This window comes from Suncus etruscus, chromosome 13 (genome assembly GCF_024139225.1).
Source record: "Suncus etruscus isolate mSunEtr1 chromosome 13, mSunEtr1.pri.cur, whole genome shotgun sequence".
NCBI lineage: Eukaryota > Metazoa > Chordata > Mammalia > Eulipotyphla > Soricidae > Suncus > Suncus etruscus.
In genome coordinates this window covers 41,578,149-41,722,327 of record NC_064860.1, presented here as the reverse complement: position 1 = coordinate 41,722,327, position 144,179 = coordinate 41,578,149, and the positions used below count along the sequence as shown (strand labels likewise).

Genomic DNA, 144,179 nt, shown 5'->3' with positions numbered 1-144,179 from the left:
TGGTCAATGCTTGGGGTCCAGTAGGGATTAGAGTTACTGAGGTCACACATGGTGGGGCAGTGAGCATTTATGCACTACAGTGACATCATAGAAGCAACATCCATCTGGAGTTGAGCTGGGGAGGGAGGGAATGAAACACTCCATTTAAACTGTAATAATTTTCGGGTGTAGGTGACCCCCAGGGCTTGGGCCTCAGCAGAATCTCTTCACTGTGTGATGCACTTCACAGAAATTAGGGTGTCTTTCCTTCTAATTCCTAACATTGGTGGCCTCCATTGGTCTTAAAAAGGGGTAAGATAAAGAGCTGAGTTATGGAATGTTCTAGATAAAGACTTGAATGCTATCAGTAAGTAGCCCAGTGCATCTATCTGAGGAACCCAGTAGGAAACAAAAAAGACACTAAGAAGATAACATTGCATGTGGGTCCTCTGGAAAGCCCATCAACCCACCCCCTAAAATGGCCTGTTTTGTTAAATGGACCATTGATGGTCCAGTGATCACATGTGATATTCCTGATCCCCATGATTACTATTCACATGCCATAAGCTGCTCTGCTGGAAGGTTCCTGAGTTGCAAGGGAGAAAAGGCGTAACCTCATCAGGAAGTAGCTTGTAATGAGATTTTAGTGTGAGAGGGTGACACATGATGTAATCTTTTACTGATGAGCAGCATACAACAGAAAACGTCATCTAATAAAAGCAAAAGGAACACAGTGTATTCTTTGGCATACTTTTTAGGTTTGTTGAGAGAGACAGGAAGTAGAGAGAGAGAATAAATAAAGATGGAGAGGACAGGCAGATGGCAACAAAACAGCAATACCAGAATGAAGGAGAAAGAGAAATAGGGAGGGTGGTAAAAGGAGAGGGAGAAGGGGAGGGGAAATAAAGGAGGAGGTAGAAAAGGGAAAGGAGGGAGGAAAAGAGAGGAAGAAATGGAGGGACAGGCAAGAGTGATAAAAGATAGACAAGGCAAGGAAGGGAAAGATGGTGTGGGTAATTTAAGGCAGCCATGACAAAAGAATACTGGTCGTGGTGGTCTTGTATAAGGCACCCAGTTGTCATGGTGATTACATAGTGAATACTCATAGTAGGGCCTTAGAAATGGCAGCTTTAAGCAATAAATACATAATGAATGTACTATATAATCACAGCAATTTTACTCTCAATTAATTAATATCAATAGCTGAGTTCCTATGGAATTTGTTAATTCATTTTATAGACTTAAATTATATTTTCTAAGTTAATTTCCTATGACAGCTTCCTGTGGACAGAAACATCAAACCTCTACATCAAGTTCCAATACACTTTTAATAGGAAACAATTATGTGCCTTCCTTCCTTCCTTCCTTCCTTCCTTCCTTCCTTCCTTCCTTCCTTCCTTCCTTCCTTCCTTCCTTCCTTCCTTCCTCCCACCCTTCCTTCCTTCCTTCCTTCCTTCCTTCCTTCCTTCCTTCCTTCCTTCCTTCCTTCCTTCCTTCCTTCCTTCCTTCCTTCCTTCCTTCCTTCCTTCCTTCCTTCCTTTCTTCCTTCCTTCCTTCCTTCCTTCCTTCCTTCCTCCCTCCCACCCTTCCTCTCTCCCTCCTTCCTTCCTTCTGAAACCTCTTCTAGAAGGCATCTCAGTGTCAAGGTAGGACCCATACTGGACAGGACACCCTTCCATAACAAGTACATCACACACACATATACACACACATACACACACCCCAACATGTACAACTGAATAAAAACAAATCTTATATAAAAATAAAAACGGTCTTTGTGCCTTGCTCTTCCCTGGCCTGTCCCCTTCACCCAGGTGAGCTGGGAAATAGCTTCTTTCTATCATAGTTCAGAGGAGACTTGGTTGTCAGCGCCTCTTGGCTGGCATGAAGAAACAAGAAATTCATACCCCTGAGCTGGTGGCACATTGACAAGTCCCTGTACATGGTGTTGGATATGGAGAATTTTAAAATACCTGCAAGTTTTCATATAGCCATAATCGAGGCAACTGAAATGACATTAACCAGGGAACCTGCTCATTTGGAAGAAGTTGTAGAATATACTTAGCAAATGAACTCTTCTTGAAAAAGAAAATAGTTCAAAGTAATTCAGTCCCTGATGGAGTAAACCCTCAGCTCCATGTTTGAAGGCTGGCATTGTGGTGGTGGTGGTTGTGGTGGTGGTGGTGATGGTGATGGTGTGTGTGTGTGTGTGTGTGTGTGTGTGTGTGTGTATCCATAGCAACTGGCTTAGATCTTTTAACCTGTGAAATGTAGCTGCTCACAAGTTTCTTCTCTGTCAGACACATGAAGGACCTTTGTGTAGCTTTGACTTCTGTATTTAGCAAGTGTTTATAAATATATTTATCATTAGATTTGTAGTACCACCTCTTTTTTATGAGGGGTCAAATTTGATGGTGTTCAGGGCTTACTCTTGTCTCTGCACTCAGGAATCACTCCTAAAAAGTTCAGGGGATTATATAGGATGCTAGGGATTGAATCCAGGTCGGCTGCATACAGACAAACATCATCATCCACTATTCTATTGTTCTGGCTCTGTACCTCTTTCTTTATTTTATAAAGTTTTATTCTGGGAAAAACATCTGTAGATGGAATTAATCATCAAAATCAAATCAAGATACACAGCACAGATATATATATATATATAAATGGGACTATACAACACACATTCATAGTTTGCATGTTATATATGAAGACACATGTATGCATATCTATGTGTAAACACAGGCATATATGAGCATACATATTGGTACACACAAACACAACTCAGCTATATAGAAATATGTGTTCTATGTGGCATAATGTACATTATATATACTTTAAAATCAGTATGTATATATATATAAAGATGCATTTCTACACATGCACACATGTTTAGTTTTACTCGCCTTTCTCTTGGTTCAGAGAGCTCTTGATTTCCCAGGAATTGTATTTTTTCTAAGGCAGCAGGAAACTCAACCCTGAGTAGGTGAATTCTAAAAACTAAAAATCTGGAGTGCACACCCCACACACACCTTTCTGGGAAACAGAGGCCCGGTGCATTGGTGACTTTGCTGAAGCCACATACATTGGTGAGGCTGAAGACTGAGCCCTGCTTTCCTGAGCTGATTCATGCTGTTCTGGTCCCTGACACAACCCTGGTCCTTCCAGCCAGCTGCACCCCGAACTCTCAAATCATGAAATAGTGTAACCTCTATTGTCTCTCCACAGAACTCTGTATGTTTATCAACCATTCACAGACAGACAGTGACATGAGAGGAAACAGTTTCAGAACCCTTGGCAGACACCATTCCACCTACTCCCTTAGTCTCAATGAAGATTGAAAACAGGGAAACAAGACCAAGTTTCTCTCCATGAAGGTCTGTCTGCTGCCAGTGAAGGGAGGACATTCAGGAAACAAGACGGGGTCCAGGACTGTAAGGGCAGGTGGATGTTAATGGGTGAATGCAAGTGGTGATCAAATGATCCAGTGCCTAAGGTTAGCCAAATGACCCAGGGTTCAGGACCAAAAAATGGCCCATTCTCTCTCACTTAGGTGACTTATGAATTCAAATTGTGAACATGCAACTTGACTTGAGAAAACAAGTATTCTGAACCTCAAATGATGGAAATGCTACTTCCCTTTAAAGAATTCCATTCTCATTATATTTAAACAATATATTTAAACACATAGCCATGTGTTCAGTGATTAATGTTGGTATATTCTAAACCACCATTCTTCGGCTTCTGGCCTACAAGTGTTGAAAGGATTAAAAAAACCACAGGTCTACCACTTAGTTTATAACTTCTGGTCTGTGTTATAACTTTTGGTTAGCAGGACACCGGGTGTAGAGAAGGTTCTTCTGAATTTCAACAATAAGTATTCATGATGAGTGTTTTTATTATGAGGTTTTATTCATATATTATAATTACATGAGAACCTTTATACTATTTTCAATATTTCCTCTTGTAGCACAGCATCTAAATGATTCACCACCTGTTTTTTTCCCAACACTAAATTCCTGACCCCTATTCTAAGCTGGTGGAGACAGTGGGTAGGTTTGGAGAACCTTTGGAAGCCAATGGAGCTTTAATATTTTAGGCTGTCTGGACATAAACTTCTGGGACATATCCCTCTTCTGGACCTTTTTACGATTGTGAGGGGGCTCAGAAGTCAACAACAGCTGAGGTCACCACACCCCAAAGCAGCAAATGCTCCCTGAGCTTCTCTTTGACTTTCACCTTCTGGGGGGGGGGCTGTTGATCTTCATGTGCACATCATGTTGTTGACTAGAATTCATGATCAGTGTCTGTTGTCCATCTTGGGGTCCTTTGTGGATCAGCTGGTAAACATCAGAGCATTTACAGGTCAATTATACTTGTCGGATTTCCAATCACCTCCCCAACTTCCATCTGACCAGCAGGCTTGCTCCTGGTTGGCACCCAACAAGAGCAGCTTAAAAAATTTAATCAGGTTCAGGTAACAGGTATAGACTGGTTCCTCAGCAAGGGGAAAAACATAGCAAATAGTTTGGATTCAACTATGTGCACTGTATCTTGCTGGAGCATGCAGGCTCTTTGGAGGCTCTCAGACGGCTCTTAATTAATTGCTGGAGCCAAGTGGAGCAATCTTGTGAAGGCTGTTGCTTTTGCTAATCTGATCCAGCCATGCTCATGGGAGGAGGTGGGGGGTTTGGTACCAAGCCTTGGATTTGGCAGATGGATGAGGGAGGCAAGCTGGATAGGGGAGGAACTACCATATGATTAGGGCAAAGCTTGCAGCAACCAGATCAGCCGTTGGTCAAGCTAATGGAGAACCCTGCTTTTCTATGCAGAAAATTTTCCCTTCATTAGTTTCTTGGTTTGGAAAGCAGGGCGATGGAACTGAATCCTAGCATTGCCACCAACTTTTCCTGACTCCCTCACATGAGCTCCTTTAAGCTCCAGTGTTTCATTTATAAAAGTAGTTTGGGGATCACATAAGATTAGGTCAATGCCTTGGAACACACCCCAGCTCTCCATTGCAGAAGGTGGGATGCTATTACTGTACCTGCTAAGCATCTCAAAGCAGTGCTATTCCTGGGACTGAGCAGAGGAACCTAGATCTTGGGTGGAACACCAAATGGAAGATTTACAAGATGTGAAGGGTGCTTCTTATAGCATTTCTGTGACTCCCCACCACCACACACACACTGAAGCTATGGGGCAGCTTCCATATAGTTTGCAAAACTTATTCTGAAAGGAAAGATTCATCCTTATCTTGTGTCTTAATGGATACAAGAAGAATTTTTCCTTGTACTTGGTGTTCTGTGGAGCCTCATTTTGCTTTCATTGACTCCAACTCAGCTCTACCATATAGGAGAAACCTAAGGTTGGGTTTCTTTCCACAGTGACTCATTGAACATAGCCTTCAAGCATGCTGGACTTCTTAAAGGATACATACAGCTGGATCTGAAACTGCTTATTGTGCCAAGCTAATTCTTCAGTATTGGGGACTATTTGGGATTTCTCCTATATATTATAATTCTATCTTTGCTCTGCCTAAGGCATTTTCCCCCTTTGCTTATAAAGTTTTCTAAGCATACTGTATGTGCATGGCCTTTTCTTGGGTCTCAGAGCTCCTAAACACATCTCTCCATATCCTCATGGTCCATGTTATACTTTGTTGTCCTTACTTTGTATCATGGATGCCTCCTTTCACCAGTCCTGGAGAAAGCAGGTGTAGCTTGTTCTTAGGAGTCTTTGAATTTCTAGAACAGAAATCACCTATTGATAAATATTTGCTGAACCAAGTTGATTTGTTTCTTCCTCTTGCCTTAAGTGATGTGCTCTTTGGTCAACTCAAACACCGCTTCTCAGGCAAGGGTCAGGCGTAACCTAGATTGGCACCATGGACTTGTTAGATTGAGAGATGACCTATTCCTGACTCAGTTGGGTCAGAATCAGTCCATCAGCAAACACTCCTCGAACATCTCAGCATAGAGGATACAGGTTAAGCAAGTAGGGAATATTTTTACAATTCTTGAACTCAGAAGTGCAGAAATGCAACCTCATTAGAATTTTTTTCCAGTAGAACTATAATCACACAACATGAAAACAGAACACCACAAAAGCTGTAAACTCAAGTTGCCTTGCACCCATTTTATGGGTTTCTTGTGAAACCTTTCTAATGGAATCAAATCAGAGTATATATTTATTGCTCCCTTTTTACATAAAATACTTCATAGCATTCATTCTGTTTTACAATTAGCTTGGTTTCCTTTTTCACATACATAGGTAGAACATGCTCATTATTTTAAAGAGAAAGCACAGTCCATTATTCATTTAACCTGTCTCCTCCAGATGAATTTTGGGCTATTTCCTACCACTATTATAAACACTTCAGTGGATAATTGTGTGCAAATATCTATACAGGTGAAACTAGATAAAGAGGAAAGTTCCAGAAAAGGAATCACTAGGATGAAGGAAGCAAATGTTTGTAAGTTTTGTAAATACTTCTCAAGTCTCTCTACAGAGATGTGGCCATTAAGATATATACACAAGATTCTGGAGATTATACCTTTCCAATAAACCCATCTCTCTTAGCTCTCAGGTCTCAACCCATCACTGATGGAAGTCACAGCATTTATTTAGATTCCTACAATTTTATCTCCTTCTATTTTCCTTTTCTAAATTGAGCAGCCCTTTTTTCAGTCTACAGAGAAATGTTTTGGATTTTGTCAACCAATTTTTTTATATCTTTGGAATCTCAAAATCATTTTATTGTCAAACACTGGCCTCTCACAGGTCTTTTTGAGGCTCAGAGATTAAGATAGACCTCAAAAGTCATTATTTGTACTCTGTCCTTGGTATTCTGTATGAATCTCATTAGAATGTGTTTTTGCAAAAAGAGAAGACAAGAATGTGGTCAAAACAAGATATTAATGTGTTATTGTCTCTACCATAGAAGGGGTTTTAATATGTTTTCTGTCTATGATGTTTTCTTGGTTGGCATATTGGTACAAAAGAAGGACTCATAGAAGGTCAAAGATATAGTACAAGTAAGGCACTTGTTTGGAATACAGATAACTATGGTTTCATTCCTGGCACCAAATACAGCACCACATATGGTCCTTCTAACTGCCATCAGTGTTCACTATTTAGCACAGTGCCAGGTACCTTTGACTACCACTAGGTGTGGCTCAAATCCCTTCCCCCAAAAGAATTCAAAGGGAACCAGAGAGATAGCACAGAGGTAGGGCATTTGCCTTGCAGGCAGCCAAATCCAGGACTGATGGTGGTTCGAGTCCCAGCATCCCATATGGTCCCCCAAACATACCAGGAGTGATTTCTGAGCACAGAACCAAGAGTAACCCCTGAGCACCACCAGGTGTGACCCCCACAAAAAAAGCCAGAAGGATTTAGGGCATTAATGTATATCTAAGAATTTTCTCTTGCTACTCAAGGAAACAAAATACATAAACTTTTCTCTTATAAATCTTCAAGTTGATATATAATGGTGAGTGCAGTTAGGGAAATAACTACACTAGCAGCTATCATGACAATATGCCTGTCTCAAATACATGCAGTGGTTAGGATGAAGGGAAGAGGGGCATTGGTGGTGGGAATGTTGCACCGGTCAAAGGGTGTTCTTCTTATGACTGAAACCCAACCACAATCATGCTTGTAATCATAGTGCTTAAATGAAGATTTTACAAAAAACAAAAACTCAAAAAAGAGTTTATATATAATGGTCCAGAATAATCACCAAGAAATCTTTGGGCCAAATTTGAGAATAGTCACTTTGAGCCAGTTGACGAGTCAAGAAATTGAACCTATAAGTGTTTGGGCACACTTTGTATTCTACAAGAGCAATCTTTCAGCATTAGAAAGATACTGACATTCTCAGTTGATGAGACAGGAACAAGAACTATAATTTTTCTTAATGTCCATCTCATCGGGGGTTGAAGACATAGTGAGCAACTCAGAATTTCTTATTTTCCCCCATCTCTACCTCAACAGACATACTAACTTCATGTATTCAGAACTAATACTACTGCTTTTCTACTCAAAGATAATCCATTTTATCTTAAGGTCTCATGGCAATATCTCCCTGGAAGTGCATATTAATAAAGGGTTTAAACTTCTAGTTGGATGCATGGTGTTTGTTGAACACTGAATCCACATTACCTTCTACTTCTGCATTCATGCACTCTAGTAATAATTCATTCCTTCATTCATTTGATAACCAAACACTTAATCTACTGGAGGGGAATGTGCATAATGTATGGACCAAGATGGAATCTCATTTCCTTCTGTCTGTGCTGTCCTTGTGACCCTAGACTCTTCCAGTCCATGACTGGATTGAAAGAAACTCTTTGTAGCCAGCTGCACTCCTATGTTAATCACAGCACAATTCACAATAGCCAGAATCTGATAACAATCCAAGTGCTTGAGATCAGATGAATGGATAAACTATAGTACATAATGGAATACTACACAGCTGTTAGGAAAATAAAATGTGCTTATACATGGACAGATATGGAGAGTATCATGTTGAGTGAAATGAGTCAGAGGGAGAGGGACAGACAGAATGCATATCCCACAATGATTGCACTCATTTGTGCTATATAAAAATAGTATAATATTAATATCCAAAGGCAATAAAAATGAGGGCCAGGAGGACCAGTCCATGGTAGAAAGCTTGCCATGAAGTGTGGGGGTAGTGCAGTTAGGGCAGAGAAGGGACCATTATGACAACGAGAGTAGAAAATGATTACTCTGGACAAGAATTGGGTGCTGAAAGGAGACAAAGTGATAGTACTCCTTCAGTAAATATTGCAAAGTTTTAGACATTCAAGGTGTCTAAAAGGTAAAGAAGAGGAGGAGGAAGAGGTGGAAGAGAAGGAGGAGGAGGAAGAAAAAATAATAATGTTTGCCTCAGAGGCAGGCAGCAGTGAAGGCAGGAGGAGACAGGAGAGAAACTTGGGATATTAGTGACAGGAAATGTGCACTGGTTAAGGGTGTTGGACATTGTATGACTAAAACTCAATCACGAAAAACTTTATAACTATGTATAGTTATGGTGACTAAATGAAATAATTTGTTAAAAAAGAAGAAAGGAAAAGAAAAAACCTGATTTTGTGCTTCTGGAAGTACTTCCAGAGTCAAGCCTGTCTCCAAGAACAGAAAGTCAAATGATGGTGGGAGATATACTTTGGATGCACTTACCTCTTGCTAAAGGATAGGACTATATGCAAGCACAGAGAGACCATGGAGGAGTTGATTAGTCCATAGAGTAGACGCAATACAGCCAGTTATTCAACTTCAGACTCCATGACAGAGGCAGGGAGGACAGTGCTACATCCAGCACAGGACAAGTACAAAGCAGCAATCACAGTGTCATACCTACTAGGCTGACTCACCTGTGACTTTGCAGAATGGACGGACTACCTAGATGCATTGAGGAGCACAATCCACACCTGTTGACACCCAAACTCAGAGACCCCAATGTCTTTGATCAAAGTCTTCAAGGAGAAAAAGCAGGTGCAATTGTGTGAAGGTGGGTGTCAGAGGTGACATAGAAGAAACAGGTAATGAAGTTCAAGGATGTAGAGACCATGTAAACAACCCTGGGATTCCTGCTGATGCTAAGTAAGCAGAGGTGGTCTCATGACTATTATGGAAATTTCTGACTTCAAATCCACATCTTTCCCGCTTGCTTTCTCCTACCCAGCCATGAAGCCTCTCATAATTAATCCCAGTGATACTTGAAATACATAACCCAATGATCAGAAAGAATTTATAATTCAAAATCATGCCAACATTCAAACACCAGTCCAAGCACTATGCCTGAAAAGAGCCTGGGATAAGGTCATTAGAAGGATGTAAAGATGAAGTCTCAATGGGGTGGAAGAAACAGTGAGAAGAGAAAGAATTAGAGAAAAAAGTTGGAATGTTTAAAAAGAAGCATTGCTTTCTTTGTCCCCACATATTCGTTTTTTTATATATTTTATTTAAACACCTTGATTACATACATGATTGTGTTTGGGTTTCAGTCATGTAAAGAACACCACCCATCCCATCACCAGTGCAACGTTCCCATCACCAATGTCCCAAATCTCTCTCCTCCCCACCCGACCCCTGCCTGTACTCTAGACAGGCTTTCCATTTCCTCATATATTCTCATTATTAGAACAGTTCAAAATATAGTTATTTCTCTAACTAAATGCACCACTCTTTGTGGTGAGCTTCCTGAGGTGAGCTGTAACTTCTAGCTCTTTTCTCTTTTGTGTCTGAAAATTATTATTGCAAGAATGTCTTTCATTTTTCTTAAAACCCATAGATGAGTGAGACCATTCTGCATTTTTCTCTCTCTCTGACTTATTTTACTCAGCGTAATAGATTCCGTGTACATCCATGTATAGGAAAATTTCATGACTTCATCTCATCTGACAGCTGCATAATATTCCATTGTGGATATGTACCACAGTTTCTTTAGCCATTCGTCTGTTGAAGGGCATCTTGGTTGTTTCCAGAGTCTTGCTATGGTAAATAGTGCTGCAATGAATATAGGTGTAAGGAAGGGGTTTTGTATTGTATTTTTGTGTTCCTAGGGTATATTCCTAGGAGTGGTATAGCTGGGTCATATGGGAGCTCGATTTCCAGTTTTTGGAGGAATCTCCATATCGCTTTCCATAAAGGTTGAACTAGACGGCATTCCCACCAGCAGTGTATAAGAGTTCCTTTCTCTCCACATCCCCACCAACACTGCTTGTTCTCATTCTTTTTGATGTGTGCCAAACTCTGGGGTATGAGATGGTACCTCATAGTTGTTTTGATTTGCATCTCCCTGATGATTAGTGATATGGAGCATTTCTTCATGTGTCTTTTGGCCATTTGTATTTCTTCTTTGTCAAAGTGTCTGTCCATTTCTTCTCCCCATTTTTTTTGATGGGATTAGATGTTTTTTCTTGTGAAGTTCTGTCAGTGCCTTGTATATTTTGGAGATTAGCCCCTTATCTGATGGGTATTGGGTTAATAGTTTCTCCCACTCAGTGGGGGGGGGCTCTTGTATCCTGGCGCTATTTCTTTTGAGGTGCAGAAGCTTCTCAGTTTAATATATTCCTATCTGTTAATTTCTGCTTTCACTTGCTTGGAGAGTGCAGTTTCCTCCTTGAAGATGCCTGTCGTCTCAATGTCCTGGAGTGTTTGGCCTATGTGTTGTTCTATATATCTTATGGTTTTGTGTCTGATATCGAGGTCTTTAATCCATTTGGATTTAACCTTCGTACATGATGTTAGCTGGGGGTCTAAGTTCAATTTTTTGCAAATGGCTAGTCAGTTGTGCCAACACCACTTGTTGAAGAGGCTTTCTTTGCTCCATTTAGGATTTTTTGCTCCTTTATCAAAAATTAGGTGATTGTATGTCTGGGGAACATTCTCTGAGTATTCAAGCCTATTCCACTGATCTGAGGGCCTGTCTTTATTCCAATACCATGCTGTTTTGATAACTATTGCTTTGTAGTACAGTTTAAAGTTGGGGAAAGTAATTCCTCCATTATTCTTTTTCCCAATGATTGCTTTAGCTATTCGAGGGTGTTTATTGTTCCAAATAAATTTCAAAAGTGCCGGATCCACTTCTTTGAAGAATGTCATGGGTTTCTTTAGAGGGATCACATTAAATCTGTACAATGCTTTGGGGAGTATTACCATTTTAATGATGTTAATCCTGCCAATCCATGAGCAGGGTATGTGCTTCCATTTCTGCGTGTCCTCTCTTATTTCTTGGAGCAGAGTTTTATAGTTTTCTTTGTATAGGTCCTTCACATTTTTAGTCAAGTTGATTCCAAGATATTTGAGTTTGTGTGGCACTATTGTGAATGGGGTTGTTTTCTTAATGTCCATTTCTTCCTTATTACTATTGGTGTATAGAAAGGCCATTGATTTTTGTGTATTAATTTTGTAGCCTGCCACCTTGCTATATGAGTCTATTGTTTCTAGAAGCTTTTTGGTAGATAGAGTCTTTGGGGTTTTCTAAGTAGAGTATGATGTCATCTGCAAACAGTGAGAGCTTGATTTCTTCCTTTCCTATCTGGATTCCCTTGATATCTTTTTCTTGCCTAATCGCTATAGCGAGCACTTCCAGTGCTATGTTGAATAGGAGTGGTGAGAGAGGATAGCCTTGTCTTGTGCCAGAATTTAGAGAGAAGTCTTTTAGTTTTTCTCCATTGAGGATAATATTTGCCACTGGCTTGTAGATGGCCTTCACTATATTGAGAAAGGTTCCTTTCATTCCCATCTTGCTGAGAGTTTTGATCAAGAATGGGTGCTGGACCTTATCAATTGCTTTCTCTGCATCTATTGATATGATCATGTGATTTTTATTTTTCTTGTTGTTGATGTTGTGTATTATGTTGATAGATTTACGGATGTTAAACCATCCTTGCATTCTTGGGATGAAACCTACTTGATCGTAGTGGATAATCTTCTTAATGAGGCATTAAATCCTATTTGCCAAGATTTTGTTGAGGATCTTTGCATCTGTGTTCATCAGCGATATTGGTCTGTAATTTTCTTTTTTCATAGCATCTCTGTCTGGTTTAGGTATCAAGTTGATGTTGGCTTCATAAAAGCTATTTGGAAGTGTTTCTGTTTGTTCAATTTCATGAAAGAATATTGCCAGGATTGGTAGTAGTTCTTCTTGGAAAGTTTGAAAGAATTCATTAGTGAATCCATCTGGGCCTGGGCTTTTGTTTTTGGGCAGACATTTGATTACTGCTTTAATTTCATTAATAGTGATGGGGTGTTTAGATATGCTACATCCTCTTCCTTCAACCGTGGAAGATTATAAGAGTCCAAGAATTTATCCATTTCTTCCAGGCTCTCATTTTTAGTGGCGTAGAGTTTCTCAAAGTAGTTTTTGATTATCCTTTGAATCTCTGCCATATCAGTAGTAATCTCTCCTTTTTCATTCCTAATATGAGTTATCAAGTTTCTCTCTCTCTTTCTTTGTTAGGTTTGCCAGTGGTCTATCAATCTTGTTTATTTTTTCAAAGAACCAACTTCTGCTTTCATTGATTTTACGTATTTTTTGGGGGGCTCCACTTCATTGATTTCTGCTCTCAGCTTTGTTATTTCCTTCTGTCTCCCTATTTTTGGGTCCTTCTGTTGAGCACTTTCTAGTTCTATTAGCTGTGTCATTAAGCTACTCAGGTAAGCTCCTTCTTCCTTCCTGATGTGTGCTTGCAAAGCTATAAATTTTCCTCTCAGTACTGCTTTTGCTGTGTCCCATAAGTTCTGATAGTTTGTGTCTTTATTGTCATTTGTTTCCAGGAACCTTTTGATTTCCTCCTTGATTTCATCTCGGACCCACTGGTTATTGAGCATGAGGCTGTTTAACTTCCAGGTGTTAAAGTGTTTCTTCTGAGTCCCTTTGGAGTTCACAAATAATTTCAGAGCCTTGTGGTCAGCGAAGGTAATCTGCAAAATTTCTATCCTCTTGATCTTATGGAGGTATGTTTTATGTGCCAGCATGTAGTCTATCCTGGAGAATGTCCCATGTACATTGGAGAAGAATGTGTATCCAGGTTTCTGGGGATGGAGTGTCCTATATATATGCAGTAGGCCTCTTTCTTCCATTTCTCTCCTCAGGTCTAGTATATTCTTGTTGGGTTTCAGTCTGGTTGACCTATCCAGTGTTGACAAAGCTGTGTTAAGGTCCCCCACAATTATTGTGTTGTTGTTGATATTATTTTTCAAATTTGTCAACAGTTGTATTAAATATTTTGCTGGCCCCTCATTCGGTGCATGTATGTTTAGGAGAGTGAATTCTTCCTGCTCTACGTACCCCTTGATTAATATAAAATGTCCATCTTTGTCCCTTACAACCTTCCTGAGTATAAAGTTTGCATTATCTGATATTAGTATGGCCACTCCAGCTTTTTTATGGGTGTTGTTTGCTTGGATAATTTTTCTCCAGCCTTTTATTTTGAGTCTTTGTTTGTTCTGACTATTCAGGTGAGTTTCTTGTAGGCAGCAGAAGGTTGGATTGAGTTTTTTGATCCATTTATCCACTCTGTGTCTCTTAACTGGTGCATTTAGTCCATTGACATTGAGAGAAAGAATTGTCCTGGGATTTAACGCCATCTTTATTTCAAAATTTGGTGTGTCTTTTGGGTAGTCTTGTCTTAGATTAGGTCTTTCAGTTTTTCTCTTAAGACTGGTTTTGTGTCTGTGAAGTTTCTGAGCTGTTTTTTGTCTGTGAAGCCATGTATTCTTCCGTCAAACTGGAAAGTGAGTTTTGCTGGGTATAGTATTCTGGGTGAAGCATTCATTTCATTCAGTCTTGTCACAATATCCCACCACTGCTTTCTGGCATTGAGTGTTTCTGGTGACAGGTCTGCTGTAAATCTCAGGGAAGCTTGCTTGAACGTGATTTCCCCTTTTGATCTTGCTGTTTTCAGAATTCTGTCTCTATATGTGGGATTTGTCATTGTGACTAGGATGTGTCTTGGGGTGGTTTTTCTGGGGTCTCTTTTGGTTGGTACTCTTCGGGCATGCAGGATTTGATCACATATATTCTTTAGCTCTGGAAGTTTCTCTTTAATGATGTTCTTGACCGATGATTCTTTGGAAATTTTCTTCCTGGGTCTCTGGGACTCCAATGATTCTTAAGTTGTTTCTGTTGATCTTATCATAGACTTCTATTTTTATCTGTTCCCATTCTTTGACTAATTTTTCCATTGTCTGCTCATTTGCTTTAAGTTTTTTGTCCAATCTCTCCTGCTGTATGGAATTGTTATGTATCTCATCTTCCACAGCACCAAGTCTATTCTCAGCTTCTGATACCCTGTCCCAGAGCTTATCCATTTTGTCATTCACTTCGTTTACTGACTTTTTCAGTCCTGTTATTTGACATGTTATTTCAGTTTGGAGTTTTGTGATTTCTGTCTTCATATTTTCTTGGTTCTTATTAGTGTTCTGTTCAACTCGATCCATGGTTTCTTGGAGTCCGTTGAGCATCTTCCATATTGCTAGTCTAAAGTCCTTATCTGAGAGGTTGATTAGTTGGTTGGTCATTATCTGGTCCTCAGAATTGTCATCTTCATTCTCTATGTCTGATGCTGGCCTGCGTTGTTTCCCCATTGTCACACTTGTATTGTGGGTTTTTCTATGTGTTGTGGTGGTATTCATTGTCTATATGATGCAGGCAGCACACTCCTCTGGCTCCTCCCTTTCTGGATGGGCTGACTTGCCTCTAAGGCGGGGGAGTCCTCCGTGGATGAAGCCTCACACTGGGTCAAATCTTAGGCCCGAGCATGCAACAGAGAAGACAGTCCGGAGAGAAATGTTTGCTTCTGTGATAAAGCGCCGTTCTTAGTGTGATTTTTCCTTCTTGTTGCAATGGAGTTCTTTCCTTAGAAAGAGTGCACGGCCGCGTAGCGAAGCGGAGCAATGGCGTCTGGGCGAGCGAGTTTTCTGGAGCCTCTTTTTGCCCCACTCGCAAGAGTTTCACGCAAGAGGACAGTAGACAGGCATAGACAGGTCACACTCACAGTTTTTCACAGTTGGGCCCCACTGGGCCGGTGTACTTTCGCGGATTTTCCCCGCCTGTTGTCACACACAGGGAGCCGGCTTTTGCAAAGCTTAGCCGGTTTTCATGCTCTGTAGTCCCTCCCTGAAAATGGCGTCTGGGCGAGCGAGGTTTCTGGAGCCTTTTTTTGCCCCACTCGCAAGAGTTTCACGCAAGAGGACAGTAGACCGACATAGACAAGTGACACTCACAGTTTTTCACAGTTGGGCCCCACTGGGCCGGTGTACTTTCGCGGATTTTCCCCGCCTGGTGTCACACACAGGGAGCCGGCTTTTGCAAAGCTTAGCCGGTTTTCTATAACTCTTTTCAAATATCCTCATATAGTGACAATTTTGCCCACTAGATTAGTTATTTGATTGTTTGCTTTCCCCCCTGTGATATCTATTTCATAAGCAATACTGGCAGAAGAGTAACTCTGTATAGATTTCACGTTTATACCAAGTTATGGGAAATGTTGGACTTTATTCATTGGCCCCCAGATGCACCAACAATATCTTGTGGCATTGCTTCTCTTTTGCATAGGCACATTAAAATGCAAAAATAATACATATGCAAACAAGTTTTTATCTAATAGAGATGGGAACATAAATTTGGTAATGTAATTAGGCCTTTTACCCTGAACATTGGCATAATGATTTGGCTCAGGTCTCAGAAGAATGGGCATCGCCCACACACACATGATCTATGGAAACAACCACAATTGTCTTTAACATTCCCAGGATCCAAGCCTCTACCAGAGAAGACCTACCACTGCTTTGGCATTGACTTACTTCAAAGAGTACTCCCAACACCCAGGCGACTCAGCCACAGTCTGCATGCAGAGCAGATCGCTCTGCATTTAATGATATGCTGAAACTAGAAGATGCTCCACATCAGCCTGACATTGGCGAAAGAAATGCACAGAATCCAGAGTCTTTAAATATAAAAGTCTGATACCAACTATAGCTAAAGTGTGCAAAAGTTTCACCGGGACCTTGAGAATGACTGGAGTTGGATAGACTGGAACCCAGAATCTGTCTTATGCCAATAAACTTCTGGGGTGAGGCCTTTTTGTAATCAGGTCAAGGACTTTTTTTCCATTTTCTCCATTTTTCTGGACCTATGCAAACATTGGCGATTGCCACTATCACACCTTTACTATATATTTTATTTACTCTTATCCTTTAAGGAAAAAAAATACAACTTACTGAACTTAAAAACAAATTACTGTAGTAGAATGCCTGTCTCGAATACAGGTAGTGGATGGAAGAGGGGAGGGGGTAATGTTGCACTAGTGAAGGGGGGTGTTCTGGTTATGACTGTAACCCAAATATGATCATGTTACTTAAATAAAAATATATTTAATAAAAAACAATTTGGTGTGTCTTTTGGTTAGTCTTGTTTTAAATCAGGTCTTTCAGTTTTTCTCTTAAGACTGGTTTTGAGTCTGTAAAGTTTCTGAGCTGTTTCTTGTTTGTGAAACCATGTATTCTCCGTCAAACCGGAAAGTGAGATTTTCTGGGTACAGTATTCTAGGTGAAGCATCCATCTCATTCAGTCTTGTCACAATATCCCACCACTGCTTTCTGGACTTGATTTCTGGTGACAGGTCTGCTGTAAATCTCAAGGATACCCCATTGAATGTAATTTCCCTTTTGATCTTGCTGTTTTCAGAATTCTGTCTCTATCTGTGGGATTTGTCATTGTGAGTAGGATGTGTCTTGGGGTATTTTTTCTGGGGTCTCTTTTGATTGATACTCTTCGAGCATCCAGGATTTGATCACATTTATTCTTTAGCTCTGGAAGTTTCTCTTTAATGATGTTCTTGACCGTTGATTCTTCCTGGGAAATTTTCTTCCTGGGTCTCTGGGACTCCAATGATTCTTAAATTGTTTCTGTTGAGCTTATCATAGACTTCTATTTTCATCTGTTCCCATTCTTTGAATAATTTTTCCACTGTCTGTTCATTTGCTTTATGTTTTTTTCCCAATCTCTCCCGCTGTATGGAATTGTTATGTATCTCATCTTCCACAGCACCAAGTCTATTCTCAGCTTCTGATACCCTGTCCCAGAGCTTATCCATTTTGTCTTTCACTTCGTTTACTGACTTTTTCAGTCCTGTTATTTGACATGTTATTTCAGTTTGGAGTTTTGTGATTTCTGTCTTCATATTTTCTTGGTTCTTATTAGTGTTCTGTTCAACTCGATCCATGGTTTCTTGGAGTCCGTTGAGCATCTTCCATATTGCTAGTCTAAAGTCCTTATCTGAGAGGTTGATTAGTTGGTTGGTCATTATCTGGTCCTCAGAATTGTCATCTTCATTCTCTATGTCTGATGCTGGCCTGCGTTGTTTCCCCATTGTCACACTTGTATTGTGGGTTTTTCTATGTGTTGTGGTGGTATTCATTGGCTAAATGATGTAGGCAGCCACACTCCTCTGGCTCCGCCCTTTCTGGATGGGTTGACTTGCATCCAAGGGAGGGGAGTCAAATCTTAGGCCCAAGCACGCAGCAGAGAAGACAGTCTGGAGAGAAATTCTGGGCTTCAGTGATCCAGCACAGAGCGCAAGTCCACGTAGAGAAGCAGAGCGGCCGTGCTTTGCTGGAGCCTCTTTTTGGCCCACTCCCAAGAGGTTCACAGTACAGGACAGTAGACAGACACACAGGCAGCACTCACAATTTTTCACAGTTGGGCCCCACTGGGCAGGCGTAGTTTCCTAGATTTTCCCAGCCTCACTTCACAAACAGGGGAACTGGCTTCTGCAAAGTTCTGCTTATAGCTGGTTTTTATTCCCACATTTTCTTACATTTAATTTCTTGTATCTCTTCTTTCCTTCCCTTTATTTTCTTCTATAGTTTTGTTTTGAAACTCAGAGATACTTGTGTCCAGGGAAATGAAATACAAATCATGCAACTGTCCATGTCTTATCTACATTCTCAGCAGAATTCTCAGGACAACTTAGTAGGTGATCACAATGCAACACAGCCATGTTCTAGACAAAATGATGTTCAAGGTGTAATGGGAGAGGACTGGAAGGAACATTTCTTCTGCCATGGGTCATACCTCTATTTGCACAGACTGGCTCTGAGGAACATTGATAGAAGGAAGATGTTCCACTTCTGGCCACCTTTAGGATAAAGCACTAACCACTTCTATCCCCTTAGAAGAAAAAAAAGATACCATGGGGCTTTGGAGAGGGGTCAAGGTGCATTATTTGCTTTTGAAGGTCTAGTTTAAGTACTGCTAAATGTTACTCTCCCCAAACAAAGAAGAAAAATTTGAAGGCAAGGGACAGATTTACTGAGTTAGGGGAGTAGAAGATTTTAAGGGGATCTTGCCTGGTGATTCTTGGCCCACCATAGTGGTAGATGAATGCTTAGGCTGGAGGATGCAGAGTTTCTTGGTCTCTTTAGTTCAAGGGATCATTTAGGCAATCCTGATGGTGCCCCAGGCCACATGTTGTAGTACTTGGTAGACCATGTAGTGTCAGGGAATGGCCCCATGTAAAGCATGTGTCTTTAGACCCTTGTACTATCTCTCCAGCCCCTAGAAGGCAGATTTTATTTATTTTTATTTCGTTTTTGTTTGGAGGCCACAAGAAGTGGAGATTAGAGGTTAATCCTGCTCTGCTCTGAGAAATTACTCCTGGCAGGCTCAGGGACCATATGGGATGCCAGGAATTGAACACGAGTTGGCTACATGCAAGGCAAATATCCTACTCACTGTGCCATCATTCTGACTCCTAGAACGCAGATTTTAGACCAGACTTTAAGAGTGCCTCACTCAAGGATGACCCTGAGCCGATCAGCTCACTTGCATACGTTCTGTGCAGATAACTTGGGTGATATCTAGATCTTACACCATAATTAAATGATACATTTTTGGGAATTGATTTACAAGGGGAACAAAACTCCCTTCTTTTGAAGTTGAAGTCTAGGAGAGTGTTAGAACTAATACAACTGAGATATAGTGACCATTAGGTACTATTTGAGTTCAGTGCAGTATTAGACAATTTTCCACAGAATCTATCTTGCTCTTCACAACAACCCCATTGATAGGTAATTCTTTATCCCATTTTGTAGATGTGAAAATGATGTTGAGGGCCAGAAAGGTTGCACAGCAGTAAGGCATTTTTTTTTTTTTTGGTTTTTCGGCCACACTCATTTGACGCTCAGGGGTTACTCCTGGTTAAGCGCTCAGAAATTGCTCCTGGCTTGGGGGGACCATATGGGATGCCAGGGGATCGAACCTCGGTCCTTCCTTGGCTAGCGCTTGCAAGGCAGACACCTTACCTCTAGTGCCACCTAGCCAGCCCCCCAGCAGTAGGGCATTGCCTTGCACATGGCTAACCCAGGATGGACCTTGGTTTGATCCTTGGCATTACATATGGTCCTCCAAGTCAGGAATAATTTTTGAGAGCATAGCCAGGAGTAACCCCTGAGATTCACCAGGTGTGGCCCAAAATCTAAAAGAAAAAAAAAAAGAAAATAATGTTGAGATGGATTAAGTATCATGTTCAAGTTTACACAGTAACTTTACAGCAAGGGATTGTTCAATACCTACTCCTCCAATTTAATCTGACTTCAAAGTGTGTTCTAGGCAATGCATCTTGATGGTGCCCTTTGCTTTAAAAGGGAATAGGAAATGAACTTTTCATAATCATGTTCATAAAGTTTACTGAAGTCATTTAAATGAGTGTTGTTAAGTTGGACCACAAAAGTAAAATAATGTCACAGGCTAAACAATACCGTATCCTTCTGTTATTATTAGGTGACTTGGAATTGGGACCATAGCTACAATATCTTAGCTGTGACTAATTATGACAATATTTTAGTGTTTTAATTATATACTGTCAGAATATTGGTCCAATAGTGAACCTTATTTGATCACCGTTGTCTTGAGTAAAGAACAAGTAAGGAAATATAAGCCTTTTGTATTATAAAGCAATATAAAAGTTTTATTTGCTACTACCTGATTTATTAGTTCTCAGATGTCTGAGTATCAAATTTTATTTATGTCCAAATTCGTGGAATATTTTCGCATTCAAATTATATTGGTATGTAAATAAATAATTTTATGATCCAGATTACCATTATTTGCCATCTAGATTGTTAAATGATTAAAAAATTAACATACTCCTCTCAAATAGAGGGGGAAACAAGGAAGGGTACCAGGACCAAACAGAGATCACTAGTAGTAAGCTAGACACAGAGGGGACCACCTACTCTAGCAGCCCGGGGGTGATGGTGGGGGATATGGGTTGCAGGAAGGGAACAGGGATGGGGGAGGACAAATTTGGTGATGGGTTCTCCCCTAATTTAATGTTAATACATACCTAAAATACTACTGTGAACGATATGTAAGCCAATGTGGTCAAAATAAAAATTAAAAAAATTAACACACTCTTTTTGTAAGTAGTTTATTTAATAGACCATTATTAGAATGCTCAAAGACCCTTTTAGGCCCCCTCCCAATAATTATATCTTTCTTCCATTGGAGATTCAATCACCATCCTTACCTCTTTAAAGCTTAGTTTTGTCTATTTTCTTTTTTTGGGTCACACCCGGCAGCGCTCAGGGGTTACTCCAGGCTCTATGCTCAGAAATAACCCCTGGCAGGCTTGGGGGACCATATGGGATGCTGGGATTTGAACCACCGTCCTTCTGCATACAAGGCAAATGCCTTACCTCCATGCTATCTTTCCAGTCCCAGTTTTGTCTATTTTCTACCCAAAATAGTTTATAGTTGTCTGAATTGTAGTTCCATTGTCAACACAATTTTGGTTCTGTCAATCCAAAGTTATTTTTATTTAAAAAATGTTTTTCACTGATCATTTCCATTCAATAAATTGATGTTGTCGCCACTTATTTCTTGGTTTCTACTTTAAAAAATTTTACCTGCCATTTCTGATTGTGAGTGTTGCCTGTGCATGTTTTTCCACTGTCCTGTCTCCGAAACCTCTTGGGAGTGGGCTGAAAAGGGCCCAGAAAAATAGCTCTCCCAGAGGCTCATCCAAGGGCCAGAGCGCAAAGGAACTGTGTCTGACCATGAAAACCAGCTATCCGCAGTATTCTGCAGAAAGAAAGGTCCCCTGTTTGTGACGTCAGGCTGGGAAAATCTACGCCCACCCAGTGATTCCCAACTGTGAGTGTTGCCTGTGCATGTTTTTCCACTGTCCTATCTCCGAAACCTCTTGGAAGTGGGCCGAAAAGGGCCCAGAAAAATAGCTCTCCCAGAGGCTCCAGAAAAACCTGGCCACTTCGCATGGCTTCACTTCGCAGCCATGCACTCTTTCTAACCAATGAACCCCACCACAACAGGCAGAAAAAATCACACTACAAGCGTGACAATGGGGAAACCTCACAGGCAAACACCATGCAGAGAGAATGAAGATGATAGCTTGGATGACCTAAAAAATCCCAACCATCTGATTAACCTCTTGGATAAGGAGTTTAGAATAGAAATATGGAAGATATTTGTAGAACTTAAAGAAAGCATAGATTGATCTGAACAGAACACAAAGACAGAAATCAGAAAACTCCAAACTGAAACAACAGATCTAAAAAACAGAGTAGCTGAACTGAAAACCTCGCCAGCAGGGTAACAGCAGCTGAGGACAGAATTAACGTGCTGGAAGATGAGATGCAGAAAAACTCAACACAGCAGAAGAAATTGGAAAAGAAACTTAAGACAAACGATCAGGCAATGGAAAAAGTACTCAAGGAATGTGAACAGATGAAAATAGAAGTCTTTGATAAACTCAACAGAAACAACTTAAAAATCATTGGAATCCCAAGGCCCAGGTATGAGATCTTCAGGAAGAATCAACTGTCAAAGACATTATCAAAGAGATACTCCCAGAGTTAAAAACTACATGCAATCAAATTCTGCATGCCCGAAGAGTACCAGCTAAAAGAGACCCAAAGAAAAACACCCCAAGACACATCCTCGTTACAATGACAAATCCCACAGATAGAGATAGAATACTGAAAGCAGCAAGATCAAAAAGGGAAATTACATTCAAAGGAGCATCCCTAAGACTTACAGCAGACATGTCACAAGAAACTTTCAAGGCCAGAAGACAGTGGTGGGATATTGTGACAAGACTGAATGAAACGGATGCCTCACTGAGAATACTGCACTCAGCCTGACTCATGTTCAGATTTGAATGAAGGATACATAGCTTCATGGATAAACAACAGCTCAGAAACTTCACAAATGAAAAACCAGCCTTAAAGGAAAAACTGAAAGGTCTACTTTAAGACAAGAGAGACCAACAAACACAGCAAACTTATCTACAAAGATGACAATAAATCCTATGACAATCATCTCCCTCAATGTCAATGGACTAAATTCACCAATTAAAAAACACAGAGTAGCAACATGGGTCAAAAAGATGAATCCAACCTTCTGCTCTCTACAAGAAACACACCTGAATAGTCAGAACAAGCAGACTCAAAATCAAAGGCTGGAGGAAAATCATCCAATCAAACAACACCCTTAAAAAGCTGGGGTGGCCATGTTAATATTTGATGACATCAACTTTATACTCAAAAAGTTGTAAGGGACAAAGATGGACACTATGTACTAATCAAGGGATATGTGCAACAGGAACAAATCAGACTATTAAACATATATGCACCCAATGAGAAACCAGAAAATTATCTAATACAATTACTGACAAATCTGAAAGAAGACATCAATAATAGCACAATAATTGTGGGAGACCTCAACATGGCCCTGTCAACACTTGATAGGTCAACCAGACTGAAACCCAACAAAAACATACTAGCCCTGAAAAGAGTAATGGAAGAAAGAGGACTAGTAGATATATATATATAGGTCACTCCACCCCCAAAAAACTGGATACATATTCTTCTCCAATGTACATGGGTCATTCTCAAGGATAGACCGCATGCTGACACATAAAACATACCTTCATAAAATCAAGAGGATAGAAATCTTGCAGGCTACCTTTGCTGACCACAAGACTCTGAAATTAGATGTGAACTACAAAGCCACACAGAAGAAAAATTTTAACAATTGGAAATTAAACAGCCTGCTACTGAACAACCAGTGGGTCTGAGATGAAATCAAAGAGGAAATCAAAACTTTCCTGGAAACAAATGATAATGAAGACACAAACTGCCAGTATCTATGAGACACAGCAAAAGCGGTCCTGAGAGGAAAATGTATAGCTTTACAAGCACACATCAGGAAGGAAGAAGGGGCATACCTGAATAACTTAATGACACAGCTCATAAAATTAGAAAATGACCAACAAAAGGAACCAAAAACAGGGAGACATAAGGAAATAACAAAACTGAAAGCACAAATCAATAAAGTGGAAAACCAAAAAACAATCCGAAAGATCAACAAAAGCAGACGCTGGTTCTTTGAAAAAATAAACAAGATTGATAGACTATTGGCAAAACTCACAAAGAAAGAGAGAGAGAAACCTGATTATCTATATTAGAAATGAGAAGGGGGATATCATGACAGATGCTGCTAAGATCCAAAGGGTAATCAGAGACTACTTTGAGAAACTTTATGCTACTAAACATGAGAACTTAGAAGAAATGCATAAATTCTTGGACACATAATATTACACAGTTAAGTAAGGAGGATATAGCATATCTAAACACCCCCATCACTACTGAGGAAATTGAAACTGTAATCAAACATCTGCCCCAAAAGAAAAGCCCAGGCCCAGATGGATTTACTAATGAATTCTTTCAAACCTTTCAAGAGGAGCTACTACCAATCCTAGCCAGGCTCTTCCATGAAATTGAAAAAAACAGGAACACTCCCAAACAGCTTTTATGAAGCCAACATCACCTTGATACCTAAACCAGACAGAGATGCTGCCAAAAAAGAAAATTACAGACCAACATCACTGATAAGTGCTGATGCAAAGATCTTCAACAAAATCCTGTCAAATAGGATCCAATGCATCATCAAAAAGATCATACACTACGACCAAGTAGGTTTCATCCCAGGAATGCAAGGATGGTTTAACATCTGTAAATCTATCAACATCATACACAACATCAACAATAAGAAAAATAAAAATCACACAATCATATCAATAGATGCAGAGAAAGCATTTGATAATGTCCAACACCCATTCTTGATCAAAACTCTCAGTAAAATGGGAATGGAAGGAACCTTTCTCAATCTAGTTGAAGCCATCTACCACAAGCCAATGGCAAATATTATCCTCAATGGAGAAAAACTAAAAACCTTTCCTCTAAATTCTGGTACAAGACAAGGCTGTCCGCTCTCACCACTCCTCTTCAACATAGTATTGGAAGTGCTTGCTATAGCAATTAGGCAAGATAAAGATATCAAGGGAATACAGATAGGAAAGGAATAAGTCAAGCTTTCACTGTTTGCAGATGACATGATACTCAGAAAACCCTAAAGACTCTACCAAAAAGCTTCTTGAAACAATAGATTCATATAGCAAGGTGGCAGGCTACAAAATTAACACACATAAATCAATGGCCTTTTTATATACCAATAATGATAGGGAAGAGATGGACGTCAAGAAGGTAATCCCATTCACATTAGTGCCACACAAACTCAAATATCTTGGAGTCAACTTGACCAATGACGTGAAGGACCTATACAAAGAAAACTATAAAGCCCTGCTTCAAGAAATAAGAGAGAACACACGGAAATGGAAACATATACCCTGCTCATGGATTGGCAGGATTAACATCATCAAAATGCCAATACTCCCCAAAGCATTGTACAGGTTTAATGAGATCCCTCTAAAGATACCCATGACATTCTTCAAAGAAGTGGATCAAACACTTATGAAGTTCATCTGGAATAATAAACACCCTCGAATAGCTAAAGCACTCCTAGGGAAAAGGAAAATGGGAGGCATTACTTTCCCCAACTTTAAACTGTACTACAAAGCAATAGTTATCAAAACTGCATGGTATTGGAATAAAAACAGACCCTCAGATCAGTGGAATAGGGTTGAGTTCTCAGAAAATGTTCCCCAGACATACAATAACCTAATCTTTGACAAAGGAGCAAGAAATCCTAAGTGGAGCAGGGAAAATCTTTTCAACAAGTGGTGCTGGCAAAACTGGTTAGCCACTTTCAAAAAAGCAAACGTAGACCCCCCAGTTAACATCATGTACGAAGGTAAAATCCAAATGGATTAAAGACCTTGATATCAGACCTGATACCATAAGGTATATAGAACAACACGTCGGTAAAACACTCCATGACATTGAGACTAAAGGCATCTTCAAGGAGGAAACTTTACTTTCCAAACAATTGGAAGCAGAGATCAACAGATGGGAATACATTAAGCTGAGAAGCTTCTGCACCTCAAAAGAAATAGTGCCCAGGATACAAGAGCCACCCACCGTGTGGGATAAACTATTCACCCAATACCCATCAGATAAAGGACTAATATCCAAAATGTACAGGGCACTGACAGAACTTAAAAAGAAAAAAACATCTAATCCCATCAAAAAATGGGGAGAAGAAATGAACAGACACTTTGATAAAAAAATAAATACAAATGGCCAAAAGGCACATGAAAAAACGCTCCTCATCACTGATCATCAGTGAGATGCAAATCAAAACAACGATAAGATACCATCTCACACCACAGAGTTTGGCACACATTACAAAGAATGAGAACAATCAGTGCTGGTGGGGATGTGGAGAGAAAGGAACTCCTATTCACTGCTGGTGGGAATGCTGTCTAGTCCAACCTCTATGGAAAGCGATATGGAGATTCCTCCAAGAACTGGAAATTGAGCTACCATTCGACCCAGCTATTCCACTCCTAGGTTTATACCCTAGGAACACAAGAATACAATATAAAAGCCCCTTCCTCACACCTATATTTATTGCAGCTATTCACAATAACCAGGCTCTGGAAACAACCAAGATGCCCTTCAACAAAAGAATGGCTGAAGAAACTGTAGTACATATATACAGTGGAATATTATGCAGCCGTCAGGAGAGATGAAGTCATAAAATTTTCCTATACATGAATGTACATGGAGTCTATCATGCTGAGTGAAATAAGTCAGAGGGAGAGAGAGATGCAGAATAGTCTCACTCATCTATGGGTTTTCAGAAAAATAAAAGTCATCTTTGCAACAATCCTCAGAGTTAATGAGAGGAGGGCTGGAACTTCCAGCTCACTTCATGAAGCTCACCACAAAGATTGGTGAGTGCTGTTATAGAAATAACTACACCAAGAAATACCTAATCATGTGAATGAATGAGGGAACTGGAAAGCCTGTCTAGAGTACAGGTGGGGGTGGGGTGGGATGGAGGGAGATTTGGGACATTGGTGGTGGGAATGTTTCACTGGTGAGGGGGGGTGTTCTTTACATGATTGAAACCTAATCACAATTATATTTGTAATCAAGATGTCTAAATAAAGAAAAAATTTTCACCTGGGAGAGAGGTTGATACTGGTGGGAATGACCCTGACTGTATATCTGAAATTAAACTATGAAGGACTTTGTAGATCTCAATGGTTTCAATAAAGTAAAATTTAAAAAGTCACCTTTTGTTTTAAAGTTATGAGCTTACAGGTAATACATCTCTGGCCCTTCCCATGGAAACCCTCCTCAAACTTCATGATGTTTTCTTCTGTCAATGGAATCAACCAATTTTGAATCAGTTATAGCAGCCTTTGGATGTGTCATGCTGAAGATGCTCAAACCTGCACCCTTTAAACTTCGCTGCTATTAAAGGCAGTCACTAAGCCTTTTAACATGTTGGAAATAGAGTTGAATCTTCCATTAAAGGCCATTCTTTACATAATCTGCAAAACTCAATGTGAAGACGAGAAGAGAAGAGCCTAATGGGCTCTTCTGCAGGAACTACCCGTTAAATGGTAAAGTACAGACTGCTTTAAACTGACAAGCCCAAGAGCTGAAAATGACTCTTTGATCTTTAAAAGGCTCATAAACAGAGCAGTGTGTTTGCAGACCTATATTTACGTATTCAAATTTTGGGAGAAAATCCAGCAGAGTCTTAGGACTCCAGGAGTTTTCAGTTTAGGTAAAAACAGGCTGGGGAGGAGAAGAGCAATGACATCAAACTTTTTATAGCACAAAGCAAACTTTCTTCCCTTCTTGCTAACCAATGGATTGGAATCTTACTATGGGCTTGTTATTTTCATGGGGCCAGAACCAATCATTAAAAAGACACAGAGGTATTTATGAAGGAAGAAAGGGATAATTGAAACCAAAAGAAAGACCGTTTTGTTTTTAAATGAAGTTTGTGGTTATTGCCACCTTCTTTTACTTTGAGGAAGGGTCCCCAACTATTTTCTCCTTCTTGGTGTCCATATATATTTCCTCCTTCTCTTACATTCAAATCAATTAACCACATCTGGACAATTAATTTATGGAGAAGGTACCCATTTCCTCTGTTTCATGGCATAAATAGAGAAGGCTCATAAATATCTGCAGGGACATTGTCAAGGCTTTGAGGATGGTTGTAATTAAGACATTCAGAGAAAGCAATATAAGTCTGAGACTTACACACACCCATGAATACTTTCAGTCTTACCAATACTGGTATTTCTCTCCTCTGAAAAAAAGGATCCAATCTTTGAGAAGATATAAGTTCTCTCTTGTATATTCAAGCACAGGTCCTGAAATTGGAATCTGGGGGATGAGTCAGACATTAGCCTTTTACTCTTATACCTTGTTTCTTGAGTGATCACTGGACAACCTGTTCAGTGACATGTAGCTTCATTGAAATTCACAGAGGCATTGAAAAAGACTTTGGAGCAGAGAAAACTTAATTGATCTCTTTAAAAGTTTACTTGAACCACATTCTAGTAATGATTAAATAAACATGCAGATATTAATAACTAAATTAAAAAAATGCAGCATAACTATTGCCCAGATTCCTGTGTCCCTCCTTTCCTCACTAAATGTCATCTGAATTTTGTGTTAATAATATCCACATGTTCTTTTCTTAAAAATATTTTTAAAGGGGGCCCGGAGAGATAGCACAGCGGCGTTTGCCTTGCAAGCAGCCGATCCAGGACCAAAGGTGGTTGGTTCGAATCCTGATGTCCCATATGGTCCCCGTGCCTGCCAGGAGCTATTTCTGAGCAGACAGCCAGGACAGCCAGGAGTAACCCCTGAGCAACGCCGGGTGTGGCCCAAAACCAAAAAAAAAATTTTTTTTTTAAAGAATATTGTAAGAGCCATTCCTAGTAGTAGTAGTAGTAGTGACAGGGATGAAATTTAGGATTTTGTACATGTAAGCCTGGATTCTAATACTAAAGTTCCACCCCATGTTCATTCTAATTTTTATTTTAATGTATGGACTCTATTTTTTTTAAATATTTTACTTAAACTATTGTGATTTAAAAAGTTATTCAGGGGGGAAAAAGAATAAAAAGTTATTCAAAGTTTAGTTTTAGACATCTACAATTTTAAGATCCTATTATGTATCAACCTCCTTCACTAATGTTCCCAGAGTCCATGCTACCACCCACTGCCTCAGCCTACCATCATGACAGGCACTTTTTAAATTTTGGTTGTTAAAGTTTAGGTCTTATTATTTCATTGTTGTTGACCGTGACTTGGATATTTAGTTCTGTCTTTTCTTAACACCGTCAATGTACCTGAGACTCTGGGACCTCTATCTTAAACCACCATCTTCTCATACTAAGCAGCAAGGCTGGTGAAGGTATGTAGAAAGGGCAAACCAGACACATTAACCTTTCTTGTGGAAGGTCTTTTTTAGAAGTTGCCACACCCTATCTTCATTTATATATTAATGGTCAGAATTTTGTTGTGTGGGACATCAATTGGCAAAGGCAGCTGAGAGGTGTGGTCTTTCTTCTGGGTAATACTTTGCCTAAGAAAATATAGCACACCAGACAAGTTTGGGCTCTCTAAAATTCATTAGTGAAAGGGAGGAACTGGTATTTCAAGTGTAGCGGTGTCCATGGTTTCACTTTCTATGGTTTCAGTGGCCCCTGGTCACTCAAGGTTTGAAATACATTTCATGCATCAAGATTACTCAGGGAAAGGAGAAAAAAAAATCACATAACTTTCATTATATAATATTATTAATTATTTGTATTATATTGCTCATTATGACCTAATTTATAAATTAAACTTTAACGAAGTTACAAAAACAGTAGTTCTAAGATTTGGTACTATTCCTTAGGATTCTTAGAATATGTCCCCCACAGATAAGGGGAGACTAGTACATATCAATTCTATTTTTATTTTTTTCTGGTTCTGACATGAAGATATTTTTTTGATGCACTGGCTGAAAGAAAGCTTCCCTCCATCCCTGGTTAATATGGGGTAAAGATGAAGTCAATATTAAGGTCTTGCTGTGAGTCTCTCACTGATGAGTCATAAGAAAGAGGGAAATTCCTCACCTATCCAGGGAGACAAGAAGAAAAACATGGGAAGGAGAGTCCATAATTCAATGGGTTTTGCAAAGGCTGATCACAGAGCACTGGTGGAACAATGCCATGGCTCTGGGATCAGAAATCGCTCCTAGCAGACTTGGGGGAATCATTTGGGATGCTGGGAATCAAACTTGGGTGTGCTGCATGCAAGGCAAATGCCTTACCCTCTGTGCTATGGCTCCAGCCCTACCCATATTATTTTCTTATTAATCTTATGTAAGTGTCTATCAAGCAGCATTTTTAGCAAGCAAGGCAGGTCAATTTTTGCCAGTTTCCATAGCTCTGTTTCCACCTGGAAATGAAAGACTCTTGATGGTTATAAAAATCTTTAGAGATCGGGGCCGGGTAGGTGGCGCTGGAGGTAAGGTGTCTGCCTTGCAAGCGCTAGCCAAGGAAGGACCGCGGTTCGATCCCCCGGCGTCCCATATGGTCCCCCCAAGCCAGGGGCGATTTCTGAGCACATAGCCAGGAGTAACCCCTGAGCGTCAAACGGGTGTGGCCCAAAAAACCAAAAAAAAAAAAAAAATCTTTAGAGATCATAGGAAATACCATCTCCCTTCTCCCTCCCCACAATGAGATGGGGGCTTTAGCTTCTTTCCCAGGGCTTCAATTCAAGGAAGTTGACTTCAATCCATTCTTTGTGTTTCTCAGGCTCAAACTCTTCAAGTGGTCCTTCATTCATTTTTCAAAGATTTTGTGTAAAAAAATTTATTTTTTAAATAAGAAGGATATTTGGGCACAGAGACAAAAACAAAACAAACAAACAAAAAAAACACTGTAAAGGAAAAAGATTAGATTGAGGAGCCTCCAAGGCTAAGAATACTCAGAATTGGAAGGGAGGATCCTGGAACAAATTCTCTCTCAGATCCTCCTGGTGGAATCAATTTTGTAGACACCTTGATCATGGATTTTTGGCTTCCAAAATGATGAGACAATAAATCCTTTTTGTTTGAAAAGATCCAGTTTGGGGTACTTTGGTATTGCAAATCTGGAGTGGAGCACCATGCAATATATTACTTGTTAATTTGTTGGCCGTCTGCCTCTCTCATTGATTGGGAAAGAACTGGGCAACTCAGTGTTGTGGAAATTCCTTTCTCTAGGAAGCCACTTTGTAAGAGGGACTCTGAAGCCTTCTGCTGTTGGCAGAAGCTCTGACATAACCACAGGGCAAACGAAGAAAGTGATTGTATGCTATTATTTGTAATAACAAATGATCATGCTTTGTATGTATGTAAGACTTTTCATCCTCAATACCCTTTCCAAACATTAATTATTCCTTACAATAGCATCAATGAAATGGAAACTAGAAGGGGAGGAGGGAATTTGAGCTATGCAAAATTTAATTACCAATGTTAAAATTTGGCACCCAGCTAATACTTCTCCTACTGGGGCAGTAAACACATTCCTAGCCATCTCTTCTGACTTAAAAAAGAAAAATACACACCAGGCAACTTAGGTCTGTGCATTCACCAGGAAGGAGAGGAAGTCTTCAAGGAGGGGCCTGGGTATAATGTCTTTATGGTCTTATAAGGCATGTGTTCTAAGCCACTAATCTATTCCTCTTGTGATTCCTCTTTTGGGTAGCCACTCTACTTTTGGCAGTGCTTGAAAGACCATGTCATGCTTGGGATAAAACCCAGGGCTTCTGCGTGTGCTCCAACCCTTTGAGTTCTCTTCCAGGCCTTCTTTCTCTGTGTTCTTGTATGCTGAACAAGATCAACACTTATTTCTTTTGGAAGCACAATCATTTTTCCCCTTTCCTAGAAATGCCCACAGTTCTGTGTCCCTTCTTTTCAAACTAGTGAGAAGTAGGTGTTATTTGAAAATATGGTCCACCACAGAAGAAAGCTTGGAACCTTAGCAGAGATGAGTGATTGGAACCAATGAGTGTCAAGCTACATTGCAAGGTTCTATGGCTCCTTATCAATAACTGTAGGATGGTTGGGCAAATTGCTTACCCTCATGGTACCTTTGAAGGAAAGATGGGAATAATGATAGCATCTCTTCCTTTGGATCATTACAAGAATTTAGTCTATACAAAGGCCATTAACCAAAGATTGGTTTTAAGTAAGTCCTTAATAAATTGTTTTTTTCATTTTTTTCAACCCAATTATATATTCCTTTATTGAAAGGTCTGGCATATATTAAAAGGCACAAAATCTCTCTGATATAAGATGCCAGAGACAATGGCAATCCACCTGGCAGGTTTCTGTTTTCTTTTTTATAACACATGGTGGCCTGACTTCTAGAAAACTATTTCAAACTCATCTTGGGAAAATGCTATCTGAAAGTACCTATCAAAGCATGCGATCAGTTCAATTCATAATTTCCCTTTAAATAAATAAGAATTCCAGTTTAAGACCAAGTGATATATACAGAGAAGTTTTGGATAACCAGACATCACAGACAACTTAGATATCCATCAACAGGAAAAGGGGGAAAGCAATTGGAACCACTCTAGAACTAGACAGAGACCAGACAATGAAAAGAGAACAGATCTAAGAAGGTAGATGTGCTATACATGCATATAGTATGTAAGATGAAAATCTGTACAGTGCTTTCTGTGGATAGTGGACTTGCATGGATAGTGGATATCTATTATGGGCATGATAAAATCTTGGAGCAGAGAACACGAGCCACTTGACAGTAAGCAGAAGATGTAGATTGGGAGATGTGGAAGGCGTTTTCTTTCTCTCTTTCTTTCTTTCTTTCTTTCTTTCTTTCTTTCTTTCTTTCTTTCTTTCTTTCTTTCTTTCTTTCTTTCTTTCTTTCTTTCTTTCTTTCTTTCTTTCTTTCTTTCTTTCTTTCTTTCTTTCTTCTTTCTTTCTTCTTCTCTCTCTCTCTCTCTCTCTCTCTCTCTTTCTTTCTTTCTTTCTTTCTTTCTTTCTTTCTTTCTTTCTTTCTTTCTTTCTTTCTTTCTTTCTTTCTTTCTTTTCTTTCTTTCTTTCTTTCTTTTCTCTCTCTTTTTGTTTTTGGGCCACACCTGGTGGTGCTCAGGAGTTACTCCTGGCTCCATGCTCAGAAATCGCTCCTGGCAAGCTAAGAAATGCTGGGAATTGATCCCAAGTCCATCCTGGCTTGGTCGCATGCAAGGCAAATGCTCTACCACTGTGCTAGCTCTCCAGCCTGTGGAAGGCATTTCTACTGTTTTTTTTATACTTGTTTGCATTTTTGATAATAAGGAGTATTGTGTGTGTGTGTGTGTGTGTGTGTTTACTTCACATGGATAAAGCACAGTTTATGAATCAAACAACTTTTTTTGATGATGGAAAGGGGGAAATCACACCTGGAATTGCTCAGGTGTTATTTTTGGTTCTGCACTCAGGAATTACTCCTGATTGTGCTCAGGGGACCATATAGAATGCCAAAGATCAAATTTGGGTCAATTGCATGGAAAGCAAGCATCTTACCTGCTGAGCTATCTCTCCAGTTCCAAGCTAAGTACTTTTTAAAACTGTTTAAAATATATTAACTAATTTAATAAGCTAAAGCAGAACCTGTTTAATTTAATAACTTAAAGCAATTTGGAAAATGTAGGCTATTAGTTTAATTTGTTCTCTCCTGTGAGGTGAGAGGAGACTAAAGACGAGGCAAAAGGCTTTCATGGAACTTATTTTAAAGACCCCATCATGGTGAGACTGTCATAGAAGTACTTATACAAACCTACCACCTAAACTGTCTCCAGAGATCCATGGGATGTATGCAAACCATCATTATGTGGTGAATGATGGTATAACCTGATCCTTGCCCCTATTTTCAATCACTGCTCCTTAGCTATTATTTCAGATCCATCCTTCTCATCTTTTTTTTGTTTTTGTTTTTGGGCCACACCCGGCGGTGCTCAGGGGATACTCCTGGCTGTCTGCACAGAAATAGCTCCTGGCAGGCACGGGGGACCATATGGGACACCGGGATTCGAACCAACCACCTTTGGTCCTGGATCGGCTGCTTGCAAGGCAAACACCGCTGTGCTATCTCTCCAGGCCCCCTTCTCATCTTTTATCTTGGGCTCTTGACAGTCTTGGTAGCCACTCTGAAAATCCATTAGAAGTCAGTGAGAAATTAGTAACAAGAACCAGGAGGAGTCTTAGACAGTGGTTCTTGGCTCGTTGATGACTTGATTTAGAACCCCAGTGAAATACTGATACTAATTTTCATAGTGTAGTGATGATGCAGAGCCTCTGGTGACTCTTAGCTGTGATTCAAACCTAATTTCTACAATTTATAGAAATGAGGTCAGGTGTAGGTAACTGTCCTCAGAGGCAAGTAACACATCCTTTCATTTGTTTGTTTGGAATAAAAAGCCCATGAGTATTTAAACATGCTTCAGTTTGTATACCCAAATGAACAACACTGGGACCTCAGGTCTAACCTAGGCCAATATAACCTATGCAGCTGGACTTAGCCCTGAAGAGAGGACAGAGCCATGAGACAAATCTGAAGTTTTGTCCTGCTTCTTGAGTTTTCCAGCACTTCAACTCCAAGAAAGACAGAACCATTTGGATATGGTAATTGGAATTACTGTCATTCACTAGTTTTAATAACTGCCCCTTGCTATATATAATATAAGATCAATAGAAGTAACTGGTACAAATCAAGAAAGGCTGTGGTGGTCCAAGGCATAGCATCATAGCCATTGATGGTTCCTAGCAGGGGAGAGGGGCCAAGTATGCTGAGGGACCTATACTTCTCAGCTATCTACAAATACCTTGAACAGTTCATTAGAGGGTCTTTTCTCATAGGACACTGGGTTTAAAACTGGAGAGTGCTCAATAGCTCCCTTGTAGGAGATATTTAATGTTAGTATCAGGGAGAAAGAAACCATATTCTGTAGCTAAACACAAAAATTTGAGATGGGCTAGATAGGCTGTGCTCTTCGTATGTACAACTTTTCTCTGCAAGAGTCAGAATCTGAGAATCCTGTAGTATATGAAAATATTTCCTTAGGAGTATTCTTGGACTTGTTCTATGTGAAAGTATTTCTATACGATTGTTCTTTGCCTGTTGTCCCACCTGGATCTTCCAGGTGGGGGCGATTGAGTTGGAAATAAAAAGAGCTTGTTGGCAAGGTGTGAGGGAGCTTTTTGGCAGAGCTGATGGCTGGTTCCAGGGTCTTTGGGGAGCTGGCATCAGACTGACAAAAGACTCTCTCCGCCGAACTTTTGTCCCCTAACCTTTCTGTCTGTGTGGATTATTTGCTGCGGATAATTATCACCTGGGTCTCCCCCAAAAGGGGGAATGAAAGAATGGGATTTAATCTCTCATTTTGGGAGCTATTTGTGGATTCACAAACAGCCAACAAGGGGTTCAGCTTCTACCAAGTACCAATGCTGCCAACAGCATGGGTGAGAAGATCCATTACACCCAGAGCAGAGCCTACTGCAAAGTGATAAAAATGGCTCTTATTTTGCATAAGTATAGTAAGAGATGGGATAAAAACTTTTAAACTTAAGAGTTAGATTAGAGGGGCCGGGGGGTGGCGCTAAAGGTAAGGTGCCTGCCTTGCCTGCGCTAGCCTTGGACGGACCATGGTTCGATCCCCCGGTGTCCCATATGGTCCCCCAAGCCAGGAGCGACTTCTGAGCGCATAGCCAGGAGTAACCCCTGAGCGTTACCGGGTGTGGCCCAAAAACAAAAACAAAACAAAAAACAAGAGTTAGATTAGAGCAGGGTGGCCTTTCCCAGGGAGCATTTGGTCATATCTTTCAACTGAGAGTTTCAGGCCAGTCTTTTAGTTTGCCTAATCCCAGAAGGTCCTTCTTGTAGGTCTTGGGGAAAGTAACATTGCAGTTCCCACTGATTTGCTTTGTGAACGGATCTAATAGCTGCTGTACAAGTAGATCCCTAGCAGTGAGGGATCTGTATGCTACTGTCTGTTATCTGATTTGTGTTACAATTTCTTATTTGCCCAACAGATGCCTTATACTCTCATTTCAATTTGAAAGTTTATTTTTTCCATTGATTTTTATACATCCAGAATAGCACAAATAACCAACAGATCTTTTTTTTCTTTTTGCACATTCATTTCCCCAGAACAAAAAGTGAACTTAAAAAAAAAAAAAAAAACAACCATTGGAACCATGCTATTAGCTTTGTACAAAAGTGAATAAAAAGTAGCTCATTTTTATGTCTAAAATAAACCAAGTAGAAAGAAGCATTATTTTTGTCTACAATATCTTTAGCAAACATAAGAAAACGTCCTTAGAAATGCACACAAAAAAATTGAAAAAGGTTGTTACAGGTATTAACAATATTTTATAATGAAGCTTAAATCTACATACATACATACATAAATACAATGAACTTTTTCATTGATGCAATTCTTCTGGAAGGAAGAAAAAAATCCAAATGATCAGCCTTATCAATACTGATCTGGCTAAAGGGATGGAGAATACTCCAAACAAAAACAAGAAAACCCCCAAACAACTGTATACTGTAGGTAAACAAATAAAGGCATTTTGTTCAGGTGTAAAAAAATGTTTTCTGAGATTATTATTGTTCAACCAATTTTCATATATAAAAGACCCCAGCATGTCATTCCCCCCAGAAAATGAAAACCACCCAAACAAACAGTCAACAGTACAGAGCGTCCCAAGGAAACAGGTATTTCAGGACAGAAATCTGCAATCTTAAATTGCAGGACGTTTGAGTGAAACCATTCATTTCCTTTCTAATCAGAGCACTTATGTTTATCCGCAGAGAAACTCTAGGCAGCAGAAAGACGGTCTATGAACTCACTGATTGTAATTTTCCTGGGAAGGTTTGTTTCTGCAGTTGGATAGCAAGCAGGTCTGCAATGGTTGGCAATGTCTGTTCTGCTGGAAGAAGACCATAAGCAGGAGAAAGGCTGACTCATCATGTTCCTTTAAGGAAAGGGAGAACAGCAGCTACTTGTGTTCTGGACATTTGAGGTTAGGTGTGGGTGTATGCTATCTCCTTACACAAAATAGGAGAATGAAAGAGGAAGGAGGTGGAGTTTGCAAAAAAGGAATAAAAGATAAAGGAAACTATTGGGGGAGAGATAGAGAAAACAAAACATTTAGATTTAAAAAAAAATTTGAATTTGAGAAAAATAAACTGTGTTGTCCACAGTGAAATTATCAGTATGGGCAAGAATAAGTAGTAGGAATGGCTTATTTGATCTTTCTCCCCTTGGATAAGCCCTTCCAGATCTATCAAACTATTACATTATAGGTTTAAGAGGTTTCCTCATAGAGAACCACCTTATCTAAAGGCAATGAATAAACTCTTCAGGGGGAAAATATGGTAATTGTATGACCTAACTCCCAAGCAAGGTTCGGCATTTTATTTATTTATTTATTTTTTTAGGAATGGTTAAAAACTATATATTTTGGTAAAGGACTGGCCAGCCCAGCAGATTTATACATATGTGATAACTTCTCTTACTTGGTTTCAAGAATGAATATTCAGTACAAGACATCTGATTCCCATCTGCAGAATTTGCTTTCACAATGGCTTCAAGTACCAGAATTGAACTGAAAAATAGAATTCCACCCCCTCCCACCAAATTTTTTCAAGTCAGATATGGAAACATAGCAAAACAACGCAAGTTCAATTTGGGGTAAACAAGCTCAGGGTTTGTGTCAGAAATAAAAATAGAAATTTGTCAACATTCAAGGGTAAACTTGTTGAAAAAGGTACTATGAAATAAAACATGAAATTGAATTAGAGGGAAACAAGTCAAAATGAAGTTATTCTGAGTTTCTCCAAGATCTGCTTTAGCTCTTTTCTAGATAAGAACGACCTGACAACACAAATTGCTTTATCTTTAAGTCTTACCAAAGTGCTACTGCATCTGTGTAAAACAAATAATCAATATATATATATAAGAAAACACAAACATGTTTTAAATAATTCCAGCCGTTTTGCTGCCTGCAGCCAAAGATCTTTCTAATCTGAATCCTTAAATTTATAAAATAAAAATCAAACACTGTTCTAAGTCCTGCTAAATACTCTTCAGAGTTGACCTGAAATCATTAAGAGGTACACTAAATAACCATCAGATCATTTGTAAGCACAACTATGTAAAATCAGCAGTTAGCATTTATGAGTTGTACAGAACTGCATTCTGACCAAATCGTTCAATGAAAAATAGTGCCTTAAAATTTACAGTGACATTGGATATGATCGAATTGTAGCTGTGGGTAGCAGTGTTGTGTCCTTCCCATAATGCTGCTGCTGGTCAAAGTGCACAAACCCCACAGGGAGGGTCTCAGCCCCATGAATGCAACAGAAATGGATGGGGAATGAGCAGCATGGAATGGGATCCTGCCCAAGAAGGACCACACTTTTGCAAGTTACTACATTAAGGCACACAAAGGGAAACTGGCTCCTTCAGGCCTGTTGCTGGGCTCACCCAACAACTACGGTATACTGCTATCAGCTGAGATCTTCAGAGCAGTCAGACGCACCCATTCTATCTTTTCTGCTTCCAGTCTTAGGGACAGCCACAAATTTTGTTGTTTCTATGATTACGTACTGAATCAAAGAGGAATATTGTCTCAGAGCTAAGGAAAGACTGACCTCTGGATTCAGATTATCTCTTTCTTACCCCAGGACAGAGTAGTTAAGGAACCCCTAAATCCACTCATCCCTTTCTCCTATATGGATGCTTAATCTACAGAATGTATTTTGGATTAATGGCTACAAAGATGTTTAAAATTATCACAGGCCATGTAATAAGCAAACCTCTCACAGAAAAGAAGCTCCTTTTTGAGGTGCAACCATTGGCATCTACCTGAATCCTTTGGAACCAGATTTGACCTTCTCTAAAGGAAGGAAATCAGAGAGGCGACCCTTTATTGAGCTTGGCAGAACATTCCTTACTTCAGATCTTTGGAGTGACCCTCAGTCTATGAAAAACATTGTCGCATTAGCTACCAACTCGTTGGATTAACATGAAAGGGAGTTTAATGTAAACAATACTTAGATAACCAAGTGATCACATTACCCATCCTCTTTTTCCCAACCTTCTTCAATGTGATACAATTAACTTTGGCTACTCTCAAAAACAAGATGTAGTACTTAATATTCTCTTAATATAAGTACATTTAAATAATTAAAAAGTATCAACACATATGTAAGTGCCTAAACATCAAGATACATAAATATTAAGGGATTCCTTGTGGGAATACAGTAGTTGAAAATGACCCAAAGCTGTAGCCGTTTCCCAATTAAAAAAAAAAAAAAGAGAAAGAAAAGAAAAGAAAAAGGAAAGAAAAAGGCAACAAAAACACCCTGGAAAACAACTACAAAAATCCCAAAGTTAAATAAAGTTTACAGAAAAAAAATAAGGAATATTTCTTTCAATTGCCAAAGCTAGAAAGAAGCAAGCTCAAATTCATATATGTAAAACAAACAAACTCCAAACAAACAAACCACCCCAAATGCAAATTCGCAGTTTGCAATTTATAAGGTGCTAAAAAAAAAAAAAGAAAATTAAAAAGAAACAGGAATCAGATGCCAAACCGGATGAGTTGTATCTCCTTCCCCCCATAAAACCAGAAAAACAAACCCTCCCCCCAAAATTCCCAATCCCACACTCTTTGGAATAAACAACTTGGTTTAAAAAGTGAAGTCAAGGGTATAAAATTTTTTTTTTATTCACAGCATTGCTAAATCAGAAGCATTCACAGTTTCCCTCCGGAATCTTCCTGCTGGCCTGGCGCAGGCATACGCACATGGGCAGGCAGAAGCGGACCTGAGAGGGGACAGGCGGGACTGAGAGCAGATCTGGGGAGATTGTGATTCTTCCAAGATGGCGCTGCCCATAATCACCATCCCTGCCCTTCACTCTATGCGGTGCTGCTGTGGTGGCGACTGTGGTTCCTCGGGGGAAATATGGCGGCGTCCAGCATCAGTAGGGCCGCCATACTGCCTCCTCGAGGCGCGCTGTGGGTGCCATGTTGGTGGGCGAGTTGCTGTGGCTGCCCTCGGCCTCCACCACGTCGCTCTGGTTAGGGAGACTAGGGTTGAGCAGGGCCGAGCCCGTGGAGGCATTGGTGCAGGGCGGCAGGATGCGTGGGGGTGAGCGCTCACCTCCCACCATGGAGAACTGGTAGGAGCCAGCTGAGGCGCCGTAGTAGAGGTGGTAGGAGGGCGAGCTGGCCTGGAATGGGCCGCCCTGTGCCTGCGATGAGCCCGGGTAGGGTGGTGGCAGGTACGTGTGGTATCTCGTGGCGGAGCTCATGGCCGACATGCCAATGCCAATGCCAGAAGTGACAGGCGTGGGGGAATAGGTGAAGGCACCAGGGTAGTGCATGCGCGGGTCAGAAATGGTGGGCAGCGTGGAGAACTGGCGTGGGTCACCGAAGGCTGCTGAAAGTTCGGGTGCTGTGAGATGATTGGAAAGAAAAATACAAGTTGAGGGGGGTGCTGCAGGCCTTGACCCTTCTCCCCAAAGGCCCAACTGGTGATGAATTACCCAGCATGATCCTGCCCAGGGTGCTTCTATCCAGCATGCAACAGGTTTGGGGAAGATGATTACCCAGAAGGCTTAAGCCTGGGGAGTAGAGATCAACTGGAATGTCAAGTGACTATGCTAGGGATTACCCAGAATGCTTGTCTCTTGGCACTGAGGACTACCCACACTGCTAATGACTGAGGAGGTGATTACCCAGAATGCCAGTGACTAAAGGAAGGAGCTAGGGATGATCCAGAATGCTTGTCTCTTGCCACTGAGGACTACCCACAATGCTAGTGGCTGGGGTGGTGATTATCCAGATTGCCTGTCCCTAGGAGCCAACCACTATCCACAATGCTAATGGATAAGGAGATGGAAAAAGATAGCTACTGATTAGGGAGCTAAAGGGCTAACCAGAATGCATCTGTTCAGTGAAAGGGCATATGTGATAGTATGTTATGTAATTTGATATGTATATACAGTATGGTATGAATATAAATATAACATGAATGTATAGACATAACAGTGACTATGTATAATATACAATATAATAATAATAGGCTCCCTGGGGTGGTAAACTATATATAAACCATCCGCCCAGTCCAGCTGCTTCTAATATTCCTATGGTCCATTGCCTGAGAATGAGTTTTATTATTTTAAAGAGTAGGGGAAAAACTCAGAGGAAGACAATTATTTCCTGATGTAAAAAATTATATAAAATTCAAATACTAGTATCTGTATCCAAAGTTTTATTGGAATGCACCCCATTTACTCTTTCATGTATTATCCATGGCTTTTTCTTTTTTTTTGAGCTACCGATTGAGTCTTAAGTAATCACTATAGACACTCTAGGGCCCAAAAAAACCTAAATATTGAGTATCTGGCTCTTTACAGAAAACAATTTTTAGTCTTAATTATAATTGGTAGATTAATAAGCCAATATTAATGTAAACTTAATTTCTGATACTAATATAATTATAATGATAGAGGATAAACAGGATAGCACTCTATAATTATTAATGCAATGGGTACACTAATGGATTAACATTAAGAGGCTATATCATAATGTGATTTATTGCATCATAACAATATGTCATGTAATTAAAAATATTATACTATCTTACACATAATATTTAAGTTGAATCAAGAAATTTTCATTTTGGCGGGACTAAGTGGAAAATTAATAAACTTCTATGCCCCAATCTAATGATGCCACCATAGTGGATGTGAGTGCATTTCAGTAGGTATCAATTACTGTCTTTCTCCTACATGTCTACTTTCAGATCCCTTCTCTGTTTTTACAAATAATCTAGCCTTGGGCCTGGAGAGATAGCACAGCGGCGTTTGCCTTGCAAGCAGCCGATCCAGGACCAAAGGTGGTTGGTTTGAATCCCGGTGTCCCATATGGTCCCCCGTGCCTGCCAGGAGCTATTTCTGAGCGGACAGCCAGGAGTAACCCCTGAGCAACGCCGGGTGTGCCCCCCCAAAAAAACAAAACAAAACAAAACAAAAATAATAATCTAGCCTTGATTTCACCTGCTATCCCCTAATATGCACTAACTAGTTAACATGAGTGGTGTGGAACCTTGGTTTATCATACTCTATTTTTTATATGTGCTGAAATTTTTTTCAGGAATGGCGAAACTTAATCTGTGAAACTCACTTTACTCTGATTAGGCATTGATAGCATTAGGAGCTGTCTTTGAATGGCCTTTTGTCCTTCACTGTGTCCCTCTGCATTTTACTAACCACAGGCTGTCCTTGGGGACTAGGTTTGGGTGCCAGGAAGAATCTCCTGTATTCTGTCAATGAGAACTTTTCAGCAGTGGCACTATTGACATATGGGATGAAAGAGTTGTTGGGATGGGATGTGTGTGAGGGCGGGAGGGGGCTTGTGTACTGTAAAATGTTTGCAACATCTTCAATATCTGTCCATAGGAAGCCTGTAGTGTCCTCCAATCTCCATGTGGGAACAACTAACAATGTTTCTAGATACTGCCAAATATTCTGGAGGTAGAGTAAGGGGACACCCCCTCCTGAGAATCACAACTGTCAGTATACGCTGGTATTCTGGGTGGTTGCTCTTTCTCAGAATTACTCAATAAATGACTAGACCCAAATTATAGTCTTTACGTCAGCAAGCCCCAAAGACCACATAGGACTAAAGCAAGAACGAGGTATGTTAAAATTAGTGAGTTGTCTTGGGGTTAGAGAGGTAGGACACTGAGGAAGGAGATTGCTCTGGATGCATGGCTGACCTGGATTTGATCCCCAGCACTCCATATGGTCCCCTGAGACCTGCCAGGAGTGATCCCTGAGTGCAGACTCAACTATAAGCCTTTGAGCACTGCTGGATGTGTCCCCAGAACAAAACAAAAAAATTGTTTAAGTTCTCAACTAAGGATGTCCTATGACTGTGTCCTTTTGTAATCGGGCTAATAGAGAAACTTAAAGGAGCCAAAACCTTGCTGTGAAAGGAAAGCTACCAGGCAGATTAATCTGCTTTTGGAAGGCATCGCTATTACAACTTCCTCATATTTCCAGTCTATTATTCCAGCAAAGAGCCAGTATTCTCTCTCTCTTTCTCTCTCTCTCTCACACACACACACACAAACACATGCTCACACACCCCTCTTCCCACACTTACTCTCCCCCTTCGCTCCCTCCTACCTATCTCTAGTGTTTTATTGTTTCATTTAAAGACATTTGAAAAATGAACTTCTCTGTAAATTTTGGGTGAAGGTGATGAGGGTCTCTCCTCCTCATCTGAAATGTAATTAAAGTTTATAGAAACAACCGAGGTCTGTAGGTTTCTCTCCACTAATGAGGAAACCAGGAGTCTGACTTTCAAACAAACACTCCTGTTAATCCTTTCAAAGCAAGTCAGATGTGTGGGCTGGCTGAAGGCTGCAAGCTGACAGTGGGCCTAGAACAACACATTCAGGACCACTCTCTAGCTCATCCTGAGGCTAGACCACACCTCATTCCACAGGCTTGTCCCTGCCCACTCTCTGAAGCCTTCTGTGAGTAAGCAAACTTTGGGTCACTTGATTTTGCTTATATGGAGAGCCATGCCATGTTAACAGGAAGCTCTGCTTCATTCTCTCCTCCCTTCCCCCCTCTAACCCCCCAGATAGATTTCTATAGTCTAGGGAGAAGGCCAGGGTGGAGGAAAAGCGTTAGGCAAATACAATAAATTTGTTTCATCTGATGCAATATACCGGACAGAAATAAACGACTCCTCCCCTTATACCTCTTGCTTCATTTGCCCTGAGACAAAAAGGTGAATCTACTGGAAAATGAATGAAAGGTCACCGTGTTCCATAGAGATGTCTGGACATGCTCTGCCCAGCTGTTCTAGCTTCTACATGGTAACCTGGTGATGGCACTAAGTTACTGGAATCTTGGGTGAGTCTGTGGTTTGTCATGGGCCTAAGTCATGGAATGACGTTACAGTCTCAGCTGTTGGGGAAAATAGTTCTTTCACTTGTGGGCAGACTATTGGAAAGATCTTAAATTTGACAGTGATTTTTTTTTGTTTGTTTTTGGATGACACCTGGCGGTGCTCAGGGGTTACTCCTTACTCTGTGCTCAGAAATTGCTCCTGGCAGGCTCGGGGACCATATGGGATGCCGGGAATTGAACTTGGGTTTGTCCAGGGTTGGCCGTGTGCAAGGCAAATGCCCTACTGCTATGCAATCACTCTGGCTCTATTACCATGATTTTTTTTCTGTCTATGCAGCCCCAGTGTCAAGGGACCAACTAGTTGGTCAAATGATCTTTTCTAAGTACATTTTGAAAATTGAGCAACTTGGCTCACTAGACATGCTGCAGTTCAGGTGATCTATTCAAATCCATGTTTTTATTTTTCTGGCCAGTCTGAAAGTCTGATACCTCTGACAAAGTCATGTTCAGTTCCCCCATGTGGTTAAACCTCCTTTGTCCTTCTGGCTGGCCTGGTGCCCCCTTCTTCAATAGAAGTGTGGGCATAGGTGGAGATGGAGACCCCTGATACTCACAGGGAGCTTTTAAAGAGTAGGAAATCTGGGGATTAAGAGGTTCAGGTATGTGAGTTGGAAATGTTTCCCAACCGATGGGGCTAAATATTTGCCATGACGGCTCAAGTCTTCGTTCTGCTGCCTGACACGGATGAAAGCAGATCCACTCCGGACTCCTCCCACTGCCCCCAAAGGATTAAACAGCCTGAGAAGATAATGGCTGCCTTAAAAGGATCTTTTGCATGACTCAGATTAATGCATGCTGTCAGTCCTCCAGGTTGGCAGCTAAATATTAATTTGGAAAAAAAAAAGAGAGAGAGAAAAAGAAAGAAAGAAAAAAAATAGAAAAGTGGGGTTGGGGGAGGGAGAAAAGAAAAACCTCCAGACAAGGTGTGGAATCTGTCTACAAAGAGAATCAGATGGGTATAAGTCTCTTCCCCCTCCCAATCCCCCATCACCAGTGCAGAGAGTAGCGAGTAGCCCAGATCAGGAGATGCCAGAGCATAGGACTTTAGGGAGACATCTGAGGGAAATGTAGAAGACATCCTTCAGTGTGGGGCTCTCAAACTCAAATCTGGCAACATAGACTAGATGCCATGTTATCCCTTTTTTGGGGAATTCACCCCCATCCTGCCTCAGGCCCATGACAACACTTCTCAGGCCAGTGGTCCCAAGATGTAATGCTCAGAGGGAGTCCTGCCAGGTTGGAGGATTGTTCCCATGCAATCTTCCACCCATTGTGAAAACTCATCTGGAACTATCTCTGGTCCTATTTCCAGGCAACTAATGTATCTCTGAAGGGAGACTGCAATGGAATATTCCCTCCCAAATTTTACTTCAAACTCTTGTACCATCAAGCACCCTTCCTTATATCTTGAATCACTGAAGTCTAGATTATTCTGAGGGGGTAACTGTGCTAAGGCATATTGGAGAGTGTACTGGAGTGGTGTGATAATAAATACTGTACTTCTAAAACCTAGGAAAATTAACACTCTGGTGAACCAAGACCACCATAAATAAAAAAAATGAGGGAGAATAAAAAATCACCCTTACATTTGCCCTCTGGGGCTGCTGTTCCCTTGGGTTCTTGGACTGTAAGGGCTCAGTCTTGGGCTGTGACCAAGTCCAGAGACTTATGTAATAGTTTCCAGGGCCAGACCTACAGGGGAGCCACTTCCAAGGAAAACAGTCCTACTTTCAGAGGTAGCCTATGGCCAGTGAGCAGAGCAGTGCCACTGAAGAATCAATAAAAGTTGACAAGTGCCTTTGGAATCAGACCAGTCCTGGGGGAACAGAACTGCTAAAGCAGCAAGCGGAAAAGCCGTGTCATTGATGCCTATGCTTCCCGCTCAGCTCTGTATCCCATTAGGTGCCAATAGCTTGGCTTTAGTATCTGCAAATAATGTGCAAACTGGGCAGTTCAACTGTCTTGTTTGATGTCCAAGAGCATTTGAATGGTATTAGCTGTCCTCTGGCAAGCAAGAGTTTTGGGGGGCAATTATCCTTCAGTGCACAGGACAGACACCTCTTTCACCCCAATAAAGTCTAACTGGATCTCGAGGTCAATGGCACTCCTACCAGAAGGGCTCTGAGATGAAGCCAAAACATTTGGTGAAATGGCAAAGTAATCACAATTGGCTGTGGGACCGGACATAACCCGGCATTAAAAAATGGCAGATATGAAGACTTTGCCTGGGGCCTGCCTCCCTGTTCTTTACATCTGATCTCAAGAACTGAAAAGCTGTGCTCCTTGTCCCCTTTCTCCCCCTCCATGACACTCCCCACACCAAGAAGTGTTTCTCTGTCTGGGCTTCCTCCTGCTGAGGTTTTCTCCCAGATTTTCACAGCTTGGGCCAGCTCCAATTTCAAAGCCCCAAACAGGGAGTTTCTTCTTTGCTTTCAACAAAGGAATTTTTTCTCTCTTTAACTCTGATTTCCCTGCCCAGGAGCAAAGGTGAGTGCCAAGCCCAAAGGTCTCATAGGTTAAATGACTAAGATTTAATGAGCTCATATTAACAACAATTACGCTAACCATGGCATCTGAGAATTCCACGTCCTGTCACTCCTCCAATCCAGGACTGTTCTCACTGGGAAATGCCACCCTTGGTGTGTTATTTGCTTCTCATTTCACAGCTCTACCCCTGCATGCTATTAATGTGACCAGTGAGAGTTTATCCCTAATGTAAGGATTGGTGCCATCCAAGTTCTAGAAGCTGAATTTTGGTGTGTGTGTGTGTGTGTGTGTGTGTGTGTGTGTGTGTGTGTGTGTAAGGGGATGGGTCCATGCTCAGGCCCTATTCCTGGCTCTTTGCTCAGGGATCACTCCTGACAGTACTCAGGGTACCATATGTGGTATGCTGTGGGCACGGTAAATGCCTTTCTTACCTTCTGTACTATCTGTCTACCCCTAATTTGGCTTTCTTGTCTTATTAACTCTTCCAATGCTAGCCTTGCCTGTCAAATATGAGCAACCCCCAGACACCCAAGGAGTCCACCCTTCCAAGCTACTCAGCTCCTGCATTCATCATCAAAGAAAACCAGTGCAAGGTTTGGTTGGGCTTAGCAAGAGTGACAACCATGTCCTTAGTCTGTGTTTTAGCCAATTTGAGATGGCTGCCAAGTACTTCCTGCATCACTTCTAGTCTCTCCAACTTTCCACTCTTGAGAAAAAAAAAGTGTTTTCAAGCCGCTTACTTGAGAGCCGACTGGAAAGCTCCGCAGAAAGGGTTGTCATGCCGCTGGCCCTTCCAGGTGAGATGGGTGTAGCTGGGTGTACAGAAGGAGAAGCGATGGATCCCAGGTACTGGTATGATTGATCGTAGGACCATGGTGGAGATGGCTGGATCTGCCTTGTGTCTGCAAAGAACCATGGAAGTCAGTATTATGCAGAGCTGGAGGGGCTGACAATAAAGTCATTTAGTTTGTTGAAATGCGTCACACACATCTGTGGTCTGTTTGCCTGTGTTGGATAAATCTACTGAAGTCCAAGTATTTGCTTTTGCTCGATGATTTACCACTCTCCTTCAAATAAAATAAAGTTAATTTTATGTTTCATTCAGGAAGACTTTCCTTTTCCAGAGGTTTTTTATTGTTCCTTTCAGAGGTTTTGAATCAAGAGAAGTTGACCCTGCTTTCCAGGTCAAAATATTCCAGGTTCAAACTATTGAATTATGATGCATCTTGCTGTCAAGGCATTTTGGCTTCACCCATGATTACAACGATCACTATGATCATTTACAAATGCAAGAGATAATCTTTCTAGCCGTGTATCAGACTTGGGACCTCCAGTGTGCCATGCTTAAAAGGAAGGTTGATAGGTTTATTATGAACTGCCAACAAAAGTTGCCTGAAATGGAATAAATATGGAAGTATGACTACAGCAGGCAAGAAGGAATCTGTCAATGTTCTCTCAACATTCATTCCTGAGAGTCTTAGATCTCAAAGGCATCATATTTAAGATGGAGGGAAGGAGCAAATAAAAGCTCCTTCCATCACAGGCAAAAGTTGAGGAAATTCCCAACTGAACTCTGACTTACCAGAAAGAGCTACACAAATTTCTTTGTGGATTTACCCACAAGGTTTCATCTTCTCTGTGGACAAAGGCAACCGTGACCTATATGAGTGCCCAGAAGTGTTTCCACCCAGAGCTACAAGGTGTTGCTGGGAGTCAGGCTAGAAGGAGCAAATTCCCTTAGGCATGCACTGGGCATTAGGCTGTGTACAGATCATGAGACCCACAAATACACTATTCCTATGCACTACACAATAGCATCAATCTGTTTTCTTCTGGAGTGGTTCATTTGCAGTCCCCAACCGTGCCTTTTTATCCATCTCTTTGACACTGTTAAGAATAGATGATGATATCAGGCATTTGAAGACCTTAGTCTTTCTTAAAAGCCCCCACTCCCTCTCTTTCCACGAACCATCCAACACTTCCTCTTCTTTTAAATGAAGTCAAGGTTTAAGTTGGAAAAGGCCACGTAAGCAGTTTTAATTGATAATCTTTGGAGAGAGGTTGTAAACTAAATTGAATGCCCCACAGTACAGGGCCATCCTCTCCTCTCCCCAAAACAAATATTAAATATATGAATTTCAGAAAATTTGGGTAGCTGGTAAATAATACAATGGGATCCATTCTAAATCCTGGGAAACATGATTGATTATAGCCAAAGACACCCGTATTGCTACAGGGAACAGTGTTTCCAATCATTGCAGTCAGACAATAGAAGTTCATTTAGTATTCACAATAGAAGCTCATTTAGTATTCCCATATCACTACAAATAGTTTGCTGTGTGTGTGTGTGTGTGTGTGTGTGTGTGTGTGTGTGTGGTGGGAGATTCATATATTTTTCTAACAGACAAGCATTTCTCCTACATAAATTTGTTATGTGAACACATTTGTAGTCATATATTTTAATCATTTAAAAAGTGAACAAAAATAGTTTTATAATTGTTATAAATCCCTCCAGGGTGTGAATTGTGGTATAGTCATTCATGGCTCGTTGTGTAGACAGCCCAGCACCTGAACCCCAAGTCTAAAACCACAGTAAGCATAAAGTATTATGCCATGATTCATGCTCTGTCATGTTTTACTGTAGAGAAAAAGTTGTGCTGGGCTTTTCTAAACTCATAATTAAGCCATGCAAACGTTGCATAATGTTTCACAGCCTTTTAAAAATATGCCTTGGTAAAATGATCTTTATGATTAAAGTCTCAATTCTGTGACTTTGTTTTTGAACATGGGGTTTTAAACTCAACAGCTTCTTCCTGGACACCATAACTTAGCTTCCCAGTGTGACAGAAGATGGTGGGGGGAATCATTGCACCCAAAACACCAAGGCCTCTCTCTGCCATGGCTTTTCATTCTAGAGAGCAGAGAAGGAACTAGGCTTGTGTTCATTGCCAGGGGTGGGCCAGAAGGTGGTGGTGGTGAGCTTCTACTTGTGAGTGTATGTATGGAAGGTTTCTTTAACTATGTATTACTCATTAGTAACAAAATTTCAAAATCTGAAACAAAATGTCAACAACAAAAGGATGTAGGCCCAGTAAGTATACTATTCAGTTTCTGCCCTTGCCCCGATGTGGGCCCAATGTATACAGATGGCAGTGTGAAGGTGGTTACCCTAAGCAAGGACTGAAGAAGCAGACACTGGGCCTGTTCCTGTGGAGAGCCTGGCTGGGCACTTGCTCATGTTTTGTCATGCTGTTTTCAGAAAGAAAACACTCTAAGCACCTCCTATGGGGTAAGGTGCAGGACACTAATAGAAATATAGCTAACTAATACAATATTTATTTTTCTTCTTAACTTGCTTTGGGTAGGTGGAGAATTGAGGCCTTAGTTGTCAGTATTCAGGGTCTATTTCTGATTCTATTTTCAGGAATGATTGCTCAGCAGTGCTTGGTAAGAATCACAGATGCTGCTGGGGATCAAACCAGGGTCAACTGCATACAAGAAACGTGTCTTTCTTCCTGGGCTAAGTCTCTGGCCTCTTAGCTTGTATTTTAAGCAGGGTTAGGGAAGAGTGTGGAGTAAGTGTTGGGTAGAGAACAAAATCGGTAATAATAAATATGTATGTCTTGAGAAGGGTAAGTAAGCAGGGATGGGGGGACTTAATCAGAAAGAAGTCCCTAGGTTGTGGAAGAGTTCAGTCATTCTCCAAAGAAATAAGTTGCCTGTTCTTGAAGAGATTGCTTCTGACAAGTTAATCCTTGCCCAAAAAATTAACAGACATTGAAAACATATGTTAGGCTGACATGTGATAATTTAGCTGGTAATAGCAATGAATATGAAGATTGGAGTCCCTGACCCATTGAAACTATGGTATTAGCAAAAGTCCCAGGACTCTGGTATTTGGCAAGGAAATTTTCCTATTATATGAATGATCCTCATGAGAGAATTGCTTCCCTGATCCATTCTTTCCTAGACCCAGGAAGTTATGCACTTCCTCATTTATTGATGTTCCCAACCAACATTTTTTGCTTTGCTTGGGCTTCAGTCATGAATGGAGTATATATAGAGTCCTTACCTTCAGGGAGTGGGATACCCTGAGGCTGCACCCAGGTGAATAACTGGATTGTCTGCTTAATCTGAACTTGCAAAAAGCTGTTCCCACACTGCTGATAGCCCTAGTGGCATTTATTGCCTCTTATGTTCAGTCTCTGAGAGGAGCAGAGCAGGGAAAGCACCTCATTTAAATACTAGATTCCAGTGTGAATCCTATCTTTACCACATTCCAGTGATATGGCTTTCAAGCAAGTGGTATGTTTCCTCTGATCCATAGTTGTCCTAATCTATATGTAAAGTATATATCATTATGTTTGGCCATATGAAATCTCCATATGTCTGACTAATTTTTATAATCAGATTACCAGGGAGAAATATTAATACATGCCAAGGGACTAATTTATTGGTAAGAACATGGACACACACACACACACACACACACACACACACACCTGCTCCAAAATATGTTGTACACTGATAACCATGGCTTCAGCTCAGGAGAGAAAATGATAAAGGGAAAAAATAAAACTGATATTGACAATGAAAACAGCAAAGGTCCAATTGAATGATTTGTATTTCCCTCTAAGAATAAAAATAAAAATAAGAAAATTTAAATGTGAGCCTTTTTTGCATCCTAGTTTTCCCAGGATATATAATGATTTGAGGCAACCAGGGTCTTTTTGGGATGGCTTTTTTTTGTTTTGTTTTGTTTTGGTTTGATTCCTTACCTAGTGAAATTCAGGACTGGCTCTGCACTCAGTAATTACTCCTGGCAGCGTTCAAGGACCTTATAGGATGCCAGTGATTAAACCCAAGTCAGCTATATGCCAGACTCTAGTACCCACTGTACTATATAGTTCAAGCTCCTCTTTTTGGTTTGTTGATTACCAAATAACCATATAAGATTATCTCTGGTTTGGTTATCAAACAAGAGACCTTCCTTTATATTCATGAGCCTGGCTCCCATTTGAAGATTATGTCAAAGAAATAGGGCATAACATATGACCTCAGAGCTGAGCTCAGAGGAATCCCTGATATACATCACTTAGTTGGTGTACTTTGAAATTTGGACACACTAATACCAAATTTTTTTCCACTGTGAAAAGTGATCTTATCAGGTTGGAGAGATAGCACAGCGGTAGGGCATTTGCCTTACATGCAACTGACCCAGGATAGATGGTGGTTTGAATCCCAGCAACCCATATAGTCCCCCATGTCTGCCAGGAGCAATTTCTGAATGTGGAGCCAGGAGTAACCCTTGAACACTAATGGATGTGACCCCAAAACCAAAAAAAAAAAGTGATCTTATCAAATAATCCTAATGTCCTATTGCTTCCAAGTGTAGCTCTGAAAAGTAAGGATGTTAGATCTCTGTGCTCTCAAATTTATGACCAAAAAAGGGGAGTATGCTACACTGGTAGTGCACTCCTTTTCTTGTATCTATCAGAGAATTGAGCTTGAGGGCATATGCTCACCCTGGAATCTTGAGTAGAAGATGAAGCCAGAAAAATCACACTGAAGATGACTTGCAGGAAGCAGAAACCACAAGAGCCATAAACTGGTTGGAACGTTGAATAATAATTTTAGCAAATTGTGGGAGACTGAATATAAACAAGTGTGAGTAAGAAGCTCTTAGGGGCTATAGCCTTGTTTGTGTCTGTGTGTTGTGGGAACCGGGATGCATCCATGGATTTTTCATTCAGGAATTCCACTGAGTTCTCGTGGAATTAGGGCTGAAGAAGCTCTAAGGCTATTTAAGGAGGAGTTTCCTAGGGAAACCTGAGGTCAAAGTCAAACATAACAAAACCAGGACACCAGAGGATTTTGAACCCTTTTGTGCCTGCAGCTGCACAAATGTTAAACACAGCTCAATTCCAAGTTCTATGAACATAAAACCTCACACTGAAAATCTGTTTATCTCAGTTTCTATTATTTGACATATCATACCTAGCTTTCAAAAGCAAAAATAAGGTGGCATCTGAAAAGCAAGGGAAAAAAAACATTTTATGAGGTAAAACAGGCCAAGGATTTTGCTTAGTGGTATAGCATAGGTCTCAGATGAGTGTGGGTGGCCTTGGGTTAGAATAGAGGAAGAGGGAGAAAGAGGAAGAGAGGGCTGGGGAGAGGAAGATGGGGGAAAAGGAGGGAGGGAGGGAGAGAGGAAGAGAGACATAGAGAGAGAGGGAGAGAGAAAGAAAAAGAGAGAGAGAGAGAGAGAGAGAGAGAGAGAGAGAGAGAGAGAGAGAGAGAGAGAACGAAGATATAACATATGAAATTACCAAACAGGGAACTAATGGGTTACTAATGATGAATATCTTAAGGACCATAATAGAAAAAGAAGGCTAATGTAATTTTATGTTACTGTACAGTTTTTGTATTGGTAGTTCAGTGACATTAAGACAAGTTGTCTTAAAAATTAAGATTTTTAAGTCATGCATGAATTATTTTAAAAGTATTCCATCACAGTAATGTTAATATTAGTATAGTAATAAAAATTACTAATTTTGAGTTAAAGGAAAGAAGACAACATGCTAGCATAGATGGATAATATAAGTAGGATGTTGTACTCTCTAAGAAAGATTAACAGGAAATTCTAGAGATGAAATTAGAAATTAACTACAGAATTGAGGAACCATTTGATGAGAATACTGGACTGAAGAAAAAAAATTAATGAACTTGAAAATACATCCAAAGAAACATCACAAACTAAAAAGTGAAGACAGAAAAAAAAATTAAAACAAAATGTGGGCCAACTTCGTAGCATAGGCCTAGTGAGAATGTCAGAAATAGAAGGAAGATGAAAACAGTAGAAATGTTCAAGTACCAATAGCTGAGAATTTTCAAAAATTAATGACAACAAACCACAGATCCATGAAGCTCAGATAAAACTAGCAGTATAAAGACCAAATAATTAACACCTGGGTATATCTTATTTAAAGTACAGGAAAGCAAAGATAATATCTGGAAAGAAGGCAGTGGGGTGGGCTTACCTAGAAAGAAATAAGATAAAAATCACACTAGATTTCTTTTGTAAAACCACATAAGCTAAAAAGGGAAAGAGAAAATACTTACAATAATGAAAAAGAAATAGTCACCAAACTAGCCAGACCTCCTTCAAAAATGTGGAGAAAAAAACTCTCCGATTAACAGAAATAAAATCATTTAGCATCAGCTGACTTGCAAGGGATATTAAAAAATAATGTTCTTCCAGGAGAAGAAAAATAACATAGATTAGACAGCTCTACATAATGAAAAGAAAAATAGCAGAGGAGAAAGAAAGAGAAAATAAGATATTTTAAATGATGCTGTTATGATTTGTTTGTCTAAAGCAATAACAGTAGGAATATATTAGGTGCTTCTAAGCTATGGATTGGTGAAATGATGATAAAGATAGAAATGGGAAGAAAAGTGACAAAGCGTTACTTGCAGTGACCCAGATCTGTTATGATGTATGCAGAAAACTCTAGGCAACACCCTAACCAATCACAGGAGAACCACAACAAAGGACTTATGTCATCCCAACAACAATAAAAGGAATGGAAGGGGAAATAAAGTATGATTAAATAAAGTGGGGTGGAGTGAAAATACAGTAGAAGGGCATTTGTCTTGCATATACCCAACTGAGGTTTGGTCCCTATCATCCTAGATCAGGGGTCTCAAACTCACAGCCTGGCCCTCCGTACAATATTTTGTGGCCCTGCCCTAGAGGAATCTTTTTTTGTTTTGTTTTGTTTTAGTTGTTTGGGTCACACCCCCCAATGTTCAAGGCTTACTACTGACTGCACTCAAGGATCACCCCGACTTTGCCTCCTGTGGCCCCTGAGGCCCCTGTGGTCTCCCAAACCTGCCAGGAGTGATTTCTGCGCGAAAAACCAGGATTAACCCCTGAGTACTGCTGTGAGGCCCAAAATTAAAAAAAAAAGTAAATAGATTTCTCTCTTTCTTGTTTAATTGCTATAGATAGGACTTTCTAATACAATATTTAATAATAGTGGTGAGAGTGGGCAACTTTGTTCCATACCTGGGTTGACCATATTGTAAATTATGGTGCCTCAAAAAAAAAAAACAAGAATGAAGAACATAAAATTAATAAAATAAAAGGAATTTTTTAAATAAAAGGAATCATAAACTTTTTAATTCAAAGAAGAAAAGAAAAAGGAAAGAACACCTAAATCTGAAAAAAATTCAAGGCCATAATAAATATCTATTCAACTATGTCATTTTAAATATGAATTATGTAAAAAGGACCGTTTAAGACAAGTGGTCAGACTAGATTTTGAACAGAACCCCTCTACAAGTTGTGTTGTGTACAAGAATGAGGAAGAAAACTTTTGGGCGTGGGAAGTGGGGAAGGAAATTAGGTGATAATAAAGGAATTGACTTTCTGAGATGTTTCAAAACCCTGAGTGTATACATTCAAAGCAGATTAGCAAAACAAACAAACAAAAAACCATGAGGAAAAACTGAGAGAACTAGAGGAAAACAGAAAAAATACACTACTATAGTTTGTGATACCAGCACCCCTTATTTATAAATCTTAGGCATTTTTAAAGTACATATCTTATATTGAGGGTCTCCAAGCCATGCTCACTCCAAGGGACCCTTCTAGGACATTCCCAGTTAATCAGGCATGTGGTTCAATCCATGGGCTGGAGAGCTTGTTGTTGTTTGGGCCCTGGGATGCTGGCTGGGGTCATCCTGGCCACCAGATGGGACTTTGGAGCTATGCCTAATGTTACAGACATCTGGTGTTGAGGATAAAACGGGGATCATTTGCATGCAAGGCATATGCTTTAACTCTTGTACTATGACCCCAACACCCCTTTTAAAAAATAGTATCATTATCCAGGCTGGAATGATAGCACAGCAGGGAGGGCATTTGCCTTGCATAAGGCTAATCCCGGTTTGATCCCCAGCATCCCATTTGGCCTCCTGAGCCTGCAGGAGTGATTTCTGAGTGTAGAGCCAGAAGTAACATCTGAGGGCCACCAGCTGTGGCCCCAACAAATGACAAAAAAATTAAACATAACAAAAATTTTTCCTTATCCAAGTGACAAGTTGGTGCCAACCAATTTGACCTGGTCAACTTTGATGGAATTCTCTGACCAAGACCAGTGGAACACATGTTCTCCTGAAGCACACAAGGATCATTCACTTAGATAACCATCTGGCCTACAAAATACATGTTAAAAATGTAAAGGTACAGAAGATCCTATAAAATATTTGTCTCAAAGTCAAATGGTTAAAAATATTTTTTAAAGCTAGCTGGAAATTTTTTAAACAGAACTTACACAGTATGTTTCGAATAACACTCAGGTCAAATGAGACGTGTCAAGGTTAAAAACTAGGCAGAAGCCAACAGAAACACAACATTTCACAATTTGTGGGAAGCAGCAAAAGCAGCATTGAGTGGGAGATGTACAGCATTAAATGTCTTTAGTAGAAAAGAAGAAAGCAGAATCAACTAAGCTTCTACCTGAGGAAGGAAAAGAAAAGGAACCAAAGAGCAGGTAGGGGAACAAGACATTACAAACTAGAGAGCAGTGTAACCAAATAAATCCTGGAAAGTAGAAGAAAATGAAGGAGAACTTGAAAACTTGAAATCATTTTACTTTGTCCCCATGCTACCCCAGGCCACAGAAGAGATTGTCCTGATATCACCTCTCTGCATTTGGTCATACCTACCCTCAGTGTGCCAGCATCTACCTTTATCTCAGGTCAAGAAAAATAGCTATAGAGTCAGGGCTCCATAGTACCATGGCCCTGGCCTAGTTGAGTTAGAAAGTCTTCTTTTTGGCTACTTGATGGGTATCTCTTAAAATACGGGTCTTTCCATTACTTTCCAATATTGAGAGCAACCAAAGCAAAGTACAGACAATTATGTACCTTATGGACCTCTAGTATTTTGGGTTTGTTTTGGGGCCACACCCAGCAATGCTCAGAGATTACTTCTGGTTCTGTGCTCAGGGATCACTCCTGATAGTGCTTGGGAACCAGATGGGATGCCTGGGATTGAACCTAACTCTGCTGTATGCAAGGCAAATGCCCTACCCACTCTGCTATTTCTCTGACCCCATAACATTTTTTTTTTAGAGAGCCAAGCCTACTTGGTGAACATACATACCCTTAGAACAACCCTGTTTTTACTCTCAGACAGCTCCCCCTGCATTGGCATGGAAGACAGTAGAGCAGTTTCTAGGATGCCCTCCAAGTTCACCCCAGTCACCACGGGAAGCTGATATCCCTCTTGAATGTCTCCCACACAACAGGATGTGACTCAGGACTCAGGGATGTGAGTCAGTTTCCAGGGTGATGTGTTAGGGCGAGCCCCAATAGGGGTATGCATCTCCTCATCTGGGACCTCCCCCGGAAGGAACATCTGGGGGCTCCATGCTAATAAAAGCCCCCTTCTCCTTGCACTACCATGGCACCCTACTCCAGACTCCTCACTACCTTCAGACTGGTGTAAGGGCAGTTTCTATGGCCTTGGAACTGCTACAAAAGTTGTCTGGGGGAGCAAAAATACAGCCCCGCACCCCCAAATGAGGATAGCCACCACCACCTAATTGCGTTAGCATCTCACACTATCAATGAAATCTCATGATCGATAACCAAGAGTGAGTTCTCACCAGGTTCAGATTTGGGGGTAGGGGCAATAAAAGAGGACTGGTCCATGCTAACCGTTTGTCTCTGGCTGGCTGCAAACATCTTGGTTTAGTGGGTACAGCTGAAGTATGTTCAATTGTTCATTGTTCCAGCAGGTACCTTAAAGGGCAGCGCCCAGCACTGAGCCAGGCCACAGACGTGCCCGGGATGCTGTCTTTTCAAGGCCTTCGGGGCTTTTGAGGGCTCCCATGGCAGGCTGCCCATGGAGGGCTGAGAAGGGGGAACTGTGTCTCCATCCTGGGTTGCCTCTGGGGGTTCCCTCTCTATCCTGCACCTGGCTGCAGAGAGAGAGGGAGAGAGACTGGGTGGCTGGCTTTGCTATGGGCATCCATCCTGAGATTTGGGGTTTCTGACATCACAGCTGCTCTCTCCTCCCTGCCCACCTTCTCGCGACCTAGGTGGCTCAGCACAGCTCCTTTCCCCCATGGAACCTCTGTGTGCTCATCTCTGAAAATGGGGGTAGCCCTGCTCACCTGCCTCACAGGTGTGAACCTTAATTACTGTTTGTGGCTGGGCTTTGAGAGCCCCAGATGAAAGGCGCTCTATAAACGCAAAGTGCGCCTCCTCATTAGCGCCGCCAGACAGTTCCCAGGGGAAACCAGGCAGCCCTCGCCACGAGGCCTCACCCCCTCCACCATCTCCAGCCAGACGCGTCTGGAAAGAGGCGCTGGGCTCAGGCATGGCTGCTCTGAGGATGGGCTCAGGGCTAAACCTGTGGCTGGCAGGAAAGGTGGGTGCTTGGCTAATGCCAGTTAGTTCCCATGGATGGATAGAATTAGATGCTGGTAGTGTTTCCCCAGATAGGCCCCCAGTCACCTTTCTCATAAAGGAAGTGTCTTTATGTCTTCTCCTTCCTTCCTTCCTTCCTTCCTTCCTTCCTTCCTTCCTTCCTTCCTTCCTTCCTTCCTTCCTTCCTTCCTTCCTTCCTTCCTTCCTTCCTTCCTTCCTTCCTTCCTTCCTTCCTTCCTTCCTTCCTTCCTTCCTTCCTCATACACACAAAGCAAATGCTGCACTGCTGAACCAGGTCCCTAGCCCCCTATAAGACATTCCTCTGCCCCTTAATTTTCTGTCTGGTTCACACTTTGCAAATCTCTCCAAATGTCACAGCCCCTCCAGAGATGTTCCTATTAACTGATCAATCCATGATTATGCCCAACCTCCTCCAGCTCTGCCCTATTCCTGTTCCCCCTTCTCCTCCAACATTGGAAATCTCAGCAAGAGGAAGGCCAGGAGAGCTTCTGGCAACTGTCCCCTCATCCTCTGCCAGCTTCCTGGAAGGAATTTCAGGATTTGGGACCCCTGTCCTTGTCAGGGTCGTGCACCCACACAGACTGGGTGCCTGAGCCATAACTCCTCAGTGGTGGAAGTCACATAGGCAAGTGACTCAGTTTTCCTCTGTATAGGGATCTCTGCTGAGAGAATCATTGGGGGTGCTGGGCTGGCCTTGCCATTCATTCTCTTGGGCTTCTCCCTGACACTTGATAGTACCCCATTAGGTAGCAATGAGAACTGCATCTTCCTTGACCAGCCTGGGTTCCTAAGGTGCAAGAAACCATCCTCCCAGCCACTCCCCTGGAGATAACGGGTTCTGCCCTTAGATGTTCATCAACCATGAAATGGAGCCAACAGTCCTTTGGGCAGAGCATGAGAGACCCAGGGCCAACTTAAAAGGTGACTAACCCCTGCCCCAGGGTGGGTGCCAGGCCCCCCCCCCCCCCCCCCCCCCCCCGCCTCCACTGCTTGTGGAGGCTGGACTTGTTGAGACTCCAAGCTGTGAATCATGGGGGTGGAAGGGTGCTGCTCAGGTCTGTCTTCAGGAGCTTCTCTAGGCCTGCCTGAAGTGCTCAGCTCAGCCTGAGTGTTCACTGGCTCATCACGTGGGACTGACCAAGCTCCAACTTCCTCCAGCCTCTCCTGTGTGGCCTTATTTTCCCCTATCCCCTCTTCTTTTTTTCCTCCCTCACCCATCAGATCCAGGTGCCTCCAGTTTCCAGGAAGAGTCCCCACCATTAATGCCAAGGGCAGCACCTCAACTTCATAGCCACCTCCCTTTACTCCCTGTCTTGCAGCAGACCCCAAAGCCCAGTGTTGACTGGAGGGAGCATGAGTGCCGCTCATTCTCTGGGTCCTTCATCCCTGACACTGAACTTGTAGAAGCTCCTAGCTGGAGAGATAGTGCAGCCGGTGAGGCACTTGCTGACTTGGGTTTGATGTCCAACTCCACCTATGCCAGCAGATTTCCCCTGGAGTGACCCCTGAGCACAGAGGCAAGAGTAAGTCCTACCAGGGTGGCCCCCAAACCAAAAGAAAACCCATGCTTAGGGCAATTCCCATGAAAATTTCTCCCTCTTCGAGAGCACCACCCTCCTGGCCAACCTTTAGCCTATTGATTTCTTGGTCTCCACACAAGACAATGAGACATCTTAAATGCTTTGTCCCTTCTCTTGCCATGACAGCATAGCAAGCTGTGGTAGCCTGTTGACTCCCAAATAGTCCGTCCCTGCAGACCTGCCCACTCTGGCTTCTATTTGCATAAATGCATCTCTGAAAAGATGTATTTATGCAAATAGACTTCATTCCATTCCCTCCCAAGAGGCTTCATATAGTGACTCAAGCTCCAGCCTGGCAGGCAAAGTCTGACATTGCCATTCCAGGCTTCATCCATAGAGCTAACTGTGCAAGACTGTGGCCAGGTGGAGGACCCTCTGGGCAAGTGTGGGTACATCACAACTAAGGGTGTGAGCCTCTAAGTGTGTACAACTCAGACATCACAGCAACAAAATAGAGAGTGGGAAGGAAGAGCAGCAGGACTCTTCACACAAGCAAGAGCTCTCTTTGAGCTTTTTCTTCCCTAACAATCTGCTCAAGGATGATAGAGAGATCAAGACAAGCCCAACTCTTTCTTTTTTGACATCAGGCTGTTGCTCTAGTTTTGAGACCTTTTAGAATCACTAGACTTGGGGCTGGAGTCATAGCATATTTGCCTTGTGGCCACCTCAAGTTTGAACTCTGGCATCCCACTGGTCCCTGGAGCACTGCCAGGAATGATTCCTGAATGCAGAGCCAGGAGTAAACTCTGAGCATCATAACTTGTGTCCCTATCCATCTCCTCCACCCCCCCCCCCCCCGCAAAAAATAACAACGAAAATAGAATCACTAGGCTTCCTCTACTTATGAGCTAGGAGTAATCACAAGCAATTTCTGCAGAGGCTTCAGACAACTAGCCTTTCACCTCCTGGCTCCCCCTTCTCTGTGCAGTCTAATTCTTGCTGTAGACTTTCTTCTCCATCTGTGGGAGATGGGTACAAGAGGAATTTGTTGGCTCACGTTCTCATCTTTTCACCCCCCTTCAATCCCCAAGTATTGGCCTTGATGTGACCTGATGGGGATTGCAATAGATTAATAACACAGCTTGCCAAGGTGGGGTTTTTGCAGCATAAAGGAGCCCTTTGAAGATAAGAGCCAGGCATGCTTTCCTAAGCTCATCCCTGATGCTGGGAACAAAGGACACCCTCTAATAAAGCCAGATTTCATCTGGGGGGCAATCTCCCCACCCACAGAAGAACAGTACCCCCAGATTCAGGAAAAAAGAGTGGAAATCAGTAGGGATCCTTTATCAATTCCAACACAGCTGTCAATATAAACAAGACAAACAGGCCAAGAGATAGTACAGCGGGTTAGGCGATTGCCTTGGGCTTGGCTCCCAGCCCTCCATAGAGTCCCCAGAGCCCACTAGGAGTGATCCCTGAGAACAGAACCAGGAGGAAGCACTGAACTTGGGTGTGGCCCCCCAACAAAAACAAAAAATACATATGTACACATGAATGCACACCCTGAGGTCTCCCTCTAATGGTCTAAACTGCAGGGGTCCTCAAACTTTTTTAAGCAGGGTCTAATTCATTGTTCCGAAAGACCATTGGTGGGCTGGACTATAGTTTAAAAAAATGTATGAACAATAGTGAACCAAAGGCTGTAGTTTGGGATCCTTGTCTGAGACTGAGAGGACTCGAGAGACAGAGAGAAGGAGGGGAGTCAGAGAGTGAGGCACACATCCCACACGTGCGCACTGCAGGCCTGGCATGAGTTGGCTACTAAGCAGGACAGGCAAAGGTGGCAAAAACACCTGGTTGGCCAGCTAAATGTCCTTGGTAAGCTGCATGTGGCCCATGGGCCATAGTTTGGGGACCCTTGGTCTAAAGTGCCCTAGCACTTTTCATGAACAGAGAGAGTGTGGATTGCACTGTGAACACAAGCTTCTCTCAGAGATGAAGTCACCCAGAGAAAGATGTGGGGTCCCCCACTCCAAGAACCACTTTGATTTACAAAAGAGAAGGATGGTTTTGCTCTAAGAGGCAAGAGGCACTTAGCAACTAAGACTCAAGTGGAAGAAATTAAGCAACAAAATTTTCAGTTGTGACAGAGACCGGGGAGCACCTGAGCATCTGGTGGGGCCTAGACGACCCCCCCCCCACCTCGTACCAGAAAACACAAAGGCTGAGTCACAACTGTTGGGGCCAAGAAGAAGCATTTTCTGACTCCCATTGGCTGGTGTTGACATGCCGAGTGGCTTCTCTTGCCTGTCCCTCTCCGTCCTCCGACAATACAGGAGTGGTTCTCCTGCAGGGACACTGGGAATTTCTAGAGCTATTTGGGATGTTTGTGGTGTTTGGGGGTGAATGCCCCAACAATGTGTGTCTGGCAGTGGCCCAGACTCAGAGCTTACAGGCAGCTTGTATCCTGGGTAAATCACACATGAAACTTTCCTCCGTGCCAGGAAGATGCAGGGCCTTAGCTGGAGGCAGCCATGGCCTATGGCCATGTGCCAGCTGTGCCTGGAGACTGCTGCTCTGGCCCCAGCTCCCCCCCCCCCAGGGTCCTGCCTGGCACCTCTTGCCATGCTTCCCCATGGGAGAGACACAGGTGTAAACGGCCAATTCCCTGAATGGGGAGCTGACCGTGGCTCTGCCACCCCAAGGGACAGGCTGCAGCTTGTCGGGCATGAGTCACAGGTAACCAGATCAAGATGCAAATCTCAGGCTTAGTCCGAAAGGTTTCATTTCAACCTCCCCAGCAGCTACAGAACAAACAGAAAGGAGCCTTGGAGATCGTGCTGGACCCCCTACAGAGGAACAGTTTATGATGAGCACCGAGGAAACTCCTTGAATCCCCCCACCCCAAGCTCCCAGCCAGCAGGTTCATATTAGGTAAAGGACAGACTAGAGAGTGATCATCACACTGGGACAATGATGATGGACAGTGTTTCCTGACAATTAGATTACGTCTTCCATCAATAGAGAAGATTGTAGGAGAGGTTATCCTGCAAGTATAAAGCTCCAGGGTTTGGGTTTGATCTCCAGCACCCTATGGCCTTCGCCAGCATATTGGGGTATCCCCCAAAGAAAAAAGAACTGGGGGCCAGAGATATAGGACAAATATTTAAGGTTCTGTTGAACCCCCAGTTTGATCCCTGGCAGTGCATAGAGTCCCCTGAATCCTCTAGGCTCACGCCTGAGTACAGAGCCAGCATAGCCCCTGAGCAATGCAAGGTATGACCAGAAAACACAACCCCTCCCCACACTGAGGCCAGAGCAATAGCACAGCAGTGGGGCCTTTGCCTTGCATGCGGCCAATCTAATATGGACCTTGGTTCAATCCCCGACATCCCATATGGTCTCCTGAGCCTGCCAGGAGTTATTTCTGAGCACTAGCCAAGAGTAATCCCTGAGCATCACTGGATGTGGCCCCCAAAACAAAACAAAACAAAAACAAACAAAAGACCCCAAAGCAAAAACTTCAATATTAATTGAAACCTCCAAAACCATGATAGCAAAGAGACAAGTGGGGGAGATGTGACAACTTTGAGCTATTTAGGAGTCCAGGATGATGAGTCTGGCAGGAGACCCCACAAGCTTGAACTCCAAGGACACCCTCCCCTACCACATCCCACAGTTCAGGCCTCCATGGACCAAAGCAGCTGTCTGGCTCCTGCCAACATCAGGACTGAGAGCACCGGGCCCTGCACTTAGTCAGCCCATGTTGGAGGCTTAGTTGAGGGCAAGAGGCAGGATTGCAGAGGCAGCTTGAATGATGACTCTAGGGAGTTTGTCTTGCAGGAGCAACCTGGGTTTGATTCCTGGTTCCCCATAGGGTTTCCAGGACCCTGCCAGAAGTGATCTCTGATCACAAAGCCGGGAGTAATCCTTGAGCACCGCCAACGTATAGCCTCAAACATCCCCCACCAAAACCTAAACAGAAACAAGAAACTGGAAGCCAGGAGTCACCTGGTTTTGTTTTGTTTTGTTTTGTTTTGGTTTGGTTTGGTTTGGTTTTGGGGACGCTCAGAGGTTACTCCTGGCTATGCGCTCAGAAATCACCCCTGGCTTGTGGGGACCATATGGGACGCTGGGGGATCGAACCGCTGTCCGTCATGAGCTAGCGCTTGCAAGGCAAACACCTTACCTCTAGCGCCACCTTCCCGGCCCCTCACCTGGTTGTTTTTTTTTTTTTTTCCGGCCAAACCTGTTTGATACTCAGGGGTTACTCCTGGCTAAGAGCTCAGAAATTGCCCCTGGCTTGGGGGGACCATATGGGACTCCGGGGGATCGAATCGTGGTCCTTCCTTGGCTAGCACTTGCAAGGCAGACATTTTTAAAGTGTCCATGGCCCCCCTCACTCAGCTCGCACTGCCCAGGAACAGGCCTTGCTCACCTCCTGGTCCTCAGACTCAGGAGCATGGAGCCTGCCTGTCTTTCAAGCGGATTAAGTGCACACGGAGCCTGCAGACGTGCGCAAGCTTTGGCCTGACTGTCTGAAGCTCCACATCAGACTGATGCGAACCAGCCAGACAGCCACGAAAACACAATTACCGAGGCGAACTGGGGAAGGATTTGCGCCCTGGGGCCCAGTCTGTTTACGAAAGACTCAAAGCACCGTTTGTGCTGAACGGGACCAGTTGCCGGGGAGAGAAGGGCTGGATCCCGCCTGCCACTGGACTCCAGGCAGGATTTCGAGGGGCCTGATAACATCAGACATTTGTCCTCACCTCAGCACCTCAGGGTCTTTGCTGTGTTTTTCAACAAGAAAATGCAAGTACCAACAAAAGCCTATTATAACAACTCGCTTTGTGCTCCCGACTCACACTCTCATTGGCTTCTTCTCTCTCTTTATTATTATTTGGGGGGGGGGGGGTTGTGTACCAACCCAGGAAAGAAAAGAAGATGATGATGATAAAAGACAGAAAGAAAGCAGCATGGAACCATCCTATAGCTGCTTGGCTCTATCTAATAAACAGGAACTTCCCGTCTTCTTAGAAAAAAAAATTTTTTTTTCAAAGGCAAACCAGTCTCAACAAACATGTCCTGAGAGGGAACAAAAGAGGCTCCAGGAATGAAGGAAGAAGGGGGGAAGGGGAGACCCACAGGACTCGGAGAGAGGGATGGACCAGTGTCACATTGCCCCCAGCAGGACTCACCAGAACAGGGTATGAATTTCTCATGGTCCTTCCATTTGCTGGAACTGGATGTGAAGACATGACCATGCCACAAGAGGTGCGGGATGGGGAAATGAATGATTCAGTGGGTGATTGAGCATCAGGTGTTTAGGGGTGGGAGGGTGTAGGGGGTGCTACTGAAAGATGTATTTGAAAAGGGCTGAAAGGCAGAATAAAGCCCTCTAATCCCCAGGGGGACCCACTATTCTAAGGGTGAGTGGAAGTGAGGGAACTTGGTTCCCAGAAGGTAGAAGATTGTGAGAACTGCACACAATTTGTTTGCTTGTTTGTGTTGGGAACCAACACTTGTTGATACTTAGTACTTCTGGCATTGCATTCAGGAATCACTCTTAGTGTTACTTGGGGGACCATATGGGATGTTGGAAATTGAACATGGGTTGGTTACATGCAAAGCAAATGCCCTCCCTGCTGGACTATCTCTCTGGCTCCATGGAGCCATATATTCCTACTTTGGGGTTCAAGTCTCTAATGAAAGGGGCCCCTTGAGTCTCAGGAGAATCAGTGGGGTGCCAGAAGGATGGAAAGGCAAATTAGTGACAGCAGAGAGTTTGAACTGAGAGTACTCACTGGAGAAAGTCTTCAAAAATGGGCTCCTGCTTGCCCTGCATGCATGCAGGGTTACTGGAGGCAAGAACATGAATGTGAGCAAAAGGTCAGAGGCAGAGAAGTGCCCCAAATCTGAGAATGGGGAGCTCAGGGAGGAGGCTGCTAGTACCCTGCTGGGCACCAAGAGGCTGAGAAAAAAGCCCATTCACTAAGGGTGCTCTCTAGTGATTGATCAGTTCATGGTCTGGGCAGGAGGACATTTTCTCAGAAGGACAGTTTGAAGCTATGGTTAAAATCTGCACAGGAGTCAACATATATGAATTCTTGGAAAAAAACAAACATTTGTTTTGGGCCAGAGCAGTGGTACAAGCCTAGGACCAACTGAGGTTTGATGCCCTGGTGTCCCATTTGGTCCCCCAAGCCAGGAGCAATTGCTGAGTGCGTAACCAGGAGTAACTCCTGAGCGTCATCGGGTGTGGCCTAAAAAGCAAAACAAAACAAAATAAAAAGAATCTGCACAGGGGCAGAGTGGACCCTCTGGGTCAGAAGCCCAGGAAAGGATTCCTTAGCAATGCCTTCTGGGTCTTGCCCTAGAGATGAGGTTCAGGGGTGGATCTGTGGAAAGAAGGAGCCAGTCCTGCAGGCGGGGATCTTCCTAAGGGAACCTAGCTTAGCTAGAAGGCAGTTCAGGTTGTAGGTTTTAAGTTTGGAGGGCATGCCTGGTGGTGTTAGGGCTTACTCCTGGCTCTTCACTCAGAAATTACTCCTGGTGATGCTCAGAGACTTTTTGGCATGCCGGAGATCAAACCCTGGTTGGCTGAGAGTAAAGTAAATACACTTCCCCACTGTCCTATCACATGGGACCAAAACATCTCAGTTTTAATGAACTTACAGAGAGAAATCTCCTGCCTGTTGACCCATCCTGAATGTGGGGGAATTTAGAGAGTGCAGCCAGAATGCATGTGTTGTAGCTGATAACACTGGAGGACAGCCAGAGAGAAGCTGAGCAAGTAAGAGCCTGGAAAACCAAAGGGTTAGGGGTCTTTGGGGAGGTACCCCTGAATACAGATCCTGGGAAGAAATGGGGAAGTCTCTGGACAGCTGATAGCACAGAGCTGAGCCAGTGTGGAAGAAAACAGAGAAAGTGGGGTCCTGACCTTTCAGCTTCTGTTTGACTTTCATCCTTTCGGACTGGGTGAGCTCAGAAAGGGATGGAATGTGTCAGAGATCAGGAGAAGATGGGGTAGAGCTGGAGAAAGTCTTTTGACATAGTGCTCTTGGTTGCCTTGCTCATATTCATGACCCTAGCTTCACCCCCCCCAGTACACCATATGGTCCCTCATATGGTCAGGAGAGATACCTGAGCACTGCTGGATGGGGTTCCCAAAATCAAAACAGAAAGATAAAGGAATAGAAAGAGGTCCTGGTAGGAAATATCTTGGAGTTTTTAATCTGAACCTCTTGGGAAATCAAGAGCGAAGTTGGAAAGGTGACATTTGCTCCCTCAGCCTCTTTGCTGGGGTGACATGCTCCTCTAGATGGTGTTCTACTGGAAGACTGGGAGTGTGTGGTCTATAGCTATGCCTCCCCTTCCCCCCCCCCCCAGCCAGGTCAAGGGTAGCCACAAAGTTTATGACCATGACAACAATTGCAGGGATTCAAGTCTTGCCTGGAGGATACCCTCTCCCCAGTCCCCCAGACTTTCCCTTTTCTTTTGCTATGCCTAGTTAACCCTATCCTGCAGAGCTGTTAGCTGGCACCCAGGTGGAGATGCCATGGGGCAGAGTTTCAAACACACAGGAAAGCAAGAACGGGCCCCACAGGCTTCTGGGCTCATGGGATGCCCCAGGGAGCTGCTGAAAACCAGCTCTTGCATGGTTCTGGGAGGGACACAGCTGGCCCTAGAGCTTATATTGGGGCTCAGGAGCACAATGTGGGGGGTTGTAGGAAGAATAAGGAAGTAGAGGGGTAGAATCCATACAGTGCCTCCAAAGCCCAGATCAGGACAGCCTGGTGAGAGAAGAGGCACTGGATTTTGAGTGCATGGCAGGAAGGGGTCTTTTAGGGGTGTCTGCAACCAAAGAAAAACATCTTGAGATGTTTTCAGCTAAGTGATAAGCATTCAGAGCTACAAATCTTGAGGGTGCAACTTGAACCCCCCAAGAAGTCCTGCACACTAGCTGTCTTAGAGTTTCTGGGGTCTGTAAATCAAGGCTCTGTGCCATTTGCTGAACAAGGGTGTGGCCTGCAGAGCTGTGACTATTTGTACTTGAATCTGAGAATAATATAATATAAAGCTAGGTGTGGTAGCAGGTGGGAAGTGATCCACCATGCTTTCTGTCCAATACTCCGGATTGAGGGAGACCCACCCTTTCATCTTCAGACCTCACATGGGTGGGAAAAGTTCAAGTTTCTGAGGCTGAAGGTCAGGGAGGAAGCTACACCCCGTTTTATGCACCCACTTTTCTGTACCCTCCCTGCCTCCTTTCTCATCGGGACTTTGTCATTAGGACCTCAAAATCCTTCTTCTAAGAGGATGCCTGTTTGTTCATTTCCAAAGACATCAGTAAAATAAAAGTTGTGTGTGTGTGTGTGGGGGGGGTAGCTCAGGGAGGAAGAAGAAGGGCAGACAACTTCATGAAACCCAGCATGTGCCAGGCTGGTCTTGGTCTCCCCCTATCCCAGCTCCCCGGGACCCCGCAGCTCCCACCTTGTGCTAATATGAAGAATCAGCAGGTTGAGCGGGAGGATGGGCAGAGATGGGGGAACAAGGCGCTCATTGTCTCCAACAGGTGTGAGATTGGAGTTGGTGCTGGGCCAACACCTCTGGTCCTGGAGCCAGCTCCGGGAGTCGAAAACATGCAGCAACTCTGCAGTAATATCTCTGCAGTCAGCCAGAGTCTGGGCAATTTAAGGCTTAACACACACAGCATAAATCAGAGCGGGGTGGCCCAGTCGGCCGGCAGCTTCTTGGGCGGATGCCTGCAGACTGTCTACAGATCAGACCCTGCCTCGTTGGGGTTATTTGAGACTTCCCACCCCCAGCCCGTAATATCAAGATGAGAAGCTGGGTGGAGCCCACAAAGACACACACTGGGGTTTGCCCCGTCTTGTTCCAACCGCCCCTCTTTCACAGACATGCAGGTTAGGTTAGAAGGGGCAGCTCAAGAGGGCAAATTTGGTCCCAGCCAGAGGAGCAAAAGGGGATTCCTGGGCAGGGGAGGAGAGAAGAGGGAGGCAGAGTCCCTGTTCTTGGATGTGGGCGCTTCTGTGTGACCTCAGCCAAGTGACCAAGCTTCTTTGGCTTCTGGTTTCTTGCCTCCTCCGGAAGGACTGGCCTGCCCCATCTCCCTGGAGTTGAGTTTCCTATAATCCTCACCTCCAGAAGGCAGGACAAATGGAGGAAGAGTGAGATAGCTGCTAGGGGGATTTCCCCCACCCCCCCTCTTTCTCTCCTTTCCTTTCTTTTATTTTTATTCTTGCTTCCTTTCCTTCCTTTTATTTCTCTTTCTTTCTTTCTTTCTTTCTTTCTTTCTTTCTTTCTTTCTTTCTTTCTTTCTTTCTTTCTTTCTTTCTTTCTTTCTTTCTTTCTTTCTTTCTTTCTTTTCTTTCTTTCTTTCTTTCTTCTTTCTTTCTTTTCTTCTTTCTTTCTTCTTTTCTTTCTTTCTTTCTTCTTTCTTTCTTTCTTTTCTTTCTTTCTTTCTTTCTTTTCTTCTTCTTCTTTCTTCTCTTCTTTCCTTTCTTTCTTCTTTCTTTCTTCTTCTTTCTTCTTTCTTTTCTTTCTTCTTTCTTTCTTTCTTTCTTTCTTTCTTTCTTTCCTTTCTTTTCTTCTTTCTTTCTTTCATTTTCTTTCTTTCTATCTTTTTCTTTCTTTCTATTCTTTTCTTTTCTTTCTTTCTTCTTCTTTCTTTCATCTTTCTTTCTTTCTTCTTTCATTCTTTCTTTCTTTCTTTCTTTCTTTCTTTCTTTTCTTTTTTCTTCTTTCTTTCCTTTCTTTCTTTCTTTCTTTTTTTCTTTCTTTCTTTCTTTCTTTCTTTCTTTCTTTCTTTCTTTCTTTCTTTCTTTCTTTCTTTCTTTCTTTCTTTCTTTCTTTCTTTCTTCTTTCTCCTTTATTTTTTTTGTCACAAGCTAGCTTACCTAGAATAAAACTTACCTAGAAACATGTAAGGAAAGAGAAAAGGAGAAGAGTATGTTCAAGAGAAGAGAACACGGGCTTCTCCAGAATAGGAATAAGCCAGGAAAGAAACAGAGAGACAAGAAAACGAGATGCATGTTTGAGGGGGAAACACAGATATGTGGATTTATTTTCTGGGCTCTAGACCTTTCAGATTCTCAAACCTCCTAGCACATATCAATTGCACCACCAATGCCGGAAAGTTGGTCAAGATGATAGTCAGAGCAAAGATTGAGGCCAAGACTGAGATGGCATGTCTGTGAGGCTGAGTGAGCACAGGCCTTGGGGCCCTGAGTCTCCTGGTCAAGTTTCCATGAAGCTGCATTTAGGGGAGGTGACAAGGAGTCATGAGGTCTTAATAACAGGATTGCCAGAAGCCTCGGTCTACCCAGAGCTCCAGGGATGCCTGGGGCATTTTGGGGGGAGCTCCAGTCTGTGGTTATGAACCCTGAACTCATCGACAAGGGCATGGGCACTGCATGGCTCCTGACTGGGGCTCTGAACTCCCCCATGACTTTGGTGCCACAAAAAATTTAGGGAACAAATACGGTGAAATTGTCAGTGGTGTCCCAAATGGGGTTGTTGGGGGCTGGGGACTCAGTTCCCCCTGCTTTTCTGCAGCCACAGCTCAGAGACCTTTACTTATTGCCTGTCACCACTCCCCACATACACACACCTGCTTCCAGACCCCAGTGATGACCCTAAAGCCCCAACCACTAGCAGACGCATATGCTGGGGTTTGTGGGCAGAATTGGCACATGGAGATTATTTACTGAAATGCACCACAAAGGTGAACAGCGGACAGAGAAATCCTTTTGTAGATGGCATGTTAAAGAGGCCAAAGAAGGTGCCATTCATGGTCTCTGAATGTGCTCAATTCATGCAGCTATGGGAGGGGGCAAGGTTCATGTGGTATAGTCATGTGGGTACTGGGCTCAGAGTGGTGGCCTGCCAACCTGATCATAGCAGCTGTGCTCCTCACCCCACCCTGGGACAGGTCTTGGGGGGACACTGAGAGGAGGAGTTATATATCTTTGTCATAAATATATATAAAATATTAAAAATATATTTATAATATATAAAATATAAACATAATGTTTTCATATTAATAGCACTATATTATCATCATAGTATTTTATGTATAAAATTATACATTATTATAAATATGTTATTATATCTAATATAATTATATTACATATCATGCCCTATATATTTTATTGTTATATATTATTATACTATATTATGAGAATAATCATTAATAATAAATATATAAATATATATCCTTGTCTTAAAAAATAAAACAAACCAAAAAGTAATCAGCCCAGGGACCACCAGGCTGAAAGGTCTGAAAGAATTGGTTTGCATATCATCAATATAAGATTAATTCCCTGTATATATAGAGGGTCTCTGAATACTGACAGGACTGATTTCTGAGCACAGAGCTAGGAGTAACCTCTGAGAACTGCTAGGTTTAACAGCAAACAAACTAAAAGCAATAACAAAATGAGGGGCTGGAGTGATAGCACAGTGGGGAGGGCATTTTTTTGCACTTAGCTGACCTGGATTACCCAAGCCTGCTATGAATGATTTCTAAGTGCAGAGTCAGGAGTAATCACTGAGCGCTGCTGGGTGTGGCCCCCAAACAAACAAAAAACAAACAAAAGAAACCAACCAGACAAACCAAGAAAGGAAATGAAAGCACAGAAGAGTTGGGGTGCTCTCACTATAGGTATCAGACTGTGGGTTTGTTCTCAGCCCTGGTCCACATGAAGGTGCCATTTGAAGTCCTCAGCACCATACTTCAAATATATGTCTGTGCCACCATGCTTGGGCACATTATCACACAGTATATGAGCCAGCACTGAGAGAAAATGTTGGGCTTCCCAAAGAGGACCTCAGTCAAATTTTCTGAGCACAACCAACAGGTACAGAAGGCCCTCATCTTCTGATGCACAACTGCAAAAAAGGGAAGGGAAGCAGAGATAAAAGTCGAGATGCTAGGGAGCAAACGAGGCAGAATCCAACCACAAGAGCACAACCTCTCATGGATACATAGTTCTAGAACAATTTGCCATAGAAGGCAGAACAAGATTAGATGATGCTGAGAAAGAGGAGGGTCACGGTCAGTGAGGCAGAGGTGAGAGCCCCCAGTGTCTCAAACATTGAGCCATGAGGAATCCTATACCCAGGACTGCTGGTCTACCTACCACTAGCCAATCTGGAGACTTGGAGCATCTCTTGAGGAGAACTTAGGGCTTAGAGCAGAGGAAGTGAAGACTCTTGTCGACCTGAACAAATTTGTGTTCTCCCTTAACCTTGTGTGCTGTGGTTCATGGGTGAGAGCTAACCCCAGGGAGCAAAGTTGGCCCAGGACATCACATTAACCACCTCTGCATGGCCCCAGCCCTGGGCCACCTGCCCAACTAGATCATTGGTACAGGAAGTAACAATGACAGCATCTGCACGACTCATTCAAGGGGTGGTTGTGGAAGACCCCCAAGCCACACGATGGCGCCATCCAAAGCAAGTTCACAGCAGCACCAGCAAAATGAACCATAGGGGTCATTCAACTGTGTGTTAAAAGAGTGTCAGTTTGATGTTGGGATGTGGAGGGAGCTCACTGGAAAGCACCCACTTCCCATAGAGGAGGTCCCTTGTGCAGTCTTTGGCACCAACAAAATAAATACGAAGAGTAGGAATCTCTGTGCTTCATTCCTGACAAGTTTGCATCTCAGCCACGTGCAAATAGAAGTCAGTTCATGTGGTGCTTCCCATGAACCAGCACCCAAGGCTTTATACAAGTTAGTTTCCTGAACCTTCATGGCCCTCTCTGAAATTAGGTACTGTTGGCATCAGATCTATTTTACAGAGACGGATCAGTGGTACACAGGACTTGAACTGCTTTACCAGACCATGTATGCACACATGCAGATGTACATGTCAATGGAAGAGGCTCACCTGGGATCTGAATCCCAAAGTCCACATCTACTTTCCTTCCTAGAAAAACTTGTTTACTCACAGATTCAGAGCCTGGCTGCCTCCCAAAGGACATTCTGGGGTGCATATGCTTTTCCCAAATCCCCTCTCATAATTATTTGTGGATGGAAGGGATGGATGGACAGAAGAATCAGCGTTGATAAGTTTAGGCTTCAATGTCTCTCTCCAAGAGTCCCCTTCCTGCCTTCTTGACCAGAAGTTTAAAAGTGAAGAGAAATAAATGCCTTATAAAGCCCTATGATTCTTGGTTTCTGCCACCATCACCACGTACACCTCCCCAAGGCGTGAAAGAATCAAATGAGGAAAATGGGAAGAGATCCTGGAATAAGAATAACAAGATTTCCTTTCTCTTCCACCTGAATTGGCTCTCTGTAATTTCACACAAATTCAATTTGGAAGTCATGCTTTGTAATTTGTGTAAAATCATATTAAATTAAACAGATCCAGGTCTGGGCAATGACTTCTCTAATTTAGCAACATATGGTGGCTCAGAGAAGTCCGATCACACCGAACAACTATCAACACTACCCCCACACCACCCCAAATATATATATATTTTTAATTAGGGGCAATGGAAGTAGGGACTCTGGCATTGGCTTCCTGGAATATGTTACCTGTGATTGACAAAGCCCTACAAGTTTGGGGGATGTCCAGAATGAGTTCATTGCTGACAAACCACTTCCTAGTGGAAAAAGCAAAGGCCCTGTTTCAGAAGGAGAACCTTTTTTACAAATGGGGTATGCCACAGCAGCTACTGATAGTAACAGGAAGATGCTTTTCCAAAGTCTGACACTAAGTAGGACCTCGAGGTGTGAAATATTGATGGTGTCCAGGATAGGGGCCCATGATCTTGTGTCTAAAGAAAATACCTCTCATTTCTGCTCCATTCTTCCTAATAGACCTATGGTCCAGAGCAAGAACTTGGTGTCTGAGTTTGATTTTTTCTTGGTTACTGTTATTTATTTGGGGGGCCACATTCAGCTGTGCTGGGGGCTGACTCCTGACTCTGTATCTGGATCGCTTTTGTGGGTTTGGGAAAACATATGGGGTGGTGGAGAGTGTATCCGGACAGATGTGTGTAAGGCAAGCACCCTCCCCGCTATACTATCCTTCTGGCCTCACTATTGATTTTAAACAGTTTAGGTCTTAGCTGCACCATTTCAGTCAGAGATTAAACTCTATGAAGACTTCCAATGGCTGAGAAATCAGAATCAAAAGTCAGATGGATTAAAAAGTTGACACGGCTATTTTTTTTTAAAACTAATTCTCAGGAGTGCACAAAGAAATAGAAAATAAACATGATTGGCTAATGTTTGTTTTTAGGGTGAGTTCTCTCTCACAATCTTTTTTCTATTCCTATATTTATAAATATTTTTAAATCATCATTTTGTAGTATTTACTGTAAGTGGTAATTGAATCTCTAGTAACAAAACATAAAATGTTCTGCCTGAAAGAGATTATAGGAGAAAAGCCCATAGTGAGAAACTGGCTTTTACACTGAGGCCTCCATTTGCAGGCATTTTGCAATCCAGGCCTTTAATCTCCATAACAATCGCACCCATTCTACTGTTTGTTTGATAATAAGAAAACAAGAGAGTTCCTGGAGGAGGGCAAACCCCCCCTCTGGTCTGGAGAGTAAGGCCTGAAAAAATCAGACAAAAATATATACTGACATTACCGCAAGCTTGACGTTAGCAGCAGAGGAACCCCGCCACCCTGCCCTGCACATTGTCCCTAAAAGTGGGGTTCTGTTCTGATGGCCAGACGGAAATAAGACAGAGGTAATTATAGTTCCTCCACATTATTTAAATCAGACGTGCTGCATTTTAAAGAGCCATAAAGTAACGAAATTACTGTGGGCCTGTATTTCTGTTCCACAATATGAAGGGAAAAAATCATGCAAATGAACAAAACCAGGACTCGGATTAGGGAGCAACAAGGAGGCAGAAAACACAAGAGAGCAGTTTTTTAATGAGTGGTTGTGAGTGAGTGTGTGTGTGTGTGTGTGTGTGTGTGTGTGTGTGTGTGTATGTGTGTGTGTGTGTGAGTGTGTGTGTGTGTTTGAGTGTGTGTGTGTGTGTTAACCCCTTTCTTTTCTCTTATAAATGTTAAGATTTGTTCTTGTGGTGTAAACTTTTAGTCAGCCTGAAACCTTACGATGACCATCAAAGTTCCTTTTTTAAATATCCAAATGTGAAAGGCGACCTTTGGGGGATTTGTAAATTTGGGGCTATGAGCTATACAAAGTGAATCACTAAGCTTTTTTAACAGGGCCTGGCCCAGTATGGAGTCAGTCATCTGTTTTAAAAAAAAAAGAAAGGAAAGAAAGGGAAAGGAAAGGAAAAAGAAAAGAAAGGAAAGGAAAAGAGACAAGAAAGAAAAAAGGAAAAAGAAAATAGGAAAGTAAGATAAAAGAGTATAACATACAAAAGAGAAAAGAAAAGAAAATTAAAAGGAAAGGAAAGGAAAAAAAGAGAAAGAAAAGAAAAGAGAAAGAAAGGTAAAAGCAAGGCAAAGCAAAAAAGCAGCAGTTTGCTTCAAAACCAGTGACCTGATGAGTTGCAGAAGCCTCCCCTCACCCATTCCAGATCTCACCCCAGTTGGCTCCTGGGGTGTCCATGAATCTTCTGTTCCAATGTTCCATTACCATCTCTCTTGAATTTTGTGGGTCTAGGACAGAAGGCACAGAGGCCTTGTGTTTCCTGGTCTGCATTATCTTCTGACACTGGGAAGAGACCCCTTTTCTCTATACTGTTGGGTCCTCTAGAAAATAGGAAGAAATACCTGATCCACTACCCTACTCTGATCCAGCAAGCCCATGTCTGGCAATTTATCCAAGAGAAACCACTTATCTAAAAATTATGTTAATCCCTAAGTTCGTTGCACCCTAGCCAAGATCTGGCAAAAACCCTAGTGGTCAAGGAGAGATGAGTAGATAAAGCAGGGTGGCCACTATACACCAGGCAGTATGGCTCAACTGTGAGAAGAGATGAAGTCTTATCATTTACTAAAATGAATATGGAACTGGTGAGTATTGTGCTTAGCAAAATAAGTCACTTGGAGAAAGAAAATACTGCATGATCTTGCTCCTATGAAAGGAAAAGGCAACTAAATCAAAAGAGGTACCAGCTCTCAGGTCTGACAACAGAATGGCGGTTATTGAAGGGCCAATTATTAAAGTGGAGGTGGAGGGGTAAACTGGAGGGTGGGGGTGGAAACTAGACTTTAGAAAGTGGGTTGCTGTGGTCCCTACATTTGTGGAGAGGTGAAGTTGGTTTTTTGGGACATATACAAAGTCGTAAAACCATATTTCCTCAATAAAAGGAAGTGTATACCTTCTTTCTGCTGGGATAGACAAGAACCCTAGTTTCCCCCTCAAGAAAAACTAAAAAACTCCCACTTCTTGCTTGCTATCTTGGATCTGCATCTGGGAAATAGACCTGGGCCTCAGTGAAGCTGATGACAGCAACTCAAATGACAGCAATTTACAAGTGTAAGTCCAGAGCTGGCTCTCAGCTGGATCCCTAATCCAGGGGTCACTGAGCTAGATCTCTAAGCAGGATCAGTATTCCCATTTCACAGAAAAGGAAACCAAGACTTTAAGGTGAAACAAAGGTCAGAGAGATAGTACAGTAGGTACTATCTATTCGCACACGGCGAATCCAAATTCAATTTCTCTCACCCCTTAGCATCACCAGGAGCAACCCCTGGTGCAGAGACAGGAGTAAACGCTGATCATCACTGGGCATAACTCAAAACTAAACAAAACCAAACAAAAGATGAAGCAATTTGCCAAGAAACAGTCTCTACAGGCATGTGGAGATGGCAGTGAGGCCATGTGGACTAAGGGGGCCTTTTGAGCCTCTGTTCTGCACTTGGCTAACTTTTTCTTTTGTTAGTGTTGTTGTTTTGGTTTTGGGGGGGCACACCTGGTGGTACTCAGGTGATTCTGGGGATCAAACATGGTTGGCCGCATGCAAGGCAAACAAGTGCCATTCTCCAGGGCCCTGCTATTCTTCTTGATTACTGAATTTTCAACACAACCCCCTTGTTTAATTACTGATCTGCAACCAGTGCTCTTGGTATAATGGACTTTGTCATTCTGCTGAACCCAATCTTGTATGTGTGGATGCACATTGGGCTGTGAGCATTGAGTCAGTCCACACTGGCTTCCACTTGGCTGGAATGTGGCAGAAGTTCAGAAAGCATCAATTCTGTGCAAGGAATAATCCAGCATTAAGATCAGCCCCTTAGCAAACTCTCTTTTCGTCCAATTACAAAACATGTCCACCAGGTCTTATCCACACATCTCTGAAAACATGGGTCTGAAAAAAACTAAAAAGTAAAACTAAAACCTAAAAAGGTCATGGGTGCTGATAGCATCTCATATGTAGCAGTTCATCTGAAAATCCGAGTCAAAACAGTGCTAATCTTGGGGCCTGAGCAGTAGTACAACAGGTAGAGCATTTGCCTTGCACACAGGACGACCTGAGTTCGATCCCTGGTATCCCTTATGATCCTAGGAGCCTGCTAGGAGAGCTGCTGGGTGTGGCCCAAAATCCAAAACAAAAAACAGTGCTGACCTGGCAGTTTCTGTTGGTAAGCAGGTGTCCCCCAGGGAGTGGTCCCCTAGCACTACTAGGTGTGGCCCGAAACAGGAAACCGAAAATAAAGAAAAACATAGAAGGTCTTTGGCTTTTGCTGTTTTGACTGAAGGAGAAATCTTAGACTTTCTTTGTCCCTCACATGTCCTTTATTCTTTCCCTTTTTTCAAATGTCTTCAGCTTAATGCTTCAATCCGAGCCTGCCAGGTTTCCCCAAAGACCAGAGAGTAAGGAGCAGGGGCTGAGATTCTAGAACACAAGAGTTGGAGTTCTTAGTCTCTGCCTGGGAATCACATTAATTTTGGTGGTCCTGTCAAGGGAAGGCCACAGGGTGCAGAATAAGGGGGTGTGGGCCCTTGGATGATGCTGCAGTTGCCTCCCTTCCCTTGCCCCAAATTAAAACACCCTAAAAATATGATTTGTGTAGCCATTAAATGACCAAACTATGTATAAACTTATAGGGACAAGTTCCGGTATTTGTTGTCTCTGCTTTTGAGGTGATAAGGCAGCACTTTGTTTTGGGGCATCCAGAATTGATGGAAGCAAAGGAAGGGTGAGGACAGAAGAGAGAATGAGGAAGAGAGAGAGAGCAACAGAGAGAGAGAGAGAAAGATGGAGACAGAGACAGAGAGATAGAAAGAAGGGAAAGTGAAGAAGTACTAAGCAGTATAATGTTTTATGCCTAAGGACAACAAAGGAATTTATCTCTTTTCCTACAGAAAAATGGAAAAGACAAATTTACTTTTTCCTTTTATTGACTCAGCTGATAAAGGTAATGCTGGTAATGGCACCTAAATCACTGGGACACAACCCAGAAACTATTTAGAACACCAGAACACGGCCACCTTCTTTGTGGAGAAGGTATCACCATCAGAACAGAAATCCTTGGGAGTAAAAAAACCAGGAGTCAATAGAAGAGTTTGAGTCCCCTGTTGGCCAAACAAAATTCTGAAAGTAATCAAGGTGCCAGGCATAAAGTAGATCCAAATGTGGCTGGAGTTTGGATCCAGGAAGCATTGGCCTCTGAATCCTACAAGAGTGGGTCTCATACCTAGGAAGGTCAACTGGTATCCCAGTACAAGAGACCCAGAGTGTCCTATCCTAGGCTCTAATCCTCAAGTTATTCATCTTCACATATAACTATGCTAGAACATGTTTGAAACAGAAGAGTTTCATGGAGTGCCAGATAGAATAGGAGCTTGTCTCATTACCCCTGGGGAGGCAGGCTGCCCTTGCCAATGGCCAACCTTATGTCTACTTGAGTCGAGCCAAGAGTATGTGGCCAGGAGAAACTTCACCTGACCCCTACAGGGTCTGGGTTCAAGTCAAGATCCATTTATCACTTTTAGCCTTGGGATTATTGGACAGTTCTTAACTTTGAGGTTTAGCTTGATTGTAAAGAGAAGAAAAGAATGCGTAAAAAAGGTTTAATTGATGCCAAGGTCTTTTCAACCTAACCTAAATGAGCCAATGAAAGTCTTAAACTTTCTGTAAAACACAAGAAGTACCCAAATGACCTCCTCATTTTGCTCCCTTGACAGTTTTAGGCACCAAAAACTGTCACTCATTTTTGTCAACTCTGCAAAGAGGAAGTTAAGAAGCCTCCAAAGTTGAACATTAGCTTGGAGTAAACATATAAAAAACAATCAGGTTGTCTAAAACATCTCTAAGGGTCAGATGTGATAATCCCAGTGCTACAACTTTCAAAAATCATCTCTGAGCACTGTCCCTCCTCCTTTTTCTCTTCCTCCTCCTCCTCCTCCTCTTCCTCTTCCGATTCCTTGCCCTCCTCCTCCTCACATCTAGGAGAACATTCTACAGCATGAGGTACAAGAGGCTGCCTTGACTTGCAGAGACGCGTAGCCATGACAAAATGGCTTACAGGGCCATTGTCAAAGTTGGAAAACTAGGAAGTGGAAATAAAGCCCTGTCCCTTTTATTGTTCAAACTTCAGCAAATAAACAGCAGTTGGGTGGCATGGTAATTTGCACGCATATCATTTGAGATGCCCCTTCGGAGGCATTCTCAAACACAATCTTATTCTGGATAAATACAGACGTTATTTTAGGTTCCTGATTTCTGTCTCCCAATATAATCCTGAGCAACACAGAGCTTCCCTGACTCATCGAGACCTATCATCTCTCCCCAGCTGATAAGTTCTGAACATTTGCTTGTTGCTAGTATTCCAATCCAAAACTGCTCCCACTACCTTTTGGGATATTTTTTCTAACAACCACCACTGCTGTTTCCAAGAGCACAGATAAACACATACTGGGTTTGTCCAGAAAGCGTTTTCTTAAATATCATAGCAACACTCCTGCTAATCCTGCAAAAATCACCATTTCCCACCTATCAAGGACAAAATGAAAAGTTCTGGCTCAGAGATCAGACGGTTATCCTATTACAATCTAGTCTCAGATATATATATCCTATTACAATCTAGTCTCAGATATATATATGTATATATATACATATATATATACATATATACATATATATATACATATATATATATATATATATATATATAGGCCAAAGGCCATCTGCCTAGCATGACAAAGCAGAATCAGGTTTCTTTTTTGTTTTGTAGGAAGAAAACAAAAAGAAAATTAGAAAATTAAAGTCATTTTATATGAAAATACCCTAGATACTTAAACAAGTCATTTTTACCATTTTACAAGTAAAGACCTGAAATCACAGTTTGGGAAAAAAAAGCAAGCAACACAGTTAAAATGTTTTGTTTTGTTTTGTTTTTTCCCCCAGTGCAACCACTAAGCCCCTAGGGAGCACAGAAAGTAAATTTATTGTTATTACCTGATTGGGACCAAAGTTAAGAGACCTAACAAGGGACCATGACTGTGGTCTGTGTTAGCCTGGCATTGTGCTCAGTAGACAGTATGTTCCAAAGAGCTGCAGAAAGCCTTCAACTAGGGTTGCTGGCTTCTAGAATATGAATTCAGTCCTTAGGACCTGAGCAATAGCACAACACAGTGATAGGGCACTTGTCTTGCATGCATTCAACCCGGTTTAATCCCTGACATTCTATAGAGTCTCCAAAGCCTGCCAAGAGTAATTTCTGAGTGAGCCAGGAGTAACCTCTGAACATAGCTAGGTGTGGCCCAAAAACAGAAACAAAAAAGATTTCAGCTCACTTCCTTCCCTATGCTTTGATATAATGAGTGTATCTGATGGAGGAGGCATCAAATCTGAGACATCCCCTCATCCAAAGTGTGAACCAGTAGCCACTTCCAGGGACCATTTCAACTTGCTCCCCAAAAGGCTGATTGTCCTTCAGGTGTGTCTCACCACCAGAAGAAAAGGGCAAATGCCATGATGGAGCAAAGAGTCCATGGCCAGTGACACCTGAGAGTCCAGACATGGACCATCTTCCTTGGGGCTAAATTGGGACCCTGACAAGGTTACCTATGAATGCCAAGGGCGTAGAATAGAACACATTAGCTAAGAAGGTGTTCCAGGAGTTTCTTTATGTTAGAGGAAATGTATCATTTCACCCCAACTCCATTGCTTCCACTCAAAGTGCTTTTAATCTCAAGTAACTCCCCCCATTTGCATTTTAGTATTTTAAAACAATTACATATATAAAAGAGGATTATGAAGCCTCTGGTGGGGAATCTAATGATTGCATAGATCCCTCTTCCTCAGACACCTCAAGTGAGTGTCTGGAGGAGACAATGCCCCTCTGACCTCCAAAACCAATTTTAGGTTTCTCTTGGTACGAGAAAGGGAGCTCTTAATAGCCATGTTCATTGTGGGTTATGCGAGGACAACACTAATAAGAGAAAATAAACACTAATAAGAGAAAAGAAATTTTCCACACTAATAAGAGAAAATAAACCCTAGAGTGTGAATTGACTCTTGGAGGATGAGGGGGTGGGCATACCCTTCAAAACCTCATGTGAGCTCCCAATCCCTCAACCAAGAACAATAGGGCTACAGCTTCCAAATGTCTCAGGGTGTCTGCGCAGCTCTGCCCAGCTCAGAGACACCCCTAAATCAAGTTGTATAACTCACCCAGCAGAGAAAATATCTCCTCTTCTCCCCATCCCCCAGCCTATACAGCTGTGTTAGGTCCACCCAGCCCAGAGAACATGACGGCATTTCGGAAATTCTAAACGGTATCACAGAGCAAATAATGTCCGACGTCAGTGGTTCCTCTCTTGTGCATAAACTTGGGCTGTGATGGGCTCTGCCCTGCGAGTTTGATACAGTGGGTGTATTTTACAGGGGTTTGGTTTTGTTTTGCTGCTGCCAGGCCAGTTAGTTCTAGAGTGGGTAGGGGAAAGGGGGGAGTGGCTGGCATTGTTGGTGCAATGATTCGATACCGTTTATTCATGCCAAGTCAAACCCTTCATGCCATGGCATCCTGAGAGCCCTAGGGTTTCTTTGTCTTGTGGAAAGAATGGAGATTAGCTTGAAACTACCCAAATCACCTTAAAGCGAATTTGGAACTCTGTGTGTGTGCACTCACTGTACATGTGTCCACCATAACTGATAAGAAGACAGGACGGCCTGAACAAACACTTCTCCAGCCCCAGACCTGAGCCACAGATATCCCTTTCTCTTCAGATCTTTCTACATATTTCAGATCTTTCTAGGTCTCTCCAAATCTCTCTAGATTTCCCCACATCATTTTTAATTTAGGAACAGATTTTTTTTCCATGTGGGGTTTGGTACATGTCTCTGTACGAGCTTAATTGACTCAGTAAGTTGGTCTGGGGGAAGCCAGAGACCCTCAAGTCTGAAAGTTCCCAGAATGATGATGGTGCATAGTCCCCCCCCTCCACCTGTCACCACCACCCACTTTTGCATCAGGTGCAGCGGGGCACGGATGCAAGGCACAAGGAGGCCTGGCTCTGATACTTACCCTGCATCTGACTTTGAGGCTGAGGGTTAAAGGCAGTGGAGTGGTTCAAGGAGGCGCGAGGGTTGGGTGTAGGGGCTGGGTGGTGCGGGCTGACCCGCATGGCTGTGCGCCGCAGCTGCTCCAGCTCACTGAGCCGCTCGGAAAAGGACAAGCTCCCGGCCTTGGTCTGATCATCTAGTTTCTGCCGATGTCCTAGTGTGGGAGGGGGCGGGGGAGAGGGAGGCAGGGGGGAGGAAGAGATGAGAACATGGCTTGTGTCTTTGCCCGCAGTTGGGGCGCTTCTGTCCTTCCCTGTTCGCGCCCCCTCACCCCCGACGTGGTGTTGCAGGAAACTGGGCACACTGGACCACTTTCTGCCCGCCCAGCAGTGGGGGAGTGGGGGACATCTTGTATCATTACACGGGTCCCTGGGTGCTCTCTTGGCCTGGGACCTGGGCCCTCCTTATCTGACCCTCTAAAACCTCACTTCCTAGAGGCAGAGCACAGTGGACATGCCTGAAGGAGGGGTGGGGTGGGGGAGATGGTGCATTAACGGTTGGCATTGGGCCACTAGCTGTGGAGTCATGGATGGCAGTAGCAAAGGCCCCCGCCCCCCTCTGCCCCCTCTCTGGCCACCTCAAGGATAAGCTTCAGAAACAACAAAGTGGGCTGGGGAGCAGCTCCTTCCCAAAGGAAGTTGGGTGTGGTTACAAACACCCCCCCTCCCCCGCCCCAAGTCCTCATTCCTGCTAAATGCAGAGCCTGGGCAGCCCAACACCTCCTGGCATACCTTGCCAGTTTTTCAAGAAGCACCCGCTTTCTCCTGCCGCTCCCAAGCGGACCCCCTAAGGAGGAAGGAGTGGTGGATATTGTCTAGATTAATGTTCCTAACAGGCGAAGCACATGAGGCTTTCAGCCCTCCTACCCCATTGGATCCACCTTTCCAGGGACGCTGGAATCCAGAGTGGGGCATGAAGCTCTGGATAAGGCTTTAGGAGACTCTGTTTCCTCAAAGTCTCAGTCTCAGGATCCCATAAACAGAACAAGTCTAATGCTATATCAGAAAGTCTCTTAGTGGCCAGGAAGGTGGTGTAGGGGTTAGGGCGCATATGCTCTGCAAACAGTACCCCCTTTGTTCAATACCTGGCACCACAAGGTCTCCTGAGCATTGCCAGGTACAGTCCCAGATATTCTTGGGCACTGCTGGGTATGACCCCAAAAGTTCCCAGTCCTGCCTGAACGACCTGGATACCCCCCACAGCTCACACTGCAGTGTCTTAGCAATGTCACAACTTTACAGTCAACTATCATCTGATAGAGCCAGCATCACCAGGAGTGTCCCCTGGGTCCCTTGGGTACAGCTTGGGAGCTCCTCTGCCCCCCTAAAAAGGCTTTCAACTGAAGATAGTCTTGTCCAACAGGGCTGAGGAACCATGGGTCACTCCCTCTTTTTCTACCACCTTTAGAGCTACAAGGAGGATTTCACAGCCACCCCCATGCTAGGGGAGGGTCTCGAGATCCAAACAGCCATGGTCAAGGTCTTTTTTAAATGCCCCCACCCCACCCCCCAGCCTCAGCCTGGGATAGGGGGTCTGGGCAGGGAAGCAGGGGTGGAGAAGGATATGTGGGCCCTGCCTACTCCCCATTGCAACAATTAGGAAATTCAATTTTATAGCACGTAGGGTGGCTCCGAATCTCCAATGCTTCTCCCTGCTGCCAGGCCCCTTGGCACAGCTGCTCTGGTCTCAGATTCCAGACCCAGAAAAAGGACCCACTATACTGCAGCGATTTTTATCACCAACAAGACCTGCTTGGCTCCAGAAGGAGGAAAAATACTTAAGCATAATATTTGTGTAGCTCAAATGCAACGCTCCCTCTTTTCATGTGTCACCAAAGGCAAATCTGGACTCTGATTCAGCCCTACAGCCCACAACACTGGGCCTGAACACAAACAGCCTGAGTCACGCAGGCCAGTTCCCATGTGAGAGGCCTCTTACGGGCCGAGTATTTTAAGCACACGGCCTTGTGGGCGAAAGGCCATAGGGCCAGGTCCCGGAACAACCCCTGTCATCCTGTCTCTCTGAAGTTTTAAAGCCTCTTTTTCTTTTTCTTTTTTCTAGAACATTCTATTTCAGCCATTCAGGCAGGTAAATTAAATGTCTTTGGACTGAACTTTCCTGAGCTCGTCCCTTCTTTGCTCTTGGGAGCCCAAGCTCTGTTTCCTCAAGATCTGACAGAAAGAGCTGAAGTTTTCTGGCAGAAAAATACCCAACAATGGCCTCTTACATACCACGCAAAACATAACTAGTTGTTGGTTTTTCTCATCCAAACAGTGGCTATCAGTATCCAAGGAGAAAATAAAGCAGGAGAAAGGATTTTGGAGGGTTCTACAGCCCCAGAAGGAATGTGTGTTGCTGAGATAGCCTGAGGTAGAAGATTCCAGCAGCTTTGTCCTTATTTCAGAACTTCTCAGTTGTTGGGAGTTGTTGAGAACATTCTAGACCACAGAGTGTAGTGAGGAGAAAGAAAAAAATTTGAGTGGAGGAGGAGAAAGAGAAGTATGAAAGAATGGGGGACAGGTGCCAAAGGGTCTCAGGTGTGTTGGTGGAGATAACAACAAACAAAAAGACAAAGCTAAATATCCACACCAGAGTCAACAACAATGAATTCATGAGGCCCCAACTTAAACAACCAAAATTAATAATGCATCTGGTATTAATTTTGGGGCAGGATGGGTGGAAGCATGGGATAGACTCTGGAAATATTGGTGTAGGGAGGTTGACACTGGTGGTGGAATTGGTCCTGAAACATTGTGTGTCTAAAACCCAACTATGAAGAACTTTATTTAAATCAAAATGGTTTAAATAAAAAATAATAAAACCAAAATTCCCATTTCTGCAACTCACTGGGGCAGTTGTAAAGAATGGTGTGTTGAGGATTATGGGTAATTTTGGGAAGGGGGCATTTGAGATTATTCTGAGACACCCCATTTGTCTTTGCAGAGTCTAAAGTGGAGAGCCTGAAGAAAGCTTGTCCATTGGACCACAGAAATAGTACAGGAATGAAGATGCTAGTCTTAAATTTGGCCAACTCCATTTTGATTCTCAGCACCACATGACTGTCTGAGCATTGTCAGGAGTGGTCCCTGATTACAAAGTCAGGAGTTAGCCCTGGGTATCACTAGGTGTGACTGCTCCAAAAAATGAAAGCTAGGGCAGGAGCAAAAGCACACTTACCTTGCACACACCGACCCAGGTTCTATCCCTGGTCTATCATATGGTCCCCCAAGCACTACCAGAAGTGAATCCTGAGTGCAGAGCCTGGAGTAAGTACTGAGTGCTGCTGGATATGACCCCAAATTAATAATAATAATAAATATAAAAAAGTTTTTCCATAGTCCCTATTCTGAGCTACCACGTGTGAGGTCCTCATGCCCTGAAGAAACCAAACAGGAGCAATTCATTTGAGATAAGCCTCCACTGTGGCCAGATATGAAGAGATATCACTTTTTTTTTTTTTAAAAGTTTTTTGTATGAGTTCCCTCTCTTTGTCCCATGCTTACAAAAAGTTTTAACATGTGAGCAATCTCTGGACCAGCTGACACCTGCCAAAATTGTAGTCATTTACGGAGATTAGCTGATAGCTGTCTGCTTTAGCTGGAATGTTCAGACAGAACTCTCTGAGAAAACAATTCTTCACTCTAAGCTATTTCCTAAGCCCTAGGCTGCATGCGGGAGGTGTGTGTGTGTGTGTGTGTGTGTGTGTGTGTGTGTGTGTGTGTGTGTGTGTGTGTGTGTGTGTGTGTGTGTGTAAGGAGGGTTTCATGCCCTCCCTACATGCAATCTCTGGGAGTCATAACCTTACTGTTTTGGTAGGAAATTGGGAACACCTTCCTCTGTACCTCAGAGATGTGACACCCCCACCAAAGCTACAGGGAAATCAGCAACTTAAAGGTGTGGTTCAAATGCATTTAGAGGCTCCCTCAAAAGAACACCTAATCTTTTCTGAAGCCAATCAGATTTTATGTGCCAAATAACAGCATTTTGTGTGTGTCTGTGTGAAATATAGAAACTTCTGATAGAAACTTTCCAGTCGGAGAGGGAGAAGGTTTTCCACCTCACTTTCTGGATTTGTATGCAATTAAAATGTCAATTTGCTCTCAGAATTGTAAATATTGGAGTATGGGAAAGATCCATGATCAAACTCTATTTTCTTCTCTTTCTTTCTTTCTTTCTTTCTTTCTTTCTTTCTTTTCTTTCTTTCTTTCTTTCTTTCTTCTTTCTTTCTTTCTTTCTTTCTTCTTTCTTTCTTTCTTTCTTTCTTTCTCTTTCTTTCTTTCTTTCTTTCTTTCTTTCTTTCTTTCTTTCTTTCTTTCTTTCTTTCTTTCTCTCTTTCTCTCTCTTTCTTTCTTTCTTTCTTTCTTTCTTTCTTTCTTTCTTTCTTTCTTTCTTTCTTTCTTTCTTTCTTTCTTTCTTTCTTTCTTTCTCTCTCTCTCTTTTCTTTCTTTCTTTCTTTCTTTCTTCTTTCTTTCTTTCTTTCTTTCTTTCTTTCTTTCTTTCTTTCTTTCTTTCTTTCTTTCTTTCTTTCTTTCTTTCTTTCCTTTCTTTCTTTCTTTCTTTCTCTCTCTCTCTCCTTCCTTCCTTCCTTCCTTCCTTCCTTCCTTCCTTCCTTCCTTCCTTCCTTCCTTCCTTCCTTCCTTCCTTCCTTCCTTCCTTCCTTCCTTCCTTCCTTCCTTCCTTCCTTCCTTCCTTCCTTCCTTCCTTCCTTCCTTCCTTCCTTCCTTCCTTCCTTCCTTCCTTCTCTCTCTCTTTCTCTCTCCTGGGTTTTGGAGACTAACAGGAAATTCAACCTTGACTCCCACTTTCTTGCATGAGACATTTGACAAGGTAGTTGCTTAAATTAATGAACACTGCCAGGTTTCATGCCAGATGTCTCATTGGACCTTAAACAGAGGTGAAAAGGATCTGAAATCATGTTTCTCTATGACCATAGTCATGTTCTATTGTTTTTTTCTCCTCCCCCCAAAAAAAATTTCACCAAATTTATATGTGTTCACCAAAAGTCAAAGGAGAAAAAGAGTTGTAATAAATCTGGCCCTGACAAACAATTTTAGTTCATTCCAAGGACAAATAGTTTAAGGTTTCTGTGCTTGGGGTTCCCTTAAATACTGGGATATTGGAAAGAACAATGTGCTCTCATGTACCATTATAAATGGGATGGAGTAGGAGATGGCTAAGGTTTGTCCAAGACTAAACTAACCTTTCTCAGGGCACTAGTGTGGATCTCAGGCTAGAACTCACTGAGACACGTCCTGGAGCTGGATTTTTAGCAGCACGGGCGGGCAGCTGGCAGACCTCCGTATGTGCCAGCGGCCTTTTGGCCTGGCCTAGGGTGGGGGGCCCGGACCTGGGTCACCCGAACCCCCTCTCCCCCTTTCCTCCGGATCTCCAGGTGGGTTTCTGGGAGGAGCTCATGGGGCACCCTGGGTTTTCCCCACTCCCAGGCCGGGTCTGGGGACCGGCCTAGGTTGGGCTTAAATCCCTGTCCTTCGGGCTTGGGAGGGTCTCTCTCCCTTCCTGGAGCTGGATTTTTAGCAGCACGGGCGGGCAGCTGGCAGACCTCCGTATGTGCCAGCGGCCTTTTGGCCTGGCCTAGGGTGGGGGGCCCGGACCTGGGTCACCCGAACCCCCTCTCCCCCTTTCCTCCGGATCTCCAGGTGGGTTTCTGGGAGGAGCTCATGGGGCACCCTGGGTTTTCCCCACTCCCAGGCCGGCTCTAGAGGGTGGATCAGGGGGTGTAGTTTGATCTGGGGGGAGGCAAATAATTTCTCAGCTATACTCAGGCTATCACTGGCAATTTCATACCAGTCTACATTTTGAAACCGCGCGGGGGCTAGCGCCCCCGCGCGATCATATGCTCCTCCCAACCATCAGTACCCCAGATTTACCATTCTTAACTTCAGTAACACACAGCTTCAATCTCTGACCAAAGACATACAGTAGATCTTACAAATCCCAGAACTATTTAGAAGGACACAAATCGAACACATATTGAACACATATATCTTTTGAATATTTTATGGTTATTTTCTTTAACTGCTGTAACTCTCTATATATTCTTCTACCATGATGTTTCTATCCACTTTTCATCTTGTCTTTTCTTTGTAAGCTGTTCAGTAAGGATTGTGGTGGAACTGTCCCTCAGTTTGATGCCTATGATTGAAGTATGTTATGGAAATTGCTGGTCTTGTTCCTATTGCCTCCAGATGCACCAATAACGCTTCGTGGCATTGATCCTTGTTTGCATAGACACATTAAAATGGGAAAACACTATACATACAGATTAGTTATTATCTAATAAATCTCATTACAATGTACCTTACACCCTGAATATTGATATAATGACCTGGCATAGGCCTCAGTTGAATGGGCATTCTCCATTCACGCTGGAACCAGGCAAGCTATCTACGAAACATCCAAGGTCCTTTATAGCAACAGTTGGAAGCAGCCCTCTACCAGGAAAGACACTACCGAGGGTGTGACATCGACCTCCTAATAAGACACTTCCGTTTACACTGAGAAGACGTGACAACAACAATGACCTGCGAGAAGACATGACAACAACGATGACCTGCTCTACAGGACATGGTTCTCTCTATTGCCCCTTAAGTGTGAGGTGAAACGAGAGGATGCTCTGCACCATCCTGACTGCAATATGGGATATGCAGACTCCAGGATCTTTAATACAGAAGAATGATACCAACAACAGAGACTATGTGAGGAATGGAGGTGTATTGCCACTACAGACTATGACTTGAATTGGACAAACTAGTTTGCCTGGAGCCTAGAGTCAGTCCTGTGCCAGGAAACTTCAGGGGTAGGGTCTCCATGTATTTAGACCATAATTTGTCTTTCCATGTCCCTTATGTTTTGGTGGGCCTATGCAAACAAATGCCACTTTAATATCGTTTTTTACTATGTTCTCTTGACTCCAATCCTTAAGAAAAACAACCCATTAAAACTTTTGAGGTTAACTTAAACTAGTAAGCATGTGCATGGAACTAGATAAATGTACTTTGCCCTCAATGTTTAAAGAGTTACATAAGTCTAATATCTTTAGATTATATGGTGTGCTGCTAAGAAACAATATGTACTACAACTGGGGATTTGAGAGACAAAGTAATTGTATTGTACATGAGTTCAGTTTTGTTTTTCTTAATGTTCTTTGGCTGAAAGTTCAAGGCTGGGATATCATCGATGGAACTACTGAGAATCCTGTTTATGGGTGATTGGGCTTCCACTGTAACTTTACCCTGTCCTCTTTCTTTGCATCTTTGTTGTCATAATTAAAATAATAAAAAAAAAAAAAAAAAAAGAACTCACTGAGACACAGCAAAATATTTTCTTTTTTTTTATTTTTGGGTCACACCCGGCGGTGCTCAGGGGTTACTCCTGACTGTCTGCTCAGAAATAGCTCCTGGCAGGCATGGGGTACCATATGGGACACTGGGATTTGAACCAACCACCTTAGGTTCTGGATCAGCTGCTTGCAAGGCAAGCACCGCTGTGCTATCTCTCCGGGCCCAGCAAAATATTTTCTATCTCCCACCCCATCCCAAACAGAGTTTTTCACAGAAATGTCCAGTTAGAAAAAATTGTTTCCCAAGTTTAAACAGGCCAGTCTATGTTTCTGATATAAGACAACCTGTTTTCTCCAAAGACTCTCAGCAGGAAAAGAAAGAAATTGTGTCAAAACACGGGCACGATGAACAGCTTGAGAAAAATCTAGGCAAAACGTTAATGCCCCAAAGACACTCATCTCTACGCTTGTGTGTCTACACAGAACCAGATTTATCTTGACAACAATGTGATTCCTCTGAAAGAAGCCTGCTAATCAATTGGATGTGTATAACATGGCTTTGCTAGAAAATATGGATTATTTTTCTTTCCTTCATTTGCTAACACTTTATGACTGGATAAGAAATTAATATTTGTAGAGTTTAGCTCATTTTTCCCGGACTAACAGTCTATCCTCTAGGGTCAGGCACATAAAAGTCAATAGGATTGTAAAACAATGAGATGTAACATGAATTCAGTCCTAAACATACCTGGTAGGCGCTGAAATGAAACTTCCCAACTTAGAGGCTGTCCCTTTTGCTGGTTAACGTCAGGCAACACTTCAATTATTACAGGGTGAGTATATACTACACAGCATATCTGCGATCATTTCTATTAGATATATATTATGTTATGTACTCACCCTATATAATAGAAACTATGCAATAATACAGGATACACTTTCCTACATTAGACATGAGAATATACATACCTACATTCTTATACATTAGAACTGTTATACAAACACAGGGAGTCTAAACTTCCTCCTGAACCCCTCCCCAATCTTTTCCCACATCTCCAACTGAGGAGTGTACACATGTAGAAGATGTCTGACCTGGAGAGGTTCTGGAAATCAGCCTTGATTGGAAACCCATGGGTGGGGAGGGGGAGTTCAGAGGGATTGGTACAATATCACACAGCAACTAGAGAAGGAGGAGAGGCACGAGAGCGCACTTGTACATTCTTCCTCTACCTTCCCACACCTGTCCACCATACTCTGCACCAAGAATGGCCAATTTCTATGACTGCCCCCTCCCTGCCTCCTCCTTACAAGGTGACTAAAAAGTTAGTTCTCCTAGACTTATAGGCTCTGGAAGGAGCAGACTCCTTTCAAATCTCACATTGTCATTGGTACTCCTGTACTAGATGGGAGCTCAGTATTGGAATCCAAAAAAGCACAGATTCTACTAGAATATAGTGACTAAAGAGGGTTGAGGTAGGGTCTAAGAATTCAGGTTTCTTGGAAAAACTAAATGATACTGAAATTGTTGGTTCAGGGGACAGGCCAGGAATGTGGATTTTGCGGGGGCAAGGGGTAAGGGGTGAGAAGGGTGACCCTTGCTTTGGGATGCATTTTTCAATGTGCTGGAAATTTCAATAAGAACAGAATTGAGGGGACTGAGAGATAGCATGGAAGTAAGGTGTTTGCCTTGCATGTAGGACAGTGGTTCGAATCCTGGCATCCCATATGGTCCCCTGAGCCTGCCAAGAATGATTTCTGAGTGTTGAGCCAGGAGTAATCCCTGAGCGCTGCCAGGTGTGACCCAAAAATACCAAAAAAAGAAAGGAAAAAAAAAAAGGAACAAAACTGAGTTTCTGAGGCCATGAGACACTAGGTGATAAAGTTTTGGGGAAGAAATGAAAACTATTTGGTCATTTATTTTATTTTATGGGTTTTTGGGCCACACCAAGGGCACTCAGGGGTTACTCCTGGCTCTCAGAGGACCATATGGGATGCTGAGGATTAAACCCAGCTCAGGTGCATGCAAGGCAAATGACCTACCAGCTGTACTATAGCTCTGACCCCTTATTTTTTATTTTAAACAATTTTCTATATGGAGCAGCTAAAAATGACCCAGGTCTCTACTGCTGGTAGGGGAGTGTGTGACTATCATTCACTTTCATCACTGAACTGAGTTTTGGTCATCACCTAACTGATGTCTTAGGTGAACTCAACAGTGGAGGAGAATTCTCAACCTGGGGCACATTCTCTCTAGAAGGACTTGGGGGAGCTCAGGGATTGTTCCATTCCAGACATGCAACAGTTAAGAGCTCAGGGCAACCTTAAGGGTTGGGAGTTCAAGTCATTGCTCTAATCCTTCTCTCCTCAGAGAAAAGCCACAAGGCACCAGGCAAGGGTGAGCATTTGTTGGAATATTTGAAGAACTCTAGCCCTAAACCTGCTTTTCTACCCAACTTTGCTGTGGACAAGAGCAAGTCTCTTCAGCGCTATGGTCTCCTTATCTGGGAGGCTGGAATTAAAGGACTAAGATGGATTGCTCTGAGGGGCTCTAAAAGCTTTCACAGCAATTACATCTGCAAGCGATTAGCGACTCAACTGGTTCTCCTTGGACTGCTCTCAGCGGGAGCCTTCTTGAACAACCTTATATGACATTAGGGCTTTCAAATGTTCTCTCTCTCTCTCTCTCTCTCTCTCTCTCTCTCTCTCTCTCTCTCTCTCTCTCTCTCCCCTCTTATTCTCTACTCTCTGTTCTCTCCTGTCCTCTCCTGTCCTTTCCTCTCCTGTCCTCTGTTCTTCTCTCTCTCCTCCCCTTACTCTCTCTTTCCTCTCTCTCTTTCTGTTCTCTCTCCTTCCCCTTTTCCTTTCTGGCCTTTGGGATTCAGCCCCAAGTTCAACTCTCAGCTGGTGTTCACAACACTATCTTGATCCTCACCAGGTTTTTAAATATGGGGTACTGCCCAGTTTGCTCAAGGTACTGGCCATATTGTTGGCAGTTAGGTAAGACACTCACCAATTCATCACTGTTCTGTTTGGACACTGTTACACAAGTTATCATTCACTTGAAAGTTCTTTTCCAATGGTCCTGCTACCTGGCCCATGAGGACCACCATCTGTGAGGGTAGATTATTGGACTCATTGTGGCTACTTCTGGGGAGAAAGTGAGTTCAGCTTTGATCTAGAGTCTCACTCTCCTCATTATTTATGAGGTAATGACATTTCACTAGTTCTGGCTCAACTCTCCCTTATGGGCAACAAAAATGAGTGTTTCTCTCCTCTCCTGTACTATCAAGATCAACTTGTGTTCATCATCCCACATGTACTCATACCAACAACAACTTTGCTCATGACCTCCTACAGGTAAATAAATCACCCCAAGTTGGTGGGAAGTCCATTCCATCTACCCCTTAGGGAGTTGGAGAGACTCAATCCAAAGAAATCACCAGAGACAGCAGTGCCTGAGGTGGGCAAGAGCTTTTGTTCCCTTGCAGAAGGTAACAGAAAGGTTAGTGGCATCTTTGTGGACAAGGATCTTCCCTAGACTGGCTTTTCCCACACTATGATCCTCTCTGGTGGCCCCTCCAAGGAGTAGGACGAGGGGCCAGGACAGGATGGAAGAAATGAGCAAAGCCCAAAATTTCCAAACCGATCTTATCAGGGGTAGCAAGGAGTTGAAGCTAGAAGAGAGGAAGGTTCTATTGTCCTCCTTGGCGGCCTCCCTGGTGGGCCTTTGCATTTCCAGTTTCCCTGCAGCTCAACACTCTTCTCCCAGATGACCTTGGGCAGGGTCCCTGTAATTCCTCTGGACTTTGGGGACATGTTCTCGTCTCTGGAGGAATTCCCGACCAGTCTCTGTCCCATTATCTCTAGCCCTTTCACATAGTGCTTATTAATACTGCCTACTGCCAGAGCTCCAAAAGGGAAGGAGGTGTGTGTGTGTGGGGGGAGTGACAGAGAGAAAGAGAGAGAGAGAGAGAGTTACTGAATCTCTAGCACCAGGCACATATCAGGTCACTAAATGTGTACCAGGCAGAGAGACAGACTTTCCTCCACTAGGCCAAAGGAAGACAGACGTTAGAACTCAAGTTTGCAGCTGAACCCTAACTGCAAAGAGCTCAGGAAACTGCTCATTCTGGGCAAGATCCTAACCAAGGAGGCAGCAAGCCACAGAGAAAGGTCCAGGAGCAGTGAATCTGTGTGCAAAGCTGCTTCTTCATTCATCATATACGTGGATAAAGAGCTGGTGTGATGAGTGAGTCAGGCAATGGCATAAGAAAAAAAAAGTTACTGTTGTGGGGATCGGAACAATAGCACAGTGGGGAGGGCGTTTGCTTTGCACGAGTGACCTGGATTTGATCCCCAGCATCGCATATGATCCCCTGAGCCTGCTAGTGGTGATTTCTGAACTTAGAGCCAGAAGCAATCCCTCAATACCACCAGGTATGGCCCCTGCAAAACCAAAAAATTCCCCCAAACTAGTGTTTTTTGTCACCTGTCTTGAAACACACACACATACACACACAAATGTCTCAATACCATTACTCTAATACATACTATATAAGCCTGCCATACACATGCCACACATAGATACAACTACACATCAACCCTACACACAAACCATAGAATGTAAACACACCACACACGTCATACAACTGCATATAAAACATTTATACTCGTCATGATTCCTGATACACACAATACAGCTCCCCCCCACTGAACATCTACCTTACACAGCTTGAATATATTATATACATACAACCATGCATAACATACAAGCTATATACATATCACACATAAACTACATGTACTACATCCCTGCATACATCATACACAGCACACAAACCATAGCCCCACATATACTACACACAACCACACACACATACGTACACACACATACAGACCATATTGCCTACACTTGGCCTCCTGGGCTGGTCTAAGACCTTTTCTACTGGAGACAAGAAGTAAGGTCGAGGAAAGCAAAGGGGTAAGGAGAGGCTATAACCCTGGAAGAGCAGCCAATCAGTGCAGTATGCAGAGAAAAGTCCACACTGCACCCCCAATTTTGCAGGCTCCAAATGACATGCAGAACAAAGTTTGGCAGTCATATACACAGCAGTAGAGGGTGGCTGTAGCTCACTCTCACCAGGCTTTTAGGGACCCAGTACCCCTAAGAGCCATTCTCAAGCCCTTATAAACATTCCATTAATTTCTCCTGGGTCTGTCTGGCACAGAAAGGTGGGATGTTAATGGGGGAGAATGAGCTGATTTCTGCTACTCCTGGCCAGTGGGAGGGCTCGGAGGGGCAGGGCAGAATACAGCCTTTTAGGAGGATGTAAGTTCTACATGTTTCTCCTCTGGCAGCCTTTAAATCCAAGGTATCAACTCTCCCAGGAGAGAAGTGTTGTGATAGGGGAGAGCCCCTTTAGGAAATTAAAAGCAGCCCTAAGCATGAAAACCACCTTCACCCTATTTTCTGAACAGCTCCTGTCCCTGAGGATGGTTCTGAAGGACAGAGACTTTCGTCAGTCCCATGGGCCAGTGGGCAGTACAGCTGGGGGACAGAGGGGAACTGGGCCCTTGATGAGGATCAGTGTGTAGTAGACCAGATATCTATTTATCATGTGACTGCCTGAGACCTATGCATTGTTACCTATTAACTGTGCTGCAGTGTCAGGGATGATGTGATCTTGGGACATGTGAAGCAAAATACAAAAGGGAAAGTCTTATTCAAATATCCCAAGGAAAAGGAGACAGGACAAGAATGCAGTGAGGAAGGTGCTTGAATTGCATGCAGCTAACCCAGATTCAATTCCCATCATCCTATATCATCTCCTGAGTACCATCAGGAGTGATTTCTGAGTGCAGAGTCAGGAGTAAGCTCTGAGCACTACCACCTTCCCACCTCCTACCCTCCCAAAAAACACCAAAAACAAATATTAAAGGAGCCAGAGCAATAGCACAGCGGACAGGGCCCAAGCCTGCAGGAGTAATTTCTGAGAGCAGAGCCAGGAGTAACCCCTAAGCACTAGTGGGTGTGGCCCAGAAACAACAAAAAAAAAAAAACCAAACAAACCAATAAATAAAATCAAATGCTGCAGGAGAGAGAGAGAGAAAGCATATGCCTGGCACACTTTAGAGCCCAAGCAAGGGGCAGGAAACGCTGCTCCCTGCTTGCCTGGTGCTGTTATTTTCCAAAACAGATGTGACCTCCTTCTCTTGCCTTTTTCTTCTTCCCCCCAAGCCAGACCAGAAGAAGAGCACTTCAGAGTAAAAACTCTATCTGTTCACCTTCACACACACACACACACACACACACACACACACACATACACACATACACACACACTCTTCCCAAAGGGCTAGATGTGCAAGGAACCCACCTTCCCTGTCTCTGTGCCCAGTAGGGCTGGCTCTGGGCACAGCGGCCAGCTCCACCCTGCCAGGAATGCAAGCAGAGCACTGTCTTTTCACAGGCTGTTTTGAACGCCTGTCCTAGTAACTCTGCCCCCCCCACTTCTGTGTGCAAACTTCATGTGTACAAGCATTATCTCAGCTCTGCAAAGAGAGCCTGGGACACTGATGACTCTCTATTCTTCATTCTCTCTCTCCCTCTCTCTCTACCTCTCTCTCTCTGTCTCTCTAACCCCCCTCTCTCACACTTGCTCTTTCTCTCACTATCACTCTCCACTACGCTTCCTTCATTGTCTTCTGTCCCTGCAGCAGCAGAGAGGGAGCTATAGTAACACTACTGTATAGGGCTTGGACAGCAGAGCCCCTGAGCGCTCTCTAAATGCCCATACAAGCTGGGTTATTCTCTGCCTTGTTTTCTTTGGCGGTAGCTCAGTAGCACAGAATGAGTCAAACAGTCTTAACTTTCAACAGGGAAGTGGTGTGGTCAGCCCGAGCTGTTTGTGGCTAGATGGTGCCGATAGGGCGGGCAGGTAGTGAAGGACTGACAGCCCAGAAGAGGCGTAAGGCGGGCAAGGGAGGCGGGCAGAGGTGCAGGATGAAGTCGGAAGGGGAACAGGGAACGGGAACGGAACGTCAACCCTATTTCTGCAGCTGTGTAGGGTTGGGGGGCATAGCTCTCACCAGAAGTTGGTCCCTGGAGGAAATATATATAAATATATGCTCATATTAATATATATTCATATATATGTAACATATATATTTCCCCCACCAGTGTAAGAAACTGAGTGAAGATGATTTCTCCTACTTAGGGCATGTCATTCAGGGTTGAACCTTGATTCATTCTTGTCCCTAGCTTGATGTGAGAGAAACCTCTTTCTTCTCTCTTTCTCTCCTCCTGCCCTCTCTCTGTTCCTCTACCTGGCTCTCTCCAGCTCCTCCATCAGGATCTCCTAGGTCTCTCCAGATCAGAACTGGGGGACACAACCCAGGGCTGGGAAGGATAATGTGGAGGAAGATGTTTTCTTCTCTGAAGCCCATTGCTCCTGCACACACAGAACCTGGCCTTTTGCAGCTGCCTAGGATGCTAAAATGGTCAGGCACCCGCCCTCACCCTTCTTTCTCACCCCTTCTCTCTGCTTCTGCTACTGCAGGGCTGGGAGCCGGCCCAGGACAGCTGAGCTGTGTAGTGCCCAGGCCAGAACCAGGCCAGCCCGCCTCGCCCAGGGCTCAGGATTCTTTGACGCACAGATCCCAAGAGCCGCTCCCAACTGGGAGACTCAGATTTCAGTGCTTTCCAGCTCTTTCTCCCTGCACTCGGCTCCCTATTTATTTTGAGACCGGCTGAATCACGCAAACACTAGAACATACTTCTCGGAACCTGCTCCCTTGTCGTGTGTGTCCACAAATGGACCGGACAAGACAGTAGCCTGCCTGGAAAGATGGTGCCCACCCCCTTTCCAGCCCCCTCCTAGCAGTAGCTGCAATTTGACCCCTCCTGGGAACCTGGCAGGAGGATTCAGGGTGTAACATGTCACCTCCTTGAAACTGAATCCAGAAATCTCCAGCAAACAGCATATATAAAAAGCCACGGTTGAAAAAAAAAAAAAGACTCTCAGCAGGTTGCACGGGGATTCAGAGGCCACACAACCCTTTTCTCCTGGCTGCTGTGCGTGCTGTCAGGACATAAAATAGGACACAAAATAGTTCCTGAACAAGAACTGTACTTGGTTTTGGAATATGTTCAAATACAGCTCAGTGTTCTTTATACTAAAGATGGATTTTTCTCCTTCTGTAGTCTTATGCTCACAACAGAAGGCAAAGAAAAATGAATATATTATTTGTTTGTTTGGAGGTCACATCTGGCAGTGTTCAGGCATCTGCACTCACGCATCACTCCTAGCTGGATCTGGGGAACCATATGGGACTCCAGGTATCGAACCAGGGTTAGCACTGCATGCAAGGCAAACGCCTTCCTATTATTATGCACTATTATTCAAGCCTAATATATTCTAATGTCAAAAGGCAAAATTCCTAAAAGTATGGAGTATCAGTAGGGCTATTGGTTTGAATGTTTCTACTTGTACTCAACATATTTCTTCTCAATCCCAACCTATGTGTTTGAGTTTCCCTTAAAGAATCCCATAATTGTTTTAAGTTCCCTGAGATATTTGTATCATATAAAATAATTAAATTTTTCTGTTAGTGGTTCTGGAAATCCAATCCAAAGCCTCTCATGTGCAAGGCAAGAGCTCCACTGCTAAGCCAGTTGAATGTTCACCAATTAAACATTTTTGAATATTTATTTTCTATTATTTGATTCTTTATTTGATTCCTATTACTATTAATCTAATGGATGACTATTTACCAGGCACTGTGCAAAAGAGCATCTCAACTCATCCCAAACAACCTTATGCAGAAAGTAGAGCTTATATTATTATTCCCATTTTATAGATGAACATGTGAAAATTTCTAGATGCTGAGAGTCCTGGCAGGTCATACAGCAACTGGTAGATGGTGTTCACATAAGAAATAAATATATTTAGGTGGGCCGGGCGGTGGCGCTAAAGGTAAGGTGCCTGCCTTGCCTGGGCTAGCCTTGGACGGACCTCGGTTCGATCCCCCGGTGTCCCATATGGTCCCCCAAGCCAGGAGCAACTTCTAAGCACATAGCAGGAGTAACCCTTGAGTGTTACCGGGTGTGGCCCAAAAAACCAAAAAAAAAGAAAAAAGAAATAAATATATTTAGGAGTTGAGAGATAGTACAACATATATGGTCCTTGCCTTGCAATGGCCCACTTGGGTTCGATCCTCTGCACCCCATATGGTCCCCCAATCTCCAACATGAGTGATCCCTGAGCATCAAACCAGGAGTAAACCAAAACAAACATAAAAAAGAATATAGCTACATTTAATAACACTTTTGTTTGATAGAAGATTTCCTTGCCCCAAGGAATGAGAGAAAAGAAACCCAGTATTTGGAATGAATAATGGGAATTTTGAAATCAAAGATCTCAGATGTGCTCAGGAGTGTGGCCTGACTGTTTTCAGGACACCTTGTGTGATGCTGGGGATTTGAAGTAGGGTTGACTACATGAAAGCAATTGCTTCCCTCTGTCCTCTCTCTTGCCCTGTGGGTTATAACTCTGGGAGTCCAATCACAAAGTTGTTTTTTATTTTTTCTGAATAACTTGACTGGCAATGTGTAGTCCCTACTTGACACTGATTCTCTTCTATATCCTAGAAAAGGACTCTGGGCTTAAGAAAGGGTAAAACATAGTAGTAAGGGGCTTTCTGCCTTGCATGCACCTGACTTGGGTTAGATTCCTGGAATCCCATGTGTTTTCCTGAGCACCATCCAGAGTGATTCTTGAGTGCAAAGCAGAGTAAGCCCTGTGCATCATCATGTGCACCTCCCCCAAATAAACTAACCACAAAAAAGAAAGGCTGGAATTTGCTTGTGACTAGGATAGGCGCCTCAGTAATAACGGCTGATAATTGAAAATGCGTTATCTCCCTGTCATTACTGCACCTCTTTACTCAGGGACTTAAAATCTAGATCTGATGTCCTCCTTCTAGCCTGGTACCCAAGGCATCACTAAGCCCAAGCTACAGATGGGAAAACTGATACATCAGGAGTTGGGGTCAGAGGAGGTCAAGTGGATTGGACTCAACATTCCTGTCTGACTCCCTGGGGCTTAGGCAGTGCCTTTCATTTCTGAAATTCATAGACACTGCTTGTAAACTTGCTGGGGACAGATGATAGGATTCCAAAAGATATTTCTCCTGAGCTCTTTAGAACTAATGCTTGAGAAATAAAAAAAAAAAATTAAAACTGCTTCAAAAGTGAAATCAAAATAAGGTGTGACCGGAAGAAATCCACCCAGGACCATAATTGCACACAGGGCTTATCGAAATGTTTACTTTTTAATCTCAAATGACTGAAAGACTAACTTCTAAGCCACAGTGAAGAAAACCAAAACCAAACCAAACAAACAAACAAAACCCAAAAAAAGTAAAACCAGGAAAAAAAAAATACAGGTCACTGCAAAAGTTCAGTGTTTGGGGTCTGTGAAAGTCCACTCTGAGATTTCGATAACAGTCAGAGTTTTAGTCAATAGGAGCTTTTATGGAACCTGAGTATCTGGAAATCATAGGAGTACCAAACTAATGTATTGCCATTAACTTACTTTATAAGGATCTAGGGAGTTGGTGGATTAATTCGATTGGTTTCCTTTAAAAAAGGCCAACAGGAAGGAACTTTGCTTTGGGTACTTAAATTTTTTTTAACCTTACCTTTCCTCTGTAAATGGACTTCCAGAATCTTAGGTTATTGGCTCTGCAAATTTCCCCATGATGCTGCATAACTGGCTTAGACAAAGAAACTAAAATGCATATACCAAATGGGCACTTGCCATCCAACCAAATGTCAGTGTTGTGCCATGTCTGCTTCTATAAGTGCAATGCCTGGTAAAGACCGTATCTAATTTTCAAAGCAAACCAGAAAACAATAAAAATAATAGCATGAAGATAATGGCAGAACCCAGAATTGGAGAGTTATCTCCTAAGGAGCATACATGTAGATCAAGGGGTACATTGACCTAATTTATTTATATTAATTCATTTGTTAATCAAACGATTTAATAATTTCTTTGTTTTTAATTAATTTTAAATGATTAAATTTGTTTTAATTTAATTAATTTGTTTTTACTTTGTCTCTGCTTTTTTTGTAAAGTGTTGATGGCAGAGTTCTCTAAGACTCATGCTTCATGGGACCGGAGATATTGCACAGCAGTAGGCTGTTTGCCTTGCATGCAGGCAATCCAGGACAGACGGTGGTTCCTATCCCAGCATCCCATATGGTCCCCCATGCCTGCCAGGAGCAATTTCTGAGTGCAGAGCCAGGAGTAACCCCTGAGCATCATCGGGTGTGGGCCCCAACCCCCTCCTCCAAAAAAAAAAAAAACAAACCAAAAAAACTCATGCTGGAGCCAATTCATACAAAAGTCTTGCTAAGCTAAGACTGCTCAGCTACAAGGCTATGCCCCAGGGAAAACTTGAGTCCCCTCAGTCCAAATGAAAATTTCAAAGTGACCAGAAAAGGCCTAAATCCATACAAACCCAATAGCTGAGGCATTATAATTTACCCCAGTGAGGTGACAGCCAAGAGCAATCTATCACCTACAAGCTTTGGGTTCCTCAGGGAAAGCATGACCTCAAGTGGCCCACACACCATCCCCAGCCATCTCAGTCTGGGGCTACTTGTGACAAGCTACAAAGCAGTGAAGCTCTGAGCATATGTGGGAGGTTCTTGAGAAGGGGTTTGTGGCATGAACAAATTTTTCAAATGCCTTTACTGAGAAAAAGAAAAGCAGCTTCCCACAAATTCATCTTCCATCAAAACGAAACAAAAGGTCTGGAGTAAGTCTAGAAAGATGTATGGATTTAGGAAACAGGAGACACACAGAGCATGTTTTCTTGTCCACAAAGTTTGATTTGTGGCTTGTCGGTACAGAAACTCCCAGGAAGTGGGCACCATTGCTGTGGCACAGAATTGAGGATGCCAAGAGACTCTGGCACCTTTCATATTGGCTTTTTCGCACTGTGTGTTAGGTAAAAAATGTTACAAAAAAATCACATATTTTGGATGGGACATATTTTGACTGTACTGGGCTCTATCAATGTTGTCAAGTTTAAGTCTTCTGGTTTCATGAAACCCCATGTAGAACAGCCTTATACCATTGAAACCAGAATTGGTCAAGGAACAGTAGTACCAGAAAGCCTCACCCATATTTTATTTGTCAGATTGGATTTGCCGCATTGTGAGACAGGAATTGAGCTCTTAAGGGTTTCCAGAAGTGTAAGATTTGGGGGGACAAGAGATTGAGCAACAGTAGCCAGAAGACCTAAAAGACTCATCAAAGAAACTAAAAAAGAGGGAGGGGGCTGGAGTGGTAGCACACAGGGAGAGGGCATTTGTCTTGCAGCCAAACAGGTTTAGTCTCCGGCATCCTACATGTTCCCTGAGCCTGCCAAGAGTGAGTTTTGAGCACAGAGCTAGGAGTAACCCTAATGCCAGTGAGTGTGGCTCAGAAAAGAAAAAACAAAAAAGAAAGCAAAAGAGGGTGTGGACTGATAATACAGTAGTAGGTAGGGCATTTGCCTTGTATAGGGCAGAGTGAGGTTCAATTCCCTACATCCCATATGTCCCCTGAGCACCTCCAGGAATGATTTCTCATTGCAGAGTCAAGAGTAACCCCTTAGCATTACTGGGTGGGGTAAAAAAGTCAAACAAAACTAAAACAAACAGATTTTACTGGGCCTAAATACAAGCCTAGAAAAAAAAAATCAAAATGTATAAATATTTAATTCAATGTCTAAAAATGCAAAAGGATAGTAACCCCATAAATTTTTAAACTTAGAATCACAAATCTTTATTTTTGTTTGTTTGTTTGTTTGTTTGAAGTTTTTGCCTATCCAAAGGATTCTAAAACCCACGGCAAGTTTTGCCCCATCATGGAAAGAACGCTGGTTGCCAGTAATGGGGTAGAAGTTTCCGCAGACTTCTGTACCCTCTGGCTCCACAGCTGTAGTGGTTCAGCACAGGGTCAGGCTGTTTCAAGGAGTCTCATCAAAGCTTGTGTACCCCAGAAGGATCCACCCACACAGTTAGTCTGGGCCCCCCAAAATGGGAAATCACCACGGAAAGACAGTTAGAAGCACAGGAAATGAAATGAGTTGCTTTGCAGCCAGATATTTTAAAAGCAACTGATAAAAGCCCTTTCAAAAAAAGGAAAAAGATTTGTAAGTAAATAAAGAACCCACCAATATCTCTCATCTGCCTTGGTGGCTGTGGATAAGTGGGCTGTGATGGAAGAAGGTGTCAAACAGGAAGGAGAATGTGGAGTGTGACCTTTCAGGGGCTTCGTTTGTGGGGAGTCTGGGGCTTCTATTTTTTTTTTCTGGACAATATTTTGTTACCCCTTTTGACTGGGGACTCATTACGAGATTATCTTGTCCCATTGCCCAGTTGATGAGAAGAGAAAAGAGAGAGGACTAAGGCTCTTAAGATAATTGCCTCATTTCACACATTGGCGCCACCATGAAACCCAGGTCTCCAAGTTCAAGATTTAGGAACCTTTTGACTTGTTTGAAGATTAAGAGACAGAAAACTAAAGGCAGACACGATTGTTGTTGTGTCTTTTTTTATTTTCAACCTAGTATCTTACAGTTGAAATTCTAACAAGGACTGTGACATAACTAGGTCAGAGCTTAACTGTCCTGATCTAACCTTCAGAATAGTGATGTGGGTTACCATGATCCAGACAGAAGAGAAATTCCGGGTGTCTGTATACGCTTGATGTCTATTTCCCCATTTCCCTGTAAGCTTCCAAATGAGAATGAGAAACTACCTCAATAATTGCTACCTGGAAGGACTCCCCCTACCCCCTTGCCCTCAAGTGTGCAATGATACTATCTTAAAATCTGAAATAATACCTGAAAATACCGCCTAAAAATCTTAGTGGCTTCTATAAAAGATAGAACCAGTTATCAAGAGCAGAGAGGCTTCCCAAGTCCCTGTAAGCTGATGAAGTGGTCCATCTCTATTCCTGGGTGGTGGGGTGGGGGGTGGGGTGGTGGTGGCAAAGACAACCTTTCTCATTACCCCTCTTACTTTCCCATTTACACCAGGAACCTTGTCAGACCCTGGCCTCAATTAAATCTACTGAAAACTTAAGGTCAGGGAAATCTTCATGCATATGACATTCCTTTCTTTTCTTGGTCCAGTTTGATCTTACTCAAAACAATACCATGAGCCTAAAGTTCACTGGAAATGGTTATGCAGGCATATGTTAATGCTTTAGAGAGAGCCTGTGCTGATTTGGGGGAATCTAAGTCAGATACAAATTATAATGATTTTGGAAGTCACCCCCAGAATCCTTCTCAGTGCTGAAATGCCTTTCTTGATGAAGAGGAAGTTGTAAATTAGTAGATGTCAGTAGACCATTCTCTGTTCTTGAACCCTGGTTTTAATTTTCTAAAAAGCAAGCAAGCAAACAAATAAAACCCACCTTTACTTCAGTTCTTTTATTTGAAGCAGGATCTTATCTAAAAAAGACAGAAGTCTAAAATCTGTTGTGAGGAAAAGAGATCCTGAAAGACCTCCCCAGGCCTGGCCTGGGTGTCCACATCTCCCAGAAACCCAAGCAATAATGGATGGTGAGTGACAATTCCGAGTTTACAGTTCTAGACTACTGTGTGGCATTTTTCTAATGAGTCAGGAGCAAAGAATGCTACAGAGGGTCATCTACTCCAGTGCAGCCCTCCAGGATGCTCTTTGCCCACAGGGAGACTTGGATGCCTCTCCTGCAGCTCATTTTTCTGACACTGCTCATCTTTCCAGCCAGGCAACATTGGCTGTAGAGGCTGAAGTACTGGCCACCAGCCCAGCTCCGGGCAAACTCCCAGGCAGATGCTGGTGAAGGACAGAGAACACAGAATGGGCACATGGCCAGCGGGGCTGAGTCGGGACACCCCTAGACTGAGGTGGAAGAGGGTAGCATTGACCATTGTTCAAAGAAATGCGTCCATTCTGCCCCATGGCTCTAGAGCACTGTAGGGGCTTTGAGACTCTGTTTTATGAAAAAAAAAATAGGTTGGACTTGAATCAGGTTGATAGATTTTCTTAATAAAATAATAAAAAAAAGTTGGGGACAAATTTCAATACAATAAAAACTCAGGGAGCAGTTGGTGTTATGCTTAAAAATAGGCTTTGGTGGCCATGGGTCACTGCATCTGGGTGTTTAGTCTTAAATTTGGCTTGCTTGCTCTGTGACCTTGGCTGAGACAGGAAACGTTTCTTTGCTCCCATCTCTTTATTCATTCTCACCAGGAATTCCATTATTTTCATCAGTGAAAGATAAGCAATGAGCTCTGGCTAAATGCTAGCCATGATTAAAATTAGATATCTATTTTATTTTATTTTTTTTACTTATTTTTAGTGTGGGGGCTATATCCGTTGGTACTTGGGGTTACTCCTGGCTCTAGGCTCAGAGTTCAGTCCTGGCAATGATCAGGGGCTCTTATGGAGTGCCAGAAATTGAACCTGGGTTGGCGGCTTGCAAGGCCAATGCTCTACCTGCTGTACTATGGTTCTGGCCCTGAGTAGGTATCTGTTATGAAGCTAAAATAACATCTAAAAAACCTACCTATTCATCTATCTCAAGAGCAAGCCTCTACGTCTCTTCTAATCCCACATTTTTCTGGGTAAGCCTGGTTCCAAATATTTTCAGATCATTATCTCACTAACTTTGCTCATGACTGCTTCTGAAACATAGAGACCCTGTATAAATCCTGTTTTATTTCTCTCTCTCTATAATAGGTTTACTATTTATAGTCAGCATCTTAGAAGAAAATTATATTCACGTGATGTAAGCTCTGCAAAGTACTTTACAAAGCGATTGAGTGACAGGGGATTAGGTCCTTCAATCTATCTATTTTCACTCTAATTCTCTATAAACAATGGCTAGTTGGCATGAAACAGTGCCCCAGAAAATAGAAAATTCTATAGCGTTTAAGTAACACCTCCTGTCATTACTCATCTCTAACCCAACAGTGCCCATGAAGAACTTCTTTGTCCCAAGGGCAAAAGTTTTCCCCCAAACAACCATTTGTACAATTGATTAACCTTTTCCATTTCTAACTTGGTTACTCAATGATCCATGAAACAGATGCCTGACCACACAAGTTCAAGACATTAGATAGATGATAGGGATACCCCTGATCTCTGAGGTTCATGGGGGAATACACTGTACAGAATCTGTTTATATAAATATAACAGGGGATTACTCCTGGCTATGCACTCAGGAATTGCTCCTGGCTTGGGGGATCATATGGGATGCTGGGGGATTGAACCGAGGTCCGTCCTAGGTTATTGCATGCAAAGTAAATGTCCTACCACTTGTGTCAACACTCCAGCCCCTAATCTTAAATTCTTTCCTTCGTCACCAAATGGTAGGTGAATGGAAGAGATTCTCCTGAGTTTCATGTTTTTTTTTTTTTCGGGCCACACCCTTTTGATGCTCAGGGTTACTCCTGGCTACATGCTCAGAAATTGCCCCTGGCTTGGGGGACCATATGGGATGCCAGGGGATGGAACCGTGGTCCTTTCCTTGGCTAGCGCTTGCAAGGCAGACACCTTACCTCTAGCGCCACCTCGCCGGCCCCTCATGTTTAAAGTTCCATTTACCTTCCTCATTTCTCTAAGGCCAGGACAGTATTTAGAAGAAATGACAGACAGGCAATATAGTACAGAAAGAGGTCCTAGATCAGAGAGCTCAGGTGGAGGCACCAGAAGTTCCTAATTCTATTTCTTTTCTTTTCTTTTTTGTTTTTGTTTTTGTTTTTGGGTCACACCCGGCAGTGCTCAGGGGTTACTCCTGGCTCTACACTCAGAAATCGCTCTTGGTAGGCTCGGAGGGGCCATATGGTTTGCCGGGATTTGAACCACATTGCTTCTGCAAGCAAGGCAGATACCTTACCTTCATGCCATCTCTCCAGCCCTCCTAATTCTATTTCTGACTCCACCAACAACAAAATCTCATTCATGTAGATAAATCCCTTCATTTCCCTAGGACTCACTTCCCTAACCTATGAGGCTAGTGGCTAGAATTTTTCTGACTTATGGTTTTTGATTTCAAGAAGCAAGAGGACTTTTCATTATTTTATCTGCTAATGCTATGGCCATTTTGCCAAAATCACCAAGAATTCTTAGCAACATAATGGTAGAGGGACTTGGGACTTCTTATCAATCTGCTAATTTAGCACAGTATCTGATTTATATGCAATGGTCTCTTAACATTACAGGAGAACATAAATTTGAATGATTTCTAATAACCTAGACACAAAAAGAGATGAATAAAGAAGATGTAAAGTGCATACTCTCATCTATATATACACATAAGAAGGCAATATAATTTCAGCATTAAAAATATGAATTTTCTATTTGTAACAACATGGATGATTTTTGATGGTACTGAGCTAAGTGAAATAAGTCAGAGAGAGTCAACTATTATATTATCTCATTTATACTTGGAAACTAAGGAAACTAAATTGTAGTAACAAGTAGTCACTTGGCAGCAGGAAACAGAGGAATAGAAAAACAGATGGAGATTGTCAAAGGGTACAAACTTTCCCCGTAGAAGATAAATACATTTGGGGGTTCTCATATACAACTCAGTGACTATAGTCAACAATAATTTTAAATATATTTAGCAAGGAGACACTGGAAGTTCTTTTTTTGTTTGTTTATATTAGGGCCATACCCAGCAATGCTCAGGGATAAATCCTAGTTCTGCACTCAGGAATTAATCCTTGAGGTGGCTGGAGGGACCATATGGGCTACAGAGATTGAATCCAGATCAGCCACATGCAAGAAAAGCACACTACCTGCTATACTATTGTTCTGGACCCCAGATATTGAAAGTTCTTAAAGCACCAAGTGTAACTACATGAGATGATGAATGAATTTAGTGGATAATCAATTCACAACATACTCATTTATCAAGCACCCCTGCTGTACACCATCAACATACACAGTGTCACAGGTCAAATGTCACTATAAAGTTGGGAGTGAGGGCCATAAAATATCTTTGAAATATCTTAAGGAGAAATCAAGGTTATAGTTGGAAATTTATTAACCCAACAAATCCCTTCCCTGAGTCAAGTCTTTCTACCATGAAGGAATGTATACTGTGCAGACCCTTATTTTGGGGGTGGAGGAATGGATATACATACAAATCTGCTGTATTCCATTCAACTGGAAACCTTATGTATTTTGCTCTTGTCCTTTGTGAAATGTATGGCTCTAATACCTCCCTGGAACAGACTTATCATCTCCCTCTGAATGCTTCCCTCCACCCCACCTTCCATCGGGTGGGAAAGACTCCTAATGGCAGTGTCTCTTTTTTTTTTTTTTTTTAATGACAGCATCTTTGGAGCTCATCCCTTCTGCCTGTCCCAAAGGCCCTTCTGAATGATACTATTTTTTTTTTTTTTTTTGGTTTTTGGTTTTTGGTTTTTGGGCCACACCCGGTAATGCTCAGGGGTTACTCCTGGCTATGTGCTCAGAAGTTGCTCCTGGCTTGGGGGACCATATGGGACACCGGGGGATCGAATCGCGGTCCGTCCAAGGCTAGCGCAGGCAAGGCAGGCACCTTACCTTTAGCGCCACCGCCCGACCCCTGAATGATACTATTTTTTCAAAATTATCAAAATGCAGGCAGCAGCGGGGCCGGTGAGGTGGTGCTAGAGGTAAGGTGTCTGCCTTGCAAGCGCTAGCCAAGGAAGGACTGTGGTTTGATCCCCCGGTGTCCCATATGGTGCCCCCAAGCCAGGGGCAATTTCTGAGTGCTTAGCCAGGAGTAACCCCTGAGCATCAAATGGGTGTGCCCCCCCCCCAAAAAAATGCAGGCATCATCAGTTGCAGCTACCAGGTAAACCTATCTGAGGCCTAATTCTCCCTCTGACCCCAAATCATATCAGAGAGGCTCCCAGTTCTTTCTGAAGCTCTAAGCCCTTATTTGTTCTTTGCATGCTTCAGGAAATACTGCAAGGGGCCCTGGATTTCCCTTCTATGCATGAACACAACCAAAGAAAGTGTATCTAAGGATGCCTGAAGGTGATATCCATAAGATGCGTCATTGTTTTGGAGTCATACCCATCAATAAACATTGATCAGGAACTACTCCTGATGGTGTTCATAGGACTCTATGGATGTTGGGCATCGAACTTGTTACCCATGTGCAAGGCAAATGGCCTACCCACTATGCTATCACTTTGGCCCCTGGCTGTAGTTTTGAGTTGCCTATTTGGTACATCTGTTCTGGCTAAGCCAGAGGGACAATTTATTGCTAACCTCTCAACACTGGAAAGATCTACACTGGCTTTGATTGTGTACACATGATCCTATGTCTGCCCATGGTTGGATTTTCACACATAACTTGGTTTCAGAGACTATCTCTGAGTTCCCAAATCTGGGCCAGGGCCAGAAAAGCTCCGTAGTACCTCAAAAAAGAAAAATGAACAGGGAAAAATGAGGTCAGAAGTGGAGAGATGTTGGTGGCCTGGCTCATGGAGTTTGAGGACAGAACAGCATATCTCCTTTGCTGGCATGGGAGGGGGCTCAGAGGGTGCTGCCCACCCCGGGGCCCTGAGCAAAGTAGAGGTAGCATGGAGCATGGTCATCTCAGGTTCAGGAGCATTCTAGTTAAACTATAGGAAAGAGAGCCACACTGTGTAGCAGCCATAGGAAGAATCTTTAGACTGATTCCTGCAGGGACAGTCCTGGGGGTCCCCAAAGACTCCTCCACCATGAGGAAGTGCATCCCTTCTTCTACTCCCCAGATGAACAACAGTTAGAGAGGCAGGCAAGGCTGTTCTCTGGGGCATCCTCACACTTCCTGAGCTTATTATCTGTGCCAGACACCCCACAGTGTCCCAGCCAACCTTGGCTAGAAGCTCATAATTACCCCCATTTTACAGACAAGGAAAGTGAGGTTAAAAGAGGCCCTGGGAGTGCCGCAGGCTGAAGCAAGAGAAACCAGAACGGCAGCTGTCTGGCCCCAGAGGCTCATTCCTGAACATTTTTTCCCCCACTTCACTATCTCTAGGCACTTTTGAGAGTAGAGCAGGAAAGCATGGTGCTTGAAAGTCCCTGCTTTTAGCAAGAGGAAAGGCTCTGATTTTCCACCTAGGCCCTGCCGGTGGGGTCTCCTATAAATGTCTACAACCTGGGCCTGAGAAGTGGCCTCCTTCCCGGGCCAGGGCGTGACTCTGGAAAAAAGCATTTGGCCGTGCCGTGTTTACTCAAAGGTAGTCATTAAGTCAGTGTGAAGACAGCTCTTGTGCAGACTAAACAACTTCACTCCCTTCTCAGAAACTCTTCCTCCCAGGAGCTATTTTTTTTCGGGGTACCATCATTCTATATTTACCGCTCATCTCCCCACCACCACCTTCACCCCGGGCATGCTCCTGGATTTCCTGTCTCCACGATTTTCATCCGTGACCCACAGAAAGGAAAGAAACGATTATTTCTATTGGTTTCACCTCTAATCTCAGCAGCTCCACAAAAGGCTGTCTGGGAGGGAAATCAACCTCTAGTGGTTCCCTCTGGCCTTTGTTGGCTGCTCCTAGGCTGGATCCTGCTTCTGTCAGAAACAGAGGTTTCTGACCTTGTTGAAATTGACTTTGTCCTTCGTCTCTTGCAATCCTGAAATGGTGTCCCCCAAAGCTCTGAGAAGCTCAGCATGGGCTCCCCGGACATACACTCACAGACTCCCACTCCTTCGAATTGTTTAACCTGATCTGAATGATGCTTACTCAACTCAAACATTCTGAACCACAGTCCCTGGTGCCCTGAGAGGTGCCAGCCCCTAAGGCGGCCCACTTACTTCGAGGTTCTCGGGGACCGTCCACGGTGATTTTGATGGCTCTGTGGTAGGTGGCGACTTGCGGTGGGTTGGTAAAGACAGTGATGGTCAGAGTGAAGCTCTTCCCTGGAGAAACATAGAAGAGAACATGCCAGAATGAGCAACGCCAGTTGGGTGGCTTACACTCTCCAGCCAGACAATTGGGCAAGAACCTTGTGGCTTCCTGCACCCCAGAATCAGATTCTCCCAGCCAGTCCCCCTTTTGATAAAACCAGGGACAAAAAGCAGAGCAAATCCCCACCCCCATCTTCCTTCTCAGAGATTCTTTATTCCTCGAAGGAGTAGGAGAGACAAAAGACAGAATTCTTAAGTTGGGGGGCAGACAGACTGAATTTGAATTATTTGTCCTGTATTCTTAAAACAGGGATGGCTGGTTGAAAATATTGTTTTGGAGGAAATTAGATGCATCCCTGGAATGAACCAGACCCAATTTATAATCAATACATAGATTCTTTTTTTTTGTTTGTTTATTTAATTTTTGGGCCACACAAGGTGGTGCTCAGGGGTTACTCCTGGCTCTGTGCTCAGAAATTGCTCCTTGCAGGCTTGGGGGACCATATGAGATGCCAGGAATGAACCCAGGAATGAACCTGGGTTGTCCGCATGCTAGGCAAACTCCCTACCTCTGTGCAATCACTCCAGCCCTCAATAAATAGATCCTATAATTGACAGAGATTCAAGCAAACTTCTCTATCAGGATAAAAAGGGACTTTTGACATACAATTACGTAAAGTGGATATGTCTTCATTGCATATATGGCTCATGGCCATGTGTTTAATAATGTAAAAATCATAAATGTTTATAAGTTATAATCGACACACCAACATATATATAATTAATAGAATAAAATACCTTAATAATTAATATCAATAGTATAATTACTTATACATAAATGTAGTAATCTAGACAAGTCCTATATTAGTAACATCTAAATACATTAATGATGAAGATTAATAAAATTAGCATAAAATGTTATGAATTTAAACCATTTCTTCTTGACCTAGTGATTCTGAGGGTAAACCCTGGGTTGAATTCTGGCTGCTGACCTTTGGCCAAGGCCAGGGAGCTCTGGGAGATGATTTAAATAGCCCTTTACCCACTTTACAGAACTGTGTTGCTTATGTGTGGTAGATGTGGTGTGTATTGTTTGTGCATTGTGTGCCTATATTGTACACGTGTGTGTTATTATCTGTTGTGTGTTTATTGTCTGTGCCAGGTGTATATATTGTGTGTGGTATATATTGTCTTTTTATGTTCGTGTTGTTTGTGGATGTGTATCATGTTTCTGTATTGCCTGTGATGTGTGTATCAGGCATATTATGATCCTAGGTTGTATGTGGTGCATGTTATCTCTGTGTGCTGGGACATATGTTGCCCACGTGCTGTGTGTTTGTGTTGCATGTGGTATGTGTTATATGTCTATGCTGTGGTGTGTGTGTTGCCTGTGGTATGTGCTGTTGCTATTGTACATATATGTTGCTATTGAATTGTGTGGTGTGTGCCTGTCTTGTGTGTATCTGTGTTGTGCTGCATATTGTGTCTATGTTGTGGTGTTGGTTGTGTATCTGTACTGTGGTGCATATTGTGTCTAAGTTGTGGTGTGGGTTGTGTATCTGTGTTGTGGTATATGTTGTGTGTCATGTAGTAAACTGTGTGTCTGTGTCATAGTATGTTGTGTGTCTATTGTGCTGTGTATAATGCTGTACTGTGTTGTATGTCTTGTTGTGGTGTGTTGGGTCTGCATTGTATTGTGTTCTGTGTCTGTTATAGTATTGTGTGTCAGTGTTGTAGTGCGTTGCATGTCCATTTTGTATTGTGTGTTGTGTGTCAGTGTTGTCTGTGTGAGCAGTATGCTCTGTTATGATTTCTTCTGTTTCTTGCTAACAGGCTCCTAGGACCTGACTAGGTGTGCGGGTGAGGCTGGTCAGTTCAGTTACTAACATAGTTCTTCCAGTCAGTCACATGAGCCTAGAGCCATAACAAGGGAATAAACACAGACACCCCTCCCAACCACCCCTAGGTCACTGCAAAGCCACTTTCAAACTCCAGCTGCCTGCCTTGTCCAGGCTGGAGAGTGCAGACAAGTGAGGGGTGGGGGGTGGGCTGCTCACTCGCTCACTTGGGCACACAAGGGAGCCCCAAAGCCAATGTCCTCTTTGGTGCAGTCAAAAACCCCTGGGGTCTGCTCCTGCTCCTGCCTAAGTCTGTGTGGAAAAACCAGTCATGATTGAAGAACTGAGTTTGTGAGCCTACTTAGCCAGGTATACTGGTGTCTTGGTCACCAGCACCTAACTCAAGGCCTACCTAGTGTTTCCTGGCTCAGTTCTTGCATTCAGAGGTTCAGAGTGGAGCCTCTTCACCCATCTCAGCCCTTCCTTGCCCTTTGAGGCTGCTTTGGGGATCTACCTGGGGCTAGTTCATTTTTTGCCTCTGGGTGAGCTGGTGTGAAATTGAGAGGAGTTTGGTTTGGGGTAAGGAAGGTCAAATCTCCCAACGGCACACTAGGCCCCTGCCTGTATGCAGGATAAGACTCCAGAGGGGTCTTCCAAGCAGTGAAGGAACAGAAGCAGGCGTGAAGCAGATCCTGCTTGCTGGCTCCATATGTGTATGTGCATGTATGTGCATAAAAGAAAGCAAGAGAAACAGAGAGAGACGGAGACAGAGAGCCCTCGAAATAGGCTTGTTCTCCCCTCAAGAGTCTGAGAGATGGGAGTTCTGGCCTTCAGTCTAATCTTTCAGGATCCCTTTCCTGGCCTGCACACTTGTGTAATTTAGAAGGATGCAGTCCCATTCCCACCCCCACTGCCATTTTGGGAGAGCAGATCCCTTTAGGTCCACACCCCTGCATGCTTCCTCTGTGATCTGTGGATATGAGCAGATCTGAGCTTTTGTGAAAACTCAGTGATCCTTTCCTTAAAGGCTGTTGGAACCCAGGACCACCCGTTGTCTAGCTGAAACCAACAGGAAACACAGCTGTGGCTGCTGAAACTAGAGATGAGGGGTGAAGGCCTCGGGCCCCCATGTTTCCTTCTGTGCCTACCTGCTTCTGTGCCAGTGTCACCAGTCCTTGCCTACCTGGTTGTATGAGGCCTTCTGTTTCTTAGTGCCCTTCTCCTCACAAAGACATCAACTACTGAGATTCAGAGCCACCTATATCCAAAAGGACCTCACCCTAACTTGGTAACAACTCTCATTGCTAGTCAAGTCACATATAGAGGACTTGAACCTCTTCCATTATTTTTATTTTTTGATGGGTGGAATAGTCTCCTCAGCTATGCTCTGGCATTTCAGAGACACCCATTGACAATTCTTAACCAATCAAGCCATAAGTTTCCTGAAAAGGCCTGAGGATGTGGAACTGTTTGGGTTCTATAGTCAGGATTATCTGGGCTACGTCCATGGTGGTGGTGGTTGGGGACCTCCAGGATGGCACTAAGCAATGTGGGGAAACGTGTAATGTTGTGGGAGAGGTCTTCCCAAGATCAGACACATGCAAGACACATGCCTTCAGCCCGGTACTATCTTCCTGCCTCAGGACTTTTACTTTCAAGGACACTGCTGATCATAAACTCCAAATGTCACTGGATGCTGTGAGTGACAGCAGTAGTAGCAGTAGCAACAAATCTCGGGGGCCTGCCCTGCTCAATTCACATTCTTCTAGGCCAGAGGCAAGATTTGCTGCCTTTGTACATGGATATTCTTGTTTATTTTGGCTTTAGGGCCACACCCAGAGTTGCTCAGGGCTGATTCCTAGCTCTGCTCAGGAATCACTTCTGAAGGAATTTAGGTGGCCATCTACAGCACTACAAACTCAGGTCTGTCTACTGCAGGCCAGAGAGAGTTTTGATTCCTGTCCTATCTCTTTGGCTTTTTGATTTGTTTATTTATTTTGGTTTTTGGGCCAAACCCAGTATTGCTTAGGGGTTTTTCCTGACTCTGTACTCATGAATCACTCCTGGCAGTGTTCAAGAAATCATATAGGATGCCAGGGGATCAAACCAGGGTCAATTGCATGCAAGGCAAACCCTCTACCCACTATACTATCCTTTTAGTCCCTCTCTGGCATTTGAGATCTGCCTATAACATCACACTTCAAATACCATCCCATATACAATTTCCTATAATCTTCACTCACTTTCCCATAAAACAAACAAAAAAGACAGATGGACTGTCCTTAATTGGCAGGGAGCAAAGTGCCATGGTTCAAAGGGGGATACACTGTTCACCCTGAATTACAGAGCTGGAGCCAGACCTCTCACTTTTACCACCACAAAAAGTCCTATAATGTCATCTCCACAGTTGGCTGCCCTAGTGTGGGTCCTCTGTCTATATCCAAGCCTCCTGAAAAGAAATAAAAAGAGCCACTGGACCCTAAGAATACCAGAAGGATATGTTTTACACACTCTTTCCCTGAATTTAAGGTGGAGCACTGGGTCTGTAGAGGCTCCCAGACTCCTAGAAAGCACAGGTTGACCCACTTATTGAGGATCAGGTCCTCAAATCACTCCATGGCAGGCTTAGGGGACCTTATGGAATGCCAGAATCAAAGTCAGGTCAGTTGCATGCAAGGCAAACAAATGCCCTTCCCACTGTGCTATCTCTGCAGCTCCTGTGCTCTTTCTGCATTGATGTCACGTCACCAAATCTCATGATAAAAAGGGAAGTAAGGGACATTTTAGCCACAACAATATGGGTCACCCAGGCAACATCATTTCCAGCACCTATTCCATAGACTTTTTCTGTCAACTCTGGCACCATCCCTGATGCCAGGGAATGACACTTGTGAATATCAACAACTGCCACACCCAGTGTTTCGAAGGCTGCTGGGACATGACCCAGCTTGGCTCTCATCAGCAAGAAAAGTGGGTAAACCTGAAGTGCCCCAGAATTACCAACCAAGTTTTGTCCTTCAAATGACCTCTAGGCCTGGCCTTTGGGGAGCGTGGGTGAGAGGGGCGGGCAAGTCTCCCAAGTATAGTTTTCAGCCAGTTTGCAGCCAAAGAAGAAGGCAGAGGAGGAGAGACTGGCTGACTCACAACCACCCCAAAACAGGCTTATGCAGGACCCAGGCAGGGTTGTGAGAGACCACAAATGCCCTTGACCTTGGGAGCCAGAACAAGTTCTAGCCAGGAGAGATGGAAAGCTCTTGGCAGTCCTGGTTTGGGGTACCTCCAGACCAGCAGAGGGTTTGGACAGAGGAGCCCCCCAGACATAATAATATGATGGACCCAACAGCAATATTGGGTGATGGGTGCCCATAGGTTCAGGAGGAAACAAAGTGGGAACATGTGCTCTCTTCCTGCACACAAAAACCAAAGTCAGCAGGAGCATCCACCTGAGGTTAGGACTGGTTGGATTCTATTATTCAATATCACAGATATTGGAACTGAGCAAGATCTGGGAAGTGGCAACCAGGAAGAGACAGCTTTGCCTTGACTCATACACTGGGAGTTACATTAGCTACATGACATCAGTTATACACAACATAGAGGTGGACAAAGGGACAGTGCCCAAATGCAGCCCAAAGCCTCTTCTCCAATCCTGAACTATAGCCCCTGACTGCCGGGAGGCACGACCTTGTCAGCCTCCATCCAGCCTCCATCACTAGATCTCTGGCTTCTGTAATGTGAAGACAACAGACGTTGTATCGCACAGTGCAAGTTAAGCAAACAAACTCATCCGAAATCGCAACTCACATCTCCTTAAAGACACAAGAAACTTGGTTCACAAAAGACCAGCTTTGAGGGAAGCATCAGAGAGGAGGTGATATGGGGGCTGGGTAGAAGGAGGCTGTGGGAGTGGAGGTGTCTGATGGAGAGTCACCAAGCCCTCCCTTTATTTCCCCAGGAATTCTAGCAAAGAAGGGGACCACACACATGCTCTGAGACATGGGATTATGACAACCGCAGCAGGGGCTTCAAGTTCAAGTTCTCTCCTGCCTCACTGGCTGGTGACCTCTGCAAGGTACCATAGTGTCAGCACATCTGCTTTATAAAAAGTCAGGTCTTTATATGGTCCAGGGGGACCTGGATCTACCACTTCATCCATGCAGGTCTGTGCTTCCAATTGCCAGAGCAGAAGTCTAGACTTTATTTAGTTAGGAAGAAGGTCAGGGCAGAATATCTGTCCCTGAACACTAGCAGCCAAGGCCCTGGTTCATTTACTTGGAACCTTGGCAGCTTCTGTCCTCACCTGTGGCCTAACAAAGCCCCAGCCAGACACTGCAGCTACACCCAAGCACAGTCTCACCACATCTGCAAAGTGACTAAATCTCAGGTTTGTCGTGCATGGCCACAGGGCTGCCCAAAGGATCTAGAGGCAAAACTCGTAACCACTTCTTGTACAAAAAATGGGGGAACGTAGGTGGAAGTGAGTGGCCATTCATGTCAGGCCGTGTTCTCTGAGGACACAGGGGGACCAGCCCTCTCTTCCTGCCTGCATTGGGCCCCTATCCGAGGTTTGGTTTCTGTGTCAGTTCCTACAACTTTGAGTCCCTGTTGGAGGTTTGGACCCGTGAAACAGCTTCTCCTTTTAGGGGTGGTTTCTGTGGGATATGAAACCTTCCCTTTGTCACGAAAAGGCAGGCAGGGCCCCAGGGTTTGGAAGAAATGGAGTGCATGTGCGTGCATGCTTGTGTGTGTGTGTGTGTGTGTGTGTGTGTGTGTGTGTGTGTGTGTGTGTGTGTGTGTGTGAGTGTGTGTGTGTGTGTTTGGGTGGGGGGATAGGGCTAACCACCTCATCCCCTTGCTTTTTTTTTTCCACAAAATTTCTGCAGGGCAGCCAAGGATGCATCTAAGCTTCAAACACTCAGGCAGAATGAAAAGAAAAAAGGTTAGTTTAAAAAAAATTAGCAGGCAGTGTGGAGGGTGGGAGGAAAACTGGGGCCACTTTTTGGAAAATGTGCCCTGGTGATGGGATGGTTGTTGGACATTGTCAATCATGAACAACTTTTTAACTAGCTTATAGTAAGTAATTAAAAATGATTAAAAATAATTATTTAAATTATTTAAAGATAAAATAAAGTAAATTTGAACAAAGCTGGAACATTAGGTGCCATCTGCTTTCAAAATTAAAAATAATTAGAAGACATGAAATTAAAAAATTGGAACTTGAGGAAACCAAGCAAACTGAGGAAACTTCGAGTTTTTTTTTTTTTTTTTTTCTTGGCTAATTCTGGAAATCCCCAAAGATTTGGGACTATTGAGGAAAGAATTATTTTATGACCATACATGCTGTGCAGGGTCTAGTTTTGATCACAGGTTACAAAGCACTCAGAAATGCGCCCTCGGATGCAGGGAGAAAGGGATGCGGGTGCAAGGGGAGAGGATTGTGGTATACCTCGCCAACCATCTGAATGTCCGTATGCTTTTGCTTTTCCACTGGGAAAACCTCAGTCAAAATGAACCCTTTCTCTCCACATCTGTCTCCTTACTCCAACACCCAAAACTATTTTGGACAGTGGAGCTGGATCATTATTTCCTGGTTTCTCCAGATTGAAGTGAAATTAGATGCTGGTGGATACACTGCTGCTCTGGGTGCAAGAGGCACGATGATGTCTTTATCCTCTGACATCTGTATCCATCTGAGCAAAACGATGCTCGGGAGTTCCTTCACATGTTAGCACAGGACAAAAGTCAGGTACTTCAAATACAAAAGTTTCTATTCCCATAGAAACTTTATTCATTCACTTGGCCCACTGGATCATTTGAAAACAGTTAAGAGAAATTCAATGACATGGTAAATCTTTTTATGAGCCATGAAAATTACTTGTTTGGGGACTGGGTCAGCATTTTATTAATCTTCCTCAAGATTGAAAAAATATGCATTGGGGAGCTGGAGTAATAGCACCCAGGGCTGGACCAGGTTTGATTCCCAGCATCCTATATGATCCCTCAAGCCTGCCTGGAGTGATTTCTGAGTGCAGAGCCCAGAATAACCCCTGTGCATCATCCAGTATATACAAAAAAAATCCCAAACCAAAACAAAAGTGTATTAAGGTCTTTATTTTCAGGAGGTGAGGAGTCCCAGACAATAAAGTTTAATAATGTACATGGGGCCCTATGATCACTCCTGGTAATACTTAACCTACTGGCCCAGGGTTCAATGTTTGGCCACTGAGATGATGGAATGTTGATCAGGCCTAGTGGTACTGGAGATCACCATAACTATACCTGGCAATGCTGATTGGAACATGTGATTCAGGGGATTAAATTTGGGGCCTCCAGCACAAAAGGCATGTTCTGATGAATGAATGAATGAATGAATGAATGAATGATTGAGTCAGTTCATGCCTTAATAAATAGTCTTTGAGAAGTTTCTTTGCTGGGGACAGGGGATGTTCTAAGCCATGCCCATGAGACACATGAGCCCCTCTGGCAATAGTCAACTAGACTATCAGTTTAATGCAAAGTCCTGCAAAGATGGAGTGTAGCTCAGATCCTCTGGTTCTGGGGTACCTTTTAGGGCCACATCTGGTGTTACTTGAGCACTAAGGATCAAGCCAGGGTTGAGGTGTGCAAGCACCTTAACCTCTAGACTATTTAGTTTTGGCTTTGTTTGTTTTGTTTTAGCACCTCACCAGGCAGTGCTTAGGGATTACTCCTGGCTCTGTGCTCAGGGGTCATTCTTGGTGGTGCTTTTGGGACTATATGAGATGCTGGAGAATAAGCCCAAGCTGGTCACATGCAAGGCAAATGCCCTTCCTGGTATAACAGGAAGCCCTTATTACTCTGGTCCACACCTTTAGACTATTTCTCTGGCCAAACTTTTGTTTTATAAAACAGTTAAGGGTACTGAATGAACTTCCTTGATCAGGATAGACCCCACTCCTGGAGAAATTTGCCTATTCAAACTAAGAGCACAAACCTGCCTCACAGTCAGCACTCAGCACCTATCCAGTGCTGAGTTCTATTACTGGTCTATTCTATGACTGACCTCATTAATATTTTGTTATTTATATTTTTTATTTGGTTCTGGGGTCACACCCAGTGATGTTTGGGGGTTATTCTTAGCTACACACTAAGGAATCACTTCTGGTGGTATCTGGGGGAGCCTATGTTATGCCAGGGATTGAACCCAGGTTAGCCACATGCAAAGCAAACATCCTCCATTTGCTGTACAATTGCTCGAGGCCCCTGTTTTCATTATTCTCAAAGTCTTTATGTTAAGTATTTATGAGCTTCCTGCTGTGTCCAGGGCACTCTCCTTTTACAAGGTTCTTAGAGGATTAAGGAATATAAAGTCTTTGCCACTCAGGAGCAGAGAGTGGACATAAGCATCAGATGGACTAGTCCCCAGACATGCCACCTCCCTCTGCTCATCTCCTGCCTCTTTCAGCCAGTTTTCCTCAAGCATCCAGAGCTCTGATGCTTCTAAAGTCTTGTAATAAGTGCATCCCCAAGTTCCCAATTTCCAGAGGTCTCAGGAATGCTCTAAGGTGGTCTATAGTAAAAGACTTTATTGTATCTATTTAAGGCTGGGAAAGCTAATCCAGCACGCTGCTTTTCTATGGAGAAACTGTGACCCAAAGATCTCCCTCCAAGAAGCAGACCAACAGTGCAAATTCCTGAGGTGACACTGTGAATCTCAATTGTCCAATGACAGTTGGGATCTAGTTGTTTAAGTGTGAGCAGCAGCCTGGGGCCTGTAGCAGATGCAAGAAGATAGTGTCACAAGATCTGTGTCACATAGTGACCAAAGAAACCAATTCTCCCTTATCAGGCAGCCAACAAGAAAAACATACAGGGAGTCAGAGTGACAGCATGATGGGGAGGGCTTTTGCTTTGCATGTGGCTGAGCCGGGTAAGATCTCTGGCATCCCCGAGCCTGTCAGGAGGATCTCTGGGATCTGAGAGCCTGCTGAGTGCTGCTGAGTGTGGCCCCAAAATGAAAGCAAGAAAGAAGGAAGGAAGGAGGAAGGAAGCAAGGAAGGAAAAAGAGAAAGAAAGAAGGAAGGAAGGAAAGAAAAAAAGGAAAGAGAAAGAAAAAGAGAAAGAAGAAAGAGAAAAAGAAAGAGGGAAGGAAGGAAGGAAGGAGGGAAGGATGGAAGGAAGGAAGGAAGGAAGAAAGGAAGGAAGGAAGGAAGAAAAGAAGGAAGGAAGGAAGGAAGGAAATTTCATAACTTAACATGACTTTCAGTGCCAGAGTCAAGTAGCTTTTGAGTTAGGACCAAGGCAAGCCACAATTGCTTGGAGTTGTCTGCAGGAACCCATGGAGAGAAAGTGAAGGTGCCATGAGCATCCCAGCCACAGGACAAAAGGATAATTGTGGCCTTGCTATTAAAATACAGTTTGTGTTGTTTACTTCAATCGAAAATTAAGGAGGGGGCTGTGAGTCATAAATATTTGCATGCCATTAATGTCTGGACAAAGGTTTGGACAGGCCAAGGGGGGAGACCTTCTTTCCTCCGTGACAGACTGTGTTTCAAGTTACAGTTCATATTTAATTTCGTCGCTTTCATTGCTAATTTGAAATCTCAGTGGCCCAGGCACAGAAATAACCTGCTGTGTCTGGAGGGGTCACTGAAGCTCGGGAAGGAGGGAGAGGTTCCTTCCTGGAAAAGGTATCTAAGCCCAGACACAGAAACAATAGGTTCTGGCTGATGCTATTATTGCTTATAGGTGCAGAGTCCGTCATCCAAAGGGCAGACAAGTTCCTGCAACAAACCTTAGCAGGCCAAGGAGAAGCCCCTTAAATACATCTCATCTCAGGCTGCAAGCATGGTTTGGTTGTAGAGAAAAGCCGGTGCAAATGTCTGGACTGTGGGGTTCAATCCCCGGCATGCCAAAGCTCTGTCTTAGATTACATCATATGTAAGGCGGTTTCTCTCTGACTTGGCCAAGGCAGAGTTGGGCTCAGAGAGTTCAAGTTAACTGCCCAGAGACACAAAGCTCTCAGCTATGGGAGGCGCCCACCGTCCTTCATACCCCATCACCCTTTATTCAGTTGGCGCTGTTTGCAGATATTCATGAGTGACAGCAGGAAGGCTGGGGATGGTCCTACAATATCCAGGGTGTTGCCCACAGCAACAAATAATTAGCCCTCAAGGACCACAGTAGTTTCTGAACCTGGCTTTTTCTCTCAGAGCAGAGGCCCAATTGGGCAGCACTAATCACTAGGCAGTACTGCCCTGTTTGCTAAGATTCCTCCATCATTCTCGGGGAATGTCAGTTACAGGCTGAATTTCTGGCAATTCCACTATGCCGTGCTTTTCTGGTTAATGGGTTGGTGTCTTCAGGTTTTAGATTTCTTGGGTAGGGTGAGTGGTTCATCTCTGGGGATACTGAGAAGTAGAGGGACCTTCCAGGTACATCTTTTCCATAAAGCTGGAGGTCTCAACACTGTAAGCTCTCTTTCTTCATTTTTTCTTTTTTGGTTTTTGGGTCAGATCAGGAGGAGATCTGGAGGGCTTACTCCTGGCTCTGTGCTCAGGAATTATTCTTAGTAGGCTCAGAGGACCATATGGGATGCAAGGGATTGAACCTAGGTTGACTATGTGCAAGGCAAATACCCTCCCCACAGTGTTATCTCTCTGGCCCCAGCACTGCAAGGTCTTGGTCCATGTGGCACAGCCTAAGTCCACTGGCTTGGTCATCCATGAGGTCTATACTCAATCAACTCTTGAAAGATATCCCCATTTACCCGTTCATAGAGTTGATTCCTTGCAGGTTCCTTTAATAGACCTACTATGTCTGGATCTCATCTGGAGGGCTGGGGCTTGGTTGAGGGCAGAGAGTAGATATGTTCTTGGGGTGGGATAGTTTGGGACAACAGAAGCTGGATTGAGGAGGGATAATGGGAAACTCTGACCCAGAAAAGCAGCAGCAGCAGCAGCCAGGGGCAGGGGCTATAGGGCCAGCAGCCCACAGCAAATGCGCACAGGACTGTGGCTGAGACTTCTTCACAAGCCTCCATGGCCTGGAATCTCAGAGCAGAAAAGGGTCTAAGACAGCTCTGGAATTCCACCCCCCAAGCCCTTTCTGCTAAGCCAGGCTAGCTCAGAGCTGAGAAATAAACAGCCTGGCATTGCTCTGGTTTCATTTCCCTGAGTCTGCCCTGGGCTGGTCGTGCTGTGGGCAGTAATAGTGCTCACAGTATGCTCAGAACCCTAGAACCACTATCCATTTTCAATCTCTATATTCCTAGATCAGCATCTGTAAACCCCTCACACTGAATTCTTGTGGACATGGCAGTGCACTGATCTCCAAGAACTCAGCCATTGGGGCACATTTCCTATTTATAATATGCCCCTCTAGGATCCCCTGGCTGTGTGGTTGCCACAGACAGAGCTGGTGCCCAGCTGGGCAGTTAGGCACAGCTGAAAGTGGGTGACTTTCAGATACACTAAAGCACCCATGCTTGATTCTGGGGGCTCTCAAGAGGTACTTAGGAGCCCTGGGGAGGGGGGCTTTCTGATGATTCTCAGTCAACCAGGGTCCAATTCAAGAGCCTGATCAGAGAGTCCTGTTTGGACTCAGCATTGCCGAGAGCCACCCGGGCCACACTTTGGCAATGCTCAGAGAACCCTATGGTGTCAGAAATCTAACAAGGATTAGTCACATGCAAAGCATGTGTCTTCACCACTGCACTAAAGCACCTGCCCTCATGTTTTTAATTCTGCAGAAACTTGGGAACATTAAAGTATTAAATTGTGATATTGCAGCAGCATGGGTGGTGATAAGCTCAGCAGGAGTGAGTTGCCTGCTAAGAACAAAAATGTGGAAGGAACAAAGGGCCACACTCTGGGAGAGGTGGTGTCTGATGTGAGGAGTAAACAGTCTCTTTGGCCACTGCCACTCATTGTTAACCTAGTGCCTAGCAGCACCCCTGTAACTCACTGTGGACCATCTGCATATCTCTGCTGCTACTACTACTACTATCAAGTCTGTGGGGAGCCACAGAGGAAGACCAGCGATGTCGCTGAGATAAAATGCTGCCACCAAACTGCCCTTTGGTTTCCTTGGTGGCACCAAGGCAACCACCTGCCTGGAAAGATGCAGTTTGGTAGGTTCTGGAAACAAGCCCTCTTCAGTGGTCAAGACTTAGGAGGAGGAAGAACAGGAGCCATAGTACAGTGGGAAGGGCACTTGCCTTGCACATGGCTCACCAAGGTTCAATTCCTGGCATCCCATGTGATTCCCTGTGTAGTTCCAGAAGTTATTCGTGAGCACAGAGCTTAAAGGAAGCCCTGAACTTCCCAGGCATGGCCCAATAAACAGTTAGGATGAGGTTGGACCAGGTCGTCCTGACTTTATAAGTACAAGAGAACAAGAGAGAGGGCCAGAGAGAGAAAAAGAAAGAATAGATAGTTTCCACATGACAGGACTAGACAGATGAAGGGAAGAAGCAAAAGCTTCATGCTAAGCCAATTGATGCATGGTCCCTACCAGCCCAGCCTGGCTGCCTGCATGGATTACTGATGGGCATGGAGAATGAGTAGAAAGCCATGAAGGATAAATGCTGGACATTGCCTGCTGGTCCCAGGATGGCACTTGTGTGCCCTGGTCACTCAGTCAGGACACTGCTGTACGAAGAAGCTGGCCAGTGCTGCCCTCCTCTCTCCTGACCTCTTAGAGTTTTCTAGGAGCAAAATGGGAGAGGACAGTACCTTGCACACTGGCCCTGATTCCTACAGAACAGTTAGTGACTCTCCAAGTAAATGCAGAGTGCATCTCTTCTCTGACACCTGTGAGAAAAGACTGAGCTGAGTGTTCATTGAACTTTATGGGGAGAGGTGGTAGCTTGGATGCAAATTTATCCTAAGAGGCTACTTGGATCACCTTCTGATTTAGGGGCTCGCAGTGACCTGAGGCCCTCCTTGGAGAAACTCAATAGCAAATAATGGGGTTCTGACCAGGGTGGGTGGCTTGAGATAGGCTGAGAAAATGGAGATCAAGCAGAACATCCTCAAAGTCATTCAAAGGGATTCTGCATTCAGTTGGAAAAACTGGCCTATTGAATGTGGGGCTCCCCTCCCTCAGAATCAAGGTAAGGTTGGACTCAAAACCACCAGTTTTAAGGATAGTGAGGGGGCCACAGGGCCCTAAGTGAGCACTGAGGGTGAGCGAACAGTGAAGGGGAGCACTAAGGGGGAACATTTTAAGAGTTCAGAGAGGGGGAGCACTGAGGGGAGAATTAAGAGTCCAGTACAGGTGAGTAGATTTGCAAGTGTCCCCAGGAAGCTCACTGAGCACAGTGGCTTTAACTCATTCCTGGGCCTAAAGATGTCAGAATGAATTTGTCTCCATGGATAAGTGGGTCTGAGACATCTTCTCAAGGGAAGTATAGACATCATTCATCACCACCATCACCACACAGTGTTGTCTACACATACTCCCATCCACTAGCTCCTTACATGTAGACACTCACATACTCTCATCCACACACAACCACACACCCGCTCACAATCAGCCACATATACCGCACTTATCTATACACTTCTCAGCCCTACATACTTTCACTCCACCCCCCAATATTCATCTGCACACATACATTTTTTGTTTGTTTTTGTTTTTTCTTCTTTTTTTTTTTTGGTCACACCTGGCTGCGCTAAGGGGTTACTCCTGGCTCTATGCTCAGAAATCGCCCCTGGAAGTCACAGGGGACCATATGCGATGCCGGGATTCGAACCACCGTCCTTCTGCATAAAAGGCAAACACCTTACCTCCATGCTATCTCTGGCCCCCACACATACAGTTTTTGAAAAACACAACACACACTTACAAAAGCTACCACACATCTATATGCTCATCCTAATATGTATCCCATACTTAACAGAGGCACCCCCATGAGCATTATATCCCCAAACTCACACATACATTTACTCCTCAAATACACACACAGCCGTATCCCCCTAGGCGCACCTCCACCCCCATAGTTATCTTTACCCAAGTATTCTTGTATCTACAAACACTCACCTATAATCAAAACATTCACCTCAGGGGCCAGAGAGATAGCATGGAGGTAAGACATTTGCCTTGCATGCAGAAGGATGATGGTTCAAATCCTGGCATCCCATGTGTCCCCTGAGCCTGCCAGGAGCAATTTCTGAGCATAGAGCCAGGAGTAACCCCTGAGTGCTGCCGGGTGTGACTCAAAAACCAATCAACCAACCAACCAAACAAACAAACAAAACATTCACCTCACATATCCTGAAATGCTCACACAAACACTCTCACACACAACACAATCATAAAGCCTTCCATATACTCATCCCTGCTACAGATCTCACCCACTCACCGTGACCCTACTTACTCATAAAAAAACACTCACCTCACACACACTGAAATGCTCACCATAGACACTCTCTCTCTCTCTCACATATATACAATGCGCACACACATCCATATACACTTTCATATACTCACACCCGCTACATATCGCACCCACTCATCTCCACATGTATACACAAAGACATACTCAGCCATGCATTCACTTTCCCATGTAGACATATACCTCCTTATATAATCACTTGTACTATAGTCAGCCACGACTATAGCAAAACACACAGACCTCACACCCGTTTTTCCCCGAACCTGACTGGCTGAAGCACATAATAAGTACCCTACTCTCACCTAAAATAAACTGAGACATCTCCTCCAAGTTGTTCACAGATGGTTTGAATACTTACAGGCTCATTCTCTGCTGTCCCACCACAAGATTAGTCACCTGGTTGCGAACTCACTCAGGATCTAATATTACGGGCTTCTTCTACATGCGCGCCCCCTCCTCCTGACACACTCACACACACACACACACACACACCAACACACACCAACACAGACACACTCCACTAGCTCTACATCCAACATAGCCCTCAAACCTTATCTTCTCTCCTTGGGGATTATCTTTGGCTGCTCATAAACATCTCCCGACTGAGCTGAATTTGCTTTATAATCGTCACTTGAAAACAATTCATCAAACCACATACCCCCACTCCCTTTTCTTTAATACTAAAGAAACACACACACACACACACACACACACACACCATTTTCTACCATAACTAGTTTTTTCCACCCTCTCTTGCTCCTCATCAACAAGCATAACAAGAAAATACGAAGCTAATTTATTAGAACCAGAGCAGCATTACAAGCCATGGATCTGATCACTGTTTATGTCTTTAACGCCTGCTGCCAAAACAGGAAACCCTAAAAACCACTCAACCATTGTTTCTCTCCTTTCAGAGGCCCTTTCTGATGCATGGTCCCCACCATGCATTTCTGTCTCCACAATGACCGCTTGGACAAACCACAGGCTTCTTAATATGGAAGAAGAAGAAGAAATTAAAAAAACAAACAAACAAACAAACAAAAAAAAACTCAGCTTCTCTCCATCGGCTCTAAAATCCTTCTAGAACAAATGTCCTTAATTTTTAAAATCTGCTTGAAATCTCCAGCAATGTCTGACACTTTATAAAATCAGCAGGAAAACTAATAAGGGAAAAATGAAGAAACTGGTGGGAATGTGTCATTTTGAAGAAAGCTCTTCCTTGTGGTCCTTGTTGGGACACTCAGATGGGGCAGACTGTGGGGTTATGGGGAGGAACAACTTTCTTTAAGAATGGATTGTGGGGGCCAGGCGGTGGCGCTAGAGGTAAGGTGCCTGCCTTGCCTGCCCTAGCCTTGGACAGACTGTGGTTCGATCCCCCGGCGTCCCATATGGTCCCCCAAGCCAGGAGCAACTTCTGAGCGCATAGCCAGGAGTAATCCCTGAGCATCACCGGGTGTGGCCCAAAAACCAAAAAAAAAAAAAGAATGGATTGTGAGGGGGGGCTGGAGTGATAGCAGAGCAGGGAGGGTATTTGCCTTGAATGCAGCTGACCCAGGTTTAATACCCAGCATCCCAAATGGTCCCCTAGCCAGGGATAATTTGGGTGTGGTCCAAAAATCTGGAAGGAAAAAAAGAAATAGAAAGAGAAATAAAGGCCTGTGACAGGCCTGAGAGATAGTACAACAGGTAAGGTGCCTGCCTTGTTCATGGTTGATCCCCTCAGCACAGAGACAGGAGTAATAGCTGGTACTACTGGGTATAGCCCTCAAACAAAATGAAAACAGAAAGAAAAAAAAATAAAAGAAAGCATTGTGATTCTTTTATTGGTCAAACAATGAGAAATCAGATCTGGAGGAGAATTCCACATCAGATCATGGACAACAGTCTTTTGACTTGACCTCAACAGGAATTACCTGTGGAGTATGTGTTAGACAACTGAATCTTTTTTCATCCTGCTTTTCTTAGACTGAAGTCTGAAAACCAATTTTGGTAGAAGGGCAAACTAATAACAATGAAGGAAAAGGGAGCCAGAGTCAGGAGCATGGATCTGAATATAACCCCAGTGGTTCTCCTGAAGAGGAGAGCGCCAGTGTGTCTTCTGGAATCTTCTCTGTGGGCCCACTGTGGGTTATCAGATGAATCACTCCTTCCCCCATTAGCAGCCTCTGATAGATGGATAGAGAATGACTTGGATCTTGTGATAATGTTCTGAGTCACTCAGACTGTCTGGGCAGTCACCATGCCATCAAGCAAGGTCTCTTTTGGTTTAGGAAATGAGCACAGTCGACTCTTTTTGAAACATGTCTCTCCATCCTGACCATCATGCTTCTTTCCTCTGAAGAGCTACTTCCTCACATGCTTCCCTAACCCTGAAGTGCTACAATGCCATCCAGGGCAAACACACATCATAAAACAAAATTCAATAGTCCTGGTGGAGTTGGGAGAATATCTGTCCAGTGGAATAGTCACAGAACCACACCATGAAGGATTGTCACTGTGGAAAACCCTTAGTGGGTTTTTTAGTTTGTTTGTTTTTTGGGCCACACCTAGTGGCACTCAGGGGTTACTCCTAGCTTTGCACTCAGAAATTGCTCCTGGCAGGCTCTGGGGATTATATGGAATACCAGGAATCAAACCTGAGTTGGCTGCATATAAGCCAAACAGCCCTACCTGCTGTTTTTGCTTCAGCCTGCTTAGTAGGTCTTGAATGAATTTCCAAAGCAGGAAAGATGAGAATTGCTTGGAGGTAAACACAAAGACAAATTCTACCCTGAAATTTGTTTGGAGGGGCAAAAGGACCCCTGACACAGTCCTCCAGCAATCAAAGGAGGGGCACTCCTGCTGATTCTCTGCCAGCTCGGTCAGAGGGTTGACCATCAGGTTTGGTGGAGGCGGTACTTTGTAGGCCTGACAATGTTGGAGGCCATGAGGGCCATACCTGGTGGTGCTCAGGGGTTCCCTAAGCTAGTCCTGCCATGCTTGGGGGGGGGGTTAGAGAGGCATGTGGGCCCCAGGTCAGATGCATGTAAGGTATGTGTGTACTCTAACCTTTCTGCTATCTCCCCGGTTTCTCTACCCAATAATTCAATGATTTGAAGTGAATGGAGAACACCTAAGCTCAAGGGGCTACAGGGTTGTTGAAAATCCTACAAGTGTGAGACAGCTTTGCAGACAGGGATCCCCAACACCCTTTGAGAGGAGGCTTCTTTGCTGGGCTCCTTACCTCTAAGAGGAAGCACCAGCATGCTTGCCTGGTGACTTGGCAAAGGTCTGTACCTGAAGATGACATAGACTTTACTTATCTAACTAGACACATTGGGGCTTGGCTAGAATGTTGGTGTGACCAAAATGGCAAGGAGGGTAAGGGGGGGGGGGGCAAGGAGAAAGGCTACCTCCTTGCTTTATTTCATCTCTTCCAGATATCTAAATCATGAGACTCAGTGTTAGACTGGTCCCCTGTGGTCAAAAGAAAGTTCCAGCATCACAGAATGTTGAGTGGAGACAGGCACGAAGAAATTCACGGCTCCTTGGATAGTTCCTAAATGAATTTCAGGGTCTCTGGGCTGCTGGCATGAAAGATAACGCAGTTTATGGGTACCTATAGACAGTATTCCCTGCCTTGGCTTCCAAAGGGTCTTCTAAGTAAGCCCCTAAATTCCCAAAAGATGGAAAGGGATCATTGTTAGAAGAAATGACTAGAGTATGTAGGCCATGAGGTCCCAGCCCCTCTTAGATGACATTGTCGGCTGAGTTTCCTTTTTGGTTCTAAAATGAATTAACTCAAACCTCGTCCCTGGCTGACCTATTCCTTCCCCATTGATTAAATCTGCCAACAGGGGAGGAAGCACTCATGGACTTCATTGTTAAATTTTCTTAAAAGACTCTCAGGTGCAGCCAGGAGACACTTTGCGTAAATGGAAAAAAAAAATACCAGTAACATCTGCCTCAGGGGCCAAAATCATAGGTTGGTAATTGAGCTCACAGGAGAGAATTTCTGCAGATCCAGAACTGGAGTTTTGTAGAGTGTAAACAGGCAGCCACAGAATGTGGGGTTGAGTGTGGGTTGTGCTGAACCGCCACATGTGAGGTTCACTGGAACCACATGTGCTGAAAGAGGCTGCCTAGGCCTGTGTGGAAAAGAAAGACCTGGTGAGTTTGCATTGGCCAGGCACTGAGCTACTGGTGGAAACTGCAAAGTGTGGTTTGTCTGGAACAAGATTACAACTGACTGAGAGAGGGAGAGAGAGAAGGAAGACATGAAGGAAGGGAGGGAGTAAGGAAGGGAGGGAGGAAAGAGGAAGGAAGGAAAAGAAGGAAGGAAGGGAAGAGAGGAAGAGGAGGAAGATAGAGGGAGAGAGAAAGAAGGAAGGAAGGAGGAAGGATTGAGGAAAGAAGGAGGAAGAAAAGAAGGAAGAGATAGAAATACAACTGACTGGGAGAGGGAGGGAGAGAAGGAAGAGATAAAAGAAGGAAAGGAGGGAGAAAGGTCGGAAGAGAGAAAATAGAAAAGAAGAAAGGGAGGGAAGGAAAGAGAGGAATGGAGAGAGGAAGGAAAGGAGGAAAGAAAGAGGAAGGAAAGAAGGAAGGGAGAGATGAAAGGAAGGAAGAAATGGAGGGAGGGAGAAAGAAAAAATAAAGGAAGAGAGAGGGAGGGAGGAAGGAAGGAATAAAAGAAGGGAGAGAGGGAGGAAGGAAGGTAGGGATGGAGTAAGGAAGAAAAAGGAAAGAAGGGAGGGAAAAGCAAAAGGAAGGAAGAGAAAGAAAAGGAAAGAAAGGAGGAAGGATTAAAAGAAGGGAGAGAGGGAAGAAGGAAAGGAGGGAGAGAGGAAGAAAAAGGAAAGAAGGGAAGGAAAAGCAAAAGGAAGGAGGAGAAAGAAAAGGAAAGAAAGAAGAAAAGAAGGAAGGATGGAATGAAGGAAGAAGAAGGAAAGGAGAAAAGAAGCTGCAGCTTGCTCAGTCTTCATCACTATTTGTAGAGGCCTGACTGTCAGCAGAGCAGAAGAAAGCCGGCCAGGCAGGTTTGCCCAGTTGCAGGCTGAACCGAGGTTAGGAGCCGTGGTTCTGGATGCCCGCCAACACCCAGACAGATCAGTTTTGTAGAACAGAGAAAAAATCCTTCCCTGCTCAGCCGCTGACAATTCCTACAAGGGTTTACGCTCCCCACAGACCAGCAGCTGCTAAAAGAAAAGGGCGTTTCTTTTTCTACTGGACCCTGGTGCTGAGCAACTCTGACAATCTTGTCTGACCAGCAGTTTTGGCTAGAACATGAAATCGACCTGGCCACAGCCATGTAAGCCAAGAGCCACCTGGGTCACTGGGTGGTGCATCTACATGCCAGGGACAGGTTTTCAGGCATATTTTTTGAACAAAAAAGAAAAAGAAAACGTTGAGAGACTCTTCAGCTCATTTAATAAAACACCACAGAACTTGGAAAGAACCAGAGGCTGGAAATTCTTTGTGAACACAAATGAGAATAATCTACTACTATCTTTAATGGGAAGCAAATTGCCATCCCCGCCTCCCCTGTCTGCCTCCCCCTCGGAAAAAAAAAAAAAAAGAAAAGAAAGGAAAAGAGTCTGGCAGACTTTGATGTTGACACTTGAAAGAGAAAAATCAAGTTGCTTTTCATGACTCGGGAGAGAAATTATGAGGCAGAGTCAATCGGGGCCTTTATAGACCATTGCCCACCCCATCACCACCATCAGTATCACCCCGGACCAGCATCACACACAGCAACTTGAACTAGGTCAAACGTTCCAGTTCCATTCATGTCTCCTGCATTCTGGATCCCTTCTTATTCCTCATGGGAAGCGACAGCCCGTTCCCAGCAGTGTCCAGTTGCTGTTAATTTTCCCCTTCCAAAGTATCAGTAAAGCACTCCAGCTTCCTCACAGCTACTTTTCTGGGGGAGGTTTATACCAACTCAAGGGCACACTAGCACAAATGAGGCGGCCGGACGCAAACAAACCACACCTTGGGGAAACAGTTCACTGTTCCCCGAGTAAACACAAGCACCAATTAGTCACCCACTCAAAACAGAGATGGCCAATGAGGGACGACAGACCAACTCTCCACACCAGAGGAGGAAGTCAGTTGCTTTCAAAATCTCATTTCTTGATTGTCACCGACTTTCTGCCTACTGCCAGAAAGTCACTGCTGAACTCTTGATATCCCTGATATCCCTGGTGCAGGCCATGAAAAAGTTTCCCAAACTTTCAAAAGCCAAGTCTGACACAGAGACCCCCAAGTAGCTGCTTATTAGGACAAGAATCAATTCTCCAGAAAAGCAACCCGAAGATCTCTAGCTTGGAATTCTTCATAGCAGAACTATATACCCGTTGAGAGAACTTAGATCGTGAGCTAGCTGGTAGGGCATAGAGAAGGCGGTAAGACTTTTTTTTTTTTATTGCTTCTCACCCACTCTGCCAACTACTCATCCAAAGCCTTCAAAATGTTTTCTAAACACACATCTCTGAATCATAATGTGAAGTCCATTTACTGAAAGGCGGGGACTTTTAATATAACAAGTGAACCCATTTAATGACTTCTGCTTTTATACCATATAGCATCATCCCTCCTGCTTTCAATAAATGGATATAATTTTCTTGGCATTACCCTATCATTAACATAGTACAATAAACATATATTTTCAATCACATTACAAGACTCTTATTTTCTCCACCAATGAGTCGAGTTTGAAGATACTTAATACAGCTAGAAGAGCAACAATACCCCCCCAAAACAGCACACCTTCACCCCCTTCCTCAGTTAAAAAATGTGTCCCAGTAGCATAGATCTTCTATGTTTGTGATTGCTTTTCTGAGTATCATGCTTCTGTTTAAATGTCCTTTGATGTTCCTTATTATTTTTTCAACACAATGGTTATCTACTGCTGTCTCGGCACTTATTATATCCTATTATATAATAACTTATTTAAAAGCTTATCAATACAGTGTTTATAAAAACAATTTTTTCCAAGAAACTATCTCACTTCCATCAATGACATTTTTTGTTGTTATGACTTTTATATAATATGACTTAAGTGCTTACAATATGAAGAAAACATAATACTTGAAAAATGATTGGAAACCATAGAGCATAGTTACAACAAGCCAAAATTCCTCTTTCTGCTCTAATACTTTGATAATGGACGGAAGGCCAAAGAATATAAAAATAAAACTACACACAGAATCCACTAATGCAATCATTTCTCTGGATAATCCAGCCTCTAATATCATTAGCAACTAAAATGGTAACTGGGTCCAACCCCTCCCAAATCATAACAAGGCATCTAAATTATAGGTGAGAGGAGAGTCACCTTGCCTCAAATATACTAAACTAGAATGATACTAATAATATTTCTTCATGTATAACCATAAAAAAGTAAGTGTTCTACTTTTAATGGCACATATTTGAAGATCCTTAAAAATCTTGGTCATTTGGAAACTCGGCCACAGAGTGAGTCTTCGTCGGTGGGAGAATCCAAAGTTAAATTATTATGAGGGCAAAAAAACAAAAGTCAAAAACATTCTTGCTGATTACAAATGACAGGTTTTATAGTTTTACATTACACTAAAGATCCCAGGAATTCCTTGAAAGTCACAATTCTCATTTGCATTTGCTCTAAATAAATCTTGAACCAACTCAACTATAGAAAGCAGTCATATAAAGCTACATTCTGTTAAAAAAAATATTCAGTTTCCAATAGAGTTTTGAAAAAGCTTGACAGCCATCAATCACTAGATAAAAGTGTGTATTCAAGGGATCCCTTCATAAAAACTTAGATTTTTTTTTTTTGAAATTGGAGTTAGTGCCATGTTTCACGGCCAGTTCTGACAGTTACATACCTCTTCCACTCCGACCGACAAACCTGAGGTCATTGAATCTAGCAACTTGGTTTTTCATGGCTGCAGTAGCATTCCTTAATTCAGCTGAATAGTTTTCATCATTGCCTGCCATCACCGTGACTAAAGTGCCATCGGGAACGTCCCCCAGAGCCACCACCTAAACACCAGTCAAGAAACAAATGAAGGTATGAGTAACGTTCTTTACTTTGGGTTTCTTTGCACAAAGAGTATTACCCATTTAAGTCTAAGCAGTGAGAACTTTTAGTTGACCAAAGGCTAAAGATCAAATGGCAAGCAAGACAATGAGAAATTTTGTTTTGAGTCCCACAGTACGTAATTGGACAGAAATGTTCAAATCCTAAAACTTTCACTTAAGTTGACCCTACACAGAACCTCATACATATATACACATTCATACGGCCAGGTGGAAAGAGACTAAAGTAGCAAGGACATTGAAAATGACTGGCCTTTTTTTTTTTTTTTTAGAAATACAACCATCTCATCTTCATTCTCTAGATTTGCGAAACAGAAGGTTTCCTAATAAAATTAAACTCAACCTTTGGTAGTAAATTGATGCTTTGCACTCTATTTTTCTTACCACCCTACTCATTTCTATAATCTTCATTTTCACAAACAGAGCCAAGCAAAAAACAAAAATCAAAAACATTCTTGCTGATTACAAATGGCAGATCTTGGATGTACACTCTGTTGTACTTCTCAAAGCATTAGTGGGGACTGTGTTGTTTTTAATACGTGTGTGTCCCACAGATAACGACCTCCTTATAGTAGACCTGGAAGAAGAATTCCTTTCATATAATTGATAAGAAATAAAATTCCTCTCAGCACTATTGGAGGGAACTGTAGATTATAATATGATAACTGTGAAACCTAAAAACAGTCATTTTTCAGATAAAATGTTCTGAAGAGTCTGACAAGAAGGTTCTTGTGCCAAGTCTCCACTTACTAGACATCTTGAGGTCCTTCTAGAAACTATTTTTATTTATTTCTAGCTACATTCACATTGCCTTTATTTTTATTTTTTGTTTTTTGTTTTTTGTTTTTCGGGCCACACCCATTTGATGCTCAGGGGTTACTCCTGGCTAAGCGCTCAGAAATCGCCCCTGGCTTAGGGGGACCAAATGGGATGCTGGGGGATCGAACTGTGGTCCTTCCATGGCTAGCACTTGCAAGGCAGACACCTTACCTCTAGCGCTACCTCGCCGGCCCTGCCTTTATTTTTAAATGGGGCCATCAAATTCCAAATCTAATGCCACAAGTTGTACTTGTATTGTCATTTCTGATCATTTGAAGGCTCTTTTTCTCAGGGGAGATATGTGGCTTGTGAGGGCCAATAATATGGGTATTTATTGGGGGGTTGGGTTTGAGTGGCAAGAGGAAAGCTTTCTCCAGGGATTTTCTCTTCTTGTTTTCTACCTCTTAAGTTTGACCTATGAGTTTGCTTCATAATTTGAGAGTCTATACCAATATTTCCCATTGTCTTGTCTATAATGAAGGCCCACAAATATGATAATGAAGTCATGTTTCTTAAAAAAAAAATTCTTCTAGAATGACTTGCTTATACAGTGCTCTTCCCCACATTATCTAGATGGCCGTCTACTCTGCCCATTCTTACTCAAAGAGGTACACTGGACCCCAAGACAACCCCATTTAAGCGGACATCCGGGCAATAACTGAGCCGTGGCTTTGTCAATTTTAGCTATTGTACATGGCAAGTAAGATCTCAATCATTTATCTCTTCTTTTAATCCTTTTTATCCAATTGTTGAGCCTGATTTCTCCAAAGGAGATTTAGAGACACAGCTATTTATTCCCTTAGCACCCTCTAATTAGGTATTTAGTTCCTATTATAAGTATACTTATTGTCCTTTAATTAAGCACAATACCAGGACAAGTCCCTTTTGTTTCAAAATCATCATTGAAATACAGCTCAGATCAGTTATTTAGGTGATGATGACCATTTATTTTTGAGGCCCTTCTTTCCCCCCAAAAATGTATTCAACTCTTTCTTTTCAGTTTCATACACATTTTTTCCACATTTGTTTTTCCACTGTTTTCACTTCCCCCAATAAAATTAGCTCACAGTGTTGAAATGCCTTCTCTGGATGAACATTTCTACTTCCTCATCCCACCTCCCCTGACAGCCAGCTTCTCTATTTTCCTTCAACGTTCAATAAGAGTGCAGGGCTGAAACAGAGACATGGTTTTAAAATGGCATGCCTTGTTTTTGGAGCTATATCTGTGATGAGCTTAAACTAAATACATCTTCTATAACTAAACCAACCTCCTTGAGCTGGTGCTCCGGGTTCTCATCTTTCCAAAAGGGTCCTCATCAGTAATTAACTCATTCATGAGACTTCCGCCAAGAGGAAGCACATATACAGGAACATGGTGGCTTAAAAGGATGTTGGAATTTAAATTAAAAATAAAAGTCTTCAATTCCTATTATTTAAATTCCTACTTTAAAAAAATCAAAGCTTCTTGGAGACTCAAAGATCATTTACTCAGCTTTTCATGCATCTCAGAAGGACTTTTTGAGGTAGGCGATATTTAATCTAGGGAAGTTACAATAATAATGTATATCATCTAATTAGAGCAATCTGCTTGAACTAAGTAAAAAACTCATTTCTAAAACTGGCATACTGTTCATTTGATACAGAAGCCACTATTGATAAGCAATATGAAGCAAATATTTTAAAATCTAACAGCAAACAGTGAAAAAAAAAGTAACTAGAATAAAATTCTATAAACAATAAAGAAGGAAACACAAACATTTACATTTTCATACAGACCAAACAGTCAAGTAGAGACTTGCTAGAGGAGGCCTCCTTTTTGTTTTACTTCTCTGTTTTTGCAGAATTATCAGGAAGTTGAGCAAAATATCCACCCTCAGAAAGACGGCCTGGCCTACACCTCGCAATCCTGCTCTGGCCTCTCCAGCTCACAGTTCAAACTGACAACTTGAACCAGCTCTAATGAAGTTGAAATTACAATTATCATTCATTTATTTCAAATCTTTCATTTCCTAGTGTTTCCAAGAAAGCCTTGGAGTGGGACTTAGAATTCAGCTGTGACATTTAATGCCCAGCCAAGGGACTGAGGGGAGCTTGTGGAAAGAAACTTTCTATGAAAGGGAGATTTCTAATGGCATCCAAGACCTCAGAGGGGATTGCAAGCAGGTTAATTATGCCTCGGAACACTGGAGTCCAGGGTCTAGATAGACCCACTTGTATTATTACAAGGTATGGGTCTAGTCCTCTAGACAAGTTTTCCTTCAATTTCTGGAAAAAGAAAAAATGGATAAAAGAAAAAATGGAAGATTTCTAAAGTCATCAACCATGTCTCACTTCTGTGCAAAAAGGTTAAAAAATAAATAATCTTGTATGGAAAAAATATGAGAGGTGGGAAAGGAACATTTCAGACTCTAGACTAAGCTGAGGATGGAGGGGTGGGGAGCAGATTCAATCTATTTTTAAGAATAAAGGCATACAGTCTTTCTTTTATTTTAAAGAGGATAGCCAGGGAATGTCACCCAGCATTTCCTAAGTCCCCTCAAGAATAATTTCTGTGCCTCCTCATTGCATTGCCCCAGACACTCTCATTCTTGCCCATTGTCTCTCTCCTCTTTATTATAATCTGTTTTACTGTGTTGCCTTTTATAGTGATAGAGGCTTGTATAAGTCAAATCTAAAATTGGAAGCCATCGATTCTGCAGACATGAGGAGTGTGTGTGTGTGTGTGTGTGTGTGTGTGTGTGTGTGTGCAAAATGATAGGCGGGTAGCTTGCAGGGGTGGCCATTCCCTGCAGACTTTTGAAAGTTTGGCCTCCTTGTACTCTCTCTAACTACTCTCTACCAGTTCTATCCTCTCTCTCTGAGGCAGGTCTTTCTTTCTGATAATTGTAGGAGTTATAGATGGGAAGGAAAAGGCCTGTCCTCTTTCCCCACTAAGGGTCTCAAGTCTCCTTATCTCTCTGGAACTTTTGTTTCAAAGACCTTATACCTTGATCTTTTAGTAGCCTCCGGACCATCATCAGTCCACAAGCCAACTTCTAAGGAAATCATCAATTGACTTTTCTTTTCCTTAAAGAAGACACCCGGCTTTATTATCCAGATGTCTATGAGAATGAAGTCCCTGATGACTTATAAACGCAAGGTCTAGGAATATTGTGATGGTGATTGAAAGAGAAAAGTTTGCAGGGTGGTTTGAGAAGTAACCCTGCTTTTATCCTGAAGCTCAGAGCTTCCCTGGCAGTGGAGAAGAACCTAAAACGAGTCTAAGGTTTTCCCACTGGGAAGCCATAGCTCTGGGGAAACCCCTCAGCTTGACAGGGGCACCCAGGTTTTCAATGGCGCTTTGGCTGATGACCAAGTTACTCCTAAGCTTATCTGTAGATGACTATGGAACCCAACCCTGCCAGGTTCCCTGCTCCTCTAGGTGCCAGCAGGATCCCTTTATGTAATGGGATTAGAGTGATTTAAAATGGAAACAGGGGCGCCCAACCCAATTAGGACTCAGGGAATAAATCCCAACTTCAGCCCTGCTCAAACACTCCTGCTTTAAGAAAATAGGCGATTCTATAGCCAGTTGATTCATTTTGTTTACCATGCTGTAAATCTGAAAAGTCTGAAAACCTTCCCAAGCAAGAACTCGGACTGTACTTTTCCTCAAAGAGAACATTATTCATTGTCACTAGGTGCAGAAATAAATAGTGGAGGCCCAGAACACGAAAAAACTGATATTCAATGAATATCTCCCCTTAAAAAGGAGAACTTATTTATGAGAGGAAGAAAATTCCCCCATCCTGGCCTTCAGCCCCTAAAAGGCAACCCCTCCTCTTTTTTGTTTTTTGGACCACACCCAGCGGTGCTCAGGGTTTAGTCCTAGTTTGGGTTCCGGTCACTCTTGGTGGGCTCTGGGGATCATATGGGATACCAGGCATGGAACCCGGGTCCATCGGAGACTAGGCAAGGGCTATTACTGTTGTACTATCCCCTCTGTCGCCGGAGACCCTCACTTCTTGAACCCACTCAAGCCAGAACAGAATCGCTTTTTCTGCTGTTTGTAGCTCGGTGGTGGTTTTAAACTGCCTTGGGCTTGTTTGTTTATCTATCCCTCGGTTGAAGGCCAAGATTTTTTTAGAAGCAGCCAGGGTAAGATCTGGGACTAGGGTAAGAAAAGAGAGGCCAGGGTTGGGCTGCGGTCCCCGATTTGGGGGACTTTTGTGGATGCCGGGGTCCCCGGCTCGGTCTGGTCGCGTCCTAGCGCCTCGCGCTGCCTCTCCCGGCGGCGGCCAGGAGGGTTTGTAGGAGATGGGGAGGGATGAGGGGTTGCTTTCATCCTCAGAAATTAGCGATTAATGTTTGGAAGGACCCAAGGGGAAAAAAGAAAAGAAAAGAAATCAGCTTCTGGTAGCAGTGAGGTTGGAAGCTCGCAAAATTCAAGTTCTTCAGAAAACTTTGGCAAACTTAAGAGTTACACGCCCCGCCGTGGACTTTGGACACGTTCCTTTTCTACGGAGCGCAGCGCTGACAGTTTCCCTGGTAGGTTTATTTTTTCTTTCCCGGTGGATAGCAAAGCAGATTTAATTTCCTGCTGCCTCTGTCCATCCGAAAGAGGGACAGTGATCCGAGTGTCCCAGAGAACAACCGTGCACGGATTAGAACTTTCTCTACTTGATAACAGCAAAGCTCAGGACCCCCCAGGCAGGAATACACTCGCCTTGGGGAGACTTCTTTGAACGGTGAGCTGGGCTTTGGGGGTCGAGGGCCTGATTTATTTTTTGAAATCTCTCCAAAGAGAAACCCCGCCACCACCCCCAGCGGGCCATCTCGGGGCTCCCCCGCTTTCCAAAACCCAATCCAATTTCTCTCCCAGGACCACTCACTCAGCATCCCCCCGTATCCCCACGATAGCGGCTGGACCACCGGCCTCCAGGGCGGAGAGCCGGCCCCCTAAGGCTCGAACCCGGCCACGCCCGCCTGGCCGCCCGCGGAGCCCGGCTGGGCCTCGAGCCCGCCCCGCCTCGCCTTGCCGGTCCTCCCGCCGCCCGCTCGGGCCCTCGGTACCTTGAAAGCGATGGGTAGGGTCTTGTTGCAGCGCCAGTGCGTGGGGAGCACGGAGCAGAGGAAGTTGGGGCTGTCGGTGCGCACCAGCTCGCCGGGGTGGTCGGCCAGCACCTCCACCATGCTGCGATCGCCGCTTCTCAGCTTGCCGGCCAGGGCGGCGCCGGCGTCCGGGGCGCCCAGCGGCAGCGCCTCGCTCATCTTGCCCGGGCTCAGCGCGGTGGAAGGCGGCGTGAAGCGGCGGCTTGTGCTGGCATCTACGGGGATACGCATCACAACAAGCCGGTTGAGTAAGGACCCTGCAAACAGCAACCTCCAGACTGCGACCGGCGCGCGGATCTTCAGCAAACAGCTCCCCGGAGACCCACATACAAGTTCAAGGAGCCTTTATTGCGGCGGGGAGGGGGACTGGGAGAAACTGGGGTGGAGGTGGCGGGCGGCGACGGTGGTGTAGACGGTGGGGTACACTCTAAAGTTCCTAACAATCCAGAAGGGGCCAAGTTCTAGGTAGGTCCGCCGACTGGTCTCAGAGCCCAGCCGGATTCCTAAAGTCACCGATTTCTTGGTGCTGATTTTTTTTTTTTTAAGTGAGCGCTCAGAATCCAAAAAATCAAATGCCAAGAGACAAGTTCTTTCTTCTATGTCTTGCTTTTTAAAGCGTTCTAGGTCAGTTTGCAAAAGTTCCCGGAAGCCAAATTCCCCTGTAAGCTTCCCAAAACTTTAATACGAGAGAGGGCGTCAGGACTAGCCAAGATAATTTGGAAGTTCCAGTAGTTAAGTTAAATTTGTCGCCTGTCAGATCTCACCCCCTAACCCCCCAGGTGAGTTTGGTCTAAAGTCCCAACACAACACACAGTACACGCGCCTCTTGCTTCTGCAGCGTCACTTTGATCATGCAATCCTGGCTCCAGTCCTCAGAAGTAGAGCTGCAATTTCCAAAGGTCTTGCTACTAATGTATGTGCATATATATAAGCATATACATATGCTCTACTTCATAAAATATTTACAGTACAATCTGTAGAGAATTTAAACACAACAGAAATCCATTAAATATTGCTGCGGATTTTTTTTTTAAGTGGCCTTGAAAATCAGCTTCAGTAGTTGGAGAAGGGCCGGGTTAGAAGGGTTTGTCATGTTCTTGCAATAAATTCTGGCCAAACGCTAGTTCAGAAATAGTCAGCTTTTTTTCCAAGGTCTTTTTTTTTTTTTTTTTTTTTTTTGCTAATTGGAAAAATAAAATAAAATTAAAGTCCAAGTTGAAGACTCAGGGTTCAGCTCTCCACATCTGAGAACTTTGGATATTGGAGATGCTGCTGAAGTTGACCGATCCTGCGGTTTGGTGGGAGATCAGCGGAGTCACTCGCGCGCCAGACAAGAACTCTTCCAAAGCCAGACACTGTCTACACAGACTGGGTGAGTCACCCCGACTTGGGCAGCAACGAGACGAGATCTTCCTCCACCCGTCGCAAGTGGAGCGCCGGCAGATGTGCGGACGGGACCACTCCAAGACCACCACTCCCCCAAAGACGCACACATACATACACACACCCCAAGATCCACTCACAACCGCGGCAGGTGGAGTGTAGCCGCTGGAGGAGGCTTCCTCCTCTTTCAGCAGTGGAGATGGAAACAGAAAGAAGGGGGAAAGAAAAAAGCTCAAGTTACACACTCCCCACGCACGCACCCTGCCACGCACACGCACACTGGACGGGCTAGCCTTGGCAAAGCAAGTCAGGAGCACTTTCTCCTGCGGTTGTCAAAGGAAAACAACCGGGGAAAAGTTCACAGCCAGAAAAAGAAGTTGAAACCATCCATCCAAGAAACCAGTTCATTCAAAAAGTAAGAAAGAAACAGGGAGGAAGGGGGAAAGAATAATAAACTCCAAGCAAAACAAAAACAAAACAAAACAAAAAGCAATTAAAGCTCCAATGCATATGAAGGAGAAGCAGCAAAGCTTGACTTTCTTCTGGTGTCCCCAGGATCCCCCGGCAAAGAAGTGCCTGCCGGCGCTGGGCCGGGCAGCGTGGTGGTGCCCTGGCTGGGTCCGGCCCGCGGGGCGCCCGTCCCGCCTTCGCCCGCTGGCTCTATGAATGAGAGTGCCTGGAAATGAACGTGCTTTTACTGTAAGCCCGGCCCGAGGAATTCCATTCCCTCAGCTCATTTGCATCGGGGCGGCCGCCGACCAATCCCGAGCCTTTCCGGTATCAGTGGGCGCGGCTGGCGGCCGGCGGGCTCCTGGAATTGGCCGCCGCGCGTCCCCGCCGCCGTGGGCCGCCGCGCGCTACTGTACGCAAACCGGGTTGGAGCGCGAGCGCTCGGCCGCCGCGGCCTCAGCGCTGCCCGCGCACACGCCCGCCTCGAGCCCCGCCCCGGCCCGCCCCGCCGCGGGCTCCCACCCTGCGGCTTGGCACGCGCGCGCCCTGGCCGGTGGCGCGGCCCCTCGGCCCGGGGGCAGCGGGGAGCAGCTGGGGAGTAGCGGCGCCACGGGCGCCCGCTGTCCCGGGGATGGAAGAGAAGCCCCCGGTCCCCGAGAGGGCATAGCTTGCACGCTGCGAGCGAGCGGCCTGGGCCCGGAGAGATTTAGCGGAGGGAGGTTGGGGATGGATGGATGGGTGGGCCGTGCGTTTTGGAGATGTTAGAAGCCGCCGCGAGACTTGGGCTAAGGAGATCGGGGACAGGGGATTGAATGTGTCCCCCATATCCGAGCTTCCTGCTATGCCGGGTGCGAGTGGGATTTGGCGTCCCGGGAACTGGAGGCCAGGCCCAGAGAGCGTTTTTCTGTTCTGCGTGTCCCCGAAGCTGCTGTGGCTGCTGCTGCTGCTGTTGTGCGAGCGGAGTGGCGCTGATTCATGGACCGAGACTGGAGGCTTCTCGATCCCCAACACATGGTTTCGTGATTTTATTTTATTTTTTTCTTTTTCTTTTGCTTTCTCGGAGCGTTTTATTGAATTGCTATAGTCACACCGTACTCTGGCAGAGCGTCTGATCTAGTAAAAGACCCCCTCCCAAAGGTCGAGACATTGGAAAGAGGGGTTGGCAACGTAGTCGTTTGGCACGACCCGGGCCACGCTGGTCTCGGTTCGTCCTCCCAAGCAGCGCCCAGAGCCCCACAACCACCCACCCTCGGATCCCCTGAAACGGCCCCGACTTTTCTGTGCGCCCCGCGCGCCCGCGCCTAAGCGATTTCGACTGCAGGACCCACCCCAGCTGGGACGCGGGCGCAAACTTCCCCTGCGCTGGTCTCGGAGGCGCCGGGGGCATTTTCGTGGAGTTTAGAGGGCCCGGGCCCGCCCTGGGCGTGCAAAGGTTCCTCCCAGCCGCCGGGCTCTCTCTTCCCGGGAGGAACCCAGCCGCGCCGCCAGTAAGGTCCCCCACGCTCCATGTCTAGGAGGAGAACGCTGGCCCTTTGCACAATTCCCCTTCTCATCACTATCCCCTTTTTCTCCCCGAGCCCGAACTTTCAAAGACTACAACACTAGGGTCCCTTTCCCACCCGCTGCAGGGGTCGACCCGCTTTCCACCCGCTTTCCACTCCACTGGAGACCCTCTCCTCTCCTCTGCGCGCGCGCAGATGGGGAACCCAGAGGCACGCAGAACTCTTCCTGGGCTGCAGCACCCGAACCCGAACGAGGTTGTTTGGGCCTCTGCAGTAGGGTCAGGAGGCCTCCGTGGCCCCAGGCTCGGAGCTAGCAAGCTGGAGGCTGCCCGCGGCAGGGACCGGCGAGGCGGGCCAGCGGGTGACGCCAGGGGGCAGCAGCCGCCCTCGCTCGCCACGCGCGCCCTGCGCCAGGCACGCCCCCGATCGTGCGGGGCGCCCTTAGCCCCCCTCGTTGCTGTTGCTTTTGGGTCACTTTGGTCAGAACTTTAACTTTTGGGGAGAAACGGCAAGAAGTGGCCGTAGGAACGAGCCAGAGCTGCCGCATCTTCCTTCTTTACCTTGGCAGCGGACAGAGATGGGGACAGGGGTCCCCGCGGTGCCGACGCGCGCTTTGGCGCGCAGCGGGTGATGTCTCTTCCCTAAATCCCTTTGCTGGGTTTAGGTTGAACTCCGCTGTCTGAACTTCCAGGATCCCCTACGGGGCCCGAAGCCCTGGTTCTCCAGTGCCTTTTCCGGGGGGGGGGGGGGGCGTTTTTTTCCTCGCCCTTAAAAAACACGGGATTCCCAGACACCCCCCCCCCCCATCCCCACTCCCAGAGGCACTATTGGAATGAGACGGGGGACTCTGGCCTCGGGTAGAAAACGCGGGTGTTTTTTTCTTTCTACGTGATTTGGAAGAAGCCTGGCTTGTTCTGGAAAAAAACCCAAGCTGCCCGCTCTCTAACGCTCCACTCTGACCGGTAGCTCCAATTCCTGCGCTGTCGCCGCCGGACCTCAGATGTGCATGCAGCGTCTGTCCCTGACCCTGGGCCACCGGTTCGCTTCTGGGTTCTAAAGTCGCAGCCTGGGTTCCAAAGGCGGGTTTGGAGCTTGAGCCTCTTTTTCCTTGCCAACGTTTTAAATGCTTTCCCTCTTAAAGCCAGCCTAGCGCCCCTGGCCAAGCGCATCCTTAGGGAGCGCCCCGAGGACAGAAAAGTGTGTGTGTGTGTGTGTGTGTGTGTGTGTGTGTGTGTGTGTGTGTGTGTGTAGCAGTGGCAAAAGTGAAGTTTGGGGAAAGGGGAATAGCGGACCCTATTAAGGTGCCCCCAGGAAAGATCAGAGAAGGCTCCTAAGTTTGCCTGCACCCAGGCAAGGGGCTGCGGGTCCGGACTCGCACCGCACTGCTGCTTTTGGGGGCTAGAGGCAAGTTATCTCGTCCTGCGAAAGAGGCACCAAGGGCAGGGAAGTGTGTGCGCTGTTCAGCTAAGAGTTTCGACCGGTAAATCCGCGCGTGGACCCCGGCAAGGTAAACAGCAGCAAGGAAAACTTTTTTTTTTTTTTTGCAAATTTATCCTTAAGTCGGGCGGCTAGTACACTGGCTTTTGGGGTTTCGG

General features: G+C 43.7%; 1 protein-coding gene across 4 annotated transcripts; it reads right to left on the bottom strand.

Annotated features, from left to right (window-relative positions):
• Positions 1 to 39,846: 39,846 nt before the first annotated feature.
• Positions 39,847 to 139,520, bottom strand: RUNX1 (RUNX family transcription factor 1). 4 transcript variants are annotated; one of them, XM_049785786.1, is made up of 7 exons: positions 139,211 to 139,520; positions 133,126 to 133,282; positions 109,970 to 110,074; positions 81,777 to 81,968; positions 47,085 to 47,246; positions 42,617 to 42,631; positions 39,847 to 40,307 (listed from the first exon to the last, which is right to left on the bottom strand). In XM_049785786.1, exons 1-7 carry the CDS (start codon positions 139,478 to 139,480, stop codon positions 39,847 to 39,849), a joined length of 1,362 nt encoding a protein of 453 aa, XP_049641743.1. In that variant the 5' UTR covers positions 139,481 to 139,520. The 4 variants fall into 4 exon arrangements, with proteins under 4 accessions (XP_049641743.1, XP_049641742.1, XP_049641744.1 ...); XM_049785785.1 differs by lacking the exon at positions 42,617 to 42,631 and adding an exon at positions 41,929 to 41,931 and having other exon boundaries at positions 39,847 to 40,322; XM_049785787.1 differs by lacking the exons at positions 42,617 to 42,631; positions 47,085 to 47,246 and adding an exon at positions 81,489 to 81,499 and having other exon boundaries at positions 81,773 to 81,968.
• Positions 139,521 to 144,179: the final 4,659 nt, after the last annotated feature.

Coding starts and splice junctions, on each gene's coding strand:
- RUNX1 (XM_049785785.1), bottom strand. CDS start 139,480: ATGCGTATCCCCGTAGATGCCAGCACAAGCCGCCGCTTCACGCCGCCT. Junction 133,283..139,210: donor CCCTACCCATCGCTTTCAAG/GTACCGAGGGCC, acceptor ACTGGTGTTTAG/GTGGTGGCTCTGGGGGACGT. Junction 110,075..133,125: donor TGTCGGTCGGAGTGGAAGAG/GTATGTAACTGT, acceptor ATGTTTCTCCAG/GGAAGAGCTTCACTCTGACC.